Below are 144,179 nucleotides of genomic sequence, written 5' to 3' on the forward strand. Positions count from 1 at the left end.
CATTATCCAATAAAATTGAAGATGTACATACACCATAACTGACAAGTGTGTATATTTATACAGTATAGAACTCTTGCATATTTGTTTAAGGAGACATAAGCAGAATTCATAGTAACCAAAATAACTAGAAACAAACCAACTATCCATAGAAGTCAAACACATAAGTTTTAGAACATCATGCAATTGGATACTGTATAACAATAAGAAAGAATGAAATGGAATCTTTCAGAATGACACAATAAGGAGCTTGGCTGACTCTCTTTTCAGTAAAACAACAATTTAACCAGTGAAAATTGTAAAACACAAATATGTAAAGTCCATGGAAATTGTATTAGTACATACAGCAAAGTGGAAATACTCATTCAACAAATCAACTAAATCTTGGTAAGAATCTAGCAACACAGAAAAAGGATCATACACCATTACCAAATGTGATTTATCTCAGGAATGTAAGATTGGTTCGACATACAAAAATGAATCAATATGATGCAACATCCTATTAAGATAAAGGACAAAATAACAGGTGCAGAAAAAGCAACTGAGAAAATTCCAATCAGGAAAAGAAAGAAACTTTCTCAACCTGACAAAGATCATGAAGATCATGTAAGAAAAACCTGCAACTTACATTAGGTTTAATGGTGAACACCAGAATGTTTTCTTTCCCTTTAAGATTAGGAATAAGACAAGGGCATCCATTCTTTCAGCTTTTATTCAATATTGTGTTGGAGGTTCTAGCTAGAACAATTATGCAAGTAAAAGAAAAAGGCTTCCAGATTGGAGACAAGGAAGTAAAACTATGTCTATTTGCAGTTGACATGATTTTTTTGCATTTAGAAAATCTTACCGAATCTATTAGAAACTATCAGAGCCAATAATCAAGTTAAACAAGAGTCCATGATACAGAAATAATATAAAAATCAACTGTATTTCTATAGAAAAGTAACAATTTGAAAATAAAAATTTAAAAACAATTCAATTTGCAATACCCTCAAAATGAACAAAATACTTAGAAATAAATTTAACAAAATAGTGCAAGATTTGTACACTGAAATTTTAAGGAAAGCCTCCATAAATGGAAAGACATTTATATTCATGAATTGGAAGATTTAATATTCTTGTCAATACTCTCCAAATTGACCCACTGATTCAATGCAATCCCTATTAAACTTCTAGCTAGCTTTTTGCAGAAACTGAAAAGCTGACCCTAAAATTCATATGGAAATATAAGGAAATCAGAATAGCTAAAACAATCTTAGAAAAGAATAAAGCTGGAGTACCCACATTTCCCAACTTCAAAACTTACTACAAAGTGTACTCAATACTTACTTTGTATTTATTATGACAGTAATCAAGATAGCATGGTACTGGCATAAAGATGGCTATATTGGTCAATGGAATGAAAATGAGGTCCAAAAATGAGCTCTCACTTTTATTGTTAATTAATTTTTGAAAAGGGTGCTAAGACAGTTCCATGAGGGAAAGTATAGACTTTTCAGCAATTGGTGCTGTGACTACTGGATATCCACTTGGAAAAGTATTAATTTAGACCTCTACTCTACACTGTGCACAAAAGGAATGCAAAATAGATCAAAGACCTAAATGTAAAAGTTTAAACTATAAATCTTTTAAACAAAAAATAGGAGCAAATCTTTCTGACTTTGAGTTTGTCAGATTTTTAGCTATAAGACTAAAAGACAACTAAAAGAAAACAACAGATAAATTGTGCTTCCCCAGAATTAAAACATTTTGTCCTTTAAAATTTTTGCTTCTTACCATGAAGAAAGTGAAAAAAAAAAAAAAATCCCACAGAACAGGAGAAAATTTATCGGATGGGGACTTTTATATAGAATACAAAAAACTACTCAAAACTCTAATAACACAATTAATCCAGCTTTAAAGTGGTTGATATACTGCCGCAGGCATGCACACATGTGCAGAATCCTCTGCTGACCACTGCCACTGGTGGGCATGTGCAGGAACTCCCTGCTGCTCACCACCTCCTTGCTAAATCATTTTTGCTGGCACACTTCACAGGAGTGTTGTTGCCAGCAGACTGGGAGTATCTTGGCCCCACCAGCACAGCAGATGCTTAACCTCAAGGGGCCAGAGAAAAAAGCTGCAGGCCTGGTCTCATCCCTCGAGGCTTAGAACATGAAGCCCAGGAGAACTGAGCTGAGCACTGGACCCCCAAAATCATCCAGAAATGAGGTCAATTGACAAAACCCAACTTATGCCACAATCAAACCGTCAAGGGAATCAAAGAATACAAAAGCAAAAAACCCCATCCAAAGGACAGCAACTTCAAAGATTAAAGGAACGTTGACTCATACAGATGAGAAACAGTGAAAAACTCTGGCAATTCTAAAAGCAAGAGTGTCTTCTTACCTCTAAATGACACACTACCTCCCCAGTAATGGTTGTTAACCAGACAGAAATAGCTGAAATGACAAACAAATAATTTAGATTCTGGATGGCAATGAAAATCATTGAGATTCGGGAGAAAGTTGAATCTAAGGAATCCCATAAAATGATACAAGAGCTGAAAGATGAAATAGTCATTTTAAGAAAGAACCAAACTGATCTTCCAGAGCTGAAAAACTCACTACAAGAATTTCATAATACAATCAGAAGTATTAACAAGAGAACAGACCAAGCTAAGGAAAGAATATCAGAGCTCAAAGACTGGTTCTGCGAATCAAGTCAGTCAGACAAAAATAAAGGAAAATAAAGGCCAGGCACAGGGGCTCATCTGTAATACCAGCACTTTGAGAGGCTGAGGCAAGAGGATAGCTCGAGCTCAGGAGTTCAAGAGCAATCCAGACAACATAGTGAGAAGTATAAATAACAACAACAACAAAAAAACCTGCCAGGTATAGTGGCATGCACCTGTAGTCCCAGCTATACAGAAGGCTGAAGTGGGAGGACTGCTTGAGCTCAGGTGCTCAAGGATGCAGTGATCTGTGATTGCACCACTGCACTCCAGCCTAGATGACAGATTGAGACCCTGTCAAAAAAAAAAAAAAGAAAGAAAGAAAAGAAAGAATTTTTAATAATGAACAAAATGGCTGAGAAATACGAGATTATGTAAAGGATGAAACCTATGACTCTCTGGCAACCCAGGAAGAGACAGGGGAAGAGAGAGCAAGCAACTTGGAAAATATATTTCAGGATATTGTCCATGAAAATTTCTCCAACCTTGCTAGAAAACTCAACATGCAAGTTCAGGAAATTCAGAGAACCTCTATGAAATACTATATAAGACAACCATCCCCAAGACACATAGTCTTCAGATTCTCCAAGGTCACTGTGAAATAAAAATATGAAAGGCCACTAGAGAGAAGAGACAGATCACGTACAAGGGGAACCCCATCAGGCTAACAGCAGAGCTTTCAGCAGAAACCATACAAGCCAGAAGAGATTGGGGGTCTATATTCAGCATCCTCAAAGAACAGAAATTTCAAACAAGAATTAAATATTCAGCCAAACTAAGCTTCACAAGTGAAGCAGAAATAAAATCCTTTTCAGATAAGCAAATGCTAAGAGAATTTGTTACCATGAGACTTGCCTTTCAAGAGGTTCTTAAGTGAATGCTAAACATGGAAACAAAAAACTGCTACCTGCCACCACAAAAACACACACTATAGTGTATACATAGCCCACTGACACTATAAAGTAATTATACCATCAAGTCCACATAACAGCCAGTTAACATAACAACTCACTGGTAGGATCAAATCATCACATATCGATATTAACCTAGAATGTAAATGGGCTCAATTTAAAAGGCACTTAAATCAAAAGGCACTGCTCCACTTAAAAGGCACAGAGTAGCAAATTGGATAAACAATCAAGACTCAACTGTATCCTGTCTTCAAGAAACCCATCTCACATGCAATGGCACCCATAGGCAAAAAGTCAAGGAATGGAGAAAGATCTATCAAGCAAATGGAAAACAAAAGAGAGCAAAGGTTGTCATTCTTACTTCAAACAAAATGAGCTTTAGACCAACAATGATCAAAAAGGACAAAGAAAAGCATTACATAATGATGAAGGATTCGATTCAAAAATAAGAATCAACTATCTTAAATATATGTGCTTCCAACAATGGAGCACCCAGATTCATAAAAACAAGTTCTTAGAGGCATATTAAGAGACTTAGATAACCACATAATAATAGTGGGAGAGTACAACATCCCACTGACAGTGTTAGATTAATAAGGTAGAAAACTAACAAAGATATTCAGGACCTAAACTTGATGCTTGACCAAATGGACTTAACAGATATTTATAGAATACTCTACCCCAAACCAAAAGAATATACCTTCCTCTCATCCACACACAGCGCATTCTCTAAGATCAACCATATGCTCAGTCACAAAGCAACTCTCAACAAATTCAAAAAACCCAAAATGATACCAACCACCATCTCAGACCACAGGGCCATACAAATAGAAATCAATACCAAGAACATCTCTCAAAACCATACGATTAAATGGAAATTAAACAACCTGCTCCTGAATGACTTTTGGGTAAAGAATGAAATAAGGTCAGTTATCAAAAACTCCTTTGAAACTAGTGAAAACAAAGATACAACATACCAGAATCTCTGGGCCACAGCTAAAGCAGTGTTAAGAGGGAAGTCAATAGTACTAAACACCTATATCAAAAAGTCAGAAAGATTTCAAATAACCTAACACCACACCAAGAGGAACTAGAAAAACCAAAGCAAACCAATCCCAAATCTAGCAGAATACAAGCAATAATCAAAATCAGAGATGAACCGAATGAAATTAAAACACAAAAATCCACACAAAAGATAAATGAAACCAAAAGTTGTCTTTTTGAAAGAATAAATAAGATTGATAGACCACTACTAGATTAATAAAGAAAAAAGGAGACATTACAAATAAACACAAACTGAAATGACAAAGAAGACATCACCAACCCCACAAAAATACAAAACACTCAGAGGCTATTATGAACACCTCTATGCAAACAAACTAAAAGGCCTAGAAGAAATGGGTAAATTTCTGGAAATATACAACCTCTGAAGTTTGAACTAGGGAGAAATTGGATATCTGAACAGATCAATAATGAATTCCAAAATTGAATCAGTGATAATAAATCATTCTACTATAAAGACACACTCATACATAAGTTTATTGCAGCACTATTTACAATAGCAAAGACTTGGAACGAACCCAAATGTCCATCAATGATAGAATGGATAAAGAAAAGGTGGCACATATACACCATGCAATACTATGCAGCCATAAAAAAGAATGAGATCATGTCCTTTGCAGAGACATGGATGAATCTGGAAGCCATCATTCTCAGCAAACTAACACAGGAACAGAAAACCAAACATCACATATTCTCACTCACAAATGGGAGTTGAACAATGAGAACACATGGACACAGGGAGGGGAACCAGGGCCTGTCGGTGGGTGGGAGGCAAGGAATACATGCAGGGCTTAAAACATAGATGATGGCTCAATAGGTGCAGCAAACAGCCCTGGCACATGTATACCTGTGTAATAAACCTGCACATTGTGCACATGTATCCTACAACTTAAACAAACAAACAAACAAACAAAAAGTACCAACCAGAAAAAACCCTAAAGCAGACAGATTCACAGCTGACTTGTACCAGGTATATAAAGCAGAGCTTGTATCAATCCTACTAAATCTATTCCAAAAAGTCAAGGAGGAGGAACTCCTCCCTAACTCATTCTATGAGACCAGCATCATCTGATACCAAACCTGGCAGAGATAGAACCAGAAAAGAAAACAGGCCAATATCCCTGGTGACCATGGTCACAAAAATCCTCAACAAAATACTTGCAAATCAATTCCAGTACAGATCAAAAGCTAATCTACCCGGGTCAATTAGGTTTTATTCTTGAGATGCAAGGCTGTAACAACATATGGAAGTCAATAACTGTGATTCATCAGATAAACAGAACTAAAAATAAAAACACACAATCATCTCAATCAATAAAGAAAAGGTCTTCAATAAAATTCAAAATCCTTTCATGTTAAAAACCCTAAACAAACTAGGCATTGAGGGAACATACCTCAAAATAATAAGAGCCATCTATGACAAACCTAGAGCTAACATCATACTGAATGGACAAAAGCTGGAAGCACTCTGCTTAAGAAGCAGGACATGACATGGATGCCCACTCTCACCACTCCTATTCAACATAGTTCTGGAAATCCTAACTAGAGCAATCAGTCAAGAGAAAGAAATAAAAAGCATCCAAATACGAAGAGAGAAAAATCAAGCTATCTCTCCGCAGATGGTAAGAGTCTATACATAGAAAATCCCATAGTCTCTGCCCAAAGGCTCCTAGAACTGATGAACAACTTCAGTAAAGTATTAGGATACAAAATCGATGTATAAAAATTAGTAGCATTTCTATATACCACCAAACTGAGAGTCAAATTAAGAAGGCAATTGCATTCACAATAACCACACACACACACAAAAAACAACCTAGAAATACAGCTAACTGGAGAGATGAACTATATATACAATGAGAATTACAAAACTCTGCTGAAAGAAATCAGAGATGACACAACTAAATATAAAAACATTCCATGCTTATGGACTGGAAGACTCAATATTGTTAAAATGGCCATACTTATCAAAGCCATTTATAGATGCAATGCTATTCCTGTTGAATTACCAACCGCAATTTTTATATAATTGCAAAAACTTATTCTAAAATTCATATGGAAATGAAAAAGAGCCTGAATAGCCAAAGCAATAGTACGCAAAAGAGCAAAGCCAAAGGCATCACACTACTCAACTTCAAACTGTACTACAAGGCTACAGTAACAAAAACAGCATGGTACTGGTATAAAAACAGACACATAAGTCAGCTGAAGAGGTTAGAGAAAATAAGGTCACACACCTACAACCATCTGATCTTTGACAAAGTTGACAATAACAAGGAATGGGGAAATAATTCTCTATTCAATAAATGGTGCTGGGATAACTGGCTAGCCATACAGATAAAATTGAAACTATACTCCTTCCTTTCACTATATACAAAAATAAACTCAAGACAAATCAAAGACTTAGATATAAAACCTAAAACTATAAAAACCTTAGAAGAAAATATGTGAAATGCCATCTGGACATAGGCCTTGGCAAAGATCTCATGATGGAGACTCCAAAAGCAGTTGCAACAAAAGCAAATAGTGACAAGTGGGACCTAATGAAACTAAATAGCTTCTGCACAGCGAAGGAAACCACCAACAGAGTAAAAAGACAACCTACATACAGAATGGGAGAAAATATTTGCAAACTATGCATCCAGTGAAGGTCTAATACCCAGAAACTGTAAGGAACTCAAACAATTCAGCGAGTAAAAACCAAACAATCCCATTGAAAATGGCAGAGGATGTGAACAGACACTTCTCAAAGGAAGACATACATACATCCCAATAAGCATATGAAAAAATGCTTAACACCACTAATCATTAGAGAAATGCAAATTAAACCACAGTGAGATACCATCTCACACTAGTCAGAATGGCTATTATTAAAAAGTCAAAAAATAACAGATGTTCGAGAGGTTGAAGAGAAGAGAATGCTTACATACTGCTGGTGAGAATGTAAATTATTTCAGCCACTATGGAAAGCAGTCTGGAGATTTCTTAAACAACTTAAGACAGAATGACCATTCAACCCAGCAATCTCATTACTGGGTATATACCCAAAAGAATATAAATTATTCTACCATAAAGACACATGTATGCTTATGTTAATTGCAGTACTTTCCACAGTAGTAAATAAATGAAATCAACCTAGATGCCCATCAAACAGTGGTTTGGATGAAGAAAATTTGGTACATATACACCATGGAATAATATACAGCCATAAAAAATGAAATTATGTTCTTTGCTACAATATGGATACAGTTGCAGGTCATTATCCTAAGCAAATGATGCAGGAACAGAAAACCAAATACCTCACTTTCTGATGTATAAGTGAGTGCAAAACATTGAAAGCATATGGGCACAAAGAGGGGAACAATAGAAACCAGGACTTTTTTACTTGAGAGTGGAGGGTGGGAGGAGATTGAACATAGAAAAACTACCTATTAGGTACTATGCTCACTAAAATCATTTGTACATACAATTTACCACTGTATCAAACCTGCACATGTACTCTCAAACCTAAAATAAAAGCTGGAGGAAAAAAATGGGCAATATTTGAATAGCCATTCTTTCCAAGTAGATACACAAATGTGCCAATAAGCACATGTAAACATGCTCAACATCCTGAGTCATTAAGGAAATGTGAATAAAAGCTACGTAAGATAGTACATCACACCCATGATGACAGTTGCAATTAAAAAAAATGGTTGTTGGTAAGGTTGTGGAGAAATTGGAATCCTCCATTGCTGATTGGAATGTTATAGCTGAGAGTTATCTTCCACTTAGTGCTTTGAAGATGTTCCTGCTTCTACTTCTGACTTCTACTCTTACTGACGAAAAGTCTGCTGCCTATCTGATGATCTTACTTGTTTAGACAATTTAATTATTTTTGATAGCTATTATGATTCTTAACCTTTGATATGCTATAGTTTTTGTTATGGGTTCTCTTTGGTTTTTTCTTTTTTTTTTTTTTTGAGACGGAGTCTCGCTCTGTCGCCCAGGCTGGAGTGCAGTGGTCGGATCTCAGCTCACTGCAAGCTCCACCTCCCGGGTTCACGCCATTCTCCTGCCTCAGCCTCCCGAGTAGCTGGGACTACAGGCGCCCGCCACCTCGCCTGGCTAATTTTTTATATTTTTTTTTAGTAGAGACGGGGTTTCACCGTGTTGGCCAGGATGGTCTCGATCTCCTGACCTCGTGATCCGCCCGTCTCGGCCTCCCAAAGTGCTGGGATTACAGGCTTGAGCCACCGCACCCGGCCTGGTTTTTTCTTTAACATACTTGACTCTGCTGTAGGTTTTTCTTTGAGTTAGTTTTCTTTGAGTTACACATTATCTCTTCAGTAATGCCTCTCCATTCCTTTTATCTTTCTGGAAATTCTCTCAGATATATTTTAAAGCTTCCTATTATTTGCTCTATTCTCTTTCATGTTTTTCATCTCTTTATTTCTTTTGAATTCTTGGTGATTTCTAATTATGAATCTTTTCATTAATACTCTCTTAAGATGTCTAATTTTCTGTTCAACCCATATATTGTATTATTTTTTCCATTTGCAATGAGTATGGTTTTCATTTCTAGAAATTCTATTTGTGAAAAAAACTACCCTGAAATTTATATTTCTTATTTTATCTCTTTAAATATTATATAAAGCATATATAACTTTAAAATATTCAGAATATAGTCATTCCTTTCTTTCTTTCTTCCTTTCTTTTCTCTCTTTCTTTCCCTTTTTGCTTTCCTTTCATCCATGCAAAACGTATTTATTGATTGCCAATATGTGCCAGGAAATAGAACTAAAGCGTGAAAAAAATATAAAGTTCTGCCCTCAGATATGTCTCTCTTTAACACCCTCTCTCATAGATACACAGATATAGATGGACATATATGTAGATAAGGATATAATATAGATATAGAGTTAGCTTAGTTGGAGACATGTTTTTTGGAGAAAGATAAAGCAGGGTAGAAAGGAGATGTGGGAAAATGGGTAGGAGTTGCAGAAATTATGTATGAAGTGGTCAGGGAGGCTGTATAATAAAGCATCATTTAAGCAGAGCCTGGAAGGGAGTAAGGGAGCAGATCATGTGGGTGTCTTGGAGAAGGGCATTCTAGATAACCCGAATCTTAAGTGTCAATATCCTGAGGTTAAAATTTTTTAATTTATTTTTTAGGCTGGGTGCAGTGGTTCATGCCTGTAATCCCAGCACTTTGAGAGGCCCAGGCGGGCAGATCACGAGGTGAGGAGTTCGAGGGTAGCCTTACCAACATGGTGAAACCCCATCTCTACTAGAAGTACAAAAATTAGCTGGGCATGGTGGTGCATGCCTGTAATTCCAGCTGCTCAGGAGGCTGAGGCAGGAAAATCGCTTGAACCCGGGAGGCAGAGGTTGCAGTGAGCCAAAATCCTGCCACTGCACTCCAGCCTGGGAGACAGAGTGAGACTCCACCTCAAAAAACAGTCACCATGTTGGGCTAGCAAATACCAGGTCTCATTCATTCTGACTTTTTTGTACCCGTTAACCATCCCCAATTACCCTTCCCAACCTCTAGTAACCATCCTTCTACTCTCTATCTCTGCAAGTTAAATTATTTTAATCTGCCACAAATAACTGAGGACATGGGAAGTTTGTCTTTCCATGACTGGCATATTTCACTTAACATCATAACCTCCAGTTTCATCCATGTTATTGCAAATAACAGGACGTCATTCTTTCTTATGGCCGAATATTCCTCCATTTTGTATATATACCACATTTTCTTTACCCATTATAAGCACTGATGGACACTTAAGTTGCTTCCAATTGTTGGCAATTGTTAATAGTGTTGTATTGAACATGGGAGTGCAGATATCTTTTTGACACACTGATTTTTTTCTTTTGGGTATATACCTGGCAGTAGGATTGCTGGATTTTTAGTCTTTTGAGGAACTTCCAGGCTGTCCTCCATAGTGCTTTTACTAATTTACATTCCAACCAACAGTGTACAAGTGTTTCCTTTTCTCCATATCCTCATCAGCATTTTTTATTCTCTTTTGATAAAAGCCATTTTAACTGGGGTCAGATGATATCTCATTGTGGTTTTGATTTTCATTTCTCTGATGGTCAATTATGTTGGGGAGTGTCTTCATATACCTGTTGCCATTTGTATGTCTTCTTTTGAGAAAAGTCTATTCAGATCTTCTGCCCATTTTAAAATCAGATTATTAGATTTTTTCATATAGAGTTGTTTGAGCTTCTTATGTATTCTGGTTATTAATCTCCTGTCAGATGGGTAGTTTCCCAGTATTTTACCCCATTCTGTGGGTTGTCTTTTTACTTTGTTGGTTGTTTCCTCTGCAGAAGCTTCATAACTTGATGTCATCCCATTCATCTGTTTTTGCTTTAGTTGCTTGTGGTTGTGTGGTATTACTCAAGAAACCTTAGTCCACGCCAATGTCCTGGAGAGTCTCCCCAATGTTTTCTTTTAGTAGTTTCATAGCTTAAGGACTTAGATTTCAGTCTTTAATCCATCTTGTTTTGATTTTTGTATATGGCAAGAGATAGCCATCTAATTTCTTTTTCTATATATTCATATAGAGTTTTCCCAGCACCATTTATTGAAGAGACTGCCCAGTCCTCAATGTATGTTCTTGTCACCTTGTCAAAAATGAGTTCACTGTATATATATGGATTTATTTCTGGGTTCTCTATTGTGTTCCACTGGTGTGTGTCTGGTTTTAGGCCAGTACCATGATGTTTTGGTTACTAGAACTCGGTAGTATAACATGAAGTCAGGAACTGTAATTCCTCCATTTTTGTTCTTTTTGCTTTGGAGACATGTGGCAATTCTGGGTCTTTTGTGGTTCCATAAAAATGTTAGGATTTTTTTTCTATTTCTGTGAAGAATGTCATGGAATTTTGATAGGGAATTTATTTAATCTGTAGATTGCTTTAGGTGGTATGAACATTTTAACAAATTAATTCTTCCAATTCATGAACATAAAATTAATCATTTTATAGTTTTTATTATGATATATTTCACTTGTTTGGTTAATTCCTAGGTATTTAATTTATTTTTGGCTGATATAAATAGAATTACTTTTTTAAATTTCATTTTTTAAGATTGTTTACTATTGCATAGAGAAAAGCTACTAATTTTTGTATGTTGATTTTGTATCCTGAAACTTTACTGAATTTGTTTTTAAGCTCTAATAGCTTTTCTGTGTGTGGAGTCTTTAGGTTTTTCCAGACATAAGACCACATTATCTGCAAAAAAGTATAATTTCAATTTTTTCTTTACAATTTGGATGCCCTTTCTTTCTCTTGTCTCGTCACTGTAGCTAGGACTTCTAGTACTATGTTGAATAACTGGTAAAGTGGGCATCCTTGTCATGTTCCTGTCCTTAGAGAAAAGGTTTTAATTTTTCCCCATTAAGTATGATACTAGCTATGGGTCTGTTGCATATGATTTTTATCATGTTGAAGTATGTTCCTTCTATACTCAGTTTTTGAGGGCTTTTATCCTAAGATGTTGAATTTATCAAATGCTTTTCAGTATCAACTGAAATGATCATATGGCTTTTGTTCTTCATTCTGTTAATATGATGTAGCACATTGATTTTTGGATGTTTCATAATTTCTAGTTCTATTTCATTGTATTCAAAGAATGTGCTTGATATTAATTCACATTTTTTGAAAGTTTTAAGACTTGCTTTGTGACCTAAGATAGGGTCTATCCTTTGAATAATCCATGTGCTGAAGAAAACAATGTATGTTCTACAACCATAGGACAAAATGTTCTGTAAATATTTGTTAGGTCCATTTGGTCTACGGTGCAGACTAAATCTGATGTTTAATTGTTGATTTTCTTCTGTATGGAAGATCTGCCCAGTGCTGAAAGTGGGATGAAGTTTCCAGTGATTATTGTATTGAGGGCTCTCTCTTTAGCTCTAATAATATTTACTTGATTTATCTGGGCTCCAATGTTGGGTGCATATATATTTACCACTGCTATATCCTCTTGCTGAATTGGCCCCTTTATTATTATATAATGACTTTCTTGATCTCCTCTTATAGTTTTTGTCTTAAAATCTATTTTGTCTAAGTATAGCTACTCCTGCTCTTTTTTGGTTTCCATTGGTGTGGAATAGCTTTTTCCCACCCCTTTATTTTTTGTCTATGTGTGTTTTTATAGGTGAAGTATGTTTCTTGTAGGCAACAGATCAATGGATCTTGTTTTTCATTCATTCAGCCGCTGCATGTCTTTTGATAGCAGAGTTTAGTCCATTTACATTCAATGTTGTTATTGATAAATAAGGACTTACCCCTGCCATTTTGTTACTTGCTTTCTGGTTGTTTTGTGCCATCTCTTCCTTCTTTCCTTCTTTTCTGTCTTTCTTTTAGTGAAAGTGATTTTATCTGGTGATATGAGTTAATTTCTTGCTTTTTATTTTTTATGTATGTTTTTAAATTTGAGGTTAGCATAAGGCTTGCAAATACTATAACTCATTATTTTACACTGATAACAACTTAACACTGCTGCATAAATGAACAAACCAGCAAAAAAACTAATAAAAACTCTATAACTTTGTCCTCCCACTTTAAAAATTCTTTGTTACTTCTCTTTATGTCTTATTGTATTGTTAACATCTTGAAAAGTGGTTGTAGCTTTTTTTATTGGTTCATTACTTAGTCTTTCTACTTAAGATAAGAGTACTTTATAGCTCACAATTAGTGTTATAATATTCTGTGTTTTTCTGTGGACTTACTATTAGGAGTGCATTTGGTACCTTCAGATGATTTCTTATTGCTCATTAACATCAGTATTTCAATTGCATTTTCAATTCCAGAATTTCTGCTTTAAAAAAAATATTTCAAGCTCTTTGTTAAATTTATCTGATAGAATCCTGAATTCTTTCTAGGTGTTATCCTGAATTTCTTTGAGTTTCCTCAATATGGCTATTTTGAATTCTTTGTTGGAAAGGTCACATGTGTCTGTCTCTCCAAGATTGGACCCTGGTACCTTATGTAGTTCATTTGGTGAGGTCATGTTTTCCTGGATGGATGTGATGCTTATGGATGTTTGCTGGTGTCTGGGCACTGAAGAGTTAGGTATTTATTGCAGTCTTCACAACCTGGAATTGTTTACACTCGTCCTTCCTGGGAAGGCTTTCTAGGTATTGAAAAGGACTTGGATATTGTTATCTCAGCCATATCTGCATTAGAGGGCATCCCAAGCCCAGTAAAGCTGTGGTTCTTGCAGACTCATAGAGGTATCACTTTGGTGGTCTTAGATAAGATTAGGAAGAATTCTCTAAATTGCCAGCAGAATCTCTTATTATTTTCCTTTACTTTCTCCCAAACAGTCTCTCTCTCTGTGCTGAGCCACCTGGAGCTGGGGGTGTGGTGACACAAGCACCTCTGTGGCCACCACCACTGGGACTGTGCTGGGTCAGATCTGAAGCCAACATAGCACTGGGTCTTGCACAAGGATGTAGCCACTACCTGGCTACTGCCTATGTTTACTCAAGGCCTTAGGGCTCTACAATCAGCAGGTGGTGGAGCCAGCCAGGCTTGTATCCTTCCCTTCAGGTCATTGAGTTCTCCTAGACCCCAGATGGGTCCAGAGATGCCACCTGGGAGCTAGGGACTAGAGTCAAAAACCTCAGAAGCCTTCCTGGTGTTCTAGTCTACTGTGGTTGAGTTGACCCTCAAACCATGAGACACAATCCTTCCTGCTTTCCCCTTCCTTTCCATAGGCAGAAGAGCCTCATCTCATGGCCACGAAAACAACTGGCCCACAGGGAGTACTGCCAGACTTCCACCGATGTTTACTTAAGGCCCAAGGGCTCTTCAGATAGCTTGTGGGGAATGCTGCCAGGCCTGGGACTCACCCTTCAGGGCACTGGGCTCCCCTCTTGCCCAGAGCAGGTCTAGAAATGCCATCTAACAGCCAAGACCTGGAGCTGGGGACCCCAAGAGCCTGGCTGGTGCTCTACCTCACTGCAGTCGAGCTGGTACCTAAGGTGCAAGACAGTCTTATTTTTCCCTCTGCTTTTCACAAGTAGAAAGAGTCTCTCACTGTAGCCACCACAGTTGGGAATGTGCTGGGTCTCACCTGACGCTAGCACCTCTCAGAGTCTCATCCAGGTCCCATGGCTTACTACCTGGTATTGCTGCTGGTTATTCAGGGATGAAGGGCTTTTTAGTTAGTAGGTGATGAATTCTGCCGGGATTTGGTCTTTCCCTTCAAGGCAAGTGGTTCCTTTCTGGCCCAGCGTGTGTTTGGAAATGTCATCTGGGATCTAGGACCTGGAATGAGGGCCTCATAACTTTGTGGTGTCTTATCTTACTGTGACTGAGCTAATATCCAAGATGCAAGGCAAAGTCCTCTTCTTTTCTCTCTTCTCCTCAAGTGGAAGGAAGGAGTTTCTTTTGGAGTCACAAGCTGTGCTCCCTAGGTCTGGTGGACAGGTGGCACAAGTAAGCCCTCAGCTGCCCTGGCTTGTGTCTCATTATGCCACATACCCCCCAAGTCCACTGGCTCTGAGCCCAGTCCAGCACTAGGACTTGCAGTTCGTGTGGCCTAGAATGGCTTTAAAGTTTATTTAGAACTCCAGTGCACTTTAGCCTGTTGTGGTGAGGCTTGCCAAAACTCAGGTTCTGACTGCTGTGATGAGTGATTCCCCTCTAGCTGGGAATATTCTGAATACTCCCTTTATGGGTGGACACCTGCTGAATTCAGCCAGGTTTGGCTTTCTGCTATGACAAGGCAGCATTGAGTCCAATGTGAAGCCTCATAATTGCTATGCTGTCCCTCTCCCAAACCCACAGATTTCTCCATGCCACATAGTCATTCTGGGAAGATAGGGGAAGTGTGGTATTAATGATTCAAGATTGTCTTTCCTACCCTCTTCAGTGCCTCTTTCAGCAATGTGAAGTTAAAACCAGGTACTGTGAGTGCTCACCTGATTTCTGGTTCTTATAAAGGTGCTTTTTTGTATAGATAGTTGTTGAATTTGGTATTTCTGCATGGGCGAAGACCAGTGTGACCTTCTATTCCACCATCTTCCTACATGCTTTCTAGAATTTGTTGTTAAAGAACAGCAAAAAGGCAGGGTTGTCACAAAGGATTAAGCTAGAGAAAGATACTCATAGGATAGGAGGTCACAGAGATGATGATGGGGTGGGGCCATGTTATATAAGGCCTTTTAAGTCTTTTCAAAGATTACTATGAGTAAGATGAGAGGCATTGCAGGGTTTCAGGTGCGAAGTGGTTGAATCTGACTTATGTTTAAAATATCATTATGTCTAATTTTGATCTACGTGAAGGATGATGATGATGAAAGTGGTAAAAATGTGCTTGAATTGAAGAAATATTTTGAAAGTAATGCAACACATAGGATTTGCTGGTCCTTTAGATACAGGATGGACGGTTGAAGGGGGGGGAGGGGGGGGAGAGAGAGAGAGAGAGAGAGAGAGAGAGAGAGAGAGAGAATGAGAACTGAACGCTTACACTGAGGGTTTTAACCTCAGCAACTGAGAGGATAGTGTTGGCATTAACTGAGATGATACAATCTATGGGACAGTTTTCAGTGTGTTACATGTGAATTGCTACTAGGTATGCTAGTAGGTATGCTATTGAGATGATGGAGATGTTGAGCAGGCAGTTGGATATGCAGGCCAAGGTGAGTCTAGACTTCAAGAGAGGGATTATACTGAAAAACTAAAGGTGCGTATTTGTCAACACCTAGAGAGTCATGAGCTCAGGTTCATGTGCTACCAGCAGTGAACATAAGTAGACAAGAGAAGAGATCAGAAGAGTGAAGTCTGCAGAAATTCACTGTTTAACGTTCAGGGATATCAGCAGGGACCAGAAAGGAGACCAAAAAGAAGCCAGTGCTGTAGCAAGAGAACCAAGAGATAAACCCTGGCAGCCAAGTGAAAACTGTTCAGTAGGAATAAGTGATAACTATTATTAATGCTGCCGAGAGGTGAAGTATCATAAGGACAAATAATTGACAGTGGAATTTTGCCACATAGGGGTCACTGTATACCTTTGCATGAGATATCTAAGTGAATGTAGTGGGGACAAAACCTGACAAGTATGAGTTCAAGAGATAATTGGAAAGAGAACATGAAGACAACTACTGAAATCAATTCTTTCATGGACTTTTTCTGTAAAGAGGAGTAGAGAAATGGAATTATGGCTGAAGGGGAATATGAGTCAAATTAATCAAATAAAGCTTTAAATTTTTTTAAATGTGGGAGATATTACAGTGTATTCACATACTGATGAGAATATTCAGAAGAGGGAGAAATTGATGACGCAGGAGATATGGGAGATAGTTACTATAGGGCATCCAAATGCACCATAGCACATTCAAATACAGTGAAATATAGAAGTAGAAATAGCTGCAGGTGCGCTGGAAGATGTGTTGGTAAAAGCATAGAGAAGTTCTGTTTTCATTACTTCTAATTTCTCAGTGATATAGAAATCAAATCTTCAGCAGAGAATCAACAGTGAGAGGAGGTGTTGAAACTCAGAGGAACTGGGACAGAGTATAAAATAATTGTTTAGGAGAGTGGAAGAATGAATGGACTATAGAGTCCATTCATTGGACTCTATACTGTAGAAATGCAGTAATATTGCAAGAGAGCTAAAAGTGGTTGGTGGACATGAACTTAAAATGAAACAAGTCAACACAGCTATGTGTTTTTTACTGGTTACATTTAGTCAACAAAGTGCTGATGAGAATAGACTACTAATTGAATTTTGTCAGGATTAGTATTTTGTCATTTGATAAAATGAACACAGAGGGGCAAGGGTACTGGAGATATGTCTAGGTAAATTAATGCAATTGTTGGAGTGAGTATATGAGGGGAAATGAGCTGCACAGAGAGATATGGTGGTTGGAGAGTGAGATGTTTGAAACTAATTTTTTGAAGGAAGTGTAGTTATTGGTAATGACACATTCTGGGATTTGGAAGTAGATGCCTGAGGCAGTGTGCAGGACAAGCACATTCAAAGAACAGAGGCCAAAAATTGAGAGCATTGGTTATTTAAATTATCAGTGACATCTGTGGTATCCAAAATGGTAGCCAGTAGCACACCTGGCTATTTAAAATTAATTAAAATTAAACAAAAGTAGAACTCCAGTTCCTCAGCTGCATTGGTCATATTTCAGATGCTTAGTTGCCATATGTGTCTAGTGACTACCATTTTAGAGAATGCAGAGAGAGACTATTCCCATTACTGGACAAAGTCTACTGGATTGATCAACATGGATATTGATATTGTTAACAATTATGACAAGAGTAATTTTGGAGAGGTTTACAGTGATCCAGCTTGTAAAATCATCAAAGAATGACTACCAAAGGGGTCATCTATCCTAACTTCATGCCCAATGGCTCGAACAAGTGTTAGGAGAGAAAGCAGCACTCTTTGGGAGGACTGACAGTGTATTCTTAGGAGATGACCAGGTCTTAGTCATAGTAAAGAGGTGAAAAAAACCATTCCACAAAAAGCTGAATATACAGGAATTTGTTGATAAGAAAAGGTGAGATCTATTAGGTTGGTGCAAAAGTAATTGCAGTTTTGTCATTACTTTAATGGCAAAAACTGCAATTACTATTGCACCAACCTAATATAGGGTACCAAGGAAGGTTTTGAGGTGTTGAAAAGAGTAGATTAGATTCCTGGGCAAGATGGCTGAATAGGGATAGCTCTGGCCTGCAGCTCCAAGCGAGACCAACACAGAAGATGGGTGATTTCTGCATTTCCAACTGAGGCAGCCAGTTCATCTCAGTGGATGAGATGAGATGAGACAATGGGTGCAGCTGACTGAGGATGAGCAGAAGCAGGGTGGGGTATCACCTCACCTGGAAGTGCAAAGGGTTGGGGAATTTCCTCCCCTAGCCAAGGAAAGCCATGAGGGACCGTGCCATGAGGGATAGTGCTATCCAGCCCAGATACTACACTTTTCCCACAGTCTTGGCAACTCACAGACCAGAAGATTCCCTTGGGTCCCTACACTACAAGGGCCCCAGGTTTCAAGCACAACACTGGGGCAGTCATTTGGACAGACACTGAGCTAGCTGCAGGAGGTTTTTTTCATACCCCAGTGGCACCTGGAACACCAGTGAGACAGAACCATTTACTCCCCTGGAAAAGGGACTGAAGCCAGGGAGCCAAGTGGTCTAGCTCAGCAGATCCCACCCCCATGGAGCCCAGCAAGCTAAGATCCACTGACTCGAAATTCTCACTGCCAGCACAGCAACCTGAAGTCCAGTGGGATGCTTGAGCTTGGTGCAGGGAGAGGCATCTGCCATTACTGAGGTTTGAGTAGGCAGTTTTCCCCTCACAGTGTAAACAAAGGTACTGGGAAGTTTGGACTGGGTGGAGCCCACCACAGCTCAGGAAAGCCACTGTAGCCAGACTGCCCATCTAGATTCCTCCTCTCCAGGCAGGGCATCTCTGAAAGAAAGGCAGCAGCCCCAGGCAGGGACTTATAGATAAAACCCTCATCTCCCTGGGACAGAGCACCAGGGTGAAGGGGCGGCTGTGGGTGCAGCTTCAGCAGACTTAAACATTCCTGCCTGCTGGCTCTGAAGAGAGCAGCGGATCTCCCAGCACAACACTTGAGCTCTGCTAAGGTACAGACTCCCTCCTCAAGTGGATCCCTGACCCCATGCCTCCTGAGTGGGAGGCACCTCCCAGTAGGGGTCAACAGACACCTTAAACAGGAGAGCTCTGGCTGGCATCTGGGGGGTGCCCCTCTGGGACAAAACTTCCAGAAGAAGGAGCGGGCAGCAATCTTTGCTATTCTGTAGCCTCTGCTGGTGATACCCAGGCAAACAGGGTCTGGAGTGTACCCCCAGCAAACTCTGCAGCCGATCTGCAGCAGAAGGGCCTGACTGTTAGAAGAAAAACTAACAAACAGAAAGGAATAGCACCAACATCAACAAAAAGGATGACCACGCAAAAACTCCATCCAAAGATGACCAACATCAAAGACCAAAGGTACATAAATCCATGAAGATGAGGAAAAAAACAGCACAAAAAGGCTGAAATTTTAAAAAACCCAAATGCCTCTTTTCTTTCCAAGGATCACAACTCCTCACCAGCAAGGGAGCAAAACTGGACAGAGAATGAGTTTGATGAATTGACAGAAGTAGGCTTCAGAAGGTGGGTAATAAACTCCTCTGAGCTAAAGGAGCATGTTCTAATTCAATGCAAGGAAGCTAAGAATCTGATAAAAGGTTAGAGGAATGGTTAACTAGAATAACCAGTTTAGAGAAGAAAATCAATGACCTGATGGAGCTGAAAAATACAGCATGAGAACTTCATGAAGCATACACAAGTATCAATAGCTGAATCAATCAAGTGGAAGAAAGGATATTAGAGATTGAAGATCAACTTAATGAAATAAAGCATGAAGACAAGATTAGAGATAAAAGAATGAAAGGAAACAAACAAAGCCTCCAAGAAATATGGGACTATGTGAAAAGACCAAAAACCTACAATTGATTGATGTACCCAAAAGTGATGGGGAGAAAGGGATCAAGTTGGAACACACTCTTCAGGATATTATACAGGAGAACTTCCCCAACCTAGCAAGACAGTCCAACATTCAAATTCAGGAAATATAAACACCACAAAGATAATCCTCAAGAAGAGGAACCCCAAGACACATAATCATCAGATTCACCAAGGTTGAAATGAAGGAAAAAATGTTAAGGGCAGCCAGAAAGAAAGGTTGGGTTACCAACAAAGGGAAGCCCTTCAGACTAACAGCAGATGTCTCTGCAGAAACTCTATAAGCCAGAAGAGAGTGGGGGCCAATATTCAACATTCTTAAAGAAAAGAATTTTCAACCCAGAATTTCCAAACTAAGTTTCAAAAGTGAAGGAGAAATAAAATCCTTTACAAACAAGCAAATGCTGAGAGATTTTGTCACCACCAGGTCTGCCTTACAAGAGCTCCTGAAGGAAGCACTAAATATGGAAAGGAAAAACCAGTACCAGCCACTGCAAAAACAACCCAAAATGTAAAGACCATCAACACTATGGAGAAACTGCATCAGCTAATGGGCAAAATAACCAGTTAGTATCATAATGACAGGATCAAATTCTCATATAACAATATTAATCTTAAATGTAAATGGGCTAAATGCCCCTATTAAAAGACACAGACTGGCAAACTGGAAAAAGAGTCAAGACCCATCAGTGTGCTGTATCCAGGAGACCCATCTCATGTGCAAAGAAATACATAGGCTCAAAATAAAGGGATGGAGAAAGATTTACCAAACAAATGGAAAGAAAAAAAAATCAGGGGTTGCAATCCTAGTCTCTGATAAAACAGACTTTAAACCAACAAAGATAAAAAAAGACAAAGAAGGGCATTACATAATGGTAAAGGGATAAATGCAACAATAAGAGCTAACTATCCTAAATATATATGCACCCAATACAGGAGCACCCAGATTCATAAAGCAAGTTCTTAGAGACCTACAAAGAGACTTAGACTCCCATACAATAATAGTGGGAGACTTTAACACTCCCCTATCAATATTAGACAGATCAGTGAGATAGGAAACTTAAAAAGATATTAAAAAGATATTTAGCTGAACTCAGCTCTGGACCCAGCAGACCTAATAGACATCTACAGAACTCTCCACCCCAAATCAAGAGTATATACATTCCTCTCAGCACCACATAGCACTTATTCTAAAATCGACCACATAATTGGAATAAAACAGTCCTTAGCAAATGTCGAAGAATGGAAATCATAACAAACAGTCTCTCAGACCACAGTGCAATCAAATTCGAATTCAGGATTAAGAAACTCACTCAAAACTGCACAACTATATGGAAACTCAACAACCTGTTCCTGAATGACTACTGCGTAAAAAAATGAAATTAAGCTAGAAATAAAGAAGTTATTTGAAACCAAGAGGAACAGACACAATGTACCAGAATCTCTGGGACACAGTTAAAGCAGTGTTTAGAGGGACATTTATAGCACGAAATGCCCACAAGAGAAAGCAGGAGAGATGTAAAATTGACACTCTAACATCACAGTTAAAACAACTAGAGAAGAAAGAGCAAACGAAATCAAAAGCTAGCAGAAGACAAGAAAGAACTAAGATTAGAACAGAACTGAAGGAGATAGAGACACAAAAAACCCTTTAAAAAAATGAGTTCAGGAGCTGGTTTTCTAAAAAGATTAACAAAATAAATAGACGGCTAGCCAGACTAATAAAGAAGAAAAGGGAGAAGAATCAAACAGATACAATAAAAAATAATAAAGGAGAGATCACCACTGATCCCACAGAAATGCAAACTACCATCAGAGAATACTATAAATGCCTCCATGCAAATAAACTAGAAAATCTAAAAGAAATGGATAAATTCCTGGACATATACACTCTACCAAGGCTAAACTAGGAAGAAGCCAAATCCTTGAATAGACCAATAACAGTTTCTGAAATTAAGGCAGTAATTAATAGCCTACCAACAAAAAAACCCCAGGACCAGATGGATTCACAGCCAAATTCTACCAGAGGTACAAAGGGAGGTGGTACCATTTCTTCTGAAACTATTCCAAACAATAGAAAAAGAGGGACTCATCCCTAACTCATTTTATGAGGCCAGCATTGCATCATCCTGATACCAAAACCTGGCAGAGACACAACAAACAAAGAAAATTTCAGGCCAATATCCCCGATGAACATCAGTATGAAAATCCTCAATAAAATACTGGCAAACCGAATCCAGCAGCACATCCAAAAGCTTATCCACCACGATCAAGTCGGCTTCATCCCTGGAATGCAAGGCTGGTTCAGCATATGCAAATCAATAAACGTAATCCATCACATAAACAGAACCAATAACAAAAACCACATGATTATATCAATAGATCCAGAAAAGGCCTTTGATAAAATTCAACATCCCTTCATACTAAAAACACTCAATAAAGTAGATACTGATGGAACATATCTGAAAATAATGAGAACTATGTATGACAAACCCACAGTCAATATCATACTGAATGAGCAAAAGCTGGAAGTATTCCCTTTGAAAACCAGTACAAGACAAGGATGCCCTCTCTCACCACTCCTATTCCGCATAGTATTGGAAGTTCTGGCCAGGGCAATCAGGCAAGAGAAAGATATAAAGAGTATTCAAACAGGAAGAGAGGAAATCATATGGTCTCTCTTTGCAGATGACATGATTGCATATTTAGAAAACCCCATCATCTCAACCCAAAAACTCTTTAATATGATAAGCAACTTCAGCCAAATCTCAGGATACAAAATCAATGTGCAAAAATAACAAGCATTTCTATACACCAATAGCAGACAAACAGAGAGCCAAATAATCAATGAACTCCCATTCACAATTGCTACAAGAGAATGAAATACCCTGGAATACAACGTACAAGGGATGTGAAGGACCTCTTCAATGAGAACTACAAACCTCTCCTCACAAAAATACAAGGACGCAAACAAATGGAAAAAAATTCCATGCTGATGGATAGGAAGACTCAGTATCATGAAAATGGCTACACTGCCCAAAGTTATTTACAGATTCAATGCTAGTCCCATCAAGCTACCATTGGCTTTCTTCACAGAATTAGAAGAAACTACTTCAAATTTCATATGGAACCAAAAAAAGAGCCTGTATAGCCAATACAATCCTAAGCAAAAAGAATAAAGTTGGAGGCATCATGCTACCTGACTTCAAACTATACTACAAGGTACAGTAACCAAAACAGCATGGTATTGGTACCAAAACAGATATATAGACCAACGGAACAGGACAGAGGCCTCAGAAATAACTCCACATATCTACAACCACCTGATCTTTGACAAGCCTGACATAAACAAGCAATGGGGAAAAAATTCCCTATTTTATAAATGGTGTTGGGAAACCTGGCTAGCCATATACAGAAAACTGAAACTGTACCCTTTCCTTACACCATATACAAAAATTAACTCAAGATGGATTAAAGACTTAAACTTAAGACCTAAAACCATAAAAACTCTAGAAGAAAACCTAGGCAATACCATTCAGGACATAGACATAGGCAAAGCTTTCATGACTAAAACACCCAAAGCAATGGCAACGAAAGCCAAAATTGCCAAATGGAATATAATTAAACTAAAGAGCTTCTGCACAGCAAAAGAAACTAACATCAGAGTGAACAGGCAACCTACAGAACAGGAGAAAAATTTTGCAATCTCTCCATCTGACAAAGGGCTAATATCCAGAATCTACAAGAAACTTAAACACATTTCAAGAAAAAAAAACAACCCCATCAAAAAGTGGGCGAAGGATATGAACAGACACTTCTCAAAAGAAGAAATTTATTTGACCAACAAACATGAAAAAAAGCTCATCATCACTGGTCATTAGAGAAATGCAAATCAAAACCACAATGCGATACCATCTTATGCCAATTAGAATGGCGATCATTAAAAGTCAGGAAACAACAGATGCTGGAAAGGATGTGGAGAAATAGAAACACTTTTACACTATTTTTGGGAGTGTAAATTGGTTCAACCATTGTGGAAGATAGTGTGGCGATTCCTCAAGGATCTAGAACTAAAAATACCATTTGACCCAGCAATCCCATTCCTGGGTATACACCCAAAGGATTATAAATCGTTCTACTATAAAGACACATGTACACATATGTTTATTGCAGCACTGTTCACAATAGCAAAGACTCGGAACCAACCCAAATGCCCATAAGTGTTAGACTGGATAAAGAAAATGTGGCATATATACACCATGGAATACCATGCAGCCATAAAATAATGAGTGGATGTCCTTTGCAGGGACATGGATGAAGCTGGAAACCATCATTCTCAGCAAACTAACACAGGAACAGAAAACTAAACACTGCATGTTCTCACTCACAAGTGGGAGTTGAACATTGAGAATATATGGGCACAGGGATGGTAACATCACAAACTGGGGCCCATTGGGACGTGAGAGGCAATGGGAGGGATAGCATTAGGAAAAAATACCTAATGTAGATGATGGGTTGATGGGTCCAGCAAATCACCATGGCGCATGTATATATGTGTAACAAATCTGCATGTTCTGCACATGTATCCCAGAACTTAAAGTATAATAAAATAAACAAATAAATATGATTAAAATAAGGAAAAGAGTAGGAGACTAGATCAGTGTAAGAAATGTGCAAGGCCATATGAGGATCAGAGTCCCAGTAAAGAAAGATGACCTCAAAGTCTTGGGCTTCTTATAGTGACTGATGTCAGGAATGAAGCATAATAAGATTATTTCTGATGGTATCTTAGGTTAGGTTGCCAGTAACAGTAAGGAGGGATAAGAAAGATTCTTACCAATGGTAGTTGTTAGGGAATCTTACTAGGAGTCTTTGAGCTATAACTATAGATAGATACAGATTCATCTATGTATAGATAAATAGATACAGAGATATCTATTTTAATAATTACATAGATAATATGCATATAGAGATAGAATTATATGGATTATATCTAATATGGAGAGATAATTATATGAAAATATATATTTTTATCTATATCTGTATTTATCTATATTTAAGATCTAGATCCTGTATTTTAAGATCCAGAAAATAGTTAAAAAATTATTTTTACACATATTTTTCTTGAAGTAACTCTTTGTTTTTGCATGTCTTCTTTAACAGCTTTATAATACTATTCAGAAATTTAAAATATCAATATTACTCAGCCCTTGAATATTCTGACTTCCCAATTTTTGAAGCACTTCGTGTTGCTTCATCTCAGTTGATTGGAATATAATTTTTTTTTCTGAGTTGAGTATGTGGGTAGCCTATTTCCTGGGCTCTTTCATGTCTGAGAATGTCTTTTTGTTGCCTTCTTGTAAGAATGGTATTTTTTTATTATAAAATTATGGGATCATAGCATTTCTCCTAGAACACCAGGTGTTGTTCTATTATTTTCTGGAATTTAATGTTACAGAAAAGGAGTTTGTGGTAAATTGATTATTAGTTCTTTGTTAGAAACACTTTTTTTTTTTTTTTATTCTGCCTGAATGCCAGTGAGGTATTTTGTCTTTATCTCTGTACCTCAAAAAAATTTTCCGGTATGCATTTAGAAATAAGTCTCTTAATTAGTTTTGCCTGGAGTGAGCTTATTCAATACATAGCTCTTCCTTCAATATAGGAAAAATCGTTTTTCTACTATTACATTCATTCTAGGGTCGAGTTCTTCATTTTCTGTATGTAAGGTCTTTCACATCTTTTCTTCTTATATCCATTTCTTCACAGGAAAGTATTAAAGTTTCTCTTCTACAGGATCAGATCTCATCTTTACTCAATCATGTGTTTTTATTCTGACACTCTTTTAAAGTTTTTATTACATAATATTTAACACATAAAATAATGTAATAAGTATACACATTTTTGAACATAATAAATACTGATAATTGAACATCTATCTTAAGAGCTGAACACTACCAATACTTTTGAAGGTGTGCTCTTCACCAACCCCATGCCCCATACTTCTTACCAGGAGTTAATGTAATGTTGAATTTTGTGTTGACCATTCTCCTGTTTTTCTTAAAAACAAACAAACAAAAAAACCAAAAAAAAAAAACTTTGTATTATTTTATAATAGCCTTGGATTTACAGAAAAATCATAAAGACATTATGAACAGTTCCCATATTCTCCTTGCTCTTTTACTTAACATGCTATAATTTGGATTTATTTTTTAATTTTTCCAAATCTAATTCATCTCACTTTTACCAAGTCTTTTTTTCCCCTTATAATATAATCCAAATTTGCCCACATTTTATAGATGCTAAACAGTTTACTGAAAATTTGATGTGTGTTCTTCAACAAATTTCTTTTTGAGTATGTTTTTCTTTTGAGCCCTCCGAATGGTGATTTTCCCTTTATTCAGGCAGAAGTTTTTAATAAGCCTTGTATTAGGTTTTTTTAGGGCTGCAGTAAAACCAGTTTGGTGGCTAAAACAGCAGAAATTATTTTTTCACAGTTCTGGAGGCTGGAAGGCCAAAATCAAGGTGGTGATAGCGGCCATCCCCCATCCCCATACCAAGCCTCTAGAGGAGGAATCTTTGTATCTTCCAGTTTCTGGTAGCCTCAGGAGAGCCTTGAATTGTGGCTGCATCATTCCAACCTCTGCGACCACCTTCTGTGTCTATTGTCACATGACACTCTCCTGTGTCCAAAGTTCTGTCTTCTTATAATGACACCAGTCAGATTAGGGACCCACCCTACATTAGTATGACCTCTATTTATTTATTTGGTGTGATCTTGGTTCACTGCAGTCTCTGCCGCCTCAAAAAGTGATCTTCCTACCTCAGCCTCCCAAGTAGCTGGGACTACAGGTGCACACCATCACACTCAGCTAATTTTTGTATATTTTTAGTAGAGCTGGGGGTCTCGCCATGTTGCCCAGGCTTGTCTCAAAGGGCTGGGCTCAAGTGATCTGCCCGTCTCAGCCTCCCAAAGTGTTGGGATTACAGGCGTGAACCACAGCACCTGGCTTGACCTCACTTTGAATTAACTAACTACATTTGCAACACCTATTCCCAAATAAGTTCACACTTAAAGGTACTGAAGTTAGGACTTCAACTGTGTCCCTTTGTAGGGAACAATATTCATATGAGGCCATAACAGGCCTCATGTTTGTTTGTTTTCCCATTTATCTTTCATTCGACCTGCGTAAGCTCAGTGTTTGTCCCCAGACTGGATTATCCTTGGTCCAGCAAATTTTCCAAGTCATACCTGATGGACAGCTTGACTGTGTAGTTTCTAAAACAGTTTCTCACTTCTAGACTCCCTGCTGTTTTTGCACGTGAGTCTCTTATCTTATTCTATTCCTGGTTTCTTTCTTTCCTTTTCCTCTGAGCTGATATAGAAAACTACAATAATTCTTAGAATATTTATATTATCATTAATTTCCATCTGGCTTCTCATCATTTGCTTTCTGGGATTTCTAGTATCTGCCTGTTATTGGACCATGGCGATTGGGAAGGAAAGATGGGGAAAGAGTACTTTTCAGAACCTGAAAGAAAGCAATTAATATGGGCCTAGTTTTTTTTGTTGTTGTTGTTTTGTTTGTTTTTAACCGATTCAGAACCAGAGGGAGGGTATACAGCCAGGGTGTTTTGTGAGTGGAAGCCCTATCATTTGTTTATATTCATCTCAAGTTTTGGTATTAGGTGGTCTTTCAGTCATAGTAGATAGGGTTGTTGAGAAGATTTGTCTTCATTCTTCATCTTGTATCTCATAATAATTTAGATAGTTACTAAGAAGTTGGGAGAGGATACATGAGGAACTGCTGTTTTTCTTCCATGGGTTATTAAACATAAAGACCAGGCTGTTCAAAGGGCTTAGGAAATATTTGCTATCCTTGCCACTTGGAGTCACTTGGTGCCATCCTTTTGTCACTCATCTCTTTCAAGCCTCCCTTCAAGATTTTTCGTATGTAAAATAAAAGGGCAGTAAATGACAATAAGTAACTATTACATATGGTTATTTTTGTATTTTGTTTAGTCTAACTTACTTTCCACTTAAAAAAAGATAGTCCACTCAGAAGCAACAATAAGAACAAACAACCTAATACAAAAATGGGCAAAGGAATTGAATAGACGTTTTTCAGAGAATATATACAAATGGCCAGTGAGCACATGAAAAGATGCTCTATATCAGGGAAGTGTAGATCACACAGTGAGTTACCACCTCACGTCCATTAGGATGGCTATTATCAAAGTACCAGCAAATAAAAAGCATTAGTGAGGATGTGGAGAAACTGCAATCCCAATGCATTGCTCCTGGAAATGCAAAATGGTGCTGCCACTGTGGAAAACAGCACAGAGATGCCTGAAAAAGTTAAACACAGAATTACCATATGACCCAGCAATTCCACTTCCAGGTATATACCTGAAAGAATTGAAAGCAGGGACACAAGTAGATACTTGTACACCAACCTATACGCACAATAGCCAAAAGGTGTAAACAGCCCAAATGCCCATTAACATATGAATAAATAAATACATTTGGTATACACATATAATATTATTCAGCCTTAAAAAGGAAGGAAATTTAGATACACACTACAATATGAATTGAAAACATTATGGTATGTAAAATAAGCCAGACACAAAAAACAAATATTGTATGATTTTACTCACATGAGATATCTAGAATAAACAAATTCATAGAGACGGAAAGTACAAGAGAGGTTACCAGGGGTTGGTGGAAGACAGAAATGGAGAAGTATGGAGTTTCTGTGTGAGATGATGACAATGTTCTGGAAATGGACAGTGGTGATGATTGCACAAAACTGTAAATATATTTAATATCACTAACTATATACTTAAGATGGTTAAAATGGCAAACTTATGTCTCATATATTTTACCCCAACTAATCAAACCTTCCCCTCAAAAACAGATAGTCTGTTAGAGAAGAGAAAGTACTGGGGCAAATTACCAGTCACCCAGTGCTTCTCTTCCCCCAAATTTAAAGGAAATAGTAAGGTTCTGGGCAACATCACAGTGAACTCTGGGGATAAAGCCACTTGGTGAAACCGTAGTTGAGAAGAGTCACGGAGAGTGACCAAGGTAAATAAATTTACTCTGTAGATAGTTTCTTACTCTCTCTTTTTAAATTTTTATCATTATAATATTTTGAGACAGGGTCTCACTTTGTTACCCAGGCTGGAGTGCAAGAGTAAAATCATACATAGCTCACTGTAACCTTGAACTTGTGAGCTCAGGTGATCCTTCTGCCTCAGCCTCCCAAGTAGCTGGGCTCATACCACCATGCCTGGCCAAGATTTTTAACCTTCCTCTTTAAAGTTTATTATATTATATGTTAATATTTTGCATTTTTATATTGTTGGCAATTAGATAACTAAGTTTTCTTTTTCTTTTAAACAGATAATTGTTAGTTGGGAAAACTACTTAACACTGCATTAGTGTCCTGCAACAAATTGCTACAAACTGGGTGGTTTCTTTGTTTGTTTGTTTGTTTGTTTGTTTATTTAGAGACGGAGTCTCACTCTATCGCCGGGCTGGAGTGCAGTGGCATGATCCCGACTCACTGCAACCTCTGCCTTCTGGGTTCAAGCGATTCCCCTGCCTCAGCCTCTCGAGTAGCAAGGACTACAGGTGCGTGCCACCACGGCTGGCTAATTTTTTGTATTTTAGTAGAGATGGGGTTTCACCATGTTGGCCAGGATGGTCTCGATCTCCTGACCTCGTGATCCGTCTGCCTTGGGCCTCCCCAAATGCTGGGATTACAGGCGTGAGCCACTAAGGCTGGCCTGGGTGGTTTAAAATAGCAGAAATTTATTCTCTTGTAGTTCAGAATCCCAGAAGCCTGAAATCAGTACCATTGGGCTGAAACTAGTGTTCGCTGGGCCAGGCTTCCCCCAGTGGATATAGGGGAGAATGCCTCTTGCCTCCTTCAGCTTCTGGTGGCTGCTGGCATTCTTTGCCTGTGGCCACATCATGCCAATCTCTGCTTTCTCTACACATCTCCTTCTTGTCTCCTCTGAGTATGTAAAGTCCCCATCTGGCTTCTCTCTTATAAGGATACATGTGATTGCATTTAGGATCTGAAGTGTAATCTCTACATCCAAACCCTTAATTTAATCACATCTGCAAAGATCCTTCTTCCTCATAAGGTAAAGTTTACAGGCTCTGGAAATTAGGATGTGCTATGTTTGGAGGACAATTATTCTGCCTAGGACAAGCACCTTATATGATGATCCAGCCATTGTGCACATACACACTAACACACACATATACAAATGTGGGCATTTTTTTTTCCTACCAAAGGCACGTTAAAAAATCTTAATAACAGCATGACTTATTACAGAAACTAGAACAACTCAAATATATATCAGTAGTAGAATAGACAAACAAGCTGTGATATGGTCATACAAGAGGATATTTTACAACAATAAGAATGAAAACACTATAACTACCTACAACAACATGGATGAATCTCACATGTATAATGTAACTGAAAGAAGAGTAAACCCTAAAAGAGTCCACTGAAGTAATATTAAGGCAGACAAAATGAATCTGCGGTGTTAAAAGTTAGGATGGTGGTTTCTTTGGAGGGGGTACTGAAGAGCATGCAAGAGAGTTTTCAGAGTGCTGGTGAGATTTCTTGATCTGGGGACTAGCTGCTTAGATAAGCTCACTTTATGAGACTTCATCCAGCCTCCCACTTACAATTTGTGCATATTACCGAAAAAGCCCAAGTAAGTGAAAAGAAGGCTAACAGTTTTCTTAGGGTCAGGCAGAATCTTCAGGGTAGTAGCCAGACAGCTAAATTCAGAAGAAGAGGAAGAGGTTCTGACTTCACGTCAAAGTCAGGGTTTTAGGAGTTTGAAGTTAACCAGAGCCTAAGAACAGATAGGTAAGGCAGAGGATATGTAGAGAAGTGCCAGCTCTTCTCAAATTCTTTGAGAAAATGTATCAATAAATCAATCGGTTGATAGATAAATGGATCTCTAGATAAAGTAGAGGTATGGTCTGAACATAGGGAGTTGGGTCAGTTAAGCCAAGAACTATCAAGACTATGCCGTCCAATGGTAGCCATTGGCCACATGTGGCTATGAACCCCTTGAAATGTGGCCAGTACAAATTGAAATGTTCTGCTTATGAGATTTCAAAGACATAGTACAAAAAGTGAAAAATGCCTTTCTATATTGATTACATGTTGAAATAACCTTTGAGTATATTTGGTTAAATATGTAATTAAAATAAATTCTATGTGTTTTATTTTAAAAAATTCTAGAATAATTAAAATGATATTATATGATTAATACTTGTGACTTGCATTCTATTTTTGTTAGGCAGCACTGATCTAGACCATGGTAAATCTGATAAACAATTAATAAGTATATGAGCTATTGCTTGCTTGCTTTTCTGCCTAATGTAGGACATGAACAGGCCTAATTAGGTTTCACCTCACAAAATGAATTCTAAAGAGACTGAAGTTAGTAGTGAACAAGAGAACTATTATTTGAGTTTTCACATCTATGGGAAACTTAGTTGTTCAAAACAATGTCTTCAAAACTGAGGCATCACTGCTTATCTGGTGGCTAGGTAATCTCTTAAGGGACCCGGGTAGAGAATATTATAAGCAGTTTTTTGCGAAAAGGTAGTGTGACAAAGTGGGCAGAGAACTGTCACTGGAGTCAGGCATTTCTGAATTCAAGGGACAGACTATTACTTATAGGTTGGGTGACCTCAGTCCAATGACATAATTTCTGTGCACTTCTTTTGCCACAGCTATACAATGGGCTTATTAATATGTAACTAGTAAGATGGGTGTTAGGTTTGAATTAATATATAACGTATATAGCACAGAAATGATTGTCAAAATGTGGTAGTTGCTATCATTCTTATGTTCATTAAAACGTATAAAGAAAACATAATAAATATTTTAAGGGCTTGAATCAGAAAAAGTCTAAGAGTTTTTTTTGTTTTGTTCTTTGTTTTTGTAGATTCTTAGGATGCTTTAGACAAACCTTGGGCCATCCAAACCTTTGGTTTCCCTGGCAAATAATGAAGATAAGCTCACATGGAAAGCCAGGCCACAGGATATCTTCTCTTTCATCCTTGTGTACATTTAACTTCAGGGAATTGGTTCCTGGATAACAAAGAATTATTCTGCATTTAAGCACTCAGCAATGGCAATTCACTCCTAAAGTCCCAGATGTGGGCAGGCCGCCCCATCAGTCATTCTCACATTCACCTATCAATGTGTCATTGCAGTATCAGAGATCTGTTTTGGCAGGCTCGCTGCAGGGTGCACGTAATCAGTGGAGACACCACACTTAACTGTGATTGATGCCAGTCTTTTGACAATTGCTTCTGTCAGACCCCTCTATCATTTGGTGGCAATGTTTCCCTGAGTGCTAAGTAATTTCTCTGAATTATCACAGCCACTTTGTAGACCAAGTTGCAGAGATGTCTTTTGCCACAGATGCATTGGGAAGGGCTTTTACCTTGTATGTGCCTTTTCTTCTGAACCTCGGATGCTTCTTTCCATGCTTGTACCACTTTCTCTATTCATCACAGCAGATTTCTTTTTCAAGGTAAATAAAAGGGATGTTATAATCAGTCTAGTTGGATGGATGGCTGAAATCTATTTCCAGTTCTTCATTTGGCTGGTGGCATGACCTTAAAAATATAATTATTACTATGCCTTTGTATTCTTCTTCTTTTAGATATTATGACTTTTAAAAATTTGAGATTTTATACAGATTCAAATAAAGTGTCCTCCCTTATAATCTGGCATTTGATGTTGGCCATAGAGGCCTTCCAAATTTGGACTTGAGTGAGAATGACCTCAGTTTCTTCCTTTCCTTTTCCCAAGATCCCAACCCCAACTCTAAACCCAGAGATGTAACTATCATGAGACCATTAGTAGATGACAAATTCTGACAGCCTCAGCAACTCCTCCATTATGCAGAGAGACCTATAACTGAAAGCTATAGCTATGCAAAATAAAATACTTGCTTCAGCTGGGTGGGTGAATTGCCTGAGGTCAGGAGTTCAAGACCAGCCTGGCCAACATGGTGAAACCCCATCTCCACTAAAAATACAAAATTAGCTGGGCATGGAGGTGCGTGCCTGTAATCGCAGCTACTCCGGAAGCTGAGGCAGGAGAATTGCTTAGAACCTGGGAGGCGGAGGTTGCAGTGAGCCGAGATCGCGCCACTGCACTCCAGTCTGGGTGACAGAGCGAGACTCTGTCCCATGAACAACAACTACAACAACAGAAACACTTGCTTGATCCTCTTTTCAAAAAATGAACAGCACTTTCATTTGATGATATCCGAAGAGTCACTGAAAAAGAAGGAGAGCCATGTTCAAATTAATGGGACATATTCTAAAAACTAAAAGGCGATAGGTGGCTAACTTCACCTTCCACTCAAGATCAACCATTGCTCCTAGCACAATCTGTCTTCCTCGAAGCAAGAAATATCCTGATTGTTTCTTCTAAATGTCTGATTAGTGTCCTTCTTTCTCTTCTATACCCTCCTGCAAATCTCAGTGAATAAAAATTAAAATTCATACAAATTCTCAGGAAAACATGGACAAGCCCATTTAGGATTACTTTAAGGAATAAATAAATTACCAAGGAGAGTAAAATGTAATCTTTTCTCCTTATATAAGTATTTTTAGAAATCTATCTCAAGTCTAACATCATCTGAAAAGGTTGCACTAATAATTTTACCTGTCAAGTGTTTCTTTACCATTTTTTGCTTTAAAAATGTTCTAAGACCCCAATAATATTACAGTACACACTCTTGTTCTCTATTTACATGAACCATATTACTTTCCCACATGAGGTAGGACTCTGTAGTGGGGTGGGAAAACTTTTTCCATAAAGAGGTGGAGAGTAATTATTTTAGATCTTGCAATGCAAGAGACAGTGTCCTCAACACTTGGAGCAACTTTTCTCACCCAAAGCTAATCATCTTTTTTTTTTTGATGATAGCTTTATTCAGACATAACTCACGTGCTATACAGTTCTCCAACTTAAAGTGTGAAATGCAACAGTTGTTCTAAAATGTATTGTGGTGATGTTTGCACAGAGTTGTGCAAACATTTCCATCACTCCCAAAATAACCTTGTACCTAACAGCAGTCACAACCCATTTTTACTCAAAACCCCCTAGTACTAGGTAACCACTAATCTATTTTGTCTCCATATATTTTCCTATCCTGGATGTTTTATATAAATGGAATCATATAATATGTGATCTTTTGTAGTTGGTTTCTTTCACTTAACGTAATGTATTCAAGCTTCTTCTGTGTTATAATGTGTGTCAGTAATTGATTTCTTTTTATTGCCAAGTAATATTCCATTGTATGGATATACCACATTTTATTTACCTATTTATTAATCAACAGGCATTTTAGTTGCTTCTACTTTATGGCTATTATGAATAATGCTGCTGTTAACATTAGTATACAAGTTTTGGTGTGTGTGTTTGTGTGGATGTGCATTCTCAATTGTCTTGGTATATACCTAGGAGTAGAATTGCTGGATCCCATAGTTATTTCTTGTTGAAATTTGGATGAATGGCCAGACCATTTTCCAAAGTGGCTATACCATTTTACATTCATACTAGCAGTGTATGAAATTTCCCCTTTCTCTAAATCCTTGCTAACACTTGTTATTATCCATCTTTTTTTTTTTTAATTACAGCCATCCCAACACAAATGAAGTGGTATCACTTGGTTTTGATTCACATTCTACTAATGACTAATGGTGCTGAGCATCTTTTCATGGGATTATTGGCCATTTGAATATCTTCTTTGGAGAAATTTCTAACCAGATCCTTTGACATTTTAAATTGGGTATTTGTCTTTTTATTTTTGAGTTGTTGGAGTTTCTTATATTTTTTAATGCAAGCCACTTATTAGATATATGATTTGCAAATCTTTTCTCTCATTTTATCTTCTCATTTATCCTTTCTTCCTTTGAAGTACAAAAGTTTTAATTTTGTTGAAGTTTAATTTATCTGTTTTTTCTTTTATTAGTTGGGTTTTAGGTGTCCTATCTGAGAAACTATTGCCTAATCCAAGGTCATGAAGATGATGCCTCTCTTTTCCTCTGAGCATTTTATAATCTTATTTCTTACATTTGGATCAAGAATCCATTAAGCTAGTTTTTGTGTATGATGTGAGATAAGCATCTCACTTTATTATTTTCCATGTGGATATTTGTCCCAGTACCATTTGTCAAAGGGCTTATTTCCCCATGGAATGATTTGGCACCCTTGTCAAAGTCAGTTGACCATATATATACATGGGCTTATCTTTGGAATCTCTTATTACATTAATCTGTTCCTCTATCCTTATGCTAGCACTGCATAGACTAGTGTAGCTATGTAGTAAGCTTTGAGATTGAGAAGCGTGAGTCCTTCAACCTTGCTCTTCTGTTTTAAGATTGTTTTGATTATTATGGGTCCCTCTATTTTCCATGTGCATTTTGGAAGCAACTCATTAATTTCTGCAAAAAAGCCAGCTAGAATTTGATAGAGGTTGCATTTAATCTATCGATCAATCTTGGGAGCATTGTCATCTTAATAATGTTAAATATTCTGGTCCATGAAATGAAATACCTTTTATTTAGGTCTTCTTTAATTTCTTTCAACAATATTATGTTGTTTTCAGAATTTAACTTTTGACTTTTTTGGTTAATATTATTCCTTAGTTTTTACTCTTTTTGATGCTTTGTAAATGAAATTGTTTTACTAATTTAATTTTTGAGTTGTTCATTGTAGTATGTAGAAATATAGTTGGAAAAAGTTACGATGTGGAATCAATCTGTGTCCATCAATGGATGAATAATGAAAATGTGATATATTTATAGAAAATGGAATACCATTCCACCTTTAAAAAGAGGGAAATATTTTTCTTTTGTGGCAACATGGATGAATCTGCAGGACATTATGTTAAGAGAAATAAACCAGACACAGATACCACATGATCTCATATTTGGAGTGTAAGAAAGTTGAAAGCGGCCGGGCGCGGTGGCTCAAGCCTGTAATCCTAGCACTTTGGGAGGCCGAGACGGGCGGATCACGAGGTCAGGAGATCGAGACCATCCTGACTAACACGGTGAAACCCCGTCTCTACTAAAAACTACAAAAAACTAGCCGGGCGAGGTGGCGGCGCCTGTAGTCCCAGCTACTCGGGAGGCTGAGGCAGGAGAATGGCGTGAACCCGGGAGGCGGAGCTTGCAGTGAGCTGAGATCCGGCCACAGCACTCCAGCCTGGGTGACAGCGCGAGACTCCGTCTCAAAAAAAAAAAAAAAAAAAAAAGAAAGTTGAAAGCATGGAAGCAGAGTAAAATGGTGGTATCAGAAGAGGGTGGGGAAATTGAGGAAATGTTGACCAAATGACACAAAATTTCTGTTAAACAGGAGAAATAAGTTCAAGAGATCTACCGTATGTCAGGGTGACTACAGTTAACACTGATATATTACATACTTGAAAACTGCTACAAGAATATATTTAAAGTATTCTTATCACAAAAAATGACAAGTATGTGAGGTAATGCATACATTAAGTAGCTTGATTTAGCCATTCCACAATGTATACCTATGTCTAAACATGTTATACAGCATAAATATATATAATTTTTACTTCTCAATTAAAAATAAACACTTAAAAAATTACAATTTAATTTTGTACATCGATCTTGTATCCTGAAACCCTAGTGAACTTGTTTATTACTTCTAATACTTTTAGTGGATTCCTAGGATTTTGTATATGCAATACGATATCTGTGAATGTAATTTTACTTATTACTTTTCAATCTGGATGACTTCATTTCTTTCTCTTGTTGAATTAGTTTGTTTAAAATCTTTAGTACAAAGTTCAATAGAAGTGGTGACAGGAGACATCCCTGTCTTGTTATTAATCTTATGTGAATTGGTTTTGTTTTTTCATTATAATGATGATGTCACATGTAGGTTAGCAGCCCTTTATTAGGTTGAGGAAGATGCTTTTTCTGCATCTGTTTAGACTGTAAAGTGGTTCTTCTATGATTATGGAAGTTGTTCTTCTATGAATATGGTGAATTACATTGATTTTCATATGTTGAAGCAACCTTGCATTTGGCGATAGATTCCACTTGCTCATGGTGTATAATCACTTCATATTAAGCTAAATTTGTTTGCTAGTATTTTCTTGAGGAGTTTTGTGTTTGTGTTCACAAGGATATTGGTCTGTAGATTTCATTTCTTGTGATGTCTTTGGTTTTGGTATCAGGATAATACTGGTTGCAAAGAATGAGTTGGAAAATATTCCCTCTTCTTTTATTTTTTGGAAGTATTTGTGAAGTATTGGTGTTAATTTTTCTTTAAATATTTGTTAGAATTCCCTGGTGAATTTATCTGTCCCTGAGCTTTCTGTGAATTTTTTTGTTTTGTTTTTGATTACTGGCCCAATCTCTCGTTAGACATCTATCACAATTTTCTAATGCTTCTTGAGCTCAGTTTTGGTAGTTGTGTCTTCTTAGGAATTTATCCATTTCAACTAACTTATCTAACTTGTTAGCATGTAATTGTTCATAGCATTTTCTTATAATTACTTTTTTTTTTTTATTGAGAAGGAGTCTTGCTCTGTTGCCCAGGCTGGAGTGCAGTGGCATGATCTTGGTTCACTGCAACATCCACCTCCCGGGCTCAAGAGAGTCTCCTGCCTCAGCCTCCCAACTAGCTAGGACTACAAGCACACACCACCAGGCCCAACTAATTTTTGTATCTTTTAGTAGGGATGGGGTTTCACCATGTTTGCCAGGTTAGCCTTGAACTTCTGACCTCAGGCAATCCACCCACCTCGGCCTCCCAGAGTGCCAAGGATTACAGGTGTGAGTCATCACATGGCCACCTTATAATTACTTTTATATCTTAAGTATGATAGTTATGTGCCCTCTTTTGTTCTTCGTTTTGGTATTTGAGCCTTCTATATTTTGTGTTTGGCCAGTGTATTAGTCTGTTTTACAGTTCCACATGGTTGGAAGACCTCAGAATCATGGCAGGAGGTGAAAGGCACTTCTTACATGGTGGCAAGAGAAAATGAGAAGGAAGCAAAACTGGAAAGCCCTGATACACCCATCAGATCTTGTGAGACTTATTCACTATCATGAGAATAGCAAGGGAAAGACTGGCCCCCATGATTCAGTTACCTCCCCCTGGGTCCCTCCCACAACATGCGGGAATTCTGAGAGATAAAATTCAAGTTGAGATTTGAATGGGGACACAGCCAAGCCGTATCATTCCCCCATGACCCCTCCAAACCTCGTGCTTCAAAACCAATCATGCCTTCCCGACAGTCCCCCAAAGTCTTAAACTCATTTCAGCATTAACTCGAAAGTTCACAGTCCGAAGTCTCATCTGAGCCAAGGCAAGTCCCTTCCGCCTATGAGCCTGTAAAATCAAAGGCAAGCTACTTACTTTGTAGATACAATGGGGGTACACATATTGGGTAAATACAGCCATTCCAAAGGGGAGAAATTGGCCAAAACAAAGGGGTTACAAGGCCCATGCAAGTCTGAAATCCAGCAGGGCAGTCAAATTTTAAAGCTCCAAAATGATCTCTGACTCCAGGTCTCACATCTAGGTCATGCCTATGTAAGAGGTGGGTTCCCATGGTCATGGGGAGCTCTGCCCCTGTGGCTTGCAGGGTATAGCCTCCCTCCCAGCTGCTTTCGCTGACTGGTGTTGAGTGTGGCTTTTCCAGGTGCATGGTGCAAGCTCCCAGTGGATCTATCATTCTGGGTCCTAGAGGACAGTGGCCCGCTTCTCAAAGATCCACTAGGCAGTGCCCCTTAGGGACTCTGTGCGGGGGTTCCAACCCCACATTTCCCTTCTGCACTGCCCAAGCAGAGCTTCTCCATTAAGGCCCCGCTCCTGCAGCAAACTTTTGCCTTGGCATTCACACATTTCCATACATCTCGAAATCTAGGCAGAGGTTCCCAAACCCCAATTGTGTTGTGCACCTGCAGCTCAACATCATGTGGAAGCTACCAAGGCTTGGGGCTTCCAGCCTCTGAAACCACAGCCCAAGTTATATGTTGGCCCCTTTCAGTCACAGCTGGAGTGGCTGGGACACAGGGCACCAAGTCCCTAGGCTGCACACAGCACGGGGACCCTGGGCTCGGCCCATGAAACCACTTTTTCCTCCTGGGGCTCTGGGCCTGTGATGAGAAGGGCTGCTGTGAAGCTCTCTGACATGGCCAGGCTACATTTTCCCCATGGTCTTGGGGATTAACATTAGGCTTCTTGCTACTTTTGCAAATTTCTGCAGCTTGCTTGATTTTCTCCCCAGAAAATGGGTTTTTCTTTTCTATCACATTGTCAGGCTGCAAATTTTCCAAACTTTTATGCTCTGCTTCTCTTACAAAACTGAATACCTTTAACAGAACCCAAGTCACCCCTGAATATTTTGCTGCATAGAAATTTCTTCTGCCAGATACACTAAATCATCTATCTCAAGTTCAAAATTCCACAAATCTCAAGGACAGGGGCAAAATGCCACCAGTCTCTTTGTTAAAATGTAACAAGAGTCACCTTTGCTCCAGTTCCCAACAAGTTCCTCATCTCCACCTGAGACCATCTCAGCCTGGACATTATTGGTCATGTTACTATCAGTGTTTTAGTCAAAGCCTTTCAACAAGTCTCTAGGAAGTTCCAAAATTTCCCACATTTTCTTGTCTTCTTTTGAGCCCTCCAAATTGTTCCAGCCTCTTCCTGTTACACATTTCCAAAGTCACTTCCACATTTTTGTGTGTCTTTTCAGCAGGATCCGCTCTACTGGTACCAAATTACTGTATTAGTCCATTTTCATACTGCTGATAAAGACATATCCGAAAGTAGAAAGAAAAAGAGGTTTAATTGGGCTTACAGTTCCACATGGCTGAGGAGGCCTCAGAATCATGGCAGGAGGCCTCAGAATCGTGGCAGGAGGCAAAAGGTACTTCTTTCATAGTGGCAACAAGAGAAAAATCAGGAGGAAGCAAAAGCGGAAGCCCCTGATAAACCAATCAGATCTCATGAGACTTATTCACTATCATGAGTATAGCACAGGAAAGGCCAGCCCCCATGAGTCAATTACCTCCCACTGCGTCCCTCCCACAACATGTGGGAATTTAGGGAGATACAGTTCAAGTTGAGATTTGAACGGGGACACAACCAAACCATATCAGCCAGTGTGGCTAAAGGTTTGCTGATTTTGTTGACCTTTTCGTAGAACAAACTTTTGGTTCCATTTGTTTTCTTTCTTGTTTTTCTTGTTTTCTGTTTCATTAATTTGTGCTCTAGTCTTCATTATCTCCATTGTTCTCCTTGCTTTTGGCTTAGTATTCTGTTTATTTTTTCCAGTGTTTTATGATAGAAGTTTAGGTTATCAATTTGGCATATTTCTTCTTTATGAATACAGGTGCTCCTCTATTTACATTAGGGTTATATCCTGATAAATCCATCATTAGTTAAAAACATTGTAAGTTGAAAATGCATTTAATGCCTTGATAAACCTATCATGCAGTCAAAAATCATGTCAAACCATTGTAAGACTAGATGCTCCTAAACTTACAATGGGATTACATCTGGATAAACCCATCATAACATGGAAAAATCATTGTTGAGTCACTGTAAGTCAAGAATTGACTTATAGGCATTTGCAGCTGTAAATTTCTCTCTGAGCACTGCTTTAGTTGCATCATATGAATTTTAATATATCGTGTTTTCATATTTATTTATCTCAAAGTATGTCTTAATTTTAATCTCTTCTTTGCTCATTGGTTTTACAAGAGTGTGTTAATTTTCACATATTGGTGAACTTCCCAAATTTATTTCTACTGTTGATTACTAATTTCTATTGTGATTGGAGGACATACTTTGTATGATTGCCATGCTTTTAAATTTACTGAGGCTTGTTTTTTGACCTACTATATGCATCGTTTGGAGAACAATGTGCACTTGAGAAGAATGTGTAGCTTTCTATTGTTGTGTAGTCTGTTCTATAGATGTCTGCCATGTCTAGTTGTTTTACAGATTTATTCCAGTTTTCTATTTTCTTTATTGGTCTTCTGCCTAGTCATTCTATACATTATTGAGGGAGAAGTATTAAAGTCTTTAGTTTTATTATTGAATTGTCTATTTCTCACTTTAATTATGTCAGGTTTTGACTTGTGTATTTTGGGACTCTGTTGTCAGGTGCATATATGTTTTTAATAGTTAAATCTTCATGGATCCTCTCATTATTATATTATCAGGCTTCACTAATTTCCACCTAATTGCTCTGTTACTTTTGACAATGCCCTTGGCATAAAATGCCCCCTACACTAGTCCAATTAAACTTAGGGCCCTTTTCAGGGGCAAATCTTGAGGCCAGTCCTTGGGGTTTCTTTTAATCCCAGGAGGACTTGCAGAGTTTTTTTTTTTTTTTTTTTTTTGTTCTCTCTGGTAAACTAGCTGTCTTGTGATTTACCTGATGTTCTCATAGAGCAAGCAGCTTGCTCTTAACTGCATACCACTAAAGTCTCCATTGTCTTTTAGAATGCCTTTAGGCTTGAACTTCTGCACACTCTGTTTCAAATAAAATCAGTTTCTTTTGGGGAGAGCCTCAGAGTTCTCTGTTCTTTTGTGTTACCTTTTTCCTTGCACAAAACTCAGAGCTATGCTCCAGAGCTGAAAGCAGGAATGACACTCCTGGTTTACAAACAGGGCTCTGGGCAGTAACATTAGCCTTTGCTATTTCAGCTTGTCTATTGTGGCATAAAATCTCTGCCCTATAGGTGAGGTGGTCTACTATGCCTGGCACTGATAGATCCTCCACCCCGTGAGTAGGGGTTATCTGGAAAAAGAGAGGCTTGACCTCTTTGCCACACTTGACAAGAATTTAGCCTCTGAGGCCGGGTGTGGTGGCTTACACCTGTAATCCCAGCACTCTGGGAAGCCACAGCAGGCAGATCACTTGAGGTCAGGAGTTCAAGACCAGCCTGGCCAAACTGGTGAAACTCTGTCTCTACTAAAAATACAAAAATTAGCTGGGCGTGATGGCGTGTGCTCAAGTTCCACAAATTCTGACTCATTTTTACCAAGATTTAGTAAATGTTCTTCGTTAAATGTTTCTTCATTTTGGTGTATACCACTAAGACATTTTCCAGCAGCTTTAAATGTTTTTGTTTGATTTTGGTGTTAACATTTTTCACCAGTTATAGTTGTTTTGCTGAGGAACAGGTCCATAGATTCTCATGCCATGGCTCCAAACATAAAATCCCTTAATATTTTGCAATTTTACATGTAAAATGGAGAAACTATCCTTAGCTCACAGGCCATAGAAAAATAGATAATGGGCTAGATTTGGCCTGCGAGCTATAGTTTGCTGTTCCCTGCTCTATACTAATGATGCTGATTTCCATGTCATTTATGGCACCTGCCTCAATATTTTAAAGTCATACTTTACATTTGAGATTTTTAAATACATTTTCTCCTGCTATAGGTGAAGGATTTTATTCATCTGGGTATATGCTCTCATTATTATACTGAAGGTTACATAATTCTGGCCTTAGCAGCTGTACTAGGTGTCTGAGTAGTAAGGAGAGTAAGGAAGTAAAAAATAACTCCTTCCATGCCTGTCATGGCAAGGCTGCTATTCTTTTTCTGATAATTATTACTGCAAATTTAGCTCATTATCTATAAGTTCTGCAAGGATTGGTACTTTCTTCAATAAGCCCTGGTCATTAAGGGCTAATTCTCAGTGATCAGATAGTTGTGTAAGAACTTTGATGTCCAGCTGGAGGACCTACATCATGGTCCTCTGATACTCTACCCCCATTTTCCATGCAGTGGTTCCCAGCAGTCTGCAGCCTCCAAGCTCATCAGTCCTCTGCAGTCTCAATTCAGAAAGGCATGAAAGAAGGAAAGAGCCCACTTTTATACTCCTCAAAAACATAACTTTGGGAGCAGTTGCATTGCTTCCTTACCTTCTGTCAACATCATGATCCCTCATCCCTCCTGTGGTCTTTCCACTGCTCTGGGAGATGCCACCAGGCTCAGTAGCTAGGAAGATATACCACCATGGAGTCTGATACTATTATTGAAGTAACTATCAGACTTTAAAAGCATTTATCATGAAGGGCCTTCCTCTTATCTTCAAGGCTGGTGGGAGAGTGGGGACCAGTTGTGAGAATTCTCTCATAGTCCATGAGAAGAGGAACACAGGAGATGCTATACTTTCCCCAGAAGTTTTGTTACCCTCCCAGCCATTTCACAGATTAACTAGTTCATTAGCTGTGGCTGTGGCGGAAGTGCTCACTATGTCAAGATGATGTCTCTCAATAAATCCTATGGGTTATCATCTCATTCCGAAAACTTGAGAGACTTTGAAATTATCGTGGAGTATATAATCCCCTTTGTTCTCACCTGTGGGGTTCAATCATTTTCCAAAATAAGATGATCTTCATAATAGTCTCACCCACCAAGTTTGAGATTATGATTTTCATTCACCATGTCATCCTATTGTATACATCAAAAACATAGTAAAAAGTCTATCAAAAATTATTGAGAGCTGATTATGTATATGACACATAAGAAAGAAATAATTTCTGTTTTTGGTTAATCATTAGAGCAACAATAGGTAGAGTTCATGTTAGCCAGATAGAACAACATCTAAGATAATATAAATTTGATAACTAAATTGAACTGAATAAATCTACCTTTTGACCATCTGGTAGAGATATCTTGCTACCTGGTTAGGAAATAGGTTGTGCCCTCATTGCTGACTAATTCCAGATCATTGTCCTCTCCCTGCCATGGATCACTTTTTATTATGCTGCCAGTCATCTCACAGATTTCCAAGACATCAATTCTTCTTTGAACAGTAGCCACAACAATGATTTCAGAAAAGGTGAGATTAAGGAATGGGAGCGGGGTAGGGGGAAACTGTTTTCTTCTTTACTAATGTGCTAGGCATGGACACATTTACACACTATGCTACCCAAACCAATCAAAGATCTTTAGCAAAACGTTACTGAAAACTTTGGTATAACAGGAGAGAATTACATCTCACAGGAACTCAAGTCCAGATAGTAGATATGACTGATTTCATATCCACAAAATTCAAGCCCCTTGCTCTAGGTCCTCTTGTGTCCAAGGCCATAATCATCTGCTTCAAAGCTGCCTTCTGAGTCCTCATTTTGTGGCCCAGATTCCCCCCACCTTCTGAGATGACTGGCTTTTGGGACGCTGTTTTCATTGTCAAGAAAAACAACAACAACAACAACTAATGCTTTTTATTTATGGTAATTATCCTTGGCCTTACCTTAGGATTATCCCTTCAGGATTATGTTTCACATCACAAATACCTAATATCAACACTTTCATCAATATCTAGAAAATTTGATTTGGAATAACATTGCTGAGGGATACAACTTTAATATATGGCTCTTTTCAGGTGTCAGCAATCAAAATCATCCAGTAGCTTTATGCTTCTTCTACCAGCATAAGAGTATGTCCCTGAATTATTCCTGTCACCTTCTGGATTCTAATCCCAATTATCTGTGGGTAACTGCTTGAATGAGAACACAACGCACATTTCAACAGCAATTTCAAATGAAGTGTAATTATAATCCACACTTATGAAAAAAATTCTAAAGGAAGTGGTATCTAGAGATTAGACTTCACCACAAAGAATATAAATTTGATATTTTAATAACATTATTTAGACTCCTTACTTTTTTCTTTTCCTTTTCACCACCAAAAGTCTATAGCAATGGGTTTTATGAAAAGGACTATTTGTTCCAAAGAGCAAGTCGAAGTTCCCAGCTTCTTATAACACTTGAAAGTTTGAGATTATGATTTTTCCATTAATGTTTCAAAGCTTCAATTCAGTTTTAGGATACAATTTCAAAAATGCTCTTAGCAACTTCTGTAGAAAAAAGGATTCCCAAGTATAAGAATGCTGAGTCTTTCAATGCAGGCAGTAGATCAGTCTTCACCTGCCACAACCTACCCCAGGGGACACAGTCTTCCACTGGCAGTCTGAACAGAAGTAATATCCCTTCCAGCTAGAGCCAGATCCTTCTGACTTTGTCAGTCTTCAAACTTATGGGAACTTGTTAGCACAGAGTAGCCCAGACCCTACTAAATGTATTAAAACTAATTGCTAAATCTACAAATCAGGCTTGCTTAACAAAATACTATTTAGTGCAAGAAATATTTCTGTAACCATAACACCAGCTCTTTAAAAATATCTTAAATTCCAAAGACTAAGAGTTTTTAATAAGTTCAGGTAAGCAGATTTTTGAAAAACCGTTCAGCCCAGCATCCAGCCCTGAGTTTGACAGACCTGAACCGCACAGTTCTCGAGGGATCTCTATGCCCGAGTGAGCCTCCCAAGTTGCCTTGCTAACTCCCAAAGTGAGAGTCAGGACTGGGGGAAGAGAGCACAAGTTATTCTAAGTCTGCACAATCACACACTTTTTTCTCAAATCCTTGGTCTCCAGGGACTTCCTTGCAAGAGGAAAAGTTAATTTGCCATAAAACATTTAATAAAGAAAAGAAAACAAAGAAAATCCCCTTTTAATCACACTGCATACTCAAGACACCTTTTATGGTAAGAATTGCTAAATTTAAACCACAGACATGGACACTTAAAAATTTCATTTATGGGCCGGGCAAGGTGGCTCACACCTGTAATCCCAGTACTTTGGGAGGCCGAGACGGGCGGATCACGAGGTCAGGTGATCGAGACCATCCTGGCTGACACGGTGAAACCCCATTGCTACTAAAAAAGATACAAAAAAAATTAGCCGGGCATGGTGGCTGGCACCTGTAGTCCCAGCTACTCGGTAGGCTGAGGCAGGAGAATGGCGTAAATCCTGGTGGCGGAGCTTGCAGTGAGCCCAGGTCACACCACTGCACTCCAGCCTGGGTGACAGAGCAAGACTCTGTCTCAAAAAAAAAAAAAAAAAATTCATTTATGGAAACAAAAATATATATATATATATATTTTTTAGTAAACATCTAATATGTATCTTCTCTTCACCAGGCATTGGACAAGGCACTGGCAAGATTGTAAGGAAAGAGTTTTGCTCTCGGTTGCCGGAGACACATACTGTCAAACAGGAAACACACATGGAGTTTCCACTAGTGTCTGACAGAATAAAGCAAACACCAAATAAGGGCACAAGCGAAATACTACAGATGTGCAGAAGTATTATAATAATAAAGATGATGATAAGGGTAATGATAAAATATGAATAATCTGATAGCTACATTTTTTAAACACAGTGTACTTGGCTAACGGATTTATATGCATTGTCGTATTGTGTCTTCACTATAATCTTATGTGACAGATACTATTATCATCTCCATTTCACAAATTCAGAAACTGAGACATGCAGAGAAAGGACTGCTGACTGAATTTGAAGCCGGCAGGGAGATTCCAAAGAGGGATATTATTTAAGGCATAACCTGGGAGAATGAATGAGATTTAGACAGATAGAGGGGGATAAGGGGAGAAGGAAGGCAGTGTAGGTCAAGGAAACAACACAGAAATAAATACTATGCAAAATTAAGGGGCAATTGTGTTGAGAATGGAGACATGGTAGCATTAAAAATGATATTCAGTGTTTAAAACATCTGAAATGATACCATACAAACCGCAGACTCTCAACAAACACAACGTTATAGGCGAAGTGAACGGAGTACTTGGCACCAGTCACACGCTTTTACTTCTACTGGGCTGCATTAATTGATATTTGCTTTTTGCTCATGCCAAAGGCACTTTTATTATTATTTTTGATCCCTTAACCTGTTTGATAATTTCTTTTCTTTTCCCCGTAAACAGAAAGAGAATGCACTCACAGCTGAACAATAGGCTGGCTTACCAAACAAAAGCTTGAAATATGAAAGATGAAAAAAATCTATCTTGTCAGCACGTCAGCAAAATGAATGAAAGTTGCCATACAGCAACAGAAAATTCTTGAGGGTAAATGAAAGACATAAAACATCAGTTCTGGTGATAGGAGAAGTGAACCAATCTTTCATGAGTATGTTATTTGTGCCATTATTATACTTTAATTATCTCTTCTAACTCTGCCAATGTGGCACTACTATTCCTGTTTTACAGATGAGAAAACTGATACCCATGGGCATAAACTCTTGCCTGAAATCACTGCAGTAAGCAATGGCAGATTCAAGATTTGAAACTCTTATCTAACTCCAAATCTTATGTTCTTGCCATCATGATCTGTTGCCTCCATGAGAACCAATAGTCATTTAGGGTCTCCAGAGTCTTTATATATTATAAATATTATGTATTACATATATATAATATGAATGTTTACATTTTTCATGTATTACTTTAAACCATTGAACCATTTGTTAAGCTTTGTGATCCCATAGCAGTTCTTCATTTGTAAGTACTCGAAAAACAGTAATGAGAAAAACAGAGATAGAAGACTGGCTCTAGTTACCAGTGTTGGTGCAGTTAATGAGAAGTATGAAAAAAAATTGTAAGCACTACTCAAACTATTAAATACTTTTAGGAGTTTTTAGTACTTTTAAAGGTTGTCTTCAGGCTAAAATGGTTCATCTCAAAAACAGAAAAAGAAACTGTAAATGCTGTTTGATGAATTTGGGGAACACACCAAATCAGACCAGGATGCACAGTGTCCTGAATGCTTGTAGGGCTGCTTCTGAGCAGTTGCTACCCACCGTGACCCTTACTGTCCCCAGCGCTTTTGAAGGTGTCTGTCTTTCTGCAGATTCTCATGATTCACCAAAATGTAACTTTTGGAACAGAAGGAAAACTGAGGCTTTATCTAAATAGAAGCTTTGCCCTGTGATATGATTTGGCCATTTCCATCCAAATCTCATCTTGAATTGTAGTTCCCATAATCCCCATGTGTGTTGGGAGAGACCTGGTGGGAGGTAATTGAATCACAGGGGCAGTTTCCCACATGCTACTCTTGTGATGGTAAGTAATTTCTCATGAGATCCGATGGTTTTATAAGGGGCTTCCCCCTTTGCTCAGCTCTCATTCTCTCTCCTGCCACCATGTGAAGAAGGACGTGTTTGCTTCCCCTTCTGCCGTGATTGTGAGTTTCCTGAGGCCTCCCCAGCCATGCTGAACTGTGAGTCAATTGAACCTCTTTCCTTTATAAATTACCCAGTCTCGGCCTGGCATGGTGGCTCATGCGTATAATCCCAGCACTTTGGGAGGCTGAAACAGGCAGATCACCTGAGATCAGGAGTTCAAGACCAGCCTGGCCAACATGATGAAACCCTGTCTCTACTAAAAATACACACACACAAAAATATATTAGCCGGCAAGGTGGTGGGTGCCTGTAATCCCAGCTACTCGGGAGGCTGAGGCAGAAGAATCACTTGAATCTGTGAGGCAAAGGGATAGTGAGCTGAGATCACATCATTGCACTCCAGCCTGGGCAACAGGAGTGAGACTCCATCTCAAAATAATAATACCAATAAATTACCTATTCTCAGGCATGTCTCTATTAGCAGTGTGGGAACAGACTAATATACCCCAAGTGTGAGTTACCACTGCTTGATTAAAAATTCAGTCAAAAGCATTTAAGAATTAGTTTACCACCATAACTGAAAAAGGAGCAAAAGTACGATGCTACTGATTAAACCACACAAATATACATGATATATTTGTATCCTTTATCTGATCTTAACGATGCCCATGTAGGGCTGTATAAATTTCAAAACAGTGGTATATATTTAATTTTGCAGTGCATTTGGTCAACATTCCTATGGAAGAGATAGTGTAGGAAATAGAATCAGGATTTTATGGTATGAAAACTTGAGGCCTAGAGATCGTAAGCAACTTTTGAATGGTCTGAGTTAGGTAAGAGTTAGCTAGGGCTAGACTTTATGTCTGGGTGATTCCTAGTCTAGTGTCCTTTCTATTGCTCTAGCATCTTATAAGACAAGTAAAGGCACTACAAATTGCACATTCCTCTCTTGGGGATTCTAAAAGTAATAGAGAGAGGTGTGCGACCTGAGACTAATTTCTTAAGAAGTGCCAGGAGGTTCTTTGATTAGACACTTTGAGATATTCTATTCTTTTGGTATATATCTCAGCTGAGGGTAATATGTTGCAGAATAGTTTTCTTTGCAAATTCAGGCTTATATTAATTGCACTTAAAAATTTCTGATGTTCCTGGAAATAGTTTGAGCAGTTGAATCAAAAGATGAATGATTTCAGCTCATGATTCCAGGTCAAATAATAGAATATGATGTATCCACTAAGAAGTTTTTTATGAATAGTGGTTTTGAAAACGATATAGTGTGATCACAACTACAATACATTTGGAGAAACAAATTAGAGAAAAGTATTATTTTGAATGCATAGAATAAGAAAAATCCCCTTATTTGTAGTGATTGTACATATAGTTAAAAATACAGTTTTATTTAATTTAAAAACCACCAAAAAATTTTAAAATAGGACAAAGTTCCTCTTGGAAGAGGCTCTTGCATCTTGAAGTCTAGAGGCAAATGGAAATATTGAAAAAACAATTCCAAGTGTCAAGAGTGTAATAAAGGAAAAATAGAATAAAAAACCAACTAGAAAAATCAGTAAGATAGTTACAGAACTGCAAATTCTCCTAGGACTACCCTCGAAAACTCAGTTTCCACAACCAGCACCTCTTGACTCACTTCTATTGTTGACTGCCTGGATAGTTATTTGGTAGTGATGAGAATAAGAGAATCATGAGTTATGGATAACAGTTTTCCACAATTCATTTATTCAGCAAATGTTTGTTGAATGCTTACTATATATTAAGGACCATGCTAGAAGTTTGTTTTAGAAAGTAAAGTAAACTCAGGCACTTCTTTCCCAAAGTTTATAATCTAATGAAGGTCATAGGAAAGTAAAATAATAACTAGAAGCAAAGAAGCTGTGAGTACATAGGAGGTGAATTCATTCTAATCCGGGAATCAAATTTCAAATTCCATCTAAATTGAGAACCAAAGATGACTAGGACTTCTTCACGTAAAGAGTGAGGGGAGAGTGATCAAAGCAGAGGAGATCTTTGTACAGTGTCCTATAAGTTAAATAGAGCTTAATCATTCATGGGACTGAAATAAATTCAATATAGTTGAATGGTATGTTGTAAGGAGACAGAGGAATGAATGACCTTCGAGAGATAAGCGATGCCAAATCATAAGGATTCTGAATATTTAAGGATTGTAAGCAGTAGAGAGAGAGGATACAATTTGTGTTTGAGACACACCACCCTAAGGAGGTATACCACAAAATGAGGAGTGGGTGGAAGCGGGGACTGTCTAGAGGCAGGAAGTTTCATTAGGAATATTTTTTCATAGTACAAGTGAAATAAGGACTTGGACAGTAGCAGTGAGGATAGAGAGAATTCGATATATTTAATAGAAACAACGGGACTTACTGAGTGATTGTATGCTGGAGTAAGAGAGGAGAAGGCTCCAAGGAAAATCTCAAAGTTTCTAGTTGGAGTAACTGAGTCAATTGTTATTTCATTTCTAATTCCCTGAGTAGGCAACACAGAAGAAAGCATGTTTTGGGAGATTACTGGTGATTTTGAGGGGCTTCTGGTATACCAACTGTAATTTTTATATATGTGTCTGAATTTTTGGGATAGAAACCATACATTTAAGAGGCACCACTGGAATTCTATTCTGTAACTGAAGAGACAAGGTTCACCTTTGTAAAAAACGGTGGATAAAGATGCTGCAATTGCATCTTTATTTTGATATAGTTTTAAAATCTTTCTGAATATCCCTGTGAAAATAGAGACTGGTATAAAACTCGGTGATCAGCATCTACAATAAAACGAGGTGGCAAAGCATTTCTATAAGCCTGAAAATGTTACCTGGTGAAGAAAAACCACTGACCGGTATAAAACCTGCATGGAATGAGCATCTCTGCACAGGAAGCGAAGGGAAGCAACAGTGCATCTGAAATAGGGGCTCCTTGGTAGCTCTAAGGGCCAGCAGCCAAAACTGAAATTTACAGTGATGATCAGCAAACACAGGCACTTTGCATCTAGGATTTATAATCTAATGTGGGTTACAGAAAAGCGAAACAATAACTATAGTGCAGGGTGACAGTGGAAGCATAGCGCTACAATAGCAGGGAAGTCTGCAGTAAGCTTTGCGAGGGCTGGGCAACCTGGGCCCCATGAACTCTCAAATCTCATTGCCCAGTGGTCTCTCCAGAACAAAGATCTACCTGAGGCAAAACTGCAAAACTGATGGGAATGAAATTCACACTGAACAGCACATGATTGACAGAAACAAAGGAAAGATAAAATCCAGATTAAAAATTGTGAAGAGAGGCAAGAGATTTCAGAAAGAAAATCTCCATATTTTTAAACATAACACAAAAACAACGGATGGAAAAGCTCTAGAATGTGAAGTTAGGGAAGCTCTTCTGAAACATATCTTTCTCTAAATGTTCAATAAAACTTCTTTTATGTAAACATTATCAAAGGAATTTATCAAGGGCAAATCTCTATAAAATTATTAAAAGAGAGAACAAGAAGCCAAAGAACATTCCCATAGAGAATAAAAGAACTTCAGAAAGACATTCCATTAAAACAGTTCGAAACTATAGATGCAGTGCAACTGTGTATGTGTGCATATGTATATAATATGCACACATATACACACATACACATAATCATACAAGCATAGAAGAGGGGAACAGGCGATCACATGCAAATATATATGTATATACACACACTCACATATATATACATATATATATACACACTATATTTATATACATGTATACACATGCTATATTTATATACATATATACACACACTATATATATACACATATATATACACACACACTATATTTACCTTTTCAGTAATTATGGTATTGGTATTATTATGTTGAGACTTTCCTATGTGTGTAAATAAATTAAATTATAGGATACTCAAATTTTATTATCCTCTATCACATTAAGAATCCAAATTCCTAGTGTTAAAGAAAGAAGATGCAAGTTTAAAACAAAAGATGTTAAGTAAAATCCCTGCAGTCATGAATTTGAATTGGAAGTATTAGGATAAACCCAAGAAATAATCCTGTCTCTGTCTACTGAAAAGGATTAGAGAAAAAAGGATTAATTTCATAGCCATGGGCTTTCCTGAAGTCCAGATGGTGATGTTGGAAATACTATTTCCCATGGAAAGAAAAGAGAACTTCTTGAGCAAAAAGCTGATTCCAGGCCTGGTGTAGGAAATGTCCAAGACAAGCATGGAGCATCTTATCACACTAGAGGGCAAGGACTCTACCAAAGACTACGGTGGTCATGACAAAAGGATTCAGAATCCAACCTGAAAAAGCTCCCATTGGCAAAAGCCACAACTGAGAACCAATAAGAGTGATAACTGTGGCTGGGTGCGGTGGCTTATGCCTTCGTGCTGAGGCAGGCGGATCACTTGAGTTCAGGAGTTTGAGACCAGCTTGGCCAACATGGTGAAACCCTGTCTCTACTAAAAATACAAAAATTAGCCGGGTGTGGTAACGCATGCCTGTAATCCCAGCTACTAGGGAGGCTGAGGCAGGGAAATTGCTTGAACCCAGGGGGCGGAGGTTGCAATGAGCTGAGATCATGCCACCATGCTCCAGCCTGGATGACAGAGCTAGACTCTGTCTCGAAAAAAAAAAAAGAGTGATAACTACAATAGATTAAAACACACTGATACGTTTAAACCATGGGTTCATAATACTTACTTAGAAAAGCTAATTGTTTAATTTTGTAGGATGCTATGAAACTCACCTATTATTTTGAAAAAGGCTACTATGGTTTGGATACGGAGAATCAGAGTAACAACATCCTCTTCATCAGGTCATCAATAATTTTGTTTCTTTTAATCTGAAGCCTGATTTAAAAACTGGCATTTCCAGGAGGTTTTTGGCTTGACAAGATCCTGGTGCATACTTGCCATTAATGTTCACAAGGAATTTTTATAATGTATTATGATGAGGGGAGGTACAGAAGGAGAGTATACCAGGGATATATCTCTTTGAACAGTCAAAGTTATTAGGATATTAGGAGATGTCTGATGAGCTGGAATAGTCCTGATTGATATCAGGTGTCAGGAAGAACAAGCCATCCCACTGTAAGATTAAATTTATTATCCGGAAAGGAGAAGTTTGATTTGATGAGCTGCACTTAATCACAGGGCTCATGTTGATACAAGAAGCTCTGCTGGGTACAGTGTCTGAATCTCTTTTGACCCCATTTACCCTGGCATTCTGGGTATGTCTTTAAGGAAAGAGCTTCACAGGAGTTTGAACTGGAATTGTTGGCTAATAACATCTATAGAATGAGGAGCCAAAACCTACTTTGGCCTAAGTCTCCTGAGACTGAGTATAACATTGGGAAGAATAAGAGAGATTAACACATGAGGATTTCTTGAGATCAACAATTTTAGAGATTCACTGTAAAGAGTTTGTCATCAGTACCTGTCTGCTTTGGACAGTGAAAGAGAGAAGACTCGATACTCGGGCCATGCTAAGAAATCCTGACTGTTGGGGGTGGGGATCGGAGAATCCCAGAAGGAAACCATGGTTTTCTGGTTCACAGACACCGAAATATGAACACCAAAAGAAAAGGCAACTTGAGATTGTTTAATGTTTCTCATGATTGGAATGAAAATACCACAGCAATGAGTTTTCCCCTTCTCAGTGCATCATGTCAAGAGTTTTATGATATCAATATGTCTTATGACTAGTGATATTAGCTTTGATCACTCGGTTAGGGTGGTGTATTAGTCAGCGTTCTCCAGGGAAACAAATTAGGGAGAAGAGGGAGGAAAAAATTAAGGAGCTGGCTCTCACAACAAGTTCCAAGATCTGCAGTTGGCAACCTGGAGACCTAGGAGAGCCAATGGTGTAGTACCAATCCAAGGTCTGATGGCTCAAGGACCAGGAGAGCCAATGATGTAAGTCCTAGTCTGAAAACTGGCAGTCTGAAGACCCAGGAAGAGCTGATGTTTCAATTTAAGTCTGAAGGCAGGAGAAAATCAATGTCCCAGCTCAAAGGCAGTCAGGCAGGAGCAGGTCCTCTCACTCAGCCTTTTTGTTCTATTCAAGCCTTTAACTAATTAAGTAAGGTTCACCCACATTGAGGAGAGCACTCTGTTTTACATGTCTACCAGTTCAAATGTCCATCTCATCCAGAATCCCCTTCACACACTCAGAATAAGGTTTGACCAAATATCTGGCACCTCATGATCCAGCCGAGTTGACATAGAAAATTCATCATCACAAGTGGTGTCTCCTTGTTTTTCCACTGTAAAGTTGCTATCTTTATGATTAAATCAGTATACTTGACATGAAAGCATCAAGATAATGGAAGACAAAGAAAGATTGAGAAACTTTTACAAATTACAGAAAACTAAGATGAAATAACAATTAATTACAATGTGAGATACTGGATAGAATCCTGGAATGGAAAATACACTTTAGTGAAAAAACTGGTCAAATTGGAATATGATGTATAGTTTAATAGTCGTACCAATGTTAATTTCCAGTTTTTGATAACTGTACTATGTTTATAGAGGATGTTAACATTAAAGGAAGATGAGTCAGGGTGTACAGAAGCTCTCTATGCTATATTTCAACTTCTGTAAGTATAAGAGCAGTTCAGAATAAAACTTTTTTAAATTAAAAAAATCTCATTTTGTACCCTCCAACTGCAGATAGCACACACTGCAGTATATTCTAGAGGCCTCTTAGTCTCAGCTTGTGGCTGTTTTCTAGCCATGGGAGGGGCAGACTGGGTTATTCCCACTGTGACAAAACTTCATCGATGAGGGACGATTTCTCCTGTTTCCTTGCCCCTCAATGGAGTAAGGGTCTGTCATTTTCCATACATTCTCTCAGAGAATTCCCAGCTGGACTGAACTTAGTTTTCCACAGCAGTAACCCCCAGATTGTCCAGTGGGGTGCTGGTAAATGTCAAATAACTGGCTCTCTTAAAAAACGTGCTCCAATGTTATAGTGTCTGCCAGTCTCCACCATGACTGACTTGAAGCTGCCAGTGTGCTATCACTGAGCGCAGAGTGGGGAGGCGATGTCCAGAAGCACGCTGTTATGTTCCCATCATATGGATCCAGAGGAAGTCAATGACCTCAAGAGACAGATAGTAGCAAAACTAATTTTAAGTGATGATCATCTTTGTTTTTTAAACACAATTTAACTAATTGAAAGTTTATATAATTTTTTAACAATGGCTGTGTTTAATAACTTGCTTGCAAAAGTCCTGAAAAATTAACAATTGGCTTTCACCAGTGAGTATAACCTGGCTTCCGCACAGGACCGTGATGTTAATCCATCCTTAACTGGCTCTCCTCCCTTCCGTGCCCCACCTCCCCACTTTCTCACCATGCTTCCTGACATCACCTCCCAAATCAACTAAATCTTTGCATCAGGGTCTTTTTTGTGTGTGAACCCAAACTAGGCAGAGACCAGGAAATCTTTAGCACATATCAAAATTTTAGATGATTTGTTTATGAAAACTGGGAAGCAGCCGTTCTATGATGCCAGTAAGAAATAATAATAATAGCTAGTATTTATTAAGTACTTTGTGCTGAAAGCTGAGCCAGACTCCTTCCACGGATTTGGCCCACAGACAAACCATACGACATAAGAGCTATCATTACCTTTATTTCACAGATGAGAAAACTGAGATTGAGAGTCATACAGACACATGTCCAAAGTCATAAAATTAGCAAGTGTCAGAATAGATGTATATGCAGGTAGTTTGTTGCAGATCTGTGTTTTAGGCACGGGGTAAGATTAGCATCCATTTAGGAGACACAAGGAGTGAGTGTGGCTGGAACCTGGAATCAGAAGGCAAACCTGTTGCTTGACAGTGGGTGGCTGAGATGCCGAATCTGCAGAGCAGGAAGGTGTACTGGTATCAGTTTGGCCATTCTGCCCACTGTGTGAATTAGAAGAAACACTTTTCCCAGGGAGTCTGTGTTTAACGTATAAATAAATAATCCAAATATAAATTGCAATCCCACAGCGCCCTCCTCCTTTTTCCGCTTTGGGATATAAAAAGCATGTACAAACATATGCTTCTGCTAGATGTTTCTTTATGGTGACCTCTCTGTGAAGACACCTCAAAACAACAGCTCATGGTCTGTTTCATGGCCTGCACCTCTGGTTTGTCATTTACAAAGTACAGAAATATTCCACGTGTGGTTGAAGGTGGTGCCAGTACAGACGGGAAGCTTGATTCTGTGGCTGCTCAGGTTATGTATGAATGAAGGACTGGGGTCCAAAAACAAGCTCAGGGTTCTGCGCAGGAGAGGTGGCCATTTCCATTTGGTACTGAATTAAATTGAACTGCGGCCACAAGGAAGGCCAGTGACAGGTTGCTTTTAATAAGTGTCCTGAAAAGGGGCTATTGTGCTCCCTCCCCCACTACCTCCTGGCTCTTAGGTTATTGCCATTATAATTAGTATTAATTATAATGCTATGGCACTTTAAATGCCAATTTCAGTTTGTGACTTAAATAAAAGCAAAACAATAAAACCACACACATTAAAGTAATCAGAAGGATTTTTTAATTTGGTAAAAGAGCAAGATTTCTCTTTATTGAGGTTCCAGATCTCTGCTGCAATTGCTACAACAGCAGGAAACAAACCAGCAAAGGAACAAACAAAAACTTAAGGCATTCCCTTTTCTCCTTGTGAACCTTTATACTAAGAAGTAGACAATAGCATTTTAGATATGGTAGAAGTGCAAGGCCACATGATACATCCTTTTGGAAGGCTTTACTTGATGAATTCAATTTAAAAATCCGAGCAGACAGCAATATTATGATCTGAATACAGAAGTGTTCGTGCCAGCTGGAGTTTCAAGGTACGGTTTCTGAATGTGTGAATGATGTCAACAGCTTGCCACCTCTCAGCTAGTCTTTGAATATTAACTCTTCAAATCTAGGAAGAGTTTCCCAGGTAACTAAAAGACCTTTGCATATTTGAGAAGCAAAGTGTTAATGATTGAACTAAGCTGCACTGAATTGTACTGAATATTAAGTCTAACAGTAGCAAGTAGAGAAAATAATTATATTTTAATGTTGTTCAAAATTTACTGTGCAATTTCATAGCTTTTTTATTACTGTGGCCTCAAATAACCTTTAATAAAAAAATGGCAATCACAGATTTTCCCTTTCTGAAGGTCCTGCATTCCCCCGAGGAAAGTGCATTCTTTTCTCTATTTCTGTTCTGATTAGTACAGTACTCAATGAAAGGATGAAAAAAGGTATGTTCCTAAATTTATGGGGGATAAAAATCAAAATTCACTAGGACACACTTTGTTGTTTCTCTGTTATCTTCTCTGTTTATACATGTTTAGTAAAAAATCGGACTTTAATCACACATGGGGAGGGCCAGGACTAGGTGAGGTCAATTAGGTGCCTCGGACACAGTTTAACAAGACCCTTGCATTTGGGGTCATGCAAGTGTTTGATCCAGCGATGGAGACCCCAGAGCCTACAGGACAGGTTTACTTGCCTATAGTTCAGGTCAGTCAAATGTGAGCGTAGGGTGCATCAGCTCTGGCCCGTGCCTGCTAGAGCACTGTGCTACACTTCATTCATTTATATATTAATTAACTCAGCAAATATTTATTGAGCATCTGATATGCACAGTAGTCCCCTCTTATCTTCATTTGTGCTTTCCATGGTTTCAGTTACCCATGGCCAACTGTAGTCTGAAAATAGGTGGGTTCAGTACAATAAGATATTTTGAGAGAGAGAGACAGAATCCACATTCACATAGTTTTTACCCTACTCTGTCACTTTACTGCACTTGAATGACTCTTATCAAAAGTCACTGACAACCTCCACGTCACTCTGCTGTACCACTTTACTACTAAGATCCTATTTTCAGGAATATCTTTATATACACAGAAAATAATTAAATGCTTTCCATTGAATAAATGAATTTGGGATTATTTCAATAGTAAGAGAAACTGGTGGATGTTGTTTGGATATAGGTCAACAATCCAAAGCCTTCTAAAGAAAGTGGAGAAGATATGATATCTGTCAATAAAACAATAATTATATGTGACTCATCAGTAAGAAGTTGCCAAGTTGGAAATTGTCACCAAAGGGACTGTACTATAATGGTGTTTAATTCAGTTATTGCTTCAAAAATAGGAAATACATCAGGATAAATAGCTTATGCCTGCAAGGCTTAATACCTAAGTGATGGGTTGATAGGCACAGCAAATCACCATGGTACATGTTTACCTATGCACCAAACCTGCATGTTCTGCACATGTATCCTGGAACTTAAAATAAAATTTTAAAAAAGCAGGAAATATATTGCTAATATTTTAAAAATCATTATTTCAAAGAAGTTCCTCAAATGGAAGTGATGTCTCTGGATGCAAGCAAACAGAGGCATGGTCTCATGGCTACCACAGTTGCATGCAAGATATTTCATATAATTCACTCTTCTAAATCACATTTCTAATCTGGCTAGGGTAGTGAGAAAATCAATCTCAGTCCTTCCTAGGGATCCCAGTTCCATCAGAATTAGGCTGAAGTCCTGGAATGAGGCTTACACAGTCCCGATCTTTCACGGAGTCACCTTTAGCTGTCAGTTCACAGTGGTCATTGTGATATGCCTACTTAGAGAAGTTAACATGGTTGGTTCTTTTGAGGATAGGTTCCCAAGAGCATCTTTGTGGAGGCTAGAAGTTCCTACAACTAACATTTCTTTCTGGTTAACTGTATCAAACTGCTTGTTTTCCTCAGGTTAGTCCTCCACTCAAGACAGAGAAACGGTGGGGCAGGAGGAGTAGGTGGGGATCTCTGAAAAAAATACCCTTTCCCAGTTTTGGATAATTTCCCCCACCTCCAGATAGACACTTTTTGCCTCTGCCATGACTAACACTCATCTTCATCCTCCCTTGTGTCTGCCATTTTAGGCAAATTTTGCTGTACTAACAACAACTTCAAACGTTTAGTGGGCTTACAACACAAAGGTTTGTTTCTTGCCCATTTCATGTTAGTTGTAGATTGGATATGGCTCTAAATCATGCCTTCTTAGTAGATCCAGGTTGTTGGAGCTACTCCTACCTGGTCTCAAGGCAGAGGGAAAAAGGGCAATAGCACAACCATGAAATGATCCTTCAAATTTCAGTATGGAATTGCATACACCATTTCTGCTCACAGTTTATTGTCCAAAATATATCAGATGGCCAAGCTTGATGCTGATAGGTAGGAAGTACATTACTCACTGGGAGAGGCATTGAAAAATTGAGAACAATAACACAACCTGCTATACTTCCCTGGGGGAACATTTAAGGGAAATAAAGTACGACATCTTTTTTTTTCTGGAGGTGGAGAAGTAAAAATGAGGAAATAAAACTGGTTAGCATTTTCTTGCTTATTAGCTCAGTTTGCTGTGTAAGCAAGCACTTTGAAGTTATAAAAAGAGGAAATTTGGGAAAGTAGGGTCTAACAATTCTATAATATTGCCAATCAGGCTCGAATCAACCATTTAATGCATGTTAACTCATTAAAAAGAACAATTCCATGAGGTAGATACTATTTTTCCTCCCCTCCCCCTCTCATTTTTAGAGACAGATGAATTTAGGTATAATGGTAAAGTCACTTGTTAAAGAAACACAAGTAAAAATTGTGGGTACAGGATTGGGACCGTGGGTGTTTAGCCCAGGATCTAAGCTCTTAACTATGGTCCTACAGTATTATTGAGGATTAGACCTATTCAGACAGTACTTATGGGATCCTAAGATCCTAATAAGAGAGTCAGTGGCAATCATCTGGCTTCATTCTATATAATCTTTCTATATATGTCTGAAAAATAGATTTTTTTTTCTCTTTGTTACTTTGAAGCTTAAAATCTTGCTGTGCCATTTTGGGATTAAAGCTCAATTAAGAAAATAAAATACTCATGCTATTGGTCTTTTAGTAGAGAGGTTACAACTATAAACATTTACGCTTGGAGTCAGTTATCTTTCCAGATGCTCATCTGTGACCCTTCCTTCATTTATAGGGATTCCTGAGCCCACAATCCAGGTCCTGACATGTCTTGCTGTGTGCCAGGAATTCCTCCTAAATTATTAAGGCTAGACATGCAGATCCACATCAGAAATTCCTGCCCACTGTCCCCTCCCTTCCTTCTATCTTCCTTTCTCTCCCCTGATATAAGAGAGAACTGGGGTGTGTGAAAGCAACAATCCCAGCACGCATTGCTGCGAGAACCCTTCCTCTTTCTATCACCTTCCTTCTGCTGTCCTGAGGGAGGGTACATTTTCCAGAATGAAATGCCCCACTGCCATGTCTGTGCTTATCCTCTTAATTCACACATATGCAAACACACAAATCCCAGCACAAACACACAAGGATACATACACATGCCTGCAGGCATACACACACATTTCTCCTGCTCTTTTGTTTCTAGACATTTCATTTTCTGAATGTTAAATACCAAGTTGCTGAGACAGTACTACATAGGACTGCCTCAAGAAGTAGCATCCAAAATGTAGAGGGATGGATGCTAATTCCATATATCCTATTTCTTCCTTTTAAAGGATTTTTAAAATGCAGGACTTAAATTAAAATTAGCCAGTTGTACTTTCTTTAGAAAATATTAATACTTAGTAGTCTTTTGAAGTTGGTAGTAGAATGTGGATGAGCTGATGGCTCCCAAGCAGTAAAGGAGCACCTCTGCTTGTTTGCTTTGCTCTTAGTTCTACCACTCTAAACCCACCCACCAAGACTCTGAACCTGTCCACTCCATGCACATAGAGACCTTCTAGCTGGGTCCCGCATGCCACCTACCTCCTGCCCATGTGAGCTGAATTTATGCCTTTGTTCCTCCAGATAACCTTGGCATGATGTCTAATCTTAAGCAATTTCCCTACACAGTCAATGGGCTAAGCCTGAGCACTTCGGGTATGGACTTGCTGCACCCCTCTGTGGGCTACCAAGCCATCCTCCTGGAAACAGCACAGGGAGAGGACAACATTCACCTGGGAGCAGCTACATGTGGTGGGAGTGCTGTGTGCTAAGACCCAGTACTCAGACATTTCCATGTGGGAGTAGGTGGTGCTGAAACTCAACTGGCCCAAGTTCAGGGTACAAGTATGGTTTAAGGAATGAAGAAGAGCTAAGTGCCGCCGACCACAGCAGCAACAACAAAGTGGAGGTCAAAACAAAGTAAAACCTGCCATAAAGAAGACATCTCCAGTACAGGAAAGATACCGAACTTCATGCTTGTGTATTTTTTTTTTTTTTTTTTTGTCTTGTTTCGTTTTTTTGAGTCTGAGTCTGTTGCCCAGGCTGGAGTGCAATGGTGTGATCTCGGCTCACTGCAACCTCCACCTCCCAGGTTCAAGTGATTCTCCTGCCTCAGCCTCCCAAGTAGTTGTAATTACAGGTGCCCGCCACCATGTCCAGCTAATTTTTGTATTTTTAGTTGAGACAGAGTTTCATCATGTTGGCCAGGCTGGTCTGGAACTCTGGAACTTAGGTGATCTGCCCACCTCAGCTTCCCAAAGTGCTGGGATTACAGGTGTGAGCCACCACACCCAGCCAAAATAGGTTATAATAAAAAGCAAAATTCAGAGCAACTGAGTACTGATCTATTAGGTTGGTGCAAAAGTAATCGTGGTTTTTGCCATTGAAAGTACGCAATAACATTTGCACCAACCTAATAAAAACATTACCTTTGGCTAGAGGTGAGCTGGACTGAAACTTTATGACAAAATGTCTCTGGACAAGGAGAGTGAGAGAAGAGAAACAAAAGGACATTAATTCATCTGTAATTTACTGTTGGTAAGCCTAACAGTAAACGGACATTGGTCAACTGCTCTGATCATGATGAGTTATTAAACTGAGATCGTTGTCGTTTATACTTGCAAATGTTAAACTTGGAAAAGTTATACATGGATAAACCTTTTCTTCTTGCATTTGGAAGAGATATATATAATTATATAAAAATGGTTCTAGCGTACACAAAAAATACTTAACATCAATATGAAATGGAGATGTGCTTTTTTCATTCCTCTATACCACAACTCATGATATGTTCTTCACAGATAACGTAAGGGTTTTCTCTTGTTATTGAACCGTGCGCTCTATCATTAGGAAATACAATATTCTGTAATATGTAGCAGTCTATAATATATATAGATTCTATATATATTACATATTCTATATAATTACATATTCTGTAAAATATATATTACATATTCTATATAATTACATATATAGGTAATACAATTTTTATGTATTACATATTCTATATGATATGTAATATACAGTATTCTAAAATAGAGTTTTTTTTTTTTTAAAGTTTCAGGTTTTCTAGAAGTAAAATGAGGGACTATAAGTTCTCCATTGGGATAAAATATGTTTCCCTGACATGCCCATAATTTTTTATTTCTTGAATATAAATAAATTCCTCTAATCTCTGGTAAAAAAGCAAAGTAAATCATGAAACTACAATGGTAGCCCAACATTTTAGTGCTCTAGTCCTAAAACTCTGTTTCTTTCAGAACACTAAAATCATTTAATCATAAGTTGTTAATTGATGTTTTGGGTTGAATTCTCAAGAATACCAGCAGAGTAGGGAAATGAGACAGGAAATGGAAGGAAGTCAAGAAAATACGGATTATAAAGAGGGTTTCCTCTGTGGGCACTTGGGGTTTGGTCTCACGGGGCACTCTGGAAGATACTAAAGCACATGCTTTCTACCCAAAAGTTAACTCATTTAACTCTCATTCATCAATGCCTAAGGGCTGCTCCCAAGGGCCTTGCATCCCTAGCATTTCCAACCTTCCTCTCACCTATGAAAGAAAGCTCTCAACTGCTTGTAATTATAGGCACATACTGGAATTTCGAGTTTTGAAAGGATATAAGCAGGGCATCAATAGTTTCCATTGTAATTGGTGCAATGTTATAAACAGACAGCTGGTTAAATAATTTTGGAATACATGCAAACAATTGCTAGGTTGCTTAATGGCACATGTTTTCACATTCTTTCATGTATTAATATACATAGTGAATCTCTCAGAGGAGGCTATATAGTACACAATCTATCCCCAGGCTACTTTACTATAAAACTATTTTTTCATATAAGGTCTACTACACATCCTAGCTTATCAGCTTTATAGATGCGTCATGATCTGAAATGATCTTGTTTATTTTTAATAACCTGTATATTATCTTTCCTGTATAATAACCTGTATATTATTCCACTGCAATATAAGTTTCATGAAGTAGGGACTTTGCCTCTTTTGTCACTACATGTAGTTTACACTTCAATATAAAATATACTTAAAAGTGAAAACAGTCGAATCCAAATATTTGGAAATGGACATTCTCTCTTCTCAAATGAAGAAACTGTAATGGAAATTAGAATGTTTAGAAGTAAATGACAATGAAAATAATATATATTAAAATTCATGGGATATAGCAGTACTTCGAGAAAAATTTATAGCATGTATTAATATACGTGTGTGTACATACTCATGTGAAAGCAGAGTTTGAAGACTGAAAATTCATGAGCTAAATATCCAATTTGAGAAAATAAGTTGTAAAAAGAATAAAGTGATATTTTTATCTGTTTTGTTTTGCATATGAATTGTGAAGTAGTCATATTTTATAAAAGCTGATGAGACACCTCTGATGTTTAGTTCATACTAGCTGCTACCTGTATGGTCCTTGCTCTTGGGCCATGGTCCATCTGAAGGCATGTAGCTTCTCTCCTTAATGCTAATGTTTGCTTAGTATTTGTCTAGTATATATTTCCCAGCATTTTTCTTTTTCTTTTTTTGGTTACCTTATGTCTGCAGTATGTCTTCTCTAAACAGAACAAAGCAGGATGTTTTAATGCAAATTGAGACTCTTTGTTTTTGAACCGTCAAGTGCAGCCCATTGGCATTTATTGTGATTAATACTATGTTTGAATGTACTTCTTCCATATGATCTTGTATTTTTTTGAATAATTTTTTTCTTCTATTTCTTCAGTGTTTTCAATTGGTTTGAGTTTTCTTCTGTTCCATTTTTACCTGATTCATTTAGAAGTTATACAATCTGTGACCATTTCTGAATCTGTCAGGTTTTCTAGGACATAAGCATAGTCTTGCTGGGGGAAACAATAGCTAGATTGTGTTCACAAAACTTTACCACGGACAAACTTCCGTTGGTCTGTTGATCCTAAGATGGCAATTGTAGGGGTGGATATCCTTCAGTTCTGCACAGATAGAAATAGAAAACAAGGAAAAGATATAAATCTTAACAACAGAAGGCTATGAAATGATGAAAGTGACATTTGGAAGCAATGGAGTAATATCTGCTGAGTACTTATTTTAAGTAGAGTATAAATGAGCTTGTTGAAAAACTCTTTTGACTAGTGACTTTTTCTTGGATTTCTGAGCCTTTTATTTATTTCCATAAAATATTTTTAATTGATTTGATACTGGTGTAGAAAAGAATCTGTCTAACCAAAACATTCCTTAAATTAGTGTAGATTTGTATTTATCCAAATTCTTTGGGACTTAAATGTCTTCCACCTGTAAATACACATCTTTTTTCTGTTCTGGAAATTTATTCAATCATTGAATATTGAATAGTATATTGAATATTGCCAGTGACCACTGTCTCTATTCTCTCCTCCTTAACTCCTCTTAGATAATGTTGGACCTTCTCATCCCATCCTACATGGTGCTCAGAATCTTCTTTTTTTTTTTTTTTCAACTCTTCATTTATCCAAGCTACTGTCCGGAAAATTGCTTAGATCTCTCTTTAATTGCACCAATTTTCTCTTCAGTGTGGTCTAATTAGTCAGTATATTGAGGCTTTAATTTAAACCACTATTTTTTTTTGTTTCAAAACTTCTAGTTTGATTTTTCTTCACACCTGCTCCTTCTTTTTTTCAGAGTCTTGCTATTTCCTGATGGGTTCCATATCTGTCATCATTTCAGATGTGTGTATGTATGTATATTCCAAGTTTTTGGTGGTATTAAGCCTGTTGTTTTTTGTGTCTGATGACTCATGGTGAAGTTTTCCACGTGTTTTGCAAATTTTTGAGTGAGAATTAATTTTCCACAAAGTTTGTTTTCCATATAGGAATCCTTCATCTTTGCTGGTAGCTGTAACTCATGCGTGTATGCGTGTGTGATTTTCTGTTAAGTGCCTCAGGGGTATTACAATAAAAGTAATCTATTCAGCTTTCCAAATACTTGTTCTACGAGAGTTTCTGAATTGGCTTAGTTTGCCAAGTTGCCAGAATTGAAAGTAAAATTAGATTACTATCTGCATTTTTCAGTGTAACCCTTTTAGTCTCAATAAATCTTTATTTCATGACAGGTATTTCTTGGAGTCATTCTGTGGGCACTTTAACTCTTTAACTTGGCCAATAAAAACACTTGGTCACAGCATAGTGGTTAAAAAGAAAAACAAACTTTGGAGTTAGATTGTCTCCAGTTGGAATCCCAGTTTTTTATTACTAGCTTGGTAATTTTGGCCAAGTTACTTAATTTTCCTGATCCTTGGCTTATTCATGTAAAGAAAGAGAGAGAGAAAGAGACAGAAGATATACCTGATTAGATTGTGTATATATGTATATATATGTATATATATTTATATTCTTATATGTATATATGTGTATATATGTATATATTTATATGTGTGTATATATATGTATATATGTATATATATGTATATATATTTATATGTGTGTATATATATGTATATATATGTATATATTTTAATATATGTATATATATGTATATATATTTATGTGTGTGTATATATGTGTGTGTGTGTGTATATATAAGTACTTGGCACATAGAGTGAATTTTTCATATGTTAGCTCTTTTCTCCTGAACAGAGATAACTTTCCAGGCTTTCCAGGCCATCTTACACATTTCTAAAGCACTATTGTTGCATTCTGAGCTAGGGCCTAAAATAATACCTTACAATTCAGTTAAGTTCAGTTAAAACTGATGAAGTAACTATTCAATACCATATTGGTATGGACTAAATGTTTGTGTCCCCTCCAGATTCATGCAATGAAACATACCCAAAGTGATGGCATTTAGAGATAGGATGTTAATGAGATCAGGAGGGTAGAACCTTCATGATGGGATTAGTGCCATTATAAGAAGAGACGGGAAAGAGCTTGCTTCCCTTCTCCTTGTTCTTCTCCTTATGAAGACACAGCAAGAAGATGGCCATCTGGCACTCACCAGACACTAGATCTTGATCTTGGACTTACCAGCCTCAGAACTGTGAGAAATAAATGTTTGTTGTTTAAGCCACCCAGTATATGGTAATCTGTTATAGCAGCACAAACTGATTTATACATAAATATTGTGCTACGTTTCAAGTTAGGCTTTTCCACCAACAAACTAGCAAATTATATCACCTCCTATGGCCTGTTTCCTTAGGGTAAAGTAATCTATCAGGTCTCTTCTAACTCTTAAACATTTTATGATTTAATGTATCGCCAGGAAAGTATACTATTCACATTTTATTTATAAGGGTCAAAGCTATTTCACAAATAGATTCAGGAAGATATAAAAATCCATATCTTTCCCTTTTTGATAAGCTCCAAAGCTTTGGATAGAATTGGTGTTAAGAACAGAGAGAACAGACTGGGGAGCAACTTTGTACTTGAATGATTGCTGGCAGTCCAGTGCAGTCTGACAATGACATTTCACAAATCAATGCAATGATTCCCATCTATCTTTTATCACCAGGGAGATGTACTTCTTCTGAGTTGTAGCATTTCAAACAGGTATTCCCCAGATTCTTATAAAAAGAATAAGACACATGTGAATTGTCATGACTAAAAAGCTTGGATCAACCGGCACTTCACTGTAACAGGAGTTAATTCAAAATAGACATTCATCACCTTTATCACTTTACTCAAGAGAGTTGCAAAGCTACAAAACACACTGGCAAAATCCCTACCAAAAGAAACAACGGCTCAGCAACCACTGAATTATTTGCTGATGTTCACGCGTGGAACACGGAGACATAATTTTACTTCCAATATCCCCTGACTGAAATACGTATTATTTGATTTTAATGTAGCAAACCTAATTTATAGGCATCTGACAAGAAGACAGACCTCCCACAGGCAGAATTGTCTTTGGTTTCTTTGAAACATTTGTGTTATTTTTACAATTGTATATCTGCAAAGAAGAATAATATTTGCTCTCATTCTATTCCCAAGACAAATTTAATTTTTAAAGCCTTTCGGGGGAAAAAGTAATAATAATACAGGTAATCAAAACATGAAACAAGGTTCAATTTCACTATCATTCCCCAAGATTGCTCCCAATCTAGTGTGTACCAGGAGGGACTAATTCAGTAGACAAACTCAGCAACTACGTGTGCAGGAAAAACATCAAAGCAACATTAGTTTGCAAATCATTCCTGAACCTTAATAAAATCATTTCTAATAACAGAACATAGAATGTACAGTGGCCTCTTAGAAGAGTGTGGTTTTGTCTATGTAGATTAAAATATTTCCCTAGTTAGTTGTCAGGGAGAATTAATTTATAATGAGTGTTATACAAAAAAAGGTTGAAATAGCTCCTTTGAGAGGACTATTTTGTGGATATGTAACCAGAGCTGAACAATTCAAGGCCTTTGCTGGTGCATCAGATTTATAATAAAAGGCAAGCGACCGTCTTTTGGTTCACAGTATTTCTCAGCTCTGATTGGAATCTTTTTCATAAGATCTTTTTAGCTCTGCTAGCACTTTTCTTTCTTCCAAATCAGGGCTACACACAATTTTTATTTTGTGTGTGTGAATCTTCTATGTTGTGTTTAGTAGTGACCAAATTTAGCAGGCACAAATTCCTAATCAGCCACACAAATGAAACAGAATGGGCAGGCTTGCTATCAACACTTGATGGCAACACTAGACTTGCCATCAACACTAGGCTTGCGTCATGGTTCCATTCCCAAGTTCGACCACCTAAAGATGACAGCATATTGAGATATTGGGTCAGGGTCTGTGTGTGTGTGTGTGTGTGTGTGTGTGTATGTGTCAAGGGTAGGAAGGAGAAGACAGAAGTTTTTCAAACAGATGTAATGACAAATGCAGGGGTCTGGAGTTAAGAACACCTATGGTGTGCTAGACAAATTGAAAAATTTTAACCAAACTAGAGTAAAGTAAAATACAAGCTGGGAAATGGATAGAGCAAAGCTGGAGAGATATAAATTGCATCAGAACTCTAGAAATACAAGATAAATCTTATTTTTTTATATTTCTAAATTGTAAAAATAGCTCAGTTCCTATCTACAGGATTGAGGGTATCTATTCTCAGTCCCAGTTTTTTGATTCTTTCCTCTTCCCTTGTTCTACTTGAATTCTGGAGTATCCATATTGTAGAAAAGTTAGTGAGGCACCTCTGACATTTTGTCTACCCTAGCTGCTGCTCCCCTGCTCTTTATCCTTCCTCCACTCCCTATCTGAAGGCCAGCAGCATCACTCTATCCATGATGAGCACTGCATAGACAGGCATATTTTCCATAGATCCCAAGATACAGCACTCAGGTCTTAGCATTCAAGAACACACATGCATCTAAGGTCCTAACACCCTTTATGGCCTTGAATATAAGCAAAGTTCTGGTCCCTGCCTTTCATGAAACCCACAGTTCTTCTGTATCCCCAGCTTCACGGTAACCAAGAATTGGTTCTTTCTCTGAGATTGGGTCAAATTCCTCTTCTTCTCAAAGTGTCTATTTCTATCCTGTTTTATATAGACCAATGCTTCCCAAACAAAGGCATTCAAGAGTATCTTTAGAGACATTCAAGAAACACAATGGATTTGTCCCCACTATTACTAGGACAAGGAGTCCAGAAGACAGACACAGCTTTCTTTCCAGAAGATGATGTAAGAAATGTTGTTTTTCACTGTCTTGAGTCTCCCACAGTAGACTTAGACAATAAACTGACTCTCCTGCTAGATGAACCATATTAAGGAGTTTGAACTTTACTTTTAGCCTATCTTCAGTTGTTTCCTATAGAATGAGATGAGAGGCAGCAGCAAAGATCCATCTTTTAGGGGCAGTACATTCCATTTGGAAGGTAAAGAACCATCCAACATGATAACAAAAGGATACTCAGCCAAGGAGGCTTCCTTAGGACGCAATGAAAAGGAGAAAGGATGTGGGAAAAGGCAATACTTAGCATGCAGACCAGGAACAGGGAAGAACCTGGCATGCAGGCCAGGAACAGGAAAGAACAATGGAGAATTTTGACCCTTTAAGCTGAAGCAGATGCTGGGTAAGTTACTTAGGAATAGGTACCTTTTAAATCCAGGTTGGTTAAAGCAGCACCCCATCAAAAGCACTTTAGTGCTCCAACCCAAAGATGGGGGAGCGGGCAGCTATTTCTATACTTTCTGCCTCAAGTCAGGGATGTTTCTCACATCCAAGAGAGATGATGAACCTGCCTCCATCAAATGGGGATAAAAAGCCTACACCATAAGGTATTTATAAAAGTAAGAGAGAATATGCCTAAAATGCATAGTTATAGTTACCGGGCACAGAGTAGGCACCTCATAAACGATAAACAGTCTTACTTTGCTGTGTTGTCAACTCCCCAAATCCCTCCAATGGCCACATAATACACAATCACCTTTTTATTGTTTTCTTTATTGTTTTAATTAATAGATTGGCCAGTGGTTTGTTTCTTCACATTAAATAGACTTTTCCTGCCAAATTCCATTACAGTGGGCAGGTGTTCTCACAGCCCTAAGTTAGCTGTAAGTGATTCCGTATCCTTACTGGAGCATCCAGCTTCACAATACACACTAGCATGAAGAATTTTGGAGCTTTAAACTCTTTTATTAATGAGTCATGAGTAGGTCAGAACTTACATCCCTTGACACCTGCTGCAACAATTTCCCATGAGCTTTCTGCCCATGAGCTTTCTTCCCATTTCTCTTTTTCACAGACTGAATGTTTTCTTGTCTGAGATGATCCCAACGGAATTAACCGAAGCAGCGTAGAACCAAATGAGGGAAAGAGTATGTTTCTAGTATCTGCCTCTGCGGGTGTAATGTGACCTCCACGTGTGCTCTGGGACACACAGTGGTGCTCCATTCAGCTTCCGCAACTGCTGAACTAGTGCCTATTTCAAGGAAAGACTAAATTCTTCTTTCCCCAATGAACTGCATGATGAGAAAAAACAAAAGTCTCATTTACTTGGAAGTCCTTCATGTGCTCAAAATACAAACACTATGAACATTAGTTACAGATGCAGAAAGCCTGACATGAACAATCAATGGTATCTCCCCAACCACCCTTACCTAGCTGCCCATGGAAGCTTTATCCTCTTTTCAAAGCACTTTCAAAGTTTCAACTTTTTTGATTTTACAAAAACTGTTGTGAAATATATCATTCATATAAAAAGGATACATATAATGAGAGCAATTTTAAAAGACTAATAATTATGTAAACGTTCATAAAGTTTTCCACCCAGATGAAGCAATGGAGCATTGTCATGAACCTTACAGTCCCGTCGGTCTCCTTCTGAATTATCTTCCTCTCTGTCTTCAACAGATGTGATCATCACTTTGAATTTTTTGTTAATCATTCTTGCTTTACTTTCTCAAATGACTGTATTAGGGTTGTCCAGACTAACAGATTAGTAGGATGCCCATAAAATATAGAAACCTATTTATTATAAGAAACAGACTCACAATTATGGACACTAACAAGACCCAGTATTTTCAGGGTGAGTCACCAAACCGGAGGCCCAGGAAAGCGAGGATGTGGTCACAGTGTGAAGGCTGGCAGACTCGGTGCTCAGGAAGAGTTGATGTATCCGTTGGAGTCCAAAAGCAGGAAAAAAGCTGTTGTCCCAGTTTTAAAGCCATCAGATGGGAAGAATTCTCACTTGTCTGGGGGAAGGTCAGCCTTTTTATTCTACTCAGGCCTTCAGTTGACTGGATGAGGGCCACCTATATTATGGATGACAGTCTGCTTTACTCAGTCTACTGTGTTAAATGTTAATTTCATCAAAAGTTCCTCACAGAAACATCCAGAATAATGTTTGACCAACTATGTGGGCACCCCATGGTCCAGTCAAGTTGACACATAAAATTAGCCATTCTATGGTTATATTACATATGAAAGTACCCCTAAACAATAAATATTCTGTTTTGCCTCATTTAAAACTTTACAATAAGTAGAATCATCCTGCATGTATTTTTCTGTTATTTTCTTTCACTCAGCATCAGGTTTGTGGCATGATTGATTCATGTAGTTTATTTTTCTTCCCTCTTCCATTTTGTATTCTGTCTGATAAACTACAATGAATTTATCTACTCTGTTCTGATGAATATATCAATTGTCTACAGTTTCTTTACAAGTCTTAGAATAGCTGCTATGACTATCTTAGTGCAAACCTTCTGTTGCTTTTGGTTGCGTTATTCAGATCAGCTCTATCTCTACTAGTAGTTAAGATATAGACCAGGCTACTGTAGCAAAGATCTGTGACTTACACAAGGTAGAAGTAGTTCTCTCTTCCAAAATAGTGTAAGCATCAGTAATCCCGGGCTGCTACCTACTGTACCTTGAATAGGTACAGTACGTATGCATACACACCCCTCACCATGTATAACCCAATGCTCCCTCTCTAAGGACCACAGTCCCTCCCTGAAATCTCATGCAGAAGCGTGGAATCTCCGAGTGATGCCCTGTTCACACCACTAGGTCTGGCTATGGGACCCCGCCACCCATCAATACAGGTTACTTATATGTCCACCCTCTTCACACTCCTACACAGTAGTGGAAGATAAGTAAGAGAATGACAGTAAAAACTCTCCAAGGAAAGGGAACATAGGGGACATCTAGCAGTCACTCCTCCATAGGAAAAGTTTAATGCTGCTGGGCAGGCTTTGTGGAGACTTCCTGTCCCGGCAGTGGAGGAAGATTCTTGCTTAGCTCATGTGGATCCTATTGTTTTATGTTTCTGGCAGAAACTCCTTTGTCTTTTGCGGGCTGGCTTTGCCATTAGAAGGTGCTTTCCTGTCTATTTCACATCCTCTGGTCACATGGAAATGGCTATTGGAAAATGCTTTCTTCTTGGGGAGGCAATGATATTGCTGGCAATTCCTGCTCATCCAGACTTGGGGGCTTTACTCCTTAAAGGAGTCAAAAAGCACAGATTTTTGCAGGCTGGACATGTCGGGGTTTTGGCAAAATTCCCTTAGGCATCTTAGACTGCTGGCTTCAGGTCAGTTTCATGTTAGAGTGACCACAGCCAAAGATCTTATGTCAAACAGAGCTGTTCAAGTAGTGCATTGGGTATGCTGGTTAGCCACAAACAGATTACAGATATACCCAAGATATTATTTCCCTTAGCCTCTGTTTGGGATGGTTGGAGCACACAGGCTGGTCACCACTGGCCATGAGTAGCCTCATTCATGTATGCCTATGGAGACACAAAGGTTATAGTATATTATAGGGCCGTGATATGGACAGAGCTGGAAAGCACTAATCTAAACAGAGTTTTCTAGTTCTGGAGTTTTATTAATGATCTCTGTGTTTTGCCAATCCCACTCTACTTCAGTCTATTGGCAGTTACCTTGAAGTTATTCAAGATAAAGGAATTGAGAGGGAGGGCTGCGTCAGCATGTGGAAAACCTGCCAAAGTATCTCAGGAGATAGATTTTACCAGATGACTTGCTGCAGGCCTGCAGACTCCAGCCTGCTGTGTCTGCATTCTCAGAGCCTACAGTGCACCTTCCCAGGGCATGCCACCGAGATTCTGTTCCTACAGTTCCACGTCCAGGGTTGAAATCTGCATGTGTTATGATACTGATACTGTATCAAAGACTCAAACCAGTCAGGAGTTTACTTCCCTCTTATGTAGCAGGGATCACATAATCAATCCAAGAGGTTTATAGTGTCCAGGGCCCACATTCCTATCTTGTTGGTCTTCCCCTTGACACATGCCTCCATCTCATGGTTCATCTGTAGCTCCTACCTTCACATATGTATTCCAGCTAGCAGGAGGGGAGATAGGAGGGACGTGGACAGACCACATTTTCCTTTTAAGGGCATTATCCAGAGGGGGTACTTGTCACTGCTGCATTTTTTCCTTTACCAAGAACTTGGTCAAATGGACACACCTGGGTGTCAGGGAAGTTGGGAATTGTGGTCTTTATTCTGGATAGTCAAATACTAGTTTCAGGAAAGGAAAATAGCTCGACATATCAGGCTGAAAGTAGCTGTGACTGCCACAATCCTTATTTTTGCTTTATCTAGACGTGATTGAACATGTTTTTAAAATCTTCTACTACGCCAGTAGATTTGCCAATTTCTCCTTGAATTCTATTAACTTTTGCTTTATGTCTTTCTAATCTATAGTATTAGGGTATTCAAAGTTAGAAATGTTATATCTTCCTGGTAAAATTAACCACTTGTTAACATGCTGTGATCTTTATCTCTTATACTATTTTTTGGTATCAAATTCGATTTTGCCTAAAATTTATGTGTTGCCTTCTTCTTCCCTTTTTGTGGTATTTGCCTGGTGTATCTTTTTCTATTGTTTTTCTTTCAATCATCTAAAGTTTTCATATTTCTAGTATAAACAGTATATAGAATTTTTAATGTATATTCACTCAATGGACTAGTACTATATTAATATATTCATGTAATATTTAACATACACGTGGCTTGTTTCCAATCTTTTGCTATTACAAATAGAGGTACAATATTTAGCCATGTGCTGAGATTAATTTGTATTTTTTTCTGATATATCTTTGGAATAGATTCTTAGACATGGGTTGATATGTAAAAGAGTAAGTGCCTATGTTTTGTACTAGATATTCTCCTCCCCTGAGGTGGAAGCATTTTGTGATACCAAGTGCAATAGATAAGAATGTCTGTTTCTCTACAGCAGAACAGCAGTGGAGAAGGAGGCACTCTGGTATTTCTGTCCATTTAGTAGTTGCAAAGTATAATCTCAGTATACTTTCAATATGACCAAAGTTTATCATTTTGCTATATGTTAAGGAGTCATTTGCATTTCTATTTTCTGTGAAGTATCAGCAATACTTTAAATTTTTGACCTGAGGATCTTTGGTCTTCACATTTAAATCCATGTTTTGGTATCAGGTGATGGAAGGCTATAGTAATGAATTCTCAGAGGAGACTTTTTTTTCCCCATATACCCAGAGCCAAGAGTAAGACTGAAACTTCTACAGAATGGAGTTGTGGCTAGTTCACCTCCTTGAGGTCTCATTCTTATGAGTCTTGGCTCTCTGCAGTGTTTTCTAACCTGTTCTTTTCTCCTTGAGCTCCAGGTTTGTTTCTTGGGCCCTCTCATATATAAAAGAATGGCCTCCAGCCTCCAGCACCCTGGGGATACAGACCTTGATGCCTCTTTAGCTTATTTTGAAGCAATTATACCTACTTTATATCTAGCCTATAATGTTTTCCTTCTTTCTTTATTGGCTGTTCAGCTATGGTTAAAAAGAGTTTTTGGAAAATAATTTTAACCTGCATTTTCAAGGCTTGAGAAACAGAAGAATATTTTTAGTACATGTAGTCTATAATATTGCAAAAAATGAAAGCCTTCAGTGTTGTATTTTTATAAACATATAAATGAATATTTGTTTATTGACCAGACAAGTGGAAGCTTCATAATAGTTTTTGAATGAATACAAATGAATGTGAACAATACAAAGATGACAGAGATGAACAGGACAGTGGAGATACTAGAGATGGTATCCGGAATTAAATTCAGACTCCAGGACACAGCCATACCCTGACAAGTCTGCAGGCCCTGAGAAGTTGTGTGTTTGTGTGAGGAATGAATACTAAACTAAAGTAGTATCTGATGTGGCAATGTATAAGCAACAAAGATCAACTGAAAAAGTGAATTAGCCATGGTTATTGACTAGAAATAAAATAATAAAGTTATTTTCATTTCCAATTTATTTAAGCACTGGAGATGTGACAAGGAAGAAAATCTGACGTGGGCATTATTAAAGGACAAAAGAAGACATTGAAAGAAACATCTCATGGGTGGTTGAACAAGAGAATGGTAAAATCAAAAAGTGATCTATGGCCTCTGCTTCCTGCCAAGATGGAATAAGAGGACTTGATTATACTCCCTCTCCACCCTACACCACCTTCTACTCTTAAGAGCTAAATAACAGAAAAATATATTGTGAAATGTTTTTCAGACATTAGATAACAAACAGTGCAAGACAGTGGTCTCTGAGAGAGTATAAATAAATAAGGCGAAGCCTACCATTTCCCTATCCTATAGCTTGTAGAATGTTTCCAGGCCATAGTACAGCAAGGGAAAACCCAGGCAAAGCCTTGAGTTCTCCTTGAGTTGAGGAGTGGAGATGGGAGTTTTCAAGGCTGAGCGATTCCGAATTCATAGCCCAGGGTACCAGAGAAAGGAGGTAGAGAGAGAGAGGAGAGAGAGAGAGAGAGAGAGAGAGAGAGAGAGAGAGAGAAAGGAGGGAGAGAGAGAGAGAGAGAAAGGAGGGAGAGAGAGAAAGGAGGGAGAGAGAGAAAGGAGGAGGGAGGGAGGGAGGGAGGGAGAGAGGGGGGGGAGAGAGAGGGAGTGGGGGAGAGAGAGAGAGAGAGAGAGAGAGGAGAGAGAGAGAGAGAGAGAGAGAGAGAGATCCACTTGCTAACTAGCTTATGCATATGACAAAACCACCTGAGTTCAGGGAAAGAACGACCAAAAAGGAGAAGGTAAAGCAACCCCTGGAATGAACATAAGGGGCTGGGATCATTCCTGTTCCCACCCGCCAGAGCAGACAAACCTTGTAACTCACGGAGCACTAGGTAGAGTACTCAGAAGGCTATGCTTCTAATAGTGGAGCAAAATCAGGCTTAGAATAAAGGCTCTTGGCCGGGCGCGGTGGCTCAAGCCTGTAATCCCAGCACTTTGGGAGGCCGAGGCGGGCGGATCACAAGGTCAGGAGATCGAGACCATCCTGGCTAACACAGTGAAACCCCGTCTCTACTAAAAAAAAAAAATACAAAAAAACTAGCCGGGCGAGGTGGCGGGCGCCTATAGTCCCAGCTACTCGGGAGGCTGAGGCAGGAGAATGGCGTGAACCCGGGAGGCGGAGCTTGCAGTGAGCTGAGATCTGGCCAGTGCACTCCAGCTTGGGTGACAGAGCGAGACTCCGTCTCAAAAAAAAAAAAAAAAAAAAAAAAAAAAAAAAAAAAAAAAGAATAAAGGCTCTTCTGGTCCCACCTTACAAAGCTTAAAAGCAAGCCTCAAAAAGATCCAAGAATTTCCAAGTAACTTTGTAAAAATCAAAATATTTGGCATCTAAATCTATTAGATGTCAAGTGCTCGCCAACTACATGTGACTAGTGGCTATCATACTGGAAAACATTTAGATCCAAGAGCATCTTCATCTTTGCAGAAAGTTGATCACACAAAGAGTTGATCAGGCCATAGATCATGCAAAGAAGCAGGAAAGTATGATTCATGAGCAGAAAAAAATCAACTTATCAAAGCTTATCTGGAAATAACAGAGGTGATAGAATTAGTACCAAGTATATTGAACCAGTTATTACGACTGTATCCTATATGTTGAAGAAGTCAGAGGAATACATGAGCATATTAAGGAGAAATCTAGAATAGATGAAAAAGTTTCCAGCTGAACATCTATGTATGAAAAACACAATGTCTGAGATGAAAAATAAATAGAATGGGATTAAAAAGATGTGTCAAACTCAAACAATGAAATTCAGAAAAATTGATTCAGAGTTTATTTGAGAACAAAGCATGAAGATGACCCCTGAGGAACATAGATCCCAAAGGAATGAGGTCACTGTTCAAGAGTGGGGAAGTTAATGTTTCAGTCATATAAGCAGACACAAACATTTTTTTAAAGAAAAATGCTTAAGTTTATTAGTCAGGGAATTGAATCAATAAATATTGATCTTTAGCAGGAAACAAGTAAAAAAAAAAAAAACTTCCATTGCTAACGGAGATATGAGGGAAAAGATTCTCATGCCTTGTAGGTATGATTTTTTTCCCCCATAATATTGCTAATGTGGTGACACCAGTGGTTTCTATTCGAAGAGAAACATGTTGTAATGAAAACTTTGGTTTATTTGCACTTGGAATACTATTATGTGGCTTAGCCACTTAGTAGTACCATGTCTCAGACAACTCATGATTCTCATGATTCTCTGCCATGGGCTTCAGTTTATTCATCAAGACAGAGAGTTTCATCTAAGTTATCAGATAAAACTCTTCAATCTAATTTTCCTCATAGTGAGTGGAAGTAACCATCCTTAGGTGAGTATTTTTCTCTGAGGCTGAATATCAGATAACGTGTAGACGAGGTTTTTGGAAGAGATACAGTGGGATTCAGAGAACATTAGGACAAGCCATGAGTTTTTCAGTACCAGAGTCCAAGAATAAGTTATATAAATTTTCCAAATGTAAATTGCAGTAAAGAAGGGGCTTGTAAAGAAGGGTCGATTTCTTGGTTGCATTTGTTTTTGGATCTGTTCTGCAAGCATAGAACAGCACTGTCCAGCAGAACTTTCTGCAAAGATGAAGATGCTCTTGGATCTAAGTATTTTCCAATATAATAGCCACTAGACACGTGTAGTTGTTGAGCACTTGACATGTGTTAGTGACACTAAGGAACTGAATTTTTAAATTTTATTTAATTCTAATTAATTTAACTTTCAATTTAAAAAGCTACACGTGGATAGAATAGTACTATATTGGACAGGACAAGAAGCTAGGCTACACACACCTATTATTAAATGTTCATGTGAGGTAGATTATAACCAGATGCCAAATAGATTCCAACAAGAGATATGTGAGGTTTGTATTTGCCAAGGCTAAAATGAATATTAAAATGTTTTTGGTGAGGCAAAGAAAAGAAAAAGGGAACTATTAACAGAAGATTTTAAATTTGAGGAAATTACCCAAAGAAGACAGTAGAAGCTAAACATTCAGACTTCTCCGCCAGAAGTCCACACGTGCTGGCCTAGTTGCTTTCTCAGGTCAGCTTTTGCTTTCTTTGCAGACTCCTTGCTGCCCAACACAATGTTTCCATTGCAATCCACGTCTTCAGTCCTCTGGAAGTTGTAGCCTGGACCCTACTCTTTTCTCTGTTGTGAGTCTCTGACATGGGCTTCAGTTTATTAGTTAAGACAGACAAATTTTAGCAGGATTACAACTTTTTTTTTTTCTTTTTTTTTCTGAGACAGAGTCTCACTCTGTTGCCCAGGCTGGAGCGCAGTGGTGTGATCTCGGCTCACTGCAACCTCTGTCTCCCAGGTTCGAGCGATTCTCCTGCCTCAGTCTCCCAAGTAGCTGAGATTACAGGCATGCGCCTGCATGCCCGGATTTTTTTTTTTTTTTTTTTTGTTTTTTTAGTAGCAGCCGGGTTTCACCATGTTGGCCAGGCTGGTCTCAAACTCCTGACCTCAAGTAATCTGCCCGCCTCAGCTTCCCACAGTGCTGGGATTACAGGTGTGAGCCACCGCGCCCAGCCGCTACTATTTTTTTTTTTTTTTAAGACCAGGGCACAGGGTATAGCAATTTGGTTATGGATTGCTACATTCTAAGGAAGATTACTTTATTAATCCGTGATGGGGGTGGGGTAACGATCCCAGGAAGTCTTAACTCTGGCACCATTTGGTCTTCCTAATTATTTACAGGAGAAAAAGGCAGAAGTTGCAGCTACATGCCTTGTGACTCGGCCTGCACAGTCACATGCCTCTTAAGGCTCAGAATAATTTAAAGTTCCAACAGCTTTAAGTCTGAATTAATTAATTTCACAGATGCTAGATATTACAGAAGAAAATAGTAGTGAATTTGAAGATATACAGCAGAAACTATCTAAAATGAAATACAGAGAGGAAAATATCTGAGAAATAATGACCATCAGCTGTAGGACAAGTAAGTGTAGCTAATATGTTTATAATTCTGATGGGAATGCTTTGTATCTTGATTTTGGTTGTGGCTACATGTCCATGTTTTCAAAATTGCAGAAATGGACACTAAAAACAGGGTGGATTTTTCTTCCATGTAAATTATAACTTGATAATTTTAAAAACTAGAAAAAAAAAAGTGATCAGTAGCAAGCAATTAAACCAAGCTGAACTTCTAGCAAAATAATGCAGGAGGACTTTGCACTTGGTGTATCTTCCTCCATGTTCAATGTTCTATGCTTTTCCTTTCACTGTTTTATGAGCAGAAAGACCGAGGTTCCCTGTTCTGGCTCTTTCTGTATTAATGGTTGGGACTCAGACATATTACTTAACCTTTTTGGGACTCATCTGGAAAGTGGAGGTGATTTAATTCACTTCCTAACTTAGTTCTACATTGAACAATACTCATTGAGTGCTGATGGAGTGCCAGGTACTGTGGGAAAAGAGACTTACTGGCTGCCTTCGAGGGGCTTAGTCACAGAATCACAGGATAAATAGAGCATATCTCTGAAACACTCAGAGATCCTCTGGTCTAACATAAAGCAACTTATGTTCCAACAATGAAAATAACTTCTTGCTCAAGGGTTTTGAATTCATTAGTGTCAGAGCTGTGAGTACAACCCGTCTCCTGTCTAAAATGCGACCTCTTGTTATTGATATGGTTAAAAATAAAAAGCTGTTCTTGTCCCTCCAGCAAAGGTTATTTTCCTTTAATTTTGAGACGGTAAATCAGTAGCTGCTTGCAGAAGCCAGGAGTACGGATTAGTGCTATTATTATTTTACCTGGACTGTGTTTTTAAAGAATTTCAATGTCATCTACATCTGAAAATACAGGAATTTTACATAAAAGTTGGGATTTTTTTAAAAAAGAATTTTAATATCTGGCTCTACTGGCACTGAAACTCACATTCTGATGGGGTGACAGTCACTGAAGGGGTGACAGTCACTGAAAATAAATAGCTTTTCTAATTAGCTAAGACCCAGGATCTCCAGTGGCCATAGTTCTTACCCACTCACTCTACCTCTTTTATTTGTTACCTGTTTGGTCCCTAAAAGACATTATCTTTTACAATCCCTGCCTTAAATTTATGAGACTGCTCCCTAATGCCTGATTGTAGTTACCATCCAGCCAAGATTATTTTGGGCACCACAGTGTTCCCAATGAATTGCCAAGACAGCCATCAACACAAAACATCAGCAATATGGGCCTCACGCCATGCTCTGATGATACTCAGTGGTTAAGGAACCTCAAGGTAGCAGTTAGGCTTTTGCAGCTGCATTCATAGATATAGGAGGTAGATCAATATATATAGATAAATGCTAAGGGCATTGATCTTCTATTTTTGATTTGTAAATTAATTTAGAAAACTTTGATTTATTTCCATTTTTCTATTAAGGGGCCAATACAGCAAGGTATAATTTCCTTTGCTTTTTTTCTAGCTTTTTCCTTCTGGCTTTGCCTCAGAGTTCAATCTAGTTTCGTAAATCTGCATTACAAGGCAGCACAAACACAGAAAGATCACAATAAGTCAAAATGACTCCCCCCAACCTTGGTTCTCTCTTTACTAGTACCACAGAAACATTTAAAGCATTGTTAAGCAAATCTGGCCACATTCTCTGAAGTGCTTCATAAAAGGATAAACTAGATTATGCCTCAGAGTTGATGTGCCCTGTCTGGATAGCTGGCTACTCAGGGAGGTTTTAACCTCATTACTGCAACAAGTTAAGCAGTCTCAACATCGTGCCAAAATATAGCCCCACAGCCTGTAGGGCGAATGCCTGTCTGGAAAGAGAAATCTGAAGTATCAGAAGAAGCTGGATTTTAATAGCAGGGTCCAGACAGGCAGTGTGCAAACCTAACTCCCATGTCTGTTCCTGACCACAGATTCAATGGAGTTGGGAGCCTGGAGCTGGTGTGGAATCTACAGGTAAAGGAGAAAGGAAGTGCTTATTGCATGATATTAAATTGGGTACTGAGTTGAGTAGTGTGCTCCCAAATTTATGTCTACCTGGAACCATGATATGTGACCTTTTTTGGTAGTATGATCCTTGCAGATGCAACTAGATAAGATGAGGTCATACTGGATGACTATAAATCCAATCACTGGCATCCTTATGAGACACAGAGATATAGTGGAAACACACACAGAGGGGAGAAAAGGGCCATACAAAGACACAGGCAGAAATTAGAGTCTGCAGCTACAAGCTGAGGAACACCAAGGATTGCTGGTCATCACCTGAAGCTAGGAAGAGGCAAGGAAGGATGCTTCTCCAAAGCCTTCAAAGGGAGCAGGGCTTTACTCAAGTCTTGATTTTGGATTTCTCGCCTCCAGAACTGTGGAAGAGAAGATTTCTAATGTTTTAAGCCATCCAGTTTGTGATCATTTGTGAAGGCAGTCCCAGGAATCTAATATAAATTGTAATGCAAACATGCAGTCACAGGAGAAGGGCTGCTGCTGATGCTGCTGGCCAATATTGGACTTGGTCTGGAAGCAAGTTCAGGACAAGGGTGGCCCTTAGAGTGTGAAGGTTCTCGGCAGAAAGAATGAGGTGGAATAAAGACTTGGCAGCACTCATTAGGACGGTAATATGTACCATACAATATATGACATACAATACTCCAAAGCCAAATTTTAAGGCTAAATACAGATATCGGAGATAATGCGTTTCTTTCATCATCATGCTCTAAACCTGTGGAAATGCTAATGGCCCAGCTCTTATAGTCTATAAGTCTATAAAATCTCACCTTAAAAGTTTGCACCCGGAGTGTAAACTTCCATCCTAACCTTAGACAAATGCTTTTAAAAGCAAGCAGCATTTGACTGGGGGAAGAAAACTAAAAAAAAAAAAAAAGCAGTGCCCTGGTGAGAAGCATAGGAAGAAAAAGAGATGTCAGAAGGAGGAGAGAGAAGTGAGAAAGGAGAAACAGAGAGATAGAGAATGCTAACATGATGTGATGCATGTGGTTCAATCCTAGAATGAAGTTGCGGTCAAAAGAACATAATCTAGGTAATCAAAAGCAATTGAGAAGTAACTCAAGTTCTTTAGCTGTATCTCTGAAGCACTATTAAAGAATTCACTATTTCTAGCAATATTTGTTGAAATCCCTTGTCTTCTTCTCTGCTCTGAACACTACCATCACATGGTGTAGTTGCTTTCCTCAACTCAATTCTTCAACCTCTCCAACTCCTCCTTTTAAGTGCCTCCCAGGATCCTCTTTTCTTCTTTTTCATCCAGATTCTCCATTATGAAAGCCTGAGAGTCAGTCTCTCATTGCAGGACCTTCATTGGGGTGGGGCGGAGGTAAAAAGGCTGTGAAGAAGTAGATAGATTGAATAGGTCAACCCACCATCCTCTTCACTAAATAAGGGCTTTGGGCAAGACTGACGACATCCAGAAATGAATGATTTTGCCTGCCAGTACGTATATGGGTATCAGATCATATTTTGAAACATTAACCCATGCTTCTTTGCCTGACATGTCCCACTGCTCCGAACCTTCTTCTCCCACATTCCCCAGTTCAGGGTAGAGCTGTTACAACAGAGAGAAATGAAGAAAATATATCTAACTTTTGAGTTTTAAAGTCAATATCATAAATAATGATAGAAACATTAGCTTGAAAGAAAAGGGTTGTTAAAATTTTTATTTTTACTACTGGAAAAATGTAGCTATCCAAATGCATGATGCAGTAGTGTGTTTAATCTGTCTCTGAAGGGATAGAGATTTTCTGGACTTGCTGATATGGGGATGGGAGAGTCAGAGGGCAAAACAGTAAGATGCTGATGAGTGTGCCTGGCACTTCTCCATCTGGGGCTTGGCCTGAAGAGGGTGTGGCCATGGGGCCAGGGGCTATGTACCTTCAGCTTACTTCTGCTCTCAGAAGTTCTAATGAGGGAGCAAAGACTGACCTTACAATGGCAGCATTTTAGGACAAGTGACAAGCTTCTTCTGTTAGTCTTCCTACTTTCTCCCTCAAGGTTTTGTCTTAGGATGTAATAGATCTAGAAACAAGTATGAACACCTCCAGGGGGCAGTGGTCATTCAGCAAGGTGGGGTAAGGGAGCAAGAGCCAGAGAAGGGACCCTGGGACTGTCTCCTTAAAATTTGCACCCCACTCACTTCACCATGCATAGCTCTCTCTTCAGGTCCCCACCTATCAGTAGTTAAGGTGCCCCATTATTGCTAGCTTCAGGGCACTGCACTTCTTCTCTTGGTTTTCTAACAGCCTACACACTCCTATTTATTATTAAATTCTGCTCTAATTACCCAACTGGAGTGTGCCATCTGTTTTCTTCTGCTAGTCTGACGGATACACTTATTTTAAGTCCTCAATATGTAACCTTCAGTATTATTATGGTAGGACAGCTGGCCCTCAGGACCATCTCTAAATGCCTCATTTGAACAGGGCTGCTTGAACAGCTGAGTGTTCCAGTCATTTTCAACAGTGCTATTCAAATTCGTGCACTTTTTCAGCACCTGCCTTCGTCAAATGACACTGACCTTTGTGATAAAAACATATTTGCATTGCCTCTAAGTTACACTTTGAAGAATCTGTATTCTACAATAGGACAGAGTCAACTGAGCACAGTGTCACTCCAGCAAATTAAGCAACATAACTCCCCCAAATCAAAGGTTTTTCCCCAACCAGGTTTGCACCCGGAGTGTAAACTTCCATCCTAACCTTAGACAAATGCTTTTAAAAGCAAGCGGCATTTGACTGGGGGAAGAAAACTAAAAAAAAAAAAAAAAAAAAACTAAGTCACTGTGAGACCCATTTTCCATTCTTGTTCTTGTTAGTAAACAGTTCGAGTAATTTCTCCCAAGGATGATTAATTATAATTTTATTCATAAAGTTTGGGCTTTTATTATGTGATTCCTTGTGAAGCTATCTTTATGGAGAAACAGCATTGTTAAGTAAGTTTATATTCCCTGAATGAGACATCACTCCGAATATGAAATAAGATTAAACTTGACAAGCTTTTCCCCCAAAGTGGTTTGCTCTTGTTTTCATACATATGTAAAAATTATATTGTGGGAGCTACACACAAACCTCAATACAGCAAGTTCCATGATGTGGTGATTAGCATAAAGTTATGGAAAACTATTTGCTTTCAATCTTAAATATATTGTAAACAATTTAGAGGGCTCAGATGAGCTACAGGCATCTCGGCTCTTGCTAGATTTTAAAAAATCTAACTACTTCCACGAATATCTTCTAGTATCCTCTTGTTCTACTTTCACTTCTATGAGATCAGCTCTGTGGTTGTTGCTGTTAAAGGATACAAAATCATGGCTAGCCAGGAGGAATAAGTTCTAGAACTCTACAGCACTGTAGGGTGACCAGAGTTAACAATAACATATAGTTTCAAATGGCTAGAAGGAGGATATTGAATGTTCCTTAAAAAAAGAAATGAAAATGTTTGAGATGATGGATAAGCCACTTACCCTAATCTGATCACTATACATGACATGTATTGAAACATCACTATGTACCCCATGAGTATGTATAAACAGTATGTGTCAATAATTTTTTTTAAATCTCAATAATGAATGGATTATAAACTGAAGTAATACAAACACTTAATTGAGAAAGAGAATTCTATCTTAGTGACCACTAATCATGAGCCTATGCTCTGATCATGAGAAGACTCCTGGGTGAGTCTTCGCATCCTTGGATGTAAATACAGAATGGGGATGAAGCCCAGCACTCATCCACCATGCCTCCCCCTTTCTTCTGCTTCTTCTGCTTAGCAGTTCACTTAGTAATTATCTTCCTCAGCTTCCCATGGTTGGCTCTAGTAGTAATGGGATTAGTTAGTTAATTTTGATCAGAAATATATCAGAACTCCAGTCCTCCAAGTAGTAGGAAAAAATGTCTTGCAAATTGCAAGACACCGGAAAATCAGAGTGCAAGCTACCGGTTTGAATTGCTGAAAGCTACCAGTTGAATTGCTAAGTGCCGGTAACCATTGTCAAAGGAACAACTCCCTGCAGGAGAAGAGAGTAAAACTGGCATGATAGGTGCTGAGCGAGAGCATGGTAACATGATGCCCTGGGTTCCCATGACATCAATGACATAAATTCCAGCCCTTGCTGGTTATGAGAGTCAATAATTCTCTTTTTGTTAAGGCTGTTTTAGCTGCTTTTCTGTAATGTCCAGCTGGTGGACTCCTGACTAATTCAAAGACAGGAGACCTCAGCTGGAATTTAGGTTTATTCATTCAATTATAGAGCTATGTCTCAGGTATGCCTTGGGTATGTCTACCTGTCTCAGGTACACCACTGAGGCTGTGGGGCTCAATTTCAGGCCCAGTCCTCAGAGAGCTTGTTTTCCCGGATGCAAGAGTGAAGCCACCTCTAAAAATCTGAAGTGAATATTGTCCTTTGAGACCTAAGACAAAACAGTGGACCAGTGTAGAGAAGAGATTATACCAGAGATTATATTTCCTACTAAATTGGAGTTAACCCAGTTGTAAAGGCAAAAGTAGAAGAGAAAGCGAATGAGAGGAAGGGATGGAGAGCATGAGGTAGAAAGGTGCATTCTAAACTCTAATGTGCACTCAAATCCCTGAAGACCTTATTAAAATGAGCAATCCAGTCCAGTAGATCTGGAATGAGGCTGACATTCTGTATTTCCAACAAGCTTCCAGGTGACATCCAAGCTGCTGGTCCCCTTTACAACTTTGAGTTGTAAGGTGCTTCAGAGTACTTTAGGGAAATGAAAATGGCCTAAAAGACAAACTAATAATAATAACAGCAATAACAGTAATAATAACTGACGGATGCTGCTATCATCTAAAGAAAGAATACATACGTCAGAAAGGTAAGGAAGAAAGTGGGCAGCAATGAAGTATAGACAAAAGAGAGTCAAACAAACAAACAAACAAAAAAAACCAGAATCACAAAAGCAATGTCCAAAAAAAGCACTGTCTTCGGACAAGAAAAAAACCCACTTTGCAACTAATCCCTGCTGTGAATATGAATACACTGGTTTCTCCATCTCAAGTGAAATTAAAAATTAAACTTTTGTCATCCGTAGTTAACTTCCATACTCATGAAGCAACCATTTGAATTGTATTTCCCTTTTTGTATGACTTTTCAATAGGAAGAAAATGGGCTTTTCATGCAAAAAAGAACAATCCGCTCCTTGTGAAAGCTCTGCTAGTCACTGTAAATTATGAAATTGTTATGGTGTTTATAAATAACACCTCCTTGTGAGTTTGATTTGTGTAACTCAGCATCCCTATGTCTAGTCATATTCGAAGAGTTGAATTGGAGCTTATGAGACGATAAAGTTGAGGACGTTTAAACCACCAACTTTAAGTGCTAACACTTGGGTCTATTGGCAAACATTAAATACTCACCGACTCACCCCAGACACATCTGACGTTGCCAGATGCTTTCTTTGAAATTTAACATGTCCCATAAAACAGTGACTCAGGACATCAGGACAGTTTCTTCTCTCTCTCTCTCTTTTTTTTCTTTTTTTTTTTGAGACAAAGTCTGGCTCTGTCGCCCATGCTGGAGTGCAGTGGCATAATCTCAGCTCACTGTAACCTTTGCCTCCTGGAATTCAAGCCATCCTCCCATCTCGACCTTCTGAGTAACTGGGACTGCAGTCTTGTGCCACCATGCCTGGTTAATTTTTCTATTTTGGGGGAGTAGAGATGGGGTTGCTCAGGCTGGTCTCCAACTCCTGGCCTCAAGTGATCTGCCAACTTCGGCCTCCCAAAGTGATAGGATTACAGGTGTGAGCTACCGCATCTGGCTTAGAACACTGCGCTTTAATTTGTTAACTGATGGTGTCATTTTATGATTTTCTTTGTTTTTAAGACAACTTCTTTTTTCTAATCCCATAGATCCTGATATTGGAAATAGCCTTTCCTGCATCTTCCCTACTCTCTTTTAATGGTTGGGGGACCCATTGCCTCATTCACAATTTGCTTTTCTCCACAATTTTAAGATGTTTTATTGTTTGCTGTTCCATTGTACCTTATCCCCCAATTATTCTTTTTATTCCTCTTTTTCTATTCTTGATAATAACAGGGGTGTTGTTTGAATACATTTCTATATAATCGGTTGTGTGTGTGGCATTAGAAGGAGGTCAGTAAAATTTACCCCTCCCATTTATAAACCTCATATCAGCATGTCACACATAATTAAGAACCATTAGAAATGGATGCGTTCACTATGCAAAAAGCAGACATACTATGGCTAATGATCATCACTGAGCTTCTTGCTTGTGTCCACACTAATACTGTTCTTGTAAACCAAGCTGCTTTGGGGACATCTTGTCAAATGATTCATCAGGGAATACAGAAAGAAGGTGAGATGGTTTTTAAGTCACTCTTTTGTTAATTGACAATTTAATCTTCTGTGCAGTTACAACCACAAGACCAAATTAGTTTAGATGCTGATATTTCCCTATTAATTTATGAAACTAAAAGGGAGGAAAGTTGGGCAGATGTGGGGAAGAAAGATAATGGTTTACTATAGAATCTCTCGGGAGAAAATAAGAACGAACCAACAATTTATTTTCACCTTTGTAGATTTACTTTGATGTGGTACAGCAGTTTAATTTCAGTCATGCGGATCTGCCATTGTGTGAAAATGTAACTCAATTCTCATCAGCATACACCAGCGAGGTATTTGATGTTTGCTTTGTTCTTCCCCAAACACTGTAAAGCTAAATATGCATTCTCACCTTAAAGTTTTCTATGTCTCTTGCAAACCAAGCTGATTTGAATAAAAATTTTTAGATATCTGGCTTTTAATTAATGATCCAAACTTCTGGCCTATTAAATATGCCACTCTACCCTATCCCACATCTATTTCTCATTTCCTTTTTTTTCTATGTGCATGCCTAAACCCTTTTGAGACAAGATTTATAATCTGGTTTCTGGCAGTCTTAATTTGAAAGGACATTAATTGTTAAACCGAACTATCTACTAATCATATCTTTTATAAGAACATAGAAAAAATAGTTTATCAAATGGCTAAATATATTCCTCATGCTTCTAAGATCAAATCCTCAAGGAAGGTCATTTCATTGGAGAGCTATTTTAGTAGCTGAATTTCCATCGCAACAGGATATACAATTGCCAAGCACTAAGACCATGACCCCAAGTGGAGAGCTTTGAATATCCTAGTTCCTGTTTCTCATAGATGGCAAAGTTTAGAAATAAAAATCTCCACCTACAAAGCATGAAGTTTCTTCCTATAAGCTTCCTGCTGAATCTTCCTGCTTTTAGAAGGGAGTTAACTTGACTTTCAGGTCACAAACCTTAACATGCATGGAGAATATCAGTAGAAAAATGAAAAAGATGTGAGCCAGACTCCCTTTAAATGGTCTAAGAAGAATTGGAGCACTAAATGGAACACTTGTGAGTCAGCATGGAGGGCAGAAAATTGGTGATATATGGGAGGAATTCTACGTTCTATACCCATTGAACCACATGCAAACCCTGACTGAATAAAGATGATAAATGGCAGTAGGAACATCAAACCCACTGGCTCATTGGAAAAGCAGCTCTGCTGACCAGGAGACAGATGCAGGGAGGTCTCTTTCAGGTACACGAAAGAGCATCCTCCACTCAGTTGGGAATGGTTTTTTTATGCGTTTCCCCCCTCCCTTAAAAAGAAAGGTTTGATTCAAGGGCAGGACAGTTTAGTAACCAATGTCTAGTAGTACACATGATTTTAACTATAGGACAATAGTAAACAGTCACTATTAAAATATGCTGATGTATTTAAAGACAACAGATAAATGTACCATGATAGTTGCATATCAGGAAATGGCCTACATTGCAGAGATTGATAATTGCCATTCGGAACAATTCTGACCTTCTTTCTTGATAATGAGAACTCTGATGCTTAGCAGTCATAGAGCCAATTAGACAGATTACATTTTCCAAATAGCCACGTGACTTGACATGTAAGCCAAACTGGTATGTGGAAATGAGAAGGAAGATCCTAGGTCTGCTCTGGTTGCCTCTCCAACTCAACTCTACATCCTTCTCCATTATTCTTTCCACCCTGTGACATGGAATTTTATGGAATACATTAATGGGCTCCCTTGACTTCCAACTTTCATTTGGTCTTGGCCAGGAGGGCACCAAGAGGAGACTCTGAAAGATGGGAGGTGATATGGTTTGGCTGTGTCTTCACCCAAATCTCATCTCGAATTGCAGCTCCCACAATTCCCATGTGTCATGGGAGGGACCCAGTGGAAGATAATTGAATCATGGGGGTGGGTCTTCCCTGTGCTGTTCTTGTGATAGTAAGTCTCACAAGATCTGATGGCTTTATGATGGGGAGTTTTCCTGCACAAGTTCTGTCTTTATCACCATGTAAGACATGCCTTTGCCTTCCACCATGATTGTGAGGCCTCCCCAGTCACGTGGAACTGTGAGTCCATTAAACTTCTTTGCCTTTATATATTACCCAGTCTCCGTATGTCTTTATCGCAGTGTGAAAACGGACTAATACAGGAGGGGAGAGAATTTGGACTATTACTGACTATAAGATTATTGAATGCATTTATGATTTATTTGCAGTTCTTTTTATTCCCAGAATATTTCTAACTAGGGATTTACTTTCAAAAGAGTTTAATTTAAAGTCACTTGGAAAAATGTGTTCTCTCCATGTGCCAGGCTATGAGTTGGTATGGTACATTCCTTCACTAAAAGCTGAGCCTCCTGAATAATCGCCCTCTCCAGATACAGCTCTCTCTGTAGAGTACAATGACTACTTCCTTTCTTGGTGTCTTCAGGCCTGGTGGTGGTAATGCCTCTCTCAATTGATAGTCATGTTACAGGTGTTCAAACCAGAACAATTCCATCTTGAATAGGTGCTAGGTAAAACAATTCTGAGACCTACTGGGATACATTCCCAGTAAGTTAGGCATTCTAAGTCACAGGATGAGATAGGAGGTTGGCACAAGATACACGTCATAAAGACTTGGCTGATAAAACAGATTGCAGTGAAGAAGCCAGTCAAAACCTACCAAAACCAAGATGGTGACTACAGTGACCTCTGGTTGTCCTCGCAGTGCATTATATGCTAATTATAATACATCAGCACACTAAGAGACACTCTCACCAATGCCGTGACTGTTTACAAATGCCATGGCAACATCAGGAAATTACCCTATGTGGTCTAAAAAGGGGAAGAGGCCCTTAGTTCCAGGAATTGCCCACCCCTTTCCCAGAAAACTTATGAATAATCCACCCTTTGTTTAGTATATAATCAAGAAATAACCATAAAAATGGGCAACCAACAGCTCTGGGGTCTGCTCGGCCTATGGAGTAACCATTCTTTTATTCCTTTACTTTCTTAATAAGTTTGCTTTCATTTTACTATTTGAATTCACTTTGAATTATTTCTTGCGCGAGATTCAAGAACCCTTTCTTAGGGTCTGGATCAGGACCCCTTTCTGGTAACGGTCCCAGGTATCTGGCTACCCTTTGTTATTTTTCTCTTAACTGCTAATTCTGCTGTCAATAGTCCTTTTATTAAATTCTGTTCACTTACCTCATTTGAGTATACTGTTTATTACCCGAAAGATTATTTCCTTAAGAAGGTATGGGTGCACACTTCCCCTCCTCATTCTTCCTTCCACTAGTTGGGATGGGATGCATGACATATGGCTGGAGCTCCAGGACTGTGGCCAGGGGTGGGGAAGTAAAGGCAAACATGTCTCATAATCTGTTTCCCAACTTCCAATTTTCCAATTTCTTCTTCTCATAATCCATCAAGGTTTATGCAATGTCCCTTTTCCTTACATTGCATCTGGAATTTTCTCTACCCTGTACCTTATCAGGTATCATCTGGCTCCATGATTAATCCAGCCAGGCCCCATCTGCTAATGGGAACACAAAGAAATTTAGAAATTCCAGTGAATCCCCTGGTGGTAGACTTAGAAAATATTCTAATATTCTTTTCTGGGAAAGGATAACACAGTAACTGTGAATTTTCATTGCTAGGATTTGTTTATTAGGGAGTTAGCATTACAGGTAATAATTCTGAGGGAATGGGACATAGTTTTGTCAGTGAATACAAGTTGGACCACCAAAACCCAGCATGAGAGCCCTAAGTGCCTGTAGAAAGGTGAAAATACAAAAGCTTAGAAGAAAACCTTGCAGAAGACAAACTACTTCCATGAAGGAGAGAAATTATGCCTATTTCATAAATGACTAATGTAGTTATAGGTCCTGGTACCCCATTTAGAACCTTCCTACCATCACTTTCCTAGCCCAATACACTTTAAAGAGGCAACTTTTATTTACTGCCCACCTCCTAGGTCCCTTACTTCCTGCTGCTTCTGCTAGTCATTTCTGGGTTTGTCTGTCTACCAGGGGACTAGAGCAGGAACATAAAAGCTCTAGTCATGAAGGGGAGAAGAAAAGATACATAATCAAAAGTCTCCATGGACAAAGACAGCCGAATGAGAAGAGCAGAGGTGTTTGGGGTGGAAAATATTGAAGGCAGTGGTGAAATAAATATTCATAGTGTAATAGTGTAATGTTCGCATTTGAGTCAAATAAATCTGAAATTAACAGTCATCTAATTTTAGAATATAAATGAGCCACCAGGGTCACTGAGGTTTAAATTCCCACCACCTCTCTCACACCTCTGACAGCTGGAACATTGTAACAATGTTCACCTTTGGATATCTCTCATTGTGAGCAAGTTCCTCTTTATGCTTCCACTGTATGAAAATATATAGGGTAATGCAATCACAGTTTTAATTTTACACCTAATGTCACATTGTAAATTTAAAAATAAACTATAGTTTATCAGAAGGTCACTGGCAGAGTGCTGCTCAAACCCAAATGATGGGGCTTCCGTTACTAAATAAAGACTCACTTTATCTTACTTATGCTGATGTCCAGGAGTGTTATTAAGGTTTATATTTAGAAACTTTTAAATCCAGAATGTGAAATCAAGAAAGCTCTGTATTCTCCAAAGCACTCTAACAGCTCAAAATATTCGGTATGTATTCAACTCGACTTCCCTCAAGCAAAACTAAAAATGTAGAGTAACAAAGAAGTAATATGTTGAGTCCCATGTTTGAATAAATTCTGCTCTAGAGGATACTTCACAATAAATTTATGCTTAATAAATATGTACTTTATAGGGCCTGGACAAATATCTAAAATAAAACAGAATTAAATGCATCTTCTTATTGGAGGACCCTCAAAATTATTAAACAATAAATAATTCAGGTTTCCCAGGCATTTTTTATTGTTCTCCATTTTCAGAAACGAGTAACAGGTTATTCCTCATGGCACACCAGATGGATGTAGGGACAGGTTCTGGAACTCCCATGTTACACAAGGGAGAGAGAGCCATAGCAAGGGACAGAGAAACTGGCTGAGTTGGCTCTGGGCTTCTCATGTGACGCCGGAGGACCATGTGGTATTCTGCAAGCCACACTCTATTGCCTCATTCCTCCTTCTGGATTGTGAAAGCACTTATACCAAGCCTGGTAACTTTCCAGAACCTCATGAGGTATAGTGGCCACATGTGACTTTCTACAGCTCTGCTCTTCCCGCCCTTGTCCACAGAGTGGTCTTAACGGCAGAGTGATGAAAAGATGCAGTCAGGGTGAAAATACAAATCCACACCAGGTTGCTGATATGATTGTATGTCCTTCCAGAACACATCCAGAGAAGGGGCTCTAACAGAGCTTCGCATCTGGAGTGTCCTGGAGAAATTTCCTTAAAATTTCTATGGAATTTTCCATGGAAACCTTAGAGCACAGGTTTAGAGTTTGCCCCTATTTGCTCATCTGCTTAATATCTCTTAAAGCCTAGGATTTCCCACACTCCAGCAAACTAAATAACCATCACTTTCTTAACCTTCAGCTGTGAATCCTGAGGCTAGCACCTACTCCTTGCTCAGGCATGTCTCCTTCACATCTCATTCTAGAAGTCCTTTGAACGGAATTCCCCAAGCCATGAAGGGGAGCAGTGAGTACCAATATCACCAGCGCTACGGGGAATAGTCCCAGGTACCAACACTCAATTTTGAGTTTTCATGTCACCAATCACTATTAAAGGAGAAAGCACTGCATTGGAAAGAATCATTGACTATATAAAATTAACGTCACCACCAGATGATCAAAGCGTTGAACCTCATTCATGAAAATTACAGAAAGAACTTAATTGGATTTTTACAACATACATTGCATTGTAGGAGATCTTCAGGTGAACAGTTTCTGATGTCAACATAAATATTTAGCAAATCAGACTGAAATAATATAGAACTCTCATGCAGACTTTTAATTCCTTCTTACCAGGGCATATGTAAACACTGCCTGGAGTGACTACTTGAAACATTTCTGTCCTTGTCCAGTCTGGAAGCATCTTGTTCTTCTCTTTCCCCATCTCCTTTTCCTCCTCCTCCCCTTCCTCTCTCCCTTCTTCCCTTCCTTTCCTTCCTTCCTCTCACCCTCCATCTCTTGTTTCCTCCTTCCCTTCCTTCCTTTCTTCTCTTTCATTTCTTCCTTCTTCCTCATTGCTTCTCCTCTTCTTTCTCTCCCTCCTCCTCCTCCAACTCCCATCCTCATCTTTTTTAAATCTCTTCCCTAAATAAAGAATATGTAAATTAAACCGAATGTTTTTCTTTCTTCAGGGAGTTGATGAATTAAGCAGACAACACTAATACTAATGCGTGTTGGTGTATTCATGGAATTAAATATGGAAAAAAGCTCTTTGAATCATTTGGGAAATTGTCTTTGAAGAAAAGAAACTTTTAATTGACTTTTGAATGTTTGGAACATAATTGGGAAACTAAATTTGAGAGAAGTTGTACAAGCTTGTTTAAAAACAGTTTTGTTTTTATCAAGCGTGTTTACTGTATTCTGAAGGAAGAGAATCTCAACTTTGGAGAGTAAAAATGCCTCTCTACTACAGATGACCCATTTTGGTATAAGGAGGGAAGCCAAATAATTTATGTTAAGGATTTTAGTGCTAGGGATCTAGAATGTCTCTAGTAAAAACTATCTGTCTTGGAGGAAACTGTCACTGTAATATGTGCCCAAATTTGGGGGTAACCAGGAGGGATGAGAGTAGAGAAAGCCTTCTTTATTATGAACCTAAAAAGAGTCTTGGCAGCATGCCAACTGTCTCAGGAAGCTACCTTCCAGGGTGGGAAAAAAACTGATTATACTTTTCCAAACACAACAAGGAGTAATAGAAAGTGGTGAAGAGATGAGGGCGAGAAGGTCAGAACTTTGTGGACAGACGAGAGAGTGTATAGGTCTCATGAACTTACTCATTTTATCTTGAAAAACCTAAAATGAAGGCCACTAGCTAGTTTTAATTGCCACTCTAGCCTGCCCATGACCTTTAAGTATTTGTGAAAATTCCAGCGGATTGTTGATAAAGACTGCTTGTATGAAAGCCACCTCTCTCTCCCATCCTCTGCTGAAAGTGAAATGGTTCATGTGTTTCTCTCTCCGTGAAAGAGCTTGTCCTTTAAAATCAGTTCACTGGTTGCCTTGCAACCTTAGCTCTCCAATGAGCTCCATAAGTGTTATGATTTTTATTTAACTTTTTCTCATTGTTATGTTAAAAGAGATGTTCTTTGTAGTATTCTACATTTTAAGTAGATGCAGAGGTTGGTTTTAACAATTAGAAATAAAGCTTTTGTGAACATTTGTGATCAAGTCTTTTGTGGGCATATGTTTTCTTCTCTATAAAGTAAAGGAACGGAATGGTTGGGTTGTTTGGTAAGTGCATGGTTTACTTTTTAAGGATCTGCTGGCTTGTTTTCCAAAGGGGCTGTATTATTTCACATTCCCAACAGTGGCATATGAGAATTCCAGTTGCTACATCATTACCCATACTTCCTATTATCAAACTTTTTTTTAATTTTAGTTATTCCATGGGTAGGTGAGTAGTGATATCTCATTGCAGTTTGGATTTTCATTTCCCTGATGACTCATGATGTTGAGCATCTTTTAATGTTGTTATCAGCCATTCTTATATCTTCTTTTGTTAAATGTCTGTTTAAATATTTTTCTTATATTTTTATTGGGCGGTTCCTATTCTTAATGAATTGCAAGAATTCTTTATATAGTCTAGATAAAAGCCCTTGGTCAAATATAAGTATTGCAAATATTTTCTCCACATTTTTGACTTCCCATTTCACTTTATGATGTCTTTCAAAGAGCAAAAGTTCTTAATGCTGTTAAAGTCTAACTTTTCAAATTTTTTCTCTTATGATTCATGTTGTTTTTATTCTAGCTAAGAAATATTTGCCTATGTCAAAGTCTTAAGTATTTTCTTTTGTGTTTTCTTCCAAATGTTTTATAGCTTTATCTTTTACTTCTGGGTCTGTGTTCCATTTCAACTTAATTACTGTTTGTAGTGCGAGGTAAGGCAAGAGTCGGTGTTCATTTTCCCCATATAGTCTCATTATTCCAATATCTTTTGTTGAAAAGACTATCATTTCCCCTCTTAAATTGCCTTGGTGTCTCTGTCAAAAGTTAATTCTTCATGACACACGGGTTTCACTTTTTGGACTCTGTATTTTCCTCCACTGATCTGTACGTTTATCTTTTTGCCAAAACCATACTGTCTTAGTTACTGTAGCTTAATAATAAATCTTACAATCAGCTTATATAAATCTTAGGATATGGTTTGGCTCTGTGTCCCTACCCAAATCTCATCTTGAATTGTAATCCCCATGTGTCAAGGGCAGGACCTGGTGGGAGGTGATTGGTGGGAGGTGACTGCAGCGGGCAGTTTCCCCCCTGCTGTTCTCATGATAGTGAGTGAGTTCTCAAGAGATCTGAGGGTTTCATAAGGGGCTCTTCTCCCTTCACTCGCACAATCTCTCTTGCCTGTCCCCATGTAAGATGTGCCTTTTCTTCTCTTTCACTTTGCACCATGATTGGAAGCTTCTTGAGGCCTCCTCAGCTGTGCAGAACTGTGAGTCAATTAAACCTTTTTCCTTTATATATGACCCAGTCTTGGGTATGTCTTTAAAGAAGTGTGAAAATGGACTAACACATCTTCCAGCTCCTTTCAGTTTTAAATTTGGCTTTGGCAATTCTAATCATTTGCATTTTCATATACATTTTAGAAATCTTTGTCAATATCTTCAAAAAATATTGAGATATTGTATGAGGGTTCTCTAGAGAAACAGAACCAATAAGATGTATGTAGATATAAAGAAGAGATTTATTACAGGAATTGGCTTACATAATTCTGAAAGCTCAGAAGTCTTATGATATGCTGCCTGAAAGCTGGAGGACCAGGAAAGACGGTGTTATAATTCAGCACAAGGCCAGACAGGTCTGATAACTCAGGGGATGGTGAGTGTAGAAGATGAAGGGCTGGTGTAAGTTCCACAATCTGAAGGCCCCAGGAACTCTAATGTCCCAGGCAAGAATAACTCAAAAAAAGAGAAAACAATGTTGCCCTTTCTCTGCCTTTTTGTTCTATCTGAGCCCTCAATGGATTGGCCAGTGCCCACCCACATTGGTAATGGCAGAACTTTACTCAGTCAACTGATGCAACTGCTAATCTCTCCCAGAAATACTTTCAAAGACACACCCAGAGTACTGTTTTACCAGCTAGCAGGGTATCTCTTAACCAATTCAAGCTTACACATAAAATGAATCATCACACATATTAATTGAGGTTGGGTTGAATTTATAGATTAAGCAGGGGAATTTGACATTTAACAATATTAAGTCTTCCAATCTATGAACATAGTATACCTTTTTATTTATTTTGGCTTATTTAATTTTGTTCAGCAATGCTTTTTAATTTTCAGTGTAGAGGTCTTTCATGTCTTCCTCAATTTACTATGAAATATTTTGTGTTTTTCTACACTATTGTAAATAATTTTTTAAATTTAATTTTCCATTTTTTGCTACTAGTATATAAAAACATTGATTTCTACATGTTAACCTTATATCCTCTAACCTAGTTAAATTCACATATTAGTACTAAATATTAACTTTGTATCCTGTGAGCTTGCTAAGGTTATTAGTCCTCATTTGTTAGTCTTGGTAATTGTTTCATACATTAATTTGAATTTTCTATGTAAACAATCACATCATATACAAATAGAGATAGTTTTACTTCTCTTCTCAGCTCTTTATGCCTTCTTGCTTTATTGCAATGGTTAGAAACCCTAGTACAATGTTATGTAGGTATTACTGCAATAAGTATTCTTGCTGTGTTCCCAGTTTTAGAAGAGAAGAATAAGAGAACAATTTAGATTTTCTACATAAAGTATGAATTGGCTGTAGGTTTTTTGGTAAATGCCCTTTATCAGGTTGAGAAAATTCCCTAGTATTCCTAGTTTGGTGAGAGTATTTACAATGAATGAATATTGCATTTTGGTGAATGCTTTTTCTGAAGCTATTAAAATGAGCATATGTTTCTTTCCGTTTATTTTGTCACTATGGTAGATTAAATCGATTTTTGCTTATCCTAGATAAATCTTACCGAGTTATGATGTGTTATCCCTTTATGTATTATATAAATTATAAATATTGATTGGCTTATGTTTAAAGGGTTTGTGTGTGTATTGGTCTATCATTATTAATTATTATTATTTTGTAATGCCTTTGTCAGATTTTAGTGCTAGGGTTCTGCTGGCTTTATAAAATAAGCTGTGAAAAGTTTCATATCCATCTATTTTCTACAAGATTTTTGTGTAAGATTGGTATTATTTTTCCTTGAACATTTTATACACTTCTTAAGTGAAACCCTATGGCCCTGGAGATTTCTTGGTCAAAAAGGTTTTTGATAATGAACTCAATTGAGTTAACTGATGGAAGGTTATTCCGATTTTCTGTTTCATCTTGTGTTAATTTTGTAAGTTGGATTCTTCAAGAAATTTGTTCTTGTTTCTTCTAAGTGTCAAATTTGTTGGCACCAAGTTGTTTATAATAGTCTCTTCATTAAAACATTTTTTAAGTTTCTGCAGTGATAATCCTCCCTCTACTCTAATCCCTGGCAACCACTGATGTTTTTATTGCCTCCATAATTTTGTCTTTTCCAGAATGCCATATATTCGGAATCATACAATATGTAGCTTATTATTAACACTGGCACTTAGTAATATGCAATCAAGTTTCTTTTATGTTTTTTCATGACTTGATAGCTCATTTCTTTTTGGCTCTGAATAATATTCTATTGTCTAGTTGTAACCACCGTTTATTTATTCATTTACCTACTGAAGGACAACTTAGTTGTTCAGGTTTTAATAATTATAAATAAAACTGCTATAAATATCTCTGTACAGGCTTTTATGGACATAAGTTTTCAGCTGCTTTAGGAAAATAACAAGAAACATTATTGCTACACCATATAGCAAGAGTTTGTTTAGTTTTGTAAGAAATTGCCAAACTGTCTTCCAAAGTGGCTGTGCCATTTCACAGTCCCACCAGCAATAAATGAGTGCTTCTCTTTATTCACAACCTCACCAGGATTTGGTGGTGTTAGTGTTCTGGAATTTGGCCATTCTAATAGGTATGTAGTAGTATCTCACTGTTGTTTTAATTTGCATTTCCCTGATGACATGATGCAAAACATCTTTTCATATGCTTATTTTATATCTGTGTATCTTCTTTGGGGAGGTATCTGTTGAGGTCCTTGGTCCATTTTTTAATTGAGCTGTTTGTTTTCTTATTGTTATGTCTTAAAAGTTCTTTGCATATTTTGGATAAGAGTTCTTCATCAGATATTTTCTCCCAGTTCATAAGTTGTCTTTTCATTCTCTTGAAAGTGTCTTTAGTAGAGCAGGGAGTTTTCGTTTTAATCAAGTTCAGCTTATCAATTATTTCTTTCATAGAGAGTGTCTTTGGTGTCATATGTAAAAAGCCATTGCCCACCCTAAGGTTATTTGGATTTTCTTCCATGTTATCTCCTAGGGGTTTTACAGTTTTGTGTTTTACATTTAGGTCTGGGATCCAATTGAGTTAATCTTTGTGAAGTGTGTAAAGCCTGTGCCTAGACTGTCCCCTTCTCTACCCTCCCCTCATTTTTCCTCTCCTCTCTTTCCTTTCCTTCTCTCATATGTCCATCTATTACAGCACCATTTGCTGAAAGAATTTTTTTCTCCATTATATTTTCTTTACTTCTTTGTCAAAGATCAGTTGAATGCATTTACGTGAGTCTATTTATGGGCTCTCTATTCTGTTCCACTGACCTATTTGTCTTTTCTTTTGCCAATATCACACTCTCTTGATTATTGTAACTTTATATAATAGTAAGTCTTGAAGGCAGATAGTATTAGTTGTCTAACTCGGCTCTTCTCCTTCAATGTTGTGTTGGCTATTCTGGATTTTTTGTCCTTTCCATGTAAACTTTACAGCTTACATCTACAAGTTAATGTGCTGGGATTTTCATTAAGATTGCATTGAACCTATAGATGGAGTTGGCAAGTATTGACATCTGGACTATATCAGCCTTCCTATTCATGAACATGAAATATCTCTCCATTTATTTAGCTCTTCTTGGAATTTTTCATCAAATTTTTTAGTTTCTCATGTAGATTTTGTACATACTGTCATAGATTTATATCTAAGTATTTAACTTGGGGGTGCTAATGCAAATACTATTGTGCTTTTAATTTCAAATTTCATTTATTCATTGCTGGTATGTAGAAAAGTGATTGACTTTTGCATATTAACTTTATATCCTGCAAACTTGCTATAATCACTTAATAGTTCCGAGAGAGTTTTGAATTAATCCTTGATTTTCCAAATAAATAATCATGTCATCTGTAAACAGAGATAGTTGTATTTCTTCCTTCCCTATCTGCATACATTTTATTTCATTTTCTTGTCTTATTGCATCAGCTAGAACTTCTAGTATGATACTGAAAAGGAGTGTGAGAGGGGACATCCTTGCCTTGCTGCTGGTCTTACTGAAAAAGCTTTAAGTTTCTTATAATTAAGTATAATGTTACCTATATGTTTTCTTTTATAAGTGTTTTTAATCAAGTTAAGGAAGTTACCCGCTATTCCTAGTTTGCAGAGGTTTTTTCTTTTTTTTTTTTTTCCGTCAGTAATAGACGTTAGATTTTGATAAATGCTTTTTCTGCATCTATTGATTTGATCACATATTTTTTTTCTTCTTTAGCCCGCTGATACAATGGCTTACATTAGCTGATTTTCAAATGTTGAACCAGGCTTACATATCTGGAATAAATCCCACTTGGTAGTGGTTTATAATTTTTAAAATACATCTTTGGATTCTATTTGATAATATTTTATTGAGAATTTTTGCATTTATTTTCACAGAATGGGTTAGAAAGTATTTCCTCTTCTTCTATCTTCTGAAAGAGATTGTAGATTGGTATAATTTCTCCTTTAAATGTTTGGTAGAATTTACCAGTGAACCCATCTAGACCCAGTGGCCTCTATTTTGAAAGATTAGTAATTATTGATTTAATTTATTTAATAGATACAGGTCTACTCAGATAATCTATTTCTTCTCATGTGAGTTTTGGCAGATTATGTCTATCAAGGAATTGTTGCATTTCATCTAATAGGTTATCAAATTTGTGGGCATACAGTTGTTAATAATATTCTTTTATTTTCCTTTCAGTGTCTATGGAATTCATAGTGATAGTCTCTCTTTTCTTTCTCTTAATCTGTATCCTCTCTCTTTTTTTCTTAGTTAGCCTGGATGGAGGTTTATTTATTTTATTGCTCTTTCTACTAAACCAGGTTTTGGTCTTGCTGGCTTTCTCTATTAATTTTCTATTTAAAATTGTATTAATTTCTAAGTTTTAGCATTTCTTTTTTATGCTTACTTTGAATTTAATTTGCTTGTTTTTTTTCCTAATTTCCTAAGGTAAAAGCATAGAGTACTGATGTTAGATCGTTCTTCTTTTCTAGTATATATGTTTGATGCTATAACTTTCCCTCTAAGCACTATTTTCACTGCATCTCAGAAATTTTTAATAAGTTTTGTTTTCATTTTCATTCAGCTCAAAAATTTAAAAAATGTAACTTAAAATTTCTTCTTTGACTCATGTGTTATTTGTAAGTGTACTATTTAATCTCCAAGTATTTGGGGGATTTTTCCAGCTGTCTTTCTGGAAAAAAAAGAAATTTATTTCTAGTTTATTTCTCTTGTGGTCTGAGAGCAGACACTGTGTAATTTCTATTATTTTAAATTTGTTGAACTGTGCTTTATGGCCAAGAATGTGGTCTATCTTGGTAAATGTTTCATGTAAACTTCAGGAAAATACGTTAACTGGCTGTTGTGGGATGAAGTAGTCTATAGATGTCAGTTATATCCAGTTGATTAACATCCAGTTGTTGAATTCAGCTACAACCTTAGTAATACTTTACCTGCTTGATCTATTCATTTTTAATAAAGGCATGTTGAAGTCTCTAAAGGTAATAGTGAATTAATCTATTTCTCTTTGAAATCTATCAGTTTTTGACTCACGTACTTTTATGTTCTGTTGTTGGATGTATATTCATTAAGGATTGTTATATCGTCTTACAGAATTAACCCCTTTATTACTATGCAATACCCCTATTTATTCCTGATAATTTTACTTGCTATAAAATCTTTTTTGATTAACACTCTTAACAGTTTAGATATAGAAGAAAAGTTTCTCAGCATGATAAAGGCCATTTATGAAAAGCCCACAGCTCACATTATAATCAATGGGGAAAAACTGAAAGCCTTTTCACTAAGTCTGGTCCAAGACAAGGATGCTCACTCTCACTTTTATTCCACATAATATTGGAAGTACTAGCAAGAACAATCAGACAAGAAAAATAAAGAAAAGGTATCCAAGTAAGAAAGAAAAAAGTAAAATCGTCTTTACTGCAGATGACATAATCTTATATATATTAAAAACCCCAAAGATCCCACAAAAAACTGTTAGAACTAAGAAATAAATTCAGTAAAGTTATAAGATACAAAATCAACATAAAAGTGAGTAACATTTTTATATACACATAATGACCTAACCATAAAAGAAGTTCAGAAATAGTACCACTTATAATTGCATCAAAAAATACCTAGGAATAACTTTAATAAAAAAGGTGAAAGAAATACACAATGAAAATTATTGAACACTGGTAAAATGAATTGAAAAAGACACACATAAATAAATGGAAAAATAACTTTGCTCATAGACTGGAAGAGTCAATATTGTTAAAATGTCCATACTGCCCAAAGCAATATACAGATTTAACACAATCCCTATCAAATCCCAATGGCATTCTTCACAGGAATAGAAAAAATTTGTTTTAATGATATGGAGCCACAAAAGACCCAGAACAGCCAAAATAATTTTGAGAAATAAAACATTTGAGGCATCACATTTCTTGATTTTTAAATTATATTACAAAGTTATAGTAATCAAAACAGTATGTTACTGGCATAGAAACAGACACATAGACCACTGGGACAGAATAGAGAGCCCAGAAGTAAATTTAAACATATATAGTCAACTCATTTTTGACAAGGGCATCAAGAAGACACAATTGAGAATGAATATTCTCTTCAATAAATGCGCTAGGGGGCAGATGCAGTGACTCAGGCCTGTAATCTCAGCACTTAGGGAGGTTTAAGCAGGAAGATTGCTTGAGACCAGTAGTTTGAGACCAGTCTGGGCAATAAAGTGAGAGCCCATCTCTACAAAAAAATTTTGAAAAGTTTAGCTGGGCATTGTGGTGTGTGCCTGTAGTCTCAGCAACTTAGGAGGCTAAGACAGGAGGATCTCTTGAACGCAGGAGTTTGTGGTTGCAGTGAGCTATGATCACACCACTGCACTCCAGCATGGGTGACAGAGTGAACCCTTCTCTCAAAATAAATAAATAAATAAATAAATAAAGCAGGGAATACTGGATTTTCACATGCAAATGAATGGAATTGAACCATTCATTATCTGACGCCATACACAAAAATTGCTGAAAATGGATAAAATGTCTAAACATATGGCCAAAAACTATAAAAGTATTAGAAGAGAACACAGGGGGAAAGCTCCTGGACATTGGCCTTGGTAATGTTTTTTTTTTTTTTTTTTTTTTTTTTTTTTTTTTTGATGTCTCACTAAAACTCAGCCCAGAAAAGCAAAAATTCACCAGTTTTGAGGTACCAGGTTTTTGATTGTTTCCGACCAAAGTTTTTGTAAAATGCAATAAAAATCTATTTTTATATCATGTCACTATCAACTTGCTACAAACATTTATAAATGCCTAATTTCAATTTCTAATCTCATTGTAAATAGTGTAAGAACTTATATCCACTACAGTTGCTTACTATAGAAACTGGCTTCCTAAACACATGTAGTATAGGTTTTATTTCCTCCCTGCCTCACTTTTCCACTTCCCTACTGGTATATTCTAGAATTACCTCCCCAATAAACTACTTACTCTCAAATGCTTGCTTCCAGTCTGTTTCTAGGAAAATCTAACCTGAAACACTAGAAAATCCAGCTAAAGTATCAAATATAACACTAATAGGAGTGGTTAGTACTGAGTCAATAAACAAATTAGAATGTTCTCTTTTCTCAATGAAAATGAAACTCATAATCTCTAGATGTTAAACCACTGACTACAATCTTTGAAGTTTAAAAAGAAAGAAACTAAAAACAAACGTCAGACCCATAATTTATCCCAAAGTGGAGGGAAACCTGATCTCGGGATCCTGATTATATGCTACTACCATCCATCTGGTGAAGGGTTGCCATTTTCTTTGTGAGTCATGTGATTTAATGATTTCTTTTATAATATCACAGTAGGCCATCAAAACAATAACTATTTTTTTCCTTTGGCTTAAATAGGGGCTTATAATTGAACATGAAATGTTTCTACATCAGTTAAAATAAACAGTCTCTTCCTTTTTGTCCTAAAATGCCCTTTCTTATCCTGGTGCTTAACTATAATCCTTCAATTTTAAAAAAAGAATGAGCCTAAGGTCCAGAGTGCAAAAATATCATCTAGTTTAGCTTGGAGTTTTTAAAGGAAGTATGCCCAGGATGAGTTATTGGTATACTGAAATTCTTCTTTTTAGTAATAATGTGTATTATATAGAGAAACTCAGAAAGATTTTAGCACCATGTAATGGGAAGTATGTGACTTTTGAGTTTTAATCTTGACTGCTCTGGCTCGAATTCTGATTTTGCCAGTTGCCAAATATGTGATGTGTACGTTTCTGTAATGCATTTAATGATTCTAAGTATTTCCTAGGGCTGTTGAGATGTTAATGAAATTATGATATATTTGAAAATATGTGGCTCAACTGAAGAGATAAATCAAAAATTATTTCAATGTCGAGTTCTATGCCGATTTCAACAGTTAGGAATAAGCATATGGAAAAGGAGAAAAATTATATTGGGGAGTAAAGGGTAGTATTTCAGTAAAGATGAGAATGATTCAGTGCTAATAATTGTTTATTCTTGTTCTACCATATGAAACTTGACAGTCCCCCTTCCCTCTTCTTCAACCAAAGGAACCTGCTCAGATGGAATGTGGTATATTAATCAGGAGCCTCTCTGGCTTTCTTTCTTTGTGCTCTGTGGAATAAAATGAAGCTCAAAAAATTGAAAGAAAAAATCAAAATAATGTCTCCTGCGTATGAGGCCACAGGACACTCAATGTAACCATATCATAAATCATCAACAAGAAGCACCAGTGAAGATCTATATCTCTAGGACAGCTTGGCTCGTTAAAAATATCGAATGCTACCATTACAGCAACTCTTTAGTTCCTCTTTTCCTTTGTTCAGTGGTAATTGTCCTTCTGCTGAACCATTCATCTCTCCCAGACTTGTCTCCTGACTAGGAGATGTGTACAACTGGCTCTGAGTGATGGGTTATCAGCCTGGAAACCCCTTCACTGCAGTTCAGCAGTGTTTAAAGTTAAAGTGAAGAGCAACCAAAAGCACAGAAGAAAAAAAATGGCCCCTAGAAAAGTTGGTTGAATAAAAAATGGATGTGGATGAAAATATTTTCACTTCCTGCTGTGTTTCTTTAATAAAGAATAATGAAAGGATTAGTTTTAGAGAATACTCATAAAAATAGGACAACAGTGAAGAAAAGGCCATGAGCATGACAATTTTTTCTTGTTTTAAAATGTTAATATCATTTTTTCTATTATTATACTTTAAGTTCTAGGGTACATGTGCACAACGTGCAGGTTTGTTACACAGGTATACATGTGCCATGCTGATTTGCCGCACCCATCAACTCGTCATTTACATTAGGTATTTCTTGTAATGCTATCCTTTCCTCAGCTCCCCACCATCCGACAGGCCCCAGTATGTGATGTTCCCCGCCCTGTGTCCAAGTGTTCTCATTGTTCAATTCCCACCTATGAGTGAGAACAGAGCATGACAATTTTAAGAGCTCAAATGTGGTTTATCACAGCCTTCTGCAATCATAAATAGGTCACAATGGAACCTTCATAATATAGTTTAAAGCCAATGAATCAACATGATTATGTTTTCAGTTTTACCGGCTAAAATAAGCGTCCTAAAAAACAATATATAACTTGCAAAAATCATCAGTATTTGACACATCCACTAGGACTACTCATAGCTGTGAGGTGGTACTGAAACTTTAAATGTTTTAGTCCTTCTCAAGTTGGCAGTTAAATCTCCCACTGGAGATCTGTTTATGCACAAAAGAAATTAAGAGATTTAGCTCCGAATCTGAGGGGGAAAAAATAGAACAACATGCAAAGGCTCAGCCCAAAGGAATACAATGAGTGGATAAAAATAAAAATAAAACAAGTAGCAGTAATATTCTGATTTTTCTTCCTATACTACTTATAGATCCCTTAGAAGTAGAACACACAAAGAAACATTCCAATAACATAAAGAATTTGATGTCAGCTTACAAAAGGAAAAAAATTAAAAAGCAGGGAACAGGAAGCACTACAAGAGGATTGGGGCAGTAGGTGTAGTAAATATCTTTCCCGATGAGGTGGGCAATCAAGCCTTTTTTTTGATTTGTAACTACAAAAGCAAGATGGATTTTCTTACTCTCATTCACAGCAGCATGTGATACAAAGATGAAACCCAACTTTTCAGGGACTAGGACACATGCAGTTGAACTAAAGCATCCACTTTGTCTTCCACAGGACCAAGGCGGCATCAATAGAAAGCAAAGCAATACTCTGTGGATCCAAAGCATTCGAGTTCTGTTTAAAATTCATATAGTACCTCTTGAATTCTTGACCATTTAAGTGGTCCCATTCAAATTCTCTTTTCCTGTCTAGTTGAATCCACTTAAACTGATAGCCAGTGCAGGTAATCATCTCAAGTCAGTACCTGCACTCTTAAAGGGGCATGACCCAACCTGAATTAATGCTTCCTCTTAGCCTCATCTCTTCTCTCTTTAAAGGTCACTCCTGGCCTGGTAGTTGGAAGTCCAGAATCTCTTCTGCCCCTTGAGGACAGTAACAGCACTGAGCCTTGTTAACAGCAGCTTGCAATCGGCCACTCCCAGTCTACTCTGGAATACTGGGGGACCAAATTCAACCAACGAAAATCTAGAAAGCCCTGCTTGGGTGGCAGGTGTGAAAGTTAGCTCTTCAATCTTGTACATCACTAAATTCTCTTTAATACAAATGAAGAATAACAAATGCATTAATTTCACACCACAAGTTTGAATTTGCTTTCTAGTGCTGACAATGCAGCGGTTTCCAACATCATATAGAATCTCTCATCTTGCAGGCTATATTTTTTAGCATATCGTAGATATAGTGACATTTACACAGAGGTAAGACTTTACAGAGGTTCAATTCATGCAGGTAGGAAACAAAGCCTATGCTTGAGTAGTTTTTTTAATTCATAGTCCACAGTTATTCCTGGAGCCTCTGCTCAGTTCTCAACTGAGATCTGCAAAGCTGTTGACGCTTTTGCGTGCTGGATGTGTCCTTTTTACTTCCAAAAGGAATTCCTTGTTAACAGTCTTGGGAACATGAGGCCAGAACCCCACAGACCTTTTCTCTAGTTTCTTTCATCATACACTGCTCTGTAATTCAGGGAATCTGGTCATGTGCTGCACATTTAGCCAGGGCAGATGTTTCTTGCCGGAATTCCCAAGGTTAAGATTTTAAAAGATTTGGTTTAGCCCCTTAACATTTATCTCCTCATATTTAGTCACTGAGTTTGGCAGAAACATCTTTTCCAAGTGTTCAAAGGAAAAAAAAAAGATACAGCTGAAAGCTCAATGCTTCTAATACTAATCATTCATTCATTTTGCCTCTTGTAAACTTCTGCACCCAAAGTGATAAACTAGATACTATGATAATTAAAATAAAGACACACCAACCTTTGCCACAGACAAGTGAAATAAATGATTGCGGGGATGACAATAGGGACAACAAACCACCCAACACTAAAAAAATGCCAAGACAATAGAAGACTGTGGCTTCAAATGATTAACAGTTAGAGAAAGACTGAGGTCTCTGAGACTAGTCAAGAGACACTTATGAGAGAAGGTGAGACTGGGAGTAGGGAGGATTTTTCAGTTGTGCTTAGAGAAAAGAATGAAGTCCTGGTGATCATTATGAGTTTTGGACTTGGATAAATCCGGGTCAAGTTCTGGTTAAGCCATAGCCTAGCTGTCATTTTAAATTAATTACTCAACCTCCCTAAGCTTTAGTTTCTTAATCTGTAAAGTGAAAATCATAATATAGATTGCATAGTAGTGGTATGAGAAATAAAAGAGAAGCATAAATGTTAGCCAGTGTTATATAAGTGCTAGCTGAAGATGCAAGAGCAGGGATGCGTGAGACCTAAACAAAAGCCATTGATCAGCCAGATGGGGTCAGAGACAACAATGCTGAGGGGTGATCTTGAAAATTTACGCCGAGGCCAATTAAAAGTGAGCCTCAGATAGCCAGCCAAGGAGTTTATGTTTGGAGATAGGAACTCATGAGGAGTCACAATTATGTGGGTAATATGATAAAATAAATGTTTTTGAAGTCAGGCTAGAGGGATGAAAAATGGCAGCCAAACTTTTTGACACTTTACTCTGTGTCAGGCACTGTATTAAGTGCTATAAGTGCTATCTCATTTAATGATGCTACAGAGGAAGATCAGAGAATGGCTGAATCATTAGGGAAAGCTAAGGGGTCATGGGAGGAATATAGCAGTAAGGGGGTGAGAAGCTCAAGAGGCATGATGGCTATAGAGGAAGAGACATGGAGAAATATGGTAGACACCTGGAATGGGGACAGATGAGAGGGAAGGGTCTCATGTGGCTGATATCCTAAAGCTAGAGAGCATGATTTCTTAATTGAAACGAAAGCAATAGAAAGCAGGTGCTGTGCCTAACGGAACTTCCTGCTGACTCTCCTTTTTTTCTGTCTTGGTTTAGTTCTTCAGCCTCCTCTACTCCAGCTTTTCACTTGTCTTTGTGTGTGTTGTTTGAAAGAATTCAGTTGAGTCCCTTGCATTTTTTTTTCTTTTTTTTGACAGTGTGCACATCCCAAGGCCCACTGCTTTTTTTTGTCTCCCCAGTTGTTGGTTTCCACCACTCATCCTCCAAAGTTACAGAATTGATCTTTTGATTCTGAAGTTTGCACTCTATCTTCAGGTCCGAGTTTTACAAAGTGCATGTGAACAACCCCCTAAAGGCAAAAATGCCTTGGAATTTATGTAGGATGCGCTGGGAACACCATTAAGATGATTTCCAACTTCCCAGAATAAGAAAGAATTAAAAACTGATAATACAGGTGAGAAAAAAAGTAAGAAAAAAATGTTTTTGAGCTGATTTACAGAAACGTCATAAAGTACAGAAAAAAGAGGTTTGTTTCTGGTTGTGTGGTAAGTGATAAGATGGGTCATAATTTTAATGAACATATGGCACACTCATTAATTATCCTTGGATGTGAATGTGACCAGGTGGGTTTGCCATAGCTTGACAGTGGATAATTCCAATCACTGCACTCCTGTCCTTGTATCTACAGTTGTCAAGAATCTAAATGACCCACACTAGATAAAATTCATTTCATGTTTTAAAAAAACTTCACCTGCATATTTAAAACCCTTCAATTTAAAGCCATACAGAGAAAATTACAGAGTACCACTCAGTAAAACATGGGATTGAAGTATAGTAATGGAGAAAGTGTGGAGAAAAACAACTGGGAATCCAGAGCTACAGAAGTTAAAACTATCAGTGGAAATTCATGTTGTCATGGAAACCTGATGCAGTTGAGGGGCCAAGAAAGCCACTGCTTAGCAATAGAGCACACGGAAAGGTTCAGATGCTATTCAGAACAACTGGAATTGTCTGGGCAGACGACTCTCCCAGAAATCAGTAATTGAGTTAGTGAGGCTCTAAAATTTACAAATAAGAGATCCGAATAATGAGAGTAAAGAAATAAGAATTTAGGTAGTCCCATCTAGGAAAAAAATAAATAAATACCTTGGCACATGTAGTACTAAGTGGGAAAGAAATAGGTGAAAAAACCCAACTAGGACCAATGGTAAAAAATTAAGGATAACACATAATTTATATGGAAAAAGGAAAATGGCAAAATCAGTAAGGAACATGCTGTCACTGTCGTATTAATTATACTACAGTGTGTGAATTATTAATATATTTATCTCCCCAAAAGACTATGAGCTTCTTTAGAAGGGGATTGGACACATTTATCTTTGCAACCCCTGGGGCCAGCTTGGAGCACCCAACCAATAGTTGGTGAATGGTAATAATCCTAAATAATCCTACTATTTATTTAAAAATGTGATAGAGTCACAGTAGCAAGTATATAGCTTATTTCTTCCAGTCCTCACCACATCACTGGTACCGTATCACCATTTTTCAGACGAGGCAATTTGAATCTCAGAAAGGTTAAGTAACTTGTCAATGGTCACACAGCTAGGAAAGAGCCAAATGGGGATTCAAACCCAGGTTTATTGACCTCAAAGCCCATGTTCTTTACAATACGCTCCAATGAATAAATAGAAACGAAGATACTAAAAAAGAAGACTCTTATAAAGTGAACTGGGGAAGTTAGGCTAATAGGTATAGTGCTGTCATCATCGTTAGGTTTAGAATCGAAGGGGGACCTAAAGACTCTGTTGGACCCTTTATTTCATGGATGAGGAGACTGAACTTCAGGAAAGCAGGGCAGTTTGGTCTCTAAAGTCGCATTTTGTGTCTTAAATGCTCCAGGTCTGCTTCCTAAAAATTGCTCCCTCAGTCAGGCTCAGATACATTCTTCCAGTCTTTATTATGTGAAGGACTAGAAATCAAGCGATTATGAGTGAGAAGAAAAATGAGAACACGTTGAAGCCAGCCTCATACAGTCAGTACAAAGAGATCTGTGCAAACACAAGACTATTTTTTACTTCCAGCAATCTAACTCCTCATGATGACAGCATGCTTCATTGCTGTTTTTGTTTGCTTCAATGTGCTTTTAAAACTAAAGTTGATCTTTTTCTATTAAACTCTCTGATTTTCTCCTGTTTATTTTAAATAGAATTTCTCTAGAATTAAGTGTCAAAAGTGGAGTGTGTTTTCCTGAATAAACAAAAGTAAAATAACTTTCAAAAATGTAAGGCAATCCACTTGATTCTCCAGTGAAGAAAATGATGGTGCTTTTTTTCCATTGCTAGAGATGTAGGTGTCCCCTAAGAAACTGACCGCTCTCCAGGGCTCTCTCGTTTGTTGAGGGCTCATGAAGGTCACATTTACGAACTGATGCAGAGAGAAAAGGTGGCAGCTAACAAATCCTATCTTGGCCTCTCACTGTAACCTGCTCTCCACTGCCTTCTGCATATTTCCCAACTAGAAGAAAACCTATTTATAGAATTCTCCTCATGGGAAATAAAGGGTTTTAAAGAAGAAAGTCTCTCCTTCAGGCTTATGGGCATCTAAAGTTAATGGATTGATTAAGGTTCCATACCCTTGCACTTTATGGCATCCCACAGCCCTCTGCATTGCCCATGGCTAAATCAGCAGAACCGACCAAATAACAGGATACTTACTGGGATTTTTGTGCTGATTGTTGGGGCTCTACTGTTGGTAGCTCCGTTATTTACTCCCCTCCTTTACCCACTATGCTCTGCAGGGAGCTCTAAAGTCAGCTTCCAGGAGCAGAACCAGGAAGGACCTACGAGTTTTTCCCAAAATAATGACACTAGCACTAAATAAAACTGACCTAATAGAGCTCTTTGGAGAGACAGTTTGAAAAATGTGTAAATTCCAGCCATTCCTAAAAAATTATCTTGCTACCATGCATTTCACAGCACACAACACTCAGCGAAATGCTGTAAAGCCCCATTATAAAACATCTTGCCACCGAACGGGTTATGCTGCAGATGAGTCCACACAAGGCAATACTTGAAATGACTTGGAGAACAAAGATTTTTGAATGGATGAGAAGGAGATGCTAAAGGTGAAATAGAGAAGCTCTCTAGGTAATTCTGTAAGCTCCAATATTTACTAAACATCAGCCACCTTCCAGGTACTGCACTACGTCTGGGCTTAGTGCCAACACACATAACACAGGCCCTCCCTGGGGGGTGCTCAAGGCTGAAGACTAGCTCTTTTTTCTCAAATGATTTTTTGATAATGAATAAAATAGTATACATTAAATAACTCAGAAAGTTGATAAAACTTTTGTATAATAAGTACAGTAATGGGAATCTGCTTCTCGCCCTATTTATAACTCCACAGTTTTTCAAATGATATCACTTTTTAAATATCACCTAGGATATTTAAAAAGGAATTTCTGAAGTCCCAACAAATTATTCCATTCTTATGAGTTTTATGAGAAACACATATATAGGCATACTTCCTAGATAGAGTGGGTTCAGTTCCAGACCACTGAAATAATGTGAAAAATCTTAAAATACAGTGAGTCACACAAGTTTCTTTGGTTTCTTGGTGCATAAAAAAGTTATGTTTATACCATGCTGTAGTCTATCAAGTGTGCAATAGTGTTATGTCTATAAAAAACAATGTACACACATTAATTTTAAAATATTGCTAAAAAGTGCTAACAATCATCTAAGCCTCCAGTGAGTCATAATCTTTTTACTGTAGAGGGTCTTGCCTCTGTGTTGATGGTCGTTGACTGACAGGGTGGTGTTGCTAAAGATTAGAGAGGCTGTGGAAATTTTTAAATGTAAGGCAACAATGAAATCTGCTGCATCAGTTGATTTGTCCTTTCATGAAAGATTCTTTTTTTTTTTTTGAGACAGAGTCTTGCTCTGTCGCCCGGGCTGGAGTGCAGTGGCCGGATCTCAGCTCACTGCAAGCTCCGCCTTCCGGGTTCACGCCATTCTCCTGCCTCAGCCTCCCAAGTAGCTGGGACTACAGGCGCCCGCCACCTCGCCTGGCTAGTTTTTTGTATTTTTTAGTAGAGACAGGATTTCACCATGTTAGCCAGGATGGTCTCGATCTCCTGACCTCGTGATCCGCCCGTCTTGGCCTCCCAAAGTGCTGGGATTACAGGCTTGAGTCACCGCGCCTGGCCCATGAAAGATTTTTCTATAGTATGTAATGTTGTTTCATAGCATTTTACCCACAATAATTCTCTTTCAAAATTGGAGTCAAACTCCTCAAACCCTGTCACTGTTTTACCAACTAAGTTTATGTAATATTCTAAATCCTTTGTTGTAATTTCAGCAGTGTTCACAGCATCTCTACCAGGAATAGGTTCCATCTCAAGAACCCACTTTCTTTGTTCTTCCATAAAAAGCAACTCAGTGTGTTTGAGTTTTCCCAGGAGATTGCAGCAATTCAGGCACATTTTCAGGCTCCACTTGTAGTTCTAGTTCTTTTGTTATTTCTACCATAGTTTTAGTTAATTTCTCCACTAAAGTATTGAATCCCTGTTGCGGGAAGTCAGGGACCCTGAATGGAACCAGTTGAAGCCACGGCAGAAGAACATAAATTGTGAAGATTTCATGGGCATTTATCCCTTCCCCAATCAATACTCTTGTGATTTCCCAAGCCTGTCTTTACTTTAATCTCTTAATCCCATCATCTTCGTAAGCTGAGGATGAATGTCGCCTCAGGACCCTGTGATGATTGCGTTAACTGCACAAATTGTAGAGCATGTGCGTTTGAACAATATGAAATCTGGACACCTTGAAAAAAGAACGGGATAACAGCAATGTTCAGGGAACAAGGGAGATAACCTTAAACTCTAACTGCCATCGAACCAGATGGAACAGAGCCATGTTTCTCTTCTTTTAAAAGCAAATAGGAGAAATATCACTGAATTGTTTTTCTCAGCAAGGAACATCCCTGAAAAAGAGAATGCACCCTGAGGGTAGGCCTCTGAAATGGCTGCTTTGGGGGTGGCGTCTTTCACAGTCGAAGACGAAGGGATGAAATAAGCCCTGGTCTCCTGTAGCACTCCCAGGCTTATTAGGACGAGGAAATTCCCGCCTAATAAATTTTGGTCAGACCAGTTGTCTGCTCTCAAACCCTGTCTCCTGATAAGATGTTATCAATGACAATGTGTGCCTGAAACTTTTTTAGCAATTTTAATCTCTCCCTGCCTCCATTTGCTTTGTGATATTTTATTACCTTATGAAACATGTGATCTCTGTGACCCACACCCTATTCATGCACTCCCTCCCCTTTTGAAAATCACAAATAAAAACTTGCTGGTTTTACAGCTCAGGGAGCATCACGGAACCTGCCAACATGTGATATCTCCGCTGGACACCCAGCTTTAAAATCTCTCTCTTTTGTACTCTTTCCCTTTATTTCTCAGACCAGCTGACATTTAGGGAAATAGAAAAGAACCCACGTGGAATAAGTCATTCATGAGGGTTGGAATCAACTTCCTCCAAACTCCTATTAATGTTGCTGTTTTCATCTCCTCCCATGAGTCACAAATGATCTTAATGGCATCTAGAATAGTGCATCCTTTCAAAAATGTTTTAAATTTACATTGCCCAGATCCACTAGAGGGATCACAGTCTATGACAGCCATAGCCTCACAAGATATATTTCTTAAATAATCAGACTTGGAAGGAGGAATTACTCCTTGATCCATGGACTTCAGAATGATGTTGTGTTAGCAGGTGTGAAAACAACATTAATCTCCTTCTAAATCTCCATCAGGGTTCTTGATTGACCAGATCATTGACAGTGAGCAATATTTTGAGACAAGTCATTGTTTCTGGGCAGTAGGTCTCAACAGTGGGCTTAAAATGTTCAGTAAACCATGCTGTAAACAGATGTACTGCCATCCAGGCTTTGTTATTCCATTTATAGAGCACAGGCAGAGTATATTTAGCATAATTCTTAAGGATCCTAGAATTTGGGGAATGGTAAATGAGCATTGCCTTCAACTTAAAGTCATCAGCTGCATTAGCTGCTAACAAGAGAGTCAGCCTGTCCTTTGAAGATTTGAAGCCACACATTGACTTCTCTTCTCTAGCTATGAAAGGCACAGACAGCATCTTCTTCCAATAAAAGGCTGTTTCATATATATTTAAAATCTGTTGTTTAGTGTAGCCACATTCATCAGTGATCTTAGCTATATCTTCTGGATAATTTTCTGTAATTTCTATTATAACATTAGCACTTCCTCCTTTACCTTGCACATTTATGTTAAGGAGACAGCTTCTTTCTTTCAATTTTATGAATCAACTTCTTCTAGGTTCCAACTTTTCTTCTGTAGCTTCCTCACCTCTATCAACCTTCTTATAATAGAATTGAAGAGAGTTGGTGAATTGTTGTGGATTAGGTTTTGGCTTGGGGGAATGTTGTGGCTGGTTTGATTTTCTATCCAGACCACTAAATGTTCTCCCTATCAGCAGTAAGCCTGCTTTGCTTTCTTATCATTTGTATGTTCACTGGAGTAGCATTTTGAATTTCCTTCAAGAACTTTTTTTTGCATTCACAATTTGGCTGTTTGGTGCAAAAGGCCTAACTTTTAACCTATTTTGGCTTTAGACATGCCTTCCTCACTAAGCTTAATTATTTCTAGCCTTTGATTTAAAGTGAGAGACATGTGACCCTTTCTTTCACTTGATGACTTGTAGGCTACTGTAGGGTTAATAACAGACCTAATTCAACTGACCTATTGTTTTCTCTCAGGGAATAGAGAGGCCCAAGAAGAGGAGAGAGATGGGGGAACAGCCAGTCAGTAGACCAGTCAGGACACACGCATTTGTTAATTAAGTTCACCGTCTTACGTGGGTGTGGTTCATGGAGCCCCAAAATAATTACAGTAGTAACATCAAAGGTCACTAATTACAGATCACCATAACAGATATAATAATAATAATAATGAAGTTAGAAATATTGTATTATCAAAATGGGACACGGAGAAACGAAGTGAGCATATACTGTTAGAAAAATGATGCTGACAGAGTTGCTTGGTGCAGTGTTGCCCTCAAACTCAAAGTTATTAAAAATATATTATCTGTAAAGTGCAATAAAGTGAAGCACAATAAAATGAGGTATTCCTGTACATCTACATCTATAGCTATATCTAGAGAGACAGACAGAGACAGAGAGGAAGGCAAGTGTTTCTATCCCTTGCATAGAGGCAAAACATTTTTTTAAAGACTGTTTTTTTAAGAGTTCAGATTTTATGGTTAAAGAATAGAAGGTGGAAATGGGATGACTTTTTGACCTTCCCCATTTTGTACAAGAAAGGAAGGATTATGCCAATCTCAAGAGGAAAGCTCTTCATCGCAAAAAGCCTCTTGCTTTTCTCTATGCAAGTTCAGCTTCAGGTTCAATAGAGCTTAAACCATACATATGACAAATAGAGCCCAAGGAATTAAATAATTACTTTGTCTGCAAGCTCTACAGACAAAAGACGGAATGCTAGGCATTAACAAACACTAAGTCAGAATAAAAACTGCTTTCACTGAAATTATAAGATGCATCCTGTTTCTTGTCATTCCGTCCCAGCTAAAAGAAGAGACTCTCACTAATCTCAAAGAGAAAGCAAAATGAGTGACACTCCTGGTGTCCAGGCCTAGGCAGAGCATCTTAAGAATGAGCAAGAATGCCACTTCATGAAGAAATTAAGCCTCCTCTTTACAGCCTCTGAAAAGGAACTACTAATGTTCTTTCTCTTTCTGACACACTTGTTCTCTTCTTGAGGGTTCAATTTCAATCCTTACTGCTACTGTCATTATTTTTGTTCTTTGCCAAGAAAGTTGGATGAGTTAAAAGTCATTTTGGATTGAAGTTAAAGATCTGTTCTACTCCAAGTTTTACCTCACTTGTCTCCTATTATATTTTCTCTTTAGAAATGTGTAAGTGGTGAACATAATAAGAACATTATTAGAAGTACTACAGTAATGCTTTTTATTTCAAATGAACATCAACTTTAAAAGTCTAGAGTGGCATTTTTTAAGTGTGGCAATTAGACTGTTGACATTAGAAGAATATGAGGATTTTTTATAATAGCCTTATTGGGATATAATTTACATACCAAATATTTCACTCATTTAAAGTGTACAATTCAGTGGTTGTTAGTATTTCCACAGTTACGCAACCAACAATACAATCAATTTTGGAACATTTTCACCATCCTCAGAAGAACTCCCCCTACCCATTAGGGGTAACTCTATATACCCCCAACCCCCTCAGCTCTAGGCAACTACTGATCTTTCTTTTCTATGAATTTACTTATTGGGTACATTTTATATAAACACAATCATAATATATTTGGTGTTTTGTTACTGGGTTCTTTTACTTAGCAGAATGTTCTCAAGGTTTATCTATGTTGTAGCATGTATCAGTACTGCATTGCTTCTTATTACTGAATAATATTCCATTGTATGGATGTACCACATGTATTATTCATTTATCAGTTGACAGACATTTGGATTGTTTTTAACTTGGGGGCTATCGTGCATAATGCTGCTATGAACATTTGTGTACGAGAATTTTTGTGGAGACATATTTTCAAATCTCTTGCGTATACACTTAGGAATAGAATTCCTAGATCACATGGTAACTCTATGTTTAATGTTTTGAGGAATATCCAGACTGTTTCTAACGTGGCTGTACCATTGTGTATCCCCACCAGAAGCATGTGAGGATTCTAATTCTTCCACATCCTTACCAACCTTTGTTATTATCTTTTTTTTTTTTTTTTTTTGAGACGGAGTCTCACTCTGTCACCCAGGCTGGAGTGCAGTGGCCAGATCTCAGCTCACTGCAAGCTCCGCCTCCCGGGTTCACGCCATTCTCCTGCCTCAGCCTCCGGAGTAGCTGGGACTACAGGTGCCCGCCACCTCGCCTGGCTAGTTTTTTGTATTTTTTTAGTAGAGACGGGGTTTCACCGTGTTCGCCAGGATGGTCTCGATCTCCTGACCTTGTGATCCGCCCGTCTCGGCCTCCCAAAGTGCTGGGATTACAGGCTTGAGCCACCGCGCCCGGCCATTATCTTTTTCAATATAGCCAGTCTAGTGGGTCTGAAGCGGTACCTCACTGTGGTTTGGTTTGTGTTTTCCTGATGGTTGGGATTATTGCTAAAATGTATATTCTTAGGTCACAACCTGACTCTGAATTATAATCCATGAGTCTGTGGTTTACTGAGACTCATATATCAGCTATCTGTTCTTACATAATAAATATTTATTATTTCTTATAGTTCCTATGGGTCACATATTTGGGAGAGGCTCACTTCAGGTGTTTCTGGTTTGCTATTTAACAAGGTTCGATTAGACATCAGTCAGGGCTGAAAAAATTTGAAGACTTGGTTTGGATAGGATGCAAAGTCTTCTTCATGGGCATGTACCTTGTACAGTTGCCTAAGGCACCGTGCTCAGAAAGGCCCTGCATGAAATTTAATACTCTACTATTGCCATCTTGAAATTCATAATAACTTTATATCTTTGAACTTGTACATTTGTGTTAGTTTACTTTGCATTGCTATAATGGAATACCCAAGACTGGGTAATTTCTAAAGAAGAGTTTTACTTACCTCATAGTTCTGCAGGCTGTACAAGCAAGGTATCAGCAACTACTCAGCTTCTGATGAGGCCTCAGGAAGTTTACAATCATGGCAGAAGGTGAAGGGGGAGCCAGTGTGTCATACAGTGAGAGAGGGAGCAATAGAGAGAGGGGAGAGGTGACGTGCATTTTTTTTTTTTTTTTTTGAGATGGAGTTTCACTCTTGTTCCCCAGGCTGGAGTGCAGTGGCGCAATGATCTCAGCTCACTGCAATCTTTGCCTCTGGGGTTCAAGCGATTCTCTTGCCTCGTACTCCAAAGCGCCTGCCACCACCCTCGGCTAATTTTCTGTATTTTTAGTAGCGACAGGGTTTTATTATGTTGAGCAGGCTGGTCTCGAACTCCTGACCTCAGGTGATCCATCCGCCTTGGCCTCCCAAAGTGCTGGGATTACACGCATGAGCCATGGCGCCCGGCCGTGACAAGCATTTTTAAACAACTAGATCTCATGTGAAGTCAAGAATGAGAACTCACTCATTACTGCAAGGAGGGCCACAGGCCATTCATGAATAATCTGCCCCCATGACCTACACACCTGCCACTAGGCCCCACCTCCAACATTGGAGATCACATTTCAACAGGAGATTTGAAGAGGTCACACATCCAAACCATGTCAGCTTCAGAAATAAATTTAAATGAGACAAGAAAGCATGCATTTACAAAGGACACATGTCCAATATGTGTATCTGCTGTTCCTTGTTGCCCCTTTTACATATAGTAATTGTGATATCCCATGAATATGAAATTCCACTGGACCCATGACATGTGGGAATTCAGAGGGACTCAAAGCAAATACAAGATTAATTATATCATGTTTATGACTGAGTAAATGGGGGTATTGACAATTCATAGAGGTCGCCCTTTCTGTTAGAACCGGAGCTAGCCAGGGCCAGGTGCAGTGGCTCATGCTTATAATCCCAGCACTTTGGGAGGCCGAGGCTAGCAGATCACTTGAGGTCAGGAGTTTGAGACCAGCCTGGCCAACACAGTGAAACCCTGTCTCTACTAAAAACACAAAGATTAGCTGGTCATGGTGGTGGGAGCCTGTAATCCCAGTTATTCAGGAGGCTAAGGCAGGAGAATCGCTTGAACCTGGGAGGCAGAGGTTGCAGTGAGGTGAGATCACACCACTGCACTCCAGCCTGGCAACAGAGTGAGACTCCATCTTAAAAAAAAAAAAAAAAGAGCCAGAGCTTGCTATGAATACAGAAGAAAGGCAATGGTGTTCTAAGAAGCAAAATGACTGAGAAACCCTATCACGTCCCCTCTTACCCAGCTTACTTCCCTGTTTTAGCCAACCACTAATGCTTAAAACATGCAGAGAGGGAAAGGGTAAGACAGGACGACTATAGTTTATTTTCAGTCTTTTCTTACTCATCAGTAAACTGACAGTAGAGAATGTTGGTTGAATGTGTGCTTAACAAGCATGAAAAAAGCAAACATCCAGCTGAGTTAGTTTTATGCAGTATTTCCAATGTTTTGGTAAGAGTAAAAGGCATGTGCACGTAAGAGCTATGAAATAGGAATTGTGTAATTTTGGTGTTTTCACATCTGAGTTAAATGCTCTCATATTTCTATTTTAAAACTGACATTGTGCAATCTCATAACAAATGGTGAAATTCCTGATAATAATTTAAAATTTTAATTGTTCTTTACTTAGACATTAAGTGCAAAAGAAAAAAACACTATGGTAGACAGAATTCTAAGCTGGCCCCATGATCCATCCCCTCTGTTATGCCCCATATAATTCCCTCCCCTTAAGTGTGGCCAAGATCTCTGACTTGCTTCTAACCAGTAGACTATGGCAAAGAAGATGAGCTGTCACCCTCATTATTGGATATATATATACACACATATTTATATATATAATATGCTATAAATATAACACATGTATGTACATGAACATAAAAATACATGTGTTGTATTTATGGCATATATAATCTAACATATTATAGACGATAATATAATATAGTCTAGCTGGCATGCACTAGAGATTTCCTCCTCTTGGGTTTGAAAAAGCAAAACATTATAATGGAAGAAAGTGGAAGCAACTGCATGTCTTCAGCATGCCAAAATCTATCAACAGTCCTCCTACAACTTGTGATGTGGTCCTTATTACAAGTCAGCTCATCAGGTGATCCACTTTCAAAACCTCATTTTAGAGGGGCTTTCCTAGGACCATTTATGGTGCCAAACATCTTCGGTTGGTTTCCAGGAAAGACTCTGAGGGTAATCTGTCTATAGGAGATTTGCTTGGGAATCCTCTTAGAAATGATCCCTGTAAACAGTGAGGGAATCAGGACTGAACAGAAGGAGACATTGAAAAGCAATGTAGTTGTAAATGTGGCCCAAGCCACAACCATGGGAAGCCCTGGTGCTGAGATGGGCCTTTCCAGTTGTCCTGAATTGAAACAAGGACTCAGACGTTTGTGGCCTTGCCTAGAGCAATCACTGGATCTGGGCTGCCTCTGAACGGGGGGCTCTAACCTTAGGTGAAGTGACTCTCTTTGGAAGGGCAACTCTTAGAGGAGGACTCAGCTGTAAGCTTTCAGCAGCCAGCATTTCTGCTTAGCTGGGAGAATAAGTGCATCAGCCCTCAAAAGAAAATCTGGCTCATGAATCACATCAACTATAACTAAATCATGTGTAAACTGTAGCATGAGTGCCCTGTAATATGGGAATGAATAAGACAGCAAGATTACGTAAAGCATGGTTGTACTGCAGAATCAGTTCACACTAACATGTATTATAACAATGCAGAGAAGTTTTACAAAGAGTTTCAGAGCAGGCATTCTTATAAAAAGAGCATGCCAGTAGTTCTCAGGACACAAGCAATGATACCCAACAAAATTATCTAAAAATGCCTTCAGAATGCTCTTATAGCAGAAAACACATCAGTCTTTAATAAATTCTAATGAAGGTAAGAATAATGTGTTATCCACCTAACACATATATACTGAGCAGAGCACTTGGGGTGAATAGCATGAGGGTTATCAATGTTAGTTTTTGAGGATAAATTTATTAATTCACTTAAAAAGTTAACATTTGACATACCTGCCATGTCAGCATTTGAGATTTTCTCTCCACCAAGGAATATATCTAGAAAATAAACATATTGCAAAGTTTGATAGTGTTTACATGGGAGGGACAACATATGTAACATAAGTAATGACGATTGTTGTAGTCATTACATGCTTCACAAATTTGTATTCAGTTTCATAAAAGAATAAAGCAGTCATATTTTATTTAAAATGAAAGTAATACAAAGAAAAAGTATACATTTAAAAGTGGTGGGGTGTGAGGAGATGGTTCTAAAACTGAAAAAATAGTGAATAGTTAGGACAGTACTTATCGATATGTGTTCAATAAATTATAGTGAATAAAATAAAAGCATTTTGTTTATTGTGTTGTTTCTGCATTAAGAGGAATAATTGGAACTCAAGGGGGCAGGAGTTAAGCAGATTTGAATAATTAGGTGGCAGAAAAAGAAGAATAAGTGAAAAGCAGAGGAGGAGAATTAGCTCAGTCATGAACAAATTCTAGCTGAATTGGGTAGGCAGCACATTTTGACAAGCAAATTCTATCTCCCTTTTCCCCCCACATTAGGCAATTTTTAATAAGGAAAGATCCCTGCATTAGTCCATTTGTGCTGCTATAACAAGATACCACAGACCAGGTAATTTACAAACAAAAGAAATTTATTTTTCACAGTTCTAGAGGCTGGGAAGTACAAGATCAAGACACGGGTTGGTGAAGCTTAGTCTTCCTATTTCCAAGGTGGTGCCTTGTTGCGCCTTCCCCTGGAAGGAAAAGTGTTGCGTCTTCACAGGGCAGAAGAAACACAAGGGGCAAAAAAGGGTGTGAACTCCCTCCTCAAGTCCTTTTGTTAGAGTACCTAATCCTATTCATAACAGTGGAACGCTCATGACCTAATCACCTCAATACTACTGCATTGGGATTAAGTTTCACCATGAATTTGGGAGGAGACAAGAACATTCAAGCCATAACAATGCTAATTCAATGTTCTTGTCCCCTCCCAAATTCATGAGGAATTATAGAGTAAGCTGAAATACCTTCGTGGACATATTGGACAATTTGTCTTCTTAGCCATGGTTTTGTGTGCAGACCAGTTTTGCATGTCTTTCAAAGGATTTTTGCTATTTCACCTTCCTTGCTTTCCACAGATTCTTCCTTACATATAAAACTCATCTAACCTCAAACTCCTAGTAATTCCTTTTTTCTTTCTTCTGCTTAGACAGTTTGTAAAGATCTAGTATAATGGACTTACTCATTGAACACACATAAAAATTACCTAGAAAGCTTTGAAATGTGTTAATATCTGGATCCCACTCACAAGAAATTGGCTTAGGGTGATCCTGACCACCAGGATTTTTGAAAGCCATCAAGTAATTCTAAGGAACGTAGCCAAGACTGAGAACAACTGGTTCAATAGACAAGGAGGCATCTATGCCAAAGGGCACAACACAGAACTTAGTGGTTCTAAATTCTGGACACAGAATTAAGAAACACTAACCTAACTTTCATGCAAATCTCCCTCCTACCAAAAAGTAGAAGTTTCACATAACGGAAAATTAATTCAAGTCCGATGTAATAAGATGGAGAAAATGATGTTTCTTGGCAGCTAATTTTAGATGTTTACTTAAAACAACAGTTGCTTTCTTTTGGGATTAAACATTGATAAATTTGTTGGAGATAAGCAAGTCCCTATGAGGCATGGTTGTTGGCTGTTGGCATCCAGTCTTTGGAGAAGATAATGCAACTACTCTGCCCAAGACCAGTAAAAAATGCATTTGGCTTTGGGGGTGAAGGAGGGGGAGGAGAGCAGGGATAAAGCCAGCGAGGTTACCAAAGCTGTGTAGTGAACAATGTTCAACGTCCCTCCCACTCCCCGACACCTGCCTGCCACATTTCGAATCTCTAGTAAAGCCACTAAACCCACAAGATGTTTTGTGGGAGTAAATCTGTTTTGTGAAAATTAATGAAAGTTAATGAAAGGTTTCAATTTTGAGTATGAAAACATGGAGGAAAGGAGAGACAGTGCAAGTGAACACAGGTACCAGGGAGAGGACCATAAAGCATTAAAGATTTTTAGGACCAATTGAAATTACAGGAGAAAGATCTTGGATTGTCTCCAGTCATGGAATGGGGAGATGGGGGTTGAGTTTGTGTGGACATTGAGTTCTGCAAAGGTCATGGAAACCTCAGTTTACATTTGGTTTTTACTTATAAATTCTGCACAATGGACATAATATATAGCTTCTTGCTTCCAAATGGGTAATGCCTATCATTTATCCCTATATTTAGACATCCTTGTGATAAACATTTTGTATGACATGTATCCCTGCCTTTTTGTGAGGCATATGGGAATGGTCCTCATTTTCCAGATAGGAAGTGTTATAACATTCCACACTCTGAATTGTCATGTAGCTTGGATTTCCACAAGGTCGGAAGTTTTAGCTGCTGTTGGGGCCAAATTTTGGCCATGAGTCACATTGTGGAGCCTAACTGAAATCCACAGATCCCCTAACCTCAGTGTTAATAATCAGCAGTGGGAGGGCATAAAGAGGAGGTCTTGCTGAGGTGCTGCTTGGGACTAACATTAACATGAAACCTTGGCATTTGAGCCACATGAGACAAAGGGGGAGAGGGAATGGAGTGTTCCTGTCTTTAGGTGCAATTGCCACTGAGCTTCTGCACAGTTTGCCCTGCAGCACACCATCATTCACTAATTGGCAGAATTTTCTCTTTATTATTCTGCTCCACTGAAAACGCACTGCAGGAGGAAACTGGCTTGTCAAAACACTGGTTCCAAGGACACAGTGACTCTTCAACCTGCAGAGTCTTTATGTTTGAAAAACACTGGGTGCGACAGAATGCTGTGCACAGCCAGGCCAGCAAGCAAGGGTTCAATAAGGCAAAGGATCTCACCTCCGTTCTGCAAAGCCTTATTGATAAGCCCCTGCTTTGCTGCTTAAAATTACCACACAGAAGGACAATCCCACCCCAGCTCTCAACCAGAAATTTTTCTTCCTGTACATACGTTGAAAGAGTAAATTGCTTAGAAAGAAAACTGTTCTTGAAATTTATTTTCTATTTTAAAAGCAGTGGACTATTTGATAGGGAAGAATAGTCATTATTATTTTATCCTGTGTTACATTACTCAGCTTTATATGTATTTTAAATTTAATTATACATGTGCTTTGACCTACAATCTCATATATCCAACTATTTGCTTAACATGTACTTTGACTTCCAGACTCATCTATTCAATTGTTTACTCAACCCTTCAGTTTGGTTGCCTAATGGGTATCTCAAGCTAAACATATCTAAAACTAAACTCTTAATTTTCCATACACTTCTGCTCCACCCATCCTGTGAAGCCTGTCTTCATCACATTAAATGATACCTTCATTCATTTCTTTGCTCAGGCCAACACCTGTGATCAACCCTTGTACTATGCACTTGAATCTTTTGTCCGGAAGGATCTTCCTCAAGCTATCCACATGTTTCACGCCCTCAGGTCACTCATGTCTTCCGCTCAAATGTTACCTTATCAAAGAGGTCTTCTGAAACCACCCTACATCCTCTACCTTGTCATTTTTCATAGCATTGTTACCGTCTGAAAATTTAATATTTATTTCCTTTGTAAATAAAAATGTAAACTGTTTAAGGATACTTTTCTATCCACTACTGTATGCATACATGGAAATATACTTATGTACAATAGGTCCTCAATAAATACCTGATGACTAATTAAAGGACAAATAAATAACTGAGTGTAGATGCGAAAGATGATTATCTAGGGCTTAGTGTCCACCTAGAGACAAATTGAGGAAGCTGTGATTTGAGGAGACACAGTCAACGAACTTCAATAGGAATCTTTGTAGAGTATTTAAATGATTTCTTAGAGGTGTTGTTTTCTTAGGCTATTCTCAAATCTAAAAGGGAAATAGACAAATACTATGAAATTTTATTTAAGAAACACTTACTTGACATTTGCTTTGTGCATGATGTTGTGAGGGATGTGAACATAATGCTGAGCTCTTCTTTTAAGAATATTGCAATCTTATGCATTACCACAGCACTAGATTAATCCACTGACATGAAAAACCTTCACGTTTTATTTCTCCATTTAACAAAAAATAAATGATTTTTAAGTAATTACTTTGTTGCTACATTTTAAAATGAAACATATACTATAAATAATTCAAAGAATTTGAAAAAGATATGAAAAAAGCAACAAATCACCTCAAACATCACTACCAGAAATTATCAGTGTTACTGGGTCAATGTCTACATAGACAGAAGAAATTACAGAAGTCATGTGAAAATATAGAGAGAAAAAATCAGTTGACAAAAATGGGATAATACTATTTACAGTGTTTTAATAAGAAGTCATTAAAATATTTTTTAATTTGGCAGAAGAAAATGAACTAAAACAGAAGGAATTGTTAATTTTTACAAAATTTTTCTTTACTACTCAAGATGTTAATTTGTGGAACAGCCTTTTAAAAAAGAAATAGCACCACGAAGACCATGAGGCTATACTGAGTGTGTGTGTGTGTGTGTGTTTAGCTAGTTCAGTTCAGTTGTTGACAATACGATGCCCTGCTATGAAACAGAGAGAATAGCAATGCTATTATCCTCCCCTTTTACATCTACTATTTGTTTGTTGTTTTATTGTTTTTTCTTCTTTAGTTTTTTTGTTTTGGTTTGGTTTTTGGTCAGAGTTTACAATTGTCTTCTGTTTTGTAGTCACGGTCTTTTCAGTTGCTATTCTTAGTTCTTTATTAAGATGGATCCATTGTTCTTAACAAGGACTTCCCAGTATCTAAATTCTTTACTTAATCTCCAGTTGACTGGATTTTGGCAACAATTAGTTTTATCCCCCCAGGAAAGGCTCATGAGTGCTATGTTTCTAGACTTTTGTATATGAGAATGCTTTTTGTGTTGAAATTTGAATGGCAGCTGGCTGAGTCAAACTTTTCTTTCCTAGAGAACGTGTGACTATTTCTGCACAGTCTCTGATACTAAATTCTACTGTGAGAAGTCTAAGGGCAACTTGATCTTTTTTCCTTTTGTTGCTTCAGAAATCTTCACTTTTCCCTATTTGACTAGACTTTCTTTTTTAGAGAAGTTTTAGGTTCACAGAAAAATTGAACAGAAGTACAGAGTTTCCATGTGTCCCTTCTTCCCCCATGCTTAGCCTCCCCTACTATCAACAGTCTGTACCAGAATGAAGCATTTGTTACAATCAATGAATCTGCATTGACACATTATTGTTACCCAAATTTCACAGTTCCATTATCTCCCAGCTCCAAATTCCAAGGATTCACCTTGGTGTTGGACATTCTATGGGTTTGAACAAACATATAATGACATGTATCCACCATTATGGTATCATATGGAGTAGTTTTTCTGCCCTGAAAATTCTCTGTCTGTTCATCTGTTCTTCCCTACAGTCCCTAGTAACCACTGATTATTTTCACTTTCTCCATAGTTCTGCCTTTTCCATAATGTCATATAGTTGGAATCATACAGGAAGCAGCCTTTTCAGACTGGCTCCTTTCTCTTACAAATACACATTTAAGGCTCCTCCATGTATTTTCATGGCTTGAAATCTTGTTTCTTTTTAGCACTGAATAATAACTTTCTTGATTTTTAAAGTTAAAAAACATTAATCAGAAGTATTTAAATGTTTTTACTCTATATGTTTTCTTGGTGTAAGGTGTGACCTTTAGTTTTGGCTATTGTTTAATATTTGACACCTGGAATCATAGTAATAAACTCCTCTAAACTTTCCACCTCACTGGAGATCAGAACTTTTCCAGGATGTTTGCTTCTAAAAATATTATTCTCTGCTATCCCAGCACTTTCTCTGTATCACAGAGATGAACACTGTCTTGAATTTTGTTGATCATTCCCTTGCCTTATACAAAAATATATCTATAAGTGTATGCCTCTAAACTACATATTGTTTAGTTTTGTTTGTGTTGCAATTTATAAAAATTGATTCATAATATGTGCAGTTTTCTGGAAGTTTTTTTCACTCACAATTTTGTTTTCAAGATTCAATCATCTTGTTCCATTGTGTGAATAGGACCTAATTCCATTCTCCTAACAGACAGGCACTTATTTCATTTCCTTTATTATAAACAATACTTTGATGAGCACTCTTTTACTTAGATCTTGCTGCACAGATGCAAGAATTTCTCACAGTTCTGGAGGCTGGGAAGTTCAAGATTACCTAGGAGTGGAATTGCCAGATTGCAGGTTATGAGAAGGTTGATCTCTACATAATAATGCCAAAGTGTTTCGCAGCATTGTTACTAATTTACATTCCCACCATCAAAATATAAAGTATATGCTTATCCATAATTTTGCCAATGCTTGGTGTTTCAGACTTCCTACTTTTTGCCAGTTTTGTAGATGAAAAATAGCACTTACACTGTGGTCTTAGTTTTCGTTTTTCTGGTTACTAATAAGGCTAGGAAACTTCTTACATGTTTATTAGCCATTCATGTTTTCTCTGTTAGAGGATACCTGCTCACATGATTTACCCATTTTTCTGTGTGATTGGTTTCCTGTTTTAAGACATGTAGATCTTTTAATACATTAATTATATTGTTTACAAACATTTTCCCACTGTTTTGGTTAGCCTTTTCATTATCTTTATTGTAATGTTTGATAGAAAGTTCTTGATTTTAATAAGCAAATTTATAAATCTTTTCTTTTTATGTTTAATACTTCTACTATGGCATATTTGTGTCCTCCCAAAATTTATATGTTGAAATTCTCAACTTAAAGGTGACAGAATTAGGAGGTAAGGCCCTTGGGAGGTGATCAGTTCATGGGTGTGGAACCCTCATCGATGAGATTAGTACTTATAAAAGGGACCTGGAGAGACTACTTGTCCCTTCCACTGATGGGGACAGGAGGCAGAGAAATTTTAGGCAGAAAAGGGTGGGTCCCTGGTGAAAGCTTGACCCTCAAGCTGAAAAGCCTGAAACCGCAGCCCAAAGTGAGAACTTACTTTCCTGTTTTCCTGCTCAAATATTGCCTTTTCCAAAGCCACCCAAGGCCTCTCCCTGCCTCATCCTGTGCCTATAAAAGCCCCATACTCAGCCCGCAGAATGAGGAAAAGCAGCTGGACATTGACGACTATGGCTGGATGTCAGAGACAGCTTGACTTCAGACAGACAGTTTGACAGGGTAACCTCAGAGAATAATCTGGCTGGAGATGGCCAGACTTCAGGGGAAGACTAGCTTCCCATCCCATCACCTTTTCACCTCCCCTTCCTGCTGAGAGCCACTTTCATTGGCAATAAAATCCCCTGCATTTACCATCCTTTGATTTATTCATGTGACCTCATTTCTCCTGGACGCCACACAAGAGCTAAGGTGCCCATAAGTGTGGATACAAAAGGCCATCACATTTGACCTTTGCCCTCACTGGTCAAAAGCAGCTACCTCACGTGAAAAGGCAAAGGGCTCAAGGAGCTGTTAACACTTAAGTGTCTGCAGACAGCAGAGCTAAAAGAGCACCGTTATATTCCCTCTGGGGCTTCAGGGGTTGCAGGCACCCTGTCAGATGCTGCTGTAGGGCCTACCCAGGGTTTGGCTCCTGCCGGTGCCCCAAAGCACTCACCCCAACTCCTGCACCCCTCCCCCTGGGTGCTCCCTCCAGTGAGGGGTGGAACACAGTAGGTCTGGATGAGTGGAGTTCACCCCTGCTGGCACCAAAGTGGCTGGCTGATGGTTCCAGTGTTCATGCACTCCAATTCCCACCTCATTCACTTGTATGGTCCCCTACCATGAGGAGCTGAAAGCTGTAGGCTGGGTAAATAAGGCACCACTATCACAAGTCCCACGAAAGGGTCAAGGAAATATCCTGCTTCGTCTGGGGGCCCGTCTGGGATACATTGAAAGGGTGAGTAAATGAGGATCTGCCGGATCTGTCTCTTCACTGAACTATGCCGTTTGCAGAGGACAGGATGCAACCCTGCCACCTCTTTCAGGTGAAAGGAATGTTGGCTCTGTTTCCCTTCACAGAGATACAGCCGTTGTGTGGAACTAGAATAAAGTCCTGGGGCAATTGAAAGCATTTGGTCAAGGACACTCCTTGTTGTTGCTACAAGGCCTCTAGACTGGACCCTATCCCTGACTGCCTATTAGGGCATCTACCAAGACCCCCAAACTTTTCTATGGTATCTTTCCTTTCCTTCTTTCACGGTTTGAAATGACTCCTATCTCTTCTTTTATAATGATAAGGGTATTGTTGCAAAGTGCAGAAGTGTTACTAGGTAGAATAAGCATTTGGCCCAGCCACCAGATAACGTAATTCAGAACAATGTGATTGCCATCTGTTCTGAGAGGTGCCATCTCCACCCCCACCCCCACCCCAACACCGGCAGGCACGTGCGATACGGCACAGAGCGGCTCCCCTCCTCCCCCGCTCCCCTCCCATCAGGGCACTTGGGCATATTCAAAGCATGCACGCGCCGCACCCAATGGCCACGTGGGGTGGGAGAGAACCGCAGCTGCTGCCAGGGCCCCAGGGCAGTGTCAGGGGCCAGGTGTCCCACGCAGCCAGTTGGTCAGTGTTTCTCACTCGCTGTCCCCTCCCGCCACACACCCACAGTGTCTTTTCTCCCCTGGCTGAGGGCCTCAGCTCAGTTCAAACCTGGGGAAGGATACGGTGATTAAAGGAACCCCGTTGTATCCGTTTTATAGAGCAAGAGGTTCTTCCCCGCCTTAAACTGTATTTTTTCTTCCTTCCTTCTGTATGCAACAAGGTGGTTCTCCTACCTCAGCACTCTGCTTATGATGGGGAACCAGCAGAGGAGCGACGCCACTGACTAATAACTGTAAATTTGGCAAAGCCTGCCTGGGACTTAATCTAAATGAATCCATGCACCCCCGGAGACACTTTTTTTTTTTTGTTCCTAAATTCAATTAAAAACTTTGGGTTGAAGTCGTAGAAAGGAAAACCATATCTGAGGGATCCAAAGCCAGGCAACAGACACAGTGTAAATGGGCAGGACTAATTCCTTCCGATTAAGCCCCCGTTTCATGAAAGGAGACCATGCTCCATGACCTAGATAAGGCCTAGGGAACCGGAAGGTTGCCACAGTAGGAGGTACAGAGGCATCAGTGAGTGCAGAAAATGACTATTCTCTAGGCCCTCCCTGCTTCACGAGTGCAGGCTGCAGTTGCACCCATGGGTGGCATCTGTCTAAGGTGACTGGGTCTCAGGGATAAAAAGATGGAAGGGAAAAGAGGGATGCCTTTTTTCTCTCTCCCTCATACCCAGAGTTTTTGCTGCAAGAGGGAAGGGAAATGAAGGACGCCTTCTTCCCTCTGTCAGAAGGGGCAACCAACTATCGTCACCGTCAGCAATCTGTTCTCCTCTGGCGCGTATCCTTAATCACTGGGACGGCTTTGACCCTCAGACTCTGGAGGAAAAATGCCTCATAGCTCTTTGCACAAAGCTGAGGCCAAATTATGATCTGCAGAAAGGACTGGCTTGGCCTCAGGAAGGAATCACTCATTTTGAAATCATCCTGCCTTTGGACCTTTTCTGTAAAAGTGAGGGCAAGTGGTCTGAGGCTCGGCATGTGCAGGCCTTCTTTACCTTGCAGGCTAACCCAGACCTTTGCCAACAGTGTAGGATTGACCCAGCCTTCCTGTTTGCCATCTCAGGGGTGGCTGCAAGGGGAAATCCCAGGGAACTAAAGAAACAAACCCCAGAGGTACCTCCAACAGGGGAACCAGCTCCCTTTAGCCCTGCTCCTCCAGGTCCATTCTATACTCCCTATCCAGTTTTTCTTTTCTCTCTTTTGCACCTCCTAGAAATCCTCACCCTAAACAAGCACCAGTCTCACTCTTGACCCTCCAACAGATGCCTGCTGAATTTGGTCCCAGTAAGGTCCAGGTCCCCTTTTCTGTACAAGACTTAAGGAAAATTAAGTGGGTATCTTGGCAAGTTTTTAGATGACCCTGACAGATACATAGAGGGTTTCCAGAATTTAAACCAAATATTTGAACTCTTCTGGAAAGACACTATGTTACTTTTGAATCAAACCCTAACACTGAGAAGCAGGCCACTTTGCAAGCAGCAGAGAGATTTGGGGATAAGCTGTGTATCACACATAGTGTCAGGGAAGGGGCCAAACTTTATCCAACTGGGAGAGATGCAGACTCTAAATGGGATCCCAATGATAAGATGGGAGAATGGAAGAGGAGACATTTTCAGGTGTGTATAATAGAGGGCTTATGTAAGACTCGAACTAAGCTTCTCAACTATACCAAGCTATCCATGATAGACCAGGGATTTGATGAGAATCCCACTGCCTTCCTGGAAAGGCTAAGAAAGTCCTTGATGAAGCAACACGTCTGTATCTCCTGATTCAGTTGGGAGACAACTAATTTTAAAGGATAAATTTATTACTTAAGCAGCCCCTGATATCAGGAGGAAGCTACAGAAACAGGCCCTGGGACCAGATAGTACTTTACAGAACCTCTGAAAGTGACCACCTTGGTCTTTTAGAATAGGTCACTGGAATAGATTCTTGAATTTATTATATCTGAGTAAAGGCCTGGGAAGCTGACAGAATTACCTCCAGCAACCCAGAAGAGCACCAAAAATACCAATGTGAAGAGATCGGGGACCTCAAGCTAAAAATCACAAAAGATAATCGTTAATAATTAACCTTCCACGGATAGTCTTTTTATGGTCTTGCCTATGCTAGCTGTTCTTACCTTCACTCTATTCTATACCATAGGGTACAGTAATGTTTTCAGAATGATTCGTATATTTCACTTCTTATTTCTGTTATCCTTGGTACTAGATGCTTTCCTTTTAACCCCTTGTTGTAGAATACACATATTTGACCAAGGCATACTTAACCTTGTAAAACTTGTTTCTTTTTGCCTAGATGCCATCGAACTCCAAACAGTTGGGCAACTGGCTCCTTGGATGATGGTTCCCTTTTGCTGTGGACCCTTAGGTAGACTTCTGGGAGGAATCTGACTGCCCGTTCTCCCCAAAACCACATGTCCTGTTAGCAAGAAGTAGCTAAAATCAGCCATCATCCATATTCTAGGGGCAGTTAGATGTGCCTCTTTGGCCAGGGGAAATGATGGGGACAGGAGGCAGAAAATTTCTAGGCAGAAAAAGGTGGGTCCCTGGCAAAAGCCCCAGCTTCAAACCAAAAAGCCTGAAACTGTGGCCCAAAGTGAGAACTTCTATCCCTGCTTTTCTGCTTGAATGCTGTGTTTTCCAAAACCGTGTATGGCCCCAACCAGCCCTGATCCTGTGCCTATAAAGACCCCAGACTCAGCTGGCAGAGACAGCAGTAGCAGCTGGATGTCGAAGACTACGGCTGGACGTTGGAGAGAAGAGGCCTGACTACATAGGGACAGCTTCATGGCGTCACTTCAGAGAAGAAACTGGCTGGAGACAGCCTGACTTCAGGAAAAGACCACCTTCCCACCCCATCCTCTTTTCTACTCACTTTCCTGCTGAGAGCCACTTCGTTGGCAATCGAGTCCCCCACATTTACCTTTCTTCAATTCGTTTTTGTGACCTGATTTCCCCTGGACAGTGGACAAGAGCTCAGGTGCCACAAGTAGATACAAAAGACTGTCAAACTTACCCTTTGCTGGCAGAAGGCAGTCACCTTGTGCAAAAAAGCAGAGGGCCCACTGAGCTGTTAACACTTAAGCTGTCCACAGATGGCAGAGCTAAAAAAGTTCTGTATTTTTAAAAAATGCTTTTAAAAAGCTATACTTTAAAAAAGCTAAGTATTGAGTCCCGGGAGGCGGTTCCAAGATGGCCGAATAGGAACAGTACCAGCCTCCAGTTCCCAGCATGAGTCACACAGAAGACAGGTGATTTCTGCATTTCCAACGGAGGTACCGGGTTCATCTCACTGGAGCATGTCGGACAGTGGGTGCAGGGCAGTGTGTGCAGCCCACTGAGTGAGAGCCAAAGCAGGGTGAGGCATTGCCTCACCTGGAAAGTGCAAGGTGGAAGGGAATTCCCCTTCTTAGCCAAGGGAAACTGTGACACACAAAACCTGGAAAATTGGGTAGTGCCCACCCTAATACTGTGCTTTACCAAGGGTCTTAGCAAACGGCACACCAGGAGATTATATCCTGCGCCTGGCTCAGAGGGTCCCATGCCCACGGAGCCTCCCTCATTGCTAGCACAGCAGTCTGAGATCTAACTGCAAGGCGGCAGTGAGGCTGGAGGAGGAGTACCTGCCATTGCTGAGGCTTGAGTAGGTAAACAAAGCGGCCAGGAAGCTCGAACTGGGTGGAGCCCACTGCAGCTCAAGGAGGCCTGCCTGCCTCTGTAGACTCCACCTCTGAGGACAGGGCATAGCCAAATAAAAGGCAGAGAAACCTCTGCAGATTTAAATGTCCCTGTCTGACAGCTTTGAAGAGAGTAGTGGTTCTCCCAGCATGGAGTTTGAGATCTGAGAATGGACAGACTGCCTGCTCAAGTGGGTCCCTGACCCCCAAGTAGCCTAACTGGGAGACACTTCCCACTAGGGACAGATTGACACTTCACACCTCACACGGCTGGGTACCCTTCTGAGACAAAACTTCCAGAGGAACGATCAGACAGCAACACTTGCTGTTCAGCAATGATCACTCTTCTGTAGCCTCCGCTGCTGATACCCAGGCAAATAGGGTCTGGAGTGGACCTCGAGAAAACTCCAACAGACCTGCAGCTGAGGGTCCTGACTGTTAGAAGGAAAACTAACAAACAGAAAGGACACCCACACCAAAACCCCATCTGTACGTCACCATCATAAAAGACCAAAGGTAGATAAAACCACAAGGATGGGGAAAAATCAGAGCAGAAAAGCTGAAAATTCTAAAAATCAGAGTGCCTCTCCCCCTACAAAGGAATGCAGCTCCTCGCCAGCAATGGAACAAAGCTGGACGGAGAATGACTTTGACGAGTTGAGAGAAGAAGTCTTCAGATGATCAAACTTCTCTGAGCTAAAGGAGGAAGTTCGAACCCACTGCAAAGAAGCTAAAAACCTTGAAAAAAGATTTGACGAATGGCTAACTAGGAAAACCAATGTAATGAAGTCCTTAAATGACCTGATAGAGCTGAAAACCATGACACGAGAACTACGTGACAAATGCACAAGCTTCAGTAACCAACTTGACCAACTGGAAGAAAGGGTATCAGTGATTGAAGATCAAATGAATGAAATGAAGCGAGAAGAGAAGTTTAGAGAAAAAAGAGTAAAAGGAAGCAAACAAAGCCTCCAAGAAACATGGGACTGTGTGAAAAGAACAAATCTACGTCTGACTGGTGTACCTGAAAGTGATGGGGAGAATGGAACCAAGTTGGAAAATACTCTGCAGGATATTATCCAGGAGAACGTCGCCAACCTAGCAAGGCAGGCCAACATTCAAATTCATGAAATACAGAGAATGCCACAAAGATACTCCTCGAGAAGAGCAACTCCAAGACACATAATTGTCAGATTCACCAAGTTGAAATGAAGGAAAAAATGTTAAGGGCAGGCAGAGAGAAAGTCGGGTTACACACAAAGGGAAGTCCATCAGACTAACAGCAGATCTCTCGGTAGAAACTCTACAAGCCAGAAGAGAGTGGGAGCCAGTATTCAACATTCTTAAAGAAAAGAACTTTCAACCCAGAATTTCATATCCAGCTAAACTAAGTTTCATAAGTGAAGGGGAAATAAAATCCTTTACACACAAGCAAATGCTGAGAGATTTTGTCACCACCAGGCTTGCCCTACAAGAGATCCTGAAGGAAGCACTAAACATGGAAAGGAACAACCAGTACCAGTCACTGCAAAAACATGCCAAAATGTAAACACCATCAATGATAGAAAGAAACTGCATCAATTAACAAGCAAAATAACCAGCTAACATCATAATGACAGGATCATGTTCACACATAACAATATTAACCTTAAACGTAAATGGGCTAAATGGTCCAATTAAAAGACACAGCCTGGAAAATTGGATAAAGAGTCAAGACACATCAGTTTGCTGTATTCAGGAGATCCATCTCACCTGCAGAGACACACATAGGATGGAGGAAGATTTACCAAACAAATGGAAAACAAAAGGCAAAAGTTGCAATCCTAGTCTCTGATAAAACAGACTTTAAACAAACAAAGATCAAAAGAGACAAAGAAGGCCATTACACAATGGTAAAGGGATCAATTCAACAAGAAGAGCTAACTCTCTCAAATATATATATGCACCCAATACAGGAGCACCCAGATTCATAAAGCAAGTCCTTAGAGACTTACAAAGAGACTTAGACTCCCATACAATAATAATGGGAGACTTTAACACACCACTGTCAACACGAGTCAGATCAACGAGACAGAAAGTTAACAAGGATATCCAGGAATTGAACTCAACTCTGCACCAAGCAGACCTAATAGACATCTAAAGAACTCTCCACCCCAAAGCAACAGAAGATACATTCTTCGTAGCACCACATCACACTTATTCCAAAATCGATCACATAGTTGGAAGAAAAGCACTCCTTAGTAAATGTACAAGAACAGAAATTGTAACAAACTGTGTCTCAGACCACAGTGCAATCAAACTAGAACTCAGGATTAAGAAACTCACTCAAAACCGCTCAACTACATGGAAACTGAACAACCTGCTCCTGAATGACTACTGGGTACATAACAAAATGAAGGCAGAAATAAAGATGTTCTTTGAAAACAGTGAGAACAAAGATACAACATACCAGAATCTCTGGGACACATTTAAGGCAGTGTGTAGAGGGAAATTTATAGCACTAAATGCCCACAAGAGAAAGCTGGAAAGATCTAAAATTGACACCCTAACATCACAATTAAAAGAACTAGAGAAGCAAGAGCAAACATATTCAAAAGCTAGCAGAAGGCAAGAAATAACTAAGATCAGAGCAGAACTGAAGGAGATAGAGACACAAAAAACCCTTCAAAAAACCAATGAATCCAGGGGCTGGTTTTTTGAAAAGATCAACAAAATTGATAGACTGTTAGCAAGACTAATGAAGAAGAAAAGAGAGAAGAATCAAACAGATGCAATAAAAAAATGATAAAGGGGATATCACCACTGACCCCACAGAAATACAAACTACCATCAGAGAATACTATAAACACCTCATGAATGAACTCCCATTCACAATAGCTTCAAAGAGAATAAGATAGCTAGGAATCCAACTTACAAGGGATGTGAAGGACCTCTTCAAGGAGAACTACAAACCACTGCTCAATGAGATAAAAGAGGACACAAACAAATGGAAGAACATTCCATGCTAATGGATAGGAAGAATCAATATCGTGAAAATGGCCATACTGCCCAAGGTAATTTATAGATTCAATGCTATCCCTATTAAGCTACCAATGACTTTCTTCACAGAATTGGAAATACTAAAGTTCCTGTGGAACCAAAAGGAGCCCACATTGCCGAGACAATCCTAAGCCAAAAGAACAAAGCTGGAGGCATCATGCTACCTGACTTCAAACTATACTACAAGGCTACAGTAACCAAAACAACATGGTACTAGTACCAAAACAGAGATATAGACCAATGGAACAGAACAGAGCCCTCAGAAATAATACCATACATCTACAACCATCTGATCTTTGACAAATCTGACAAAAACAAGAAATGGGGAAAGGATTCCCTATTTAATAAATGGTGCTGGGAAAATTGGCTAGCCATATGTGGAAAGCTGAAACTGGATCCTTACCTTACTCCTTATACAAAAATTAATTCAAGATGGATTAGAGACTTAAATGTTAGACCTGAAACCATAAAAACCCTAGAAGAAAACCTAGGCAATACCATTCAGGACATAGGCATGGGCAAGGACTTCATGGCTAAAACACCAAAAGCAACAGCAGCAAAAGCCAAAATTGACAAATGGGATCTAATTAAACTAAAGAGCTTCTGCACAGCAAAAGAAACTACCATCAGAGTGAACAGGCAACCTACAGAATGGGAGAAAATTTTTGCAATCTACTCATCTGACAAAGGGCTAATATCTAGAACCTACAAAGAACTCAAACAAATTTACAAGAAAAAAACAAACAACTCCATCAAAAAGTGGGCAAAGGATATGAACAGACACTTCTCAAAAGAAGACGTTTATGCACCCAACAGACACATGAAAAAATGCTCATCATCACTGGCCATCAGAAAAATGCAAATCAAAACCACAATGAGATACCATCTCACACCAGTTAGAATGGCAATCATTAAAAAGTCAGGCAACAACAGGTGTTGGAGAGGATGTGGAGAAATAGGAACACTTGTACACTGTTGGTGGGACTGTAAACTAGTTCAACCATTGTGGAGGACAGTGTGGCGATTCTTCAAGGATCTAGAATGAAAAATACCATTTGACCTAGCCATCCCATTACTGGATATATACCCAAAGGATTATAAATCATGCTGCTATAAAGACACATGCAGACATATGTTTATTGTGACACTATTCACAATAGCAAAGACTTGGAACCAACCCAAATGTCCATCAATGACATTGGATTAAGAAGAGGTGGCACATATACACCATGGAATACTATGCAGCCATAAAAAAGGATGAGTTCGTGTCCTTTGTAGGGACATGGATGCAGCTGGAAACCATCATTCTCAGCAAAATGTCACAAGAACAGAAAACCAAACACCGCATGTTCTCACTCATAGGTGGGAATTGAACAATGAGATCACTTGGACACAGGAAGGGGAACAACATATTCTGGGACCTGTTGTGGGGTGGGTAGAGAGGGGAGGGATAGCATTAGTATATATACCTAATGTAAATAACGAGTTAATGGGTGCAGCACACCAATATGGCACAAGTATACATATGTAACAAACCTGCATATTTCCATAATATATCAAGTATTGATGAAGGTGCATATGTTTCTGGGTTTTCTTTTCTGTTTGTAACACGGGCTACCCCAATACCACACTGCCGTAACTAGTAAAGCTTTCTAATAAGTACTGATGTGTATGGGGTAAATCCCTCTCCCTCATTGTCTACTGTGAGATTTTTGTTCTTTGATACGCCTTTTAGAAATAACTTTTCAATTGTCTAAAAATTCAATTTTTTTTTTAACTGGAATTGTACTGACACTATACATCAGATTGGGCAGAATTAAAATCTTTATATTAGATCTTTCTATCTGTATATCTGATAAATTTAACAAAGTAAGTCTTCTTTTATGTCTTTCCATAAAGTTTTATAATTTCTGCAAACAGATTTCGAACAATTTGTTAGATTCCCAAGAATCTTATATTTTTTCATTGCTATATTAAATGGCATTTTTTAAAAGTAACCAAGTTTTGCTGGTATTTAAAAATGCCATTGATGTTTGTATGTTGATCTTGTACTTCTTTTGCTCTATTCTCTTTTTTCTTCTAATAAATATTGTAAATCATCAATCTAAAAATAATGAGCATTTTATTACTTTCATCCTGATCTTTATGCCTTTATTTTTTTTCTTCTTTTCCTCCTAAATTGACAGGGGGCTTTGGTAAATGTTTAATATACACAGTTATAGAGCACCTTATTTTGGTCTTAATTTTAAAGGGAGTACTTCCAACATTTCTCTATTAATAATGAAGTTTGCTTTAAGTATTTTTTATATAATCTTTCTTGAGAGAAAAATATTTTCTTCTATTCTCAGAGATTGCTGAATTATTTTTAAGCTGAATACGTGTTGTATTTTATCAAATGATTATTCTGCTTCTATTTAGTTGGTATGTGACTTTTCTTCTTTACTTCATTAATGTGATGAATTGCATTTATTTTTTTCTAACATTAAACCACTAGGCATTTCTGGGATGAACTCAGTTACATGTACGATATAACAGCTTCTTTTTATTCTACTAAATTTAGTTTGATATTTTGTTTAGGCTTTTTCCAACTATGTTTATGAAGTAAATAAATAAGGTTATGAGCAACCTGCCAGGCTGTGTTTTACAATTAGTATGTATTGCTAGTTGACTACAACACTTGTATGGGAACAGATATTTACTAGCCATTCAACAGATACTTTTTATATTGATAATGAAAGTAATAGCACTGAGAGAGTGTCTTTTTCTACTGGAAAAATACCACTTTAAGGTTATGGTTTGGAAGATAAAGGGAGTCTTCTCTGATTACAGAGCCCATCATAGATATAATAATTACATCCAGTCTACATGTTTCCAAATGATGTCTTCACAGCCAATAGAGAATTAAAGCATTTTCAAACCAGAATAGTATTTCTAAGGCTCTAAAATATCACAGTGAAAATTATTTTTGGGAATGAGATGTTCTTGTTCAGAGAGTAGTCCCTGACTTTAAATAGAATATTGTATCTCTCTAAGAATACGTTTCACTGATAGTCTCAAATGTTGCAGTGGAAATTCAAAAGGACAAGATAATTGACAGTTCCCTCAATTCAGCATGTCACTTGTTACCACAATAATTACACCCACTGTTCTCCTTGTATTCCTTACCTTTCACCTTGACACAAACATCATAATTTACATGTTTTTATAACTAATCTTAGACATGAAATACAATAGAAATAATCTCATTTTAAGGTCTTGGTTATAACATTTCCTATAGTAACAGTATTTTTTTATTATTTTATTTTATTTGATCATTATTGTAGAACTTAATATTGTTCTATCATTGCATTTTGCAATTTGTCATAATATTCCTTTATAACTTGATTTCACATACCAAAAAGTATATCAGAATCAATCATATGAAATGATAAAGCAATTTCAAAATAGGTAATTTAAAAACAAAGAAAAGTATGCATTGCGGAAAACGAAATACACATCTAAATGCACGTAATGGAAAACAGTGCATTAGTAAGGTTTGAGAACTCAGATTATTTTTACAAGTAATCTTTACCTTGAAAGTAAGAAATAGCAAGAAAAATACAAACAACAAATGGGCCATGAAATTTTCTGTCTTCCAAAAGGAGAGGATTTCTCTCATTATTATTCTCTCAATTTTTTAATTTTTACCCTTCAGCATATATAAGAATTTTAGAAGCTATCAGGTGAATTGCTTTGCTGTGATAAAAACAGAAAGAGAGCTGTGCACAGTAATGTGTCTTAGGCTGTTACTTTGATGAAATGGCTTAAACTTGGAGATAAAACTGAACATGGAACATGATGAAAGTCATTTAAATTCTAGTACTGAAACAAAGGCTAAGAAACAAAAAGGAAAGCCTTCAAACGAGATATAAGGGTTGATTTTGTTGATTTCTGAGGTGTATCATATGAAGATATGTGTCACATTTTAGTGTTTGTCATGATCGACTGTCATAGTTAATGGTATTTTCGAGAGTCTTATGCTGTATCCTTCTAAGTACGTGATTCACTGTGTGGCAACTTCGATCTCAAATGCTAATAATCCACATTTCTGTCACTGATATTTTATATTTGTCATTTATCCAACATACTCATTTCTATCTGACCGTAGGGGGAGAACAGTGACAGCTATTGCAGAAAGAGTAAAGTTGAAGGTAAAATAAGTATTTTTTTCTTTTAAAATACTGAAGGCACTTTGAGGCATTGAGGGTCATTACCCAAATGAGCATTCACTTTAAAGAATCAACTCAGGTTAAAGTAGCTTCTCACACTTTCTGTGCATCTAGAATAGCTTTAGGGTATTGACAAACCTTCATGGATAGCCCATGACACAGAGCAAGAGAATGAATTTTTGAAAGAATTCACACATTTACATTAATATTGGCCTTCTAACTCTGCAGGAAGTCATAGAATTTTAATTTGGACTTTATGGGCTTGTTCTGTGCCCTCTACAATTCCCCTGGATTTTAATGAAATATTAAAGCTGATAAAATAGTAAAAAGCATTGACCTAGTAAGAATATTAAAAAGTCCATCTTTATATTTCTTATTGGTAATGCACCTATGGTCACCTATGTCTTTCATTAATATTTAAGTGGACATATTACAAAGGCCAGGGATAAGACAGCTATACATACTACTGATACCATACCACTAGGTAAGCCTCCAATAAGAGATGCCACTCTTGGGCAAATGGGAGTATGAAGGAAAAAAGTTCTAAATTAACTGAGTTAAAATCTGAAGTTACTGAATTATCCCAGAATATATTAAGGTTATTTTTCCCTGCAATCAGACAGAATGGAGTTTCAAACAGAGATTAAGTTGAGTTATAGAATAATAAAGAACATTATTTTCTTTCCCACACACGAATTACTGGCCAAAAAAATAAATACACACTACATTTTCTTTGGCTTGTGTATCAGTAACCTGTTGCAGTGAACAAAGTATTCCTAAACTGTGGCAACTTAAGACAATTATAAATATTTATTTCACATAATTTCTGTGACTCAGGAATTCCAGAATAGTTTAGCTATGTGGCTCTGAATCGAAGACTCATGAGATTGCTGTAAATATGACAACGGGGACAACAGTCATCTGAGGGATTGACTGGGGTGGGAAGATTGGATTCTAAGACAGTTCTGTTGGTCATTGCCAAGTCAATACTGGCTGCTGGCAAGAGGCCTCACTTCCTCACCACATGTACCTTTGCACAAAGCTGCCAGAGTGTCCTTATGGCCTAGTGGCTGACTTCCACTCAAGTGAGTAATTCAAGAGAGTGCAAGGCGGAAGCCACATGTCCTTTAGTATCTGGCCTCAGAAGTCACACACCAGCAATTCCACAATCTCCTATTGGTTCCAGCTGGTCAATCCTATTTAACAGGGAAAGTGAGCCTCACTGGGGGAAACTTAGAGGCTGCCTGCCACGATTTCCAGACTAGAATGGCATATTGTTTAGAAGGCATTTCAGGAGTAACTATAAACATGCAAATGATATTTCAAAGAATATGCATTCAGATCAGCATACCCAGCCAAACAGTCTGAGAACTCAGTGTTGTATTGTTTTCTTGTTGGCACATTATCTGATAAAAATAAGAGGCTTTTCAGTGGTACATAGCTGTTATTTTTCCACTCCAAAACATAGGGCAAATGTCATTTTGCCAGTCCTCACACAATGCTAAAGCATAGGTTTCTTACTAAAAGTCAGAGTATGTTAGAGAATAAGGCTCAGACCGAAATTATTTCATACACATGAAGCATTTTGCCTACATTTTGTTGTTACTGCAAATAAGAGCCAATGAAATAAGAGAATGGAAATAAATGTCTGAGTAAAAGAGAGATGCAATAGCCGCGCCTAGTTGTTAGTATTATAAAATATAGCCTTCTTTTCCAAAGTAAAATAAGCGATAAAGGAAAGAGAATTAAAAACAAAGATGAATCTCCAACAGGGGCGTCTAGTTTAACCTTTCTCATTTTACAATGAGAAAACTAAGGCCTAGGAAATTTAATTGACTGTGCAAAGCCACACAGTAAATTAACCACTTATACATTCAGAGGAGATTTCACAGGCCTGGGGCTCTTTTCCCCGAAATAATTTTGAATTTCTGAAACACTGAAGAACACGTCAAAAAATACAAAGTTGAGTCAAAACAGTTATTTATTATCAACTAGATAAATAGGCAAAGTGAGTGCTTGATAGACGGCAAAGATTCTCAATATTTTTGGAAACATGAATTAGGCCCAACAACTTTGCATTGTGAAGACACCTCAATTCACTGGAGGAAATCCTTGTTTCTAACTTGAAAATTTCAACTTGAGATATTGTTTTAAATCAAAGAAACATTTTGGCACTCCTAAGCAGACATTGCTACAAAGCTAAATACTTCTGTTTCTTTTTGTTTTCAAAAATGCTCTCATGAAAATAAAAAATGTTATTTAATATAGGAAGCACTAATCATAGAAAATAATTTTACATTGTGCCAAAAATTCTGATCAAATGAAATTGTTACTTTGTAGCTGAATGTCTCTTTAGTTGACATTTTTTAGGAATTGTTTTCCAAACGGCAATGTGACTCATTGCCTGCTTTTAACTCTGCACTGTTTCTCTTTAGCGTGCAAAACTTTCTGATTGTTGTAATTTTATTTTCATGCCACATTACCAGAGAAAACATTTTTTCCAAACAAACAATTGCTTTCAAAAGGCAGAAGATGCACTGTTTATCTTGGCTTCTAGTGAATGAAAATAACTCATAATAGCCTATGGTATGGTTTAGAAATATCACTGCCTCATGTGGAAACTGAATGAGCATAATATATGCTAAATGTCAAATCTTAGTTTTTAGGAGGTAAAAGAGGTGTTTGGACTGATTAGAAAATGTGAAAATTAATGAATGCTGTAGATGAAGAAACACAGTAATGATACACATGGACATGAATTTATATAATAAAGCATTTACTGAAATGTACCTACCATTAATTGAGTAGATACTATTGATCATGGATGGTGCCGTTGTTAGGGGTTTAAGGTTGAGTTTGGGTTTTAGAGGTCAAATTCTATTACTTACCTCTTCCATCCTCCAAGTTGTATGCTAACAGTATTAAAGACAGAGGAAATATGGCCAAATATCTTAGAAAACACCAACTAATGAAGACTGCTCTAGCAAAGACTTTGTAGCATAGCTAATGCCAAGAGGATTAAATAAGGTCTCAGCCTATGCCAACGTCCACCCCTTCACCTCTACCCCATTGGAAAGACAGTTCAAAATACATTGAGCAGGGTCAGTGTCAAGAAAACAAGAAATATTTCAAATATCATGTAGTTTTTGCCAATTCTCTCTTTAGCTCCCTGGGCTACCCAGCCCCCACTAGCCTGGGCTGTTAACGCATAGGAAGGTGCCATGTGAGATAAAATGGAGCAACAAAGAGAGGGGTGGCTTTCTTCTACGGGAGGAAAGGCCCTGGTGCAGCCTGCCTCTCAAGATCCGCGCCCAGGTGGCCCTACTATTTGAGAACAGAAAGCACCAGGGAAGGCGGGGCATGGTGCCTCACGCCTGTAATCCCAGCACTTTGGGAGGCTGAGGCGGGTGTATTCCCTGAGGTCAGGAGTTCAAGACCAGCCTGACCAATATGGTGAAACCCCCATCTCCACTAAAAATACAAAAATTAGTTGGG

Source organism: Trachypithecus francoisi, unplaced genomic scaffold, assembly GCF_009764315.1.
Source record: "Trachypithecus francoisi isolate TF-2019V2 unplaced genomic scaffold, Tfra_2.0 Lachesis_group16, whole genome shotgun sequence".
NCBI classification, from domain to species: domain Eukaryota; kingdom Metazoa; phylum Chordata; class Mammalia; order Primates; family Cercopithecidae; genus Trachypithecus; species Trachypithecus francoisi.